General features: G+C 37.2%; 1 protein-coding gene across 3 annotated transcripts; it reads left to right on the top strand.

The window, feature by feature from the left end:
- Positions 1-27,118: 27,118 nt before the first annotated feature.
- Musk (muscle associated receptor tyrosine kinase) lies at positions 27,119-136,545 on the top strand. Of its 3 annotated transcripts, none has more exons than XM_047524975.1 (15): positions 27,119-27,197; positions 39,757-39,883; positions 43,450-43,601; positions 48,661-48,788; positions 50,130-50,271; positions 80,948-81,072; positions 96,060-96,219; positions 106,105-106,111; positions 110,342-110,605; positions 118,463-118,638; positions 119,305-119,328; positions 127,792-127,993; positions 128,743-128,934; positions 130,222-130,370; positions 135,145-136,545. In XM_047524975.1, exons 1-15 carry the CDS (start codon positions 27,119-27,121, stop codon positions 135,825-135,827), a joined length of 2,610 nt encoding a protein of 869 aa, XP_047380931.1. In that variant the 3' UTR covers positions 135,828-136,545. The 3 variants fall into 3 exon arrangements, with proteins under 3 accessions (XP_047380931.1, XP_047380929.1, XP_047380932.1); XM_047524973.1 differs by lacking the exon at positions 119,305-119,328 and adding an exon at positions 75,424-75,453; XM_047524976.1 differs by lacking the exon at positions 119,305-119,328.
- The last annotated feature ends 7,634 nt before the right edge of the window (positions 136,546-144,179 follow it).

The following is a 144,179-nucleotide window of genomic DNA, read 5'->3' as shown; positions in this document are numbered from 1 at the left end:
GGTCACTAATTTCTCATGGAAAAGACATGCTGAGAGCTTCAACAATTGCATATTTTTAAATTTACATATTTTTCTTTATATATTTTATCATTGCACCATTTGATGCATTAAAGTTTGTATTTTCAGTGTGATTTTTGCATTTTGATTTTTTTAGAAAAGTTCTTTGTCCTATGCCAGTTATTTTTTCTTTTTTTTCTAAAACTCAAATTATACTTAGCACACTTCCCAATTGGCATGTCAATTTCTGTGTATATTAAAAAAAATTGATTAATACATGATCCTAAAGTGATTGAAAAGCCCGACCTTTTCTGTACCTTTAAATGTTTCCTTCCTAATGGGTGCTCCCTTTTTTCAACACCTTCCTTCAAAGCACAGCCCCATGAAGCACAGGTCCATGACATCATACTGTGAATTTATGGGATCTAAATTACATAACAAATGCTACAAAGGAGATTGTTGAGTGTCTCATATACTGTCAGTGTTTAGGGAGCTGCCTAATCAAAATAGAACTATTTCCCATTTAAATGCGTGGTTTTGGAGAAATAATGGCCATGCACTTAATGACCAAGTTTTCAGGAATAATGGAAAAATTTAAAGCAAAGAATATATTTACACATTGAATATTCATTTGAGATAAATATAATAATCATTATTATTATTACTGTTATTATCATTATCATTGATATTACTACTACTATTAGAACATTTTTGAAAGGAGGAAACAGAGAGCTTAAGTTACTTGCCCCAAATAAGACAGCCAGGATTCAAAACCACACAGCAAAAATATCTATTTGTGGTTTTACTTCCATAACTATGCCAAGAAAAAGAGGCAATTTAAAAAAGAAAAAAGCTCAAAGTGCTGATTTTATTTAAGACTCTGTAAAATGCTGTGATAGAGCACCACTTGTTGCCCTGTGGCGAGGATGCTCCGGGGCATCACCGAGGCATCTGCAGCGGAGATTGTAGTGACAGCTTAGGGAGTATTAGATGCTAGTCCCTCCGGTAGGCCCCAGGACGTTCTTACAGGGAGCAACAGAAGTGGTGATGGTGATGAAGGGCTCTTACAGCTGAGGTCTGGCATCTTGCCTCATTGAAAAGGCTTCTGCAACAAAGGAAGACAAAAACAGTTACAGGGAAGTAGAAGAGACTCAGTTGTGAATTTAAGTGGATGCACCACCCGCTCACCCATCCTAGGGAGCCAACGAATGCTATGCATTCTACGAATGATGCTATGGGAGGCAATGGAGTTTAAAACAAAATTTGCATATTTCTTGACAAATTCCTACTTTTGCCTCCCTGCTGATATGGCCTACGGAAAACATAGGATTCTTCTACTAAGATGGAGAAACTGTGTTGGGATGACAAAGTCAATATAAGCAGGTAAGAACTGCATTCACGACATCAAAGGATTAATTTGCATAGTACTAATTCAAACCTGGCCTGCAATGCTAGGTGACAGCTAGGATCTTGTAATCCTCGTTCTGAGTTAATTAGTTCTTTGACTAAAACAATCTGCAAATAATGAAAACTCAACAGAACTTGGAGGGAAGCTAATGTAGGATTTAGAAAGATCCACTCCTGGGTGACACACTGCAGATTTTTATGGATGACTACTTGCTATGGTTTGGATCTGAACTGTCCCACCAAAGCCCATAACTATAGTCTTGGTCACCGGTCTGTGGTTCCATTGAGAGATTGGTGGAACCTTTAGCGGGTTGGGTCTCATTGGAGGAAGTTAGGAGTTGGGGACATGCCCTTGAGGGTGATACTGGGAACTGTGGCCCCTTCCTGTTTCTCTTTGATTCAGAGTCCACCTGAGGTCAACAGACTTGGTCAACCACATTCTCCCACCATGATGGAGTATACCACCAGAGGCCCAGAGCAATGGGACCAAGTGACCATGGACTGAAACCTCTGAAATTGTGGGTCAAAATAAATCTTTTCTCCTTGTAAGTTGATTATCTCAGGTATTTATCTCAAAGAAGGAAGGCAACTAACACACCTCTACTAAGCTAGTCAGCATGAGTGTCTCTAATTTCAGCAGCAGAGGTGCAACTCTGGCTCTGCCATAGTCTTGAACTTCTCGGGATCTGAGAGAGCCATGGTGCTGCCACCAGGGGTGACCACAGACTTCATATACTCCAGGTGACACTGACCTTCAAAGTAAAACTAGTCTCTGTCTTATGAGTAATATTAGTGGCAAATAGGCCCAAAGTTTTTTTTTTTTATTTCAAATTTTAAAGGTAATGGAATACTGTAGGAGTAACTAAGCAAAAGCAAAACAAGACAGGTGACTTTCAATGGCACAAATGCTAGATTTCCTCAAACTTATATCGGGGAACAGTGACGAAAACTCTGCACTCAATCCATATCCTTTTATAACTGGAGTTTCAGTAGATAATCTTTGATATGTAAAACCTCAGAAAATATACCCGCTATGTCCCATTCTTGAAAAAGGGGGAAAAACCTATTTTAATCAACAGAAAAATTAAAATTCAGAAGTCAAGATGATTTTGTGACATGTAGAACTGATGAATAATGTATAGAGCTTACTACAAAATGTTGTAAGCACATCTACAAAAATGGACATAAGTGGAAAAAGCATATAGAAATGTTTGTTCATAGATTATATTTATATATTTATACATTTAAAATAAAAATTGTGGATAATTTAGGAGATCAAAAAAGTATAAAGAAAAATGTATTTGTAATTCCACCTCTGAGAGAAAATACCTAATATTTCAATATATTTCTTCTTGCTGTATAAGGGCAAGTGTGCAAACTGCATAGTATGAATAAATTTTTTTCTTACATATTAAAGACTCAATGGCTCAAAATCCAATTTTCTAAAATTCTAAAAACATGTATTAATATATCTACATAATGTTATATACTATAATTTCAAAAGTTTTTCTTTCAGGAGCTTTTCGATCATCTGTACATTTTGGCAATTATTATGACACAGAAATAAATTTCTTTTATATCTCCAAACTGGATAGAGTTCTAAATGTAGGATTGGTTGGGTCGAAGGTATTGTCTTTATGAAGATTTGATAAAAATGTCTTTTTTTTTAATCTCCATTTGTGAATGACAGTGGCGTTCCTAGATACCCTTAGAAAATTTAATTTTCCAATTTTAAAGGCAAATGATGGCATTTTTTTTTCCACTTGGCTGGTGTCATCAGAATCAGGGCATACTTTCTGGGATAAATGTGCTGGTGAAGTTCTGCAAGGAGTCAGGAATAGCTCAGTAAACTACCTCAATCGACTGTGCCTGCGTTCGAACAGCAGCAACCCTCAACTGCAGCAGACCCGCTTTCTACCTCCCACCTTCACACAGTGCTTCCGTGACACTGTCTTTCTGACTCAGCAACTGTCAGCCTCATGTCAACCACCGGATAGACTAGAGCAAAGCAAGTTAGGAGTAGGGACCAATATTCTCCTACAATTTGCTAATTAGAATTAGAGAATCAATTCTTACTGGTACATTTGATTGAACTTCCTTGATTAGATAAAGCTTAATAACAAATTAAGACATGCTTACAGGCACCAGTAGCTGATCAGTATCAAGCTACTTTTACTTATCACAATACCAGGGTGTGTAAACAAATGTACCCTGGTTTTCTCTCCTCATGTCCCAAAACGAAATGATAACTCTACGCAACTTCATATACATATACATTTATGTTTATTATTTGCATTTCTTTGAATACTGATGAATTTGGGAATTTTCATATAATTCCATTAGGTGTTGTAATTCTGTTAATTGCCGTGTCCTTTGCTCAACTTAGAATTCCTCTTTTTTTCTTATAAGTTATTTGTGCATTATAGTCAGTAACCAATTGCAAATCCTGTAGCAAATATTTACCCTTAAATTCTGTTAGGTGGAGAATACATCTACCTCATTCCTGATGTCTATGTATAAATTTTATTTGCAAGATTCTTGGTCATTTTATGACCCTGTGATCTTTTCTTTCCAAGGGAGAGAAGCATTATAACCCTATTGATGAATTTGGGGATAGAATATATATACATGTGTCTATATATGTACATATGTGTACATATACATATACACACATCCTGCATATACATATGTACATGTGCACATACATATTAGTGCATCTGATGTCTCTGGGCTATAACACCCTGTTGATTTTTTCCCCCAAGTTCTATTTTTCAAGTTACCATAGTTATGTATTTTTTTAATCAAGAAAGTACAATGTGATTATGTGAATACATGTTATAATAAAATACCATTTTCCAATTATCAAGTCTGTAAGCAAATGTTTAATTTCTACAATTAACTTTGATGACTTGATATGTGTGAAATTTAAACATGGATCATGTGGATGGGGCACGAGATGCTGACTGCAGTGAACTGTATTGTGGCTTGTGCCACCAGCTGGCCTGTTGCATGACAGAGAAGGGGCTCTACTAGTCACAAACTACATCTGTCTATGACTCTATTTGTTAGACAATCTGGCACCAGGAACAGCTGAGAAGAAAGATTTGAAAACAGCTTGCTTGATTGATGTGTCCAGAGTTATCTCTAAATCCAAATAAAATGTTAAGTGCTATCAAGAATTCATAAATCAGGCATGTCTCTCTTTGAGCTATGACAAGATCTTGCTAAAGTTTTTATGACACCTGCGTGTAAGACATACAAATTGGCTGGAATTCAGCAATAGAATTTAAACCTGCTTGTACCACACAATTAATTAGGTTACATTTTTAACCTGAGTCAGCTGTGAGGCAGAGCCCAGGATCTAGCATTTAAGTCATGCTGTTAAAAATGGCCAGATCTAGGGTTTTCAACCACGTAAGAGAAATCTAGTGTCAATTAAGAATGCAGAAAGTTGGGAAAACAGCTGTGATCACCAGGGATCTACTTATGGATAATAAGGTGCCAATCAAGATAGGCATAATTGATTTAGGGTAGCTGAGCCCTAACCACTAGGACCTCACTTTGGGGAAATCTTACCACTGGGCCTGACCTTCATGGGTTATAACAGGAAATGGTCACATTTTGATATCTATGGAAACTCTACATGCCCACGAGACAGTGCAAATGAACTTCACCAAGCAAAACTTTAAGAAATATTTTTCCTTTTTTGTTCTAACAGTCATGACTAGTTAACACTCGTTCTGCCTACCTTAGACTGAAAAGGAATAACTAGGAAAAAAGTGGGAAGCTCATGAATCAAGAGGAAGATCAGAGACTCAAACTCAAAATATGTGTTAAAAAACAAAACAAAACAGTGAGTCAGGCCGGAGGCGCCAGAGTCAAAGCCATGCCCCAGGAGCAGATGGACTCGGATGGCATCTCGTCACCAGTCCTTCTGCCCCAGAATCTGATGCTGTGGTTCACCTCCCTCGTGCACCTTACTGGAGAGTGAACTCTCTTGCCAAACTCATTCAAGACGCGAAGTCCTGGACAGAAGCATCTGATTGGCCGATCCTGGTCACGTGCCCACGGGAAGCTGCTTTGGCCACAGGGAAGAGAAATCCAGAACTTTCAGTGTCTTGGATGAAAGTTAGTGCCTTTCACTCCATGGCAAGTCCCTAAGAATGGGAGGGAAGGGGGACTGGATATTGAGTAGCTAAACACACCAAACACACACAATATCTCTTTCATATACATCAGTGGTAGATTTGTGTGTCAGAAATTTCTAAGTTTTGTATACTTATGATGTAAAAAACATTGTTTCTGTTTTTACAATTTGTTTTTAAAATATGTTTCTTAAGGTTTGTTTCCTCCTCCTCCTCCCGCTCCTACTCTTCCTCCTCCCCCTCCCCACCCCTCCTCCTCCTCCTCCTCCTCCTCCTTTTTGTCTTTTCCTTGATCAAAGAATCTCTTCTTGTTTACTCAAATGATGACAGCCTGGTGTATCAAATGGTGACAGCCTGGGTCAAATTCAGCTAGTTGAACAAATGCACAGACTTGGACAAGAGGAAGGAAAGCAAGAAGAAACGTTTTTCTTAGAACCTCTAGATTGTTTCCTAAATTGGTAACATTCAAGATCTCTCATGGTTTGTTCAACCAATTTGGGAGAACCAAATTAAAGAGTTAAGGAATTAAATTACTTTTATATTTCTGTTCTGATCAAAGCATAATACATGTATTGCAGATACTGATCATAATAATTACTAATAGAAAACTGTTACATAAACATGTCTTTTGATAATAGTTCCTACGTAATGCCCAATCCTTGGTAATAAATGCATTTATTCTGCGTTGGTAGAAAAACTAATTGTTCACTATGAGACTGCTACCCATTAGCATTGCTGTTCCTAAACAATATACAATCTCATCTTTTATGGCTCAGCTGCACAGTGCCTGGATGATAATTTAGACATGAGCCAACTTTTCACATCTAACAAATGCCCAGTAAAGACACTTAGAATTCCAGTTGGACTGATCTTGCCCCTTTTCCAGAGGGCACATAAATGAATAAATACAAGGAAATCCCCTCCCACAGCACACACACATGCACGCACGCAATCGTCAGAGCAGCTGTGTTATATTATAAGTTGGAGGGCTTTTGTTAGTTCAGATGTCTCAGGTCTGCGAGGCACTCCGGAGAAGAAATAAATATTATGAGTAAGTCTCGTTTCCATGCTTGTAGCGGGGAAACACTTACCAGCACAGTTTACTACAGTTTTATACTAAAACAATCTCATAAAAGAATACCAGCATTACTCACTCAGCACATGACCGCTAAGACAAGATGGTGTCTGTTTTGTTCCCTAAATACTGAAAACATGATTTCATTCAGACTCATTTCCAGATGGACTTTCTTTTCAGCGAAACTAATCAGAATAATCATGGATTGTGTGCTCACTACGCTGTTCTTTTTAAGTATTCATCTTTTTTTTTAACTTTAGCAAATATTGCATATTTATAAAACTTGACACGTGAGGGTGAGAGATCAGATACAAGCATTTGAACTGTGGAAGGAAAGGCAGGTTGGAGCTGGGTGGGAACTCCACTTGGAATCCAGGTCATTCCTTTTAAGGATCTGGCCTTCTTTGAAAACTCAGTCTGAAGTTGACAACTTGATAACAAGGAAAGTAGTACCGGAGACTGGCATAAGTATGAATTTATTCATTTACAAGGGGATAGAACTCTCACATTCATCAAAATCCTAAATGTGGGGAAGAGGGGAAATACTGGGGAATGATATTGGCCTGATTATATTGTTATGTCACAAGCAGGTATGAATATGTCACAACAAATCCCACCATTAAGTGCAATTATAACACACCAATAAAATATGAGAAAAAATACTAAATGTCCTCACAGTCTGTACAGTTTCCTCTTACTGTCATATTATATGAAAAGCCAATTTATAAAAGAAGATTTTAGTGAATATGAAGTCAGAATGAGGGAACACAGAGAAATTTACTTTTAATGGCCCTAGCCTAAGATAGATAGATCCATCTTCCTATGAGATCTTGTCAAAGGGATTAGAAAACACTTTGCCATGCTCTTCTCAAAGCCTGGGACATTCTTTCCCCGTTCTTCACTAACTTTTACTAATCCATGTAATCATAGCTTAATTATCACTTTCTTAGAGAGACCTTTTCTGATCTTCTTCTAGAGCACCCTGTACTTTCTCTTTATAGTACGTACCTCAGTGTGCGCTTCTGTGTTTATTTGTCGCTTTCAATTCTGTCTACCTCTAGATGCTCAGCTCCAGCAGGGCAGCTATGTTGCTTATGAGCCCTGCTGGGCTCTTAGCACCTACTGCAGTGCCTGGCACAGCTGCAAGCATTAGGTGTGTATTCATTCAATGGTCAAATACTGCATTGGGGGGTGGCTAAGAGCACAGGTGCTTGATTTGGGCTTTCTTGATTGAAATCCTGGCTCTGCCACTTAATAACCACGTACGCTTGAATGAATTATGAAATTAGGTCTCTTATCTGTAAAATGAGGACAGTGATGGCACCTGCCTGACAGCATTCTAATGAAGATTAAATACACTAATAGATTAAAGTCGTTGGAAAGGAGACTGGCACCACATAAGCACACAAGCAGAGCTGGTTGTTAAATCATCATCTCTGTTGTTGTTGCAGTGATGGGGATTGAACCCAGGCCTGCCAGGCAAGTACTCTACCACTGAGCCACATAGCCAGCCCTTAATATCATCCTTTCTAATTTAATTTCTTTTATTCAATGTTCACAAATGGGGGACAACTTTTCATTTCTCTGGTTGTACAGTTACACACCATTTGTGTAATCATACATGTACATAGGGTAATGGTGTTTGTCTCATTCCATTATCTTTCCCTCCCTCTGCCCCCTCCCCACCCCTTATTTCCCTCTACACAATCCATGCTTTCTCCATTCTTCCCTTACCCCCTACCCCTACCCACCCCCCCCCATTATGTATCATCATCCACTTATCAGAGAAATCATTCCACCTTTGGTATTTTGGGATTGGCTTATCTCACTTAGCATGCTATTCTTCAGCTCCATTCATTTACCTGCAAATGCCATAATTTTATTCTTCTTTATGGCTGAGTAATATTCCGTGGTGTATATATACCACAGTTTCTTTACCCATTCATCTGTTGAAGGGTATCTAGTTTGGTTCCACAATCTAGCTATTGTGAACTGCTGTTATAAACATTGATGTGGCTGCATCACTGTAGTATGCTGATTTTAAGTCCTTTGGGTATAAACCAAGGAGTGGGATAGCTGGGTCAAATGGTGGGTCCATTCCAAGTTTTCTAAGGAATCTCCACACTGCTTTCCAGAGTGGCTGCACCAATTTGCAACCCATCAGCAATGTATGAGTGTACCTTTTCCCCCACATCCTCACCAATACCTATTATTGCTTGTATTCTTGATAATCGCCATTCTAATTGGGGTGAGGTGAAATCTTAAGGTAGTTTTGATTTGCATTTCTCTTATTACTAGAGATGTTGAACATTTTTTTCGTATATCTTTTGATTTCTTGTAGATCTTCTGTGAAGTGTCTGCTCATTTCCTTAGCCCGTTTATTGATTGGGTTATTTGTATTCTTGGTGTAAAGTTTTTTGAGTTCTTTATAAATTGAGTTCTCTATCTGAAGTACATGTGGAAAAGATTTTCTCTCACTCTGTAGCTCCCTCTTCACATTGTTGATTGTTTCCTTTGCTGAGAAAAAGCTTTTTAGTTTGAATCATCCCATTTATTGATTCCTGCTTTTATTTCTTGTGATCATCTTACAAAGGATAATTTTAAGAAATATTGGAAAATTAGTTGCTAAAACTCAATTTCCATGGAACATTAACAGAAAGGGTACTGTCAATACTAACCTCTCCAGATATTTATTTTTCCATAGTGTTGTAGGATGAACTTTTTAACCACAAAATTTTTAGATTAAATTGTGAATATCTTAAAACAGGTTATACTCAAGTCCTTCAGTTTTTTTCCATGATATTTTATGTCTTTGTACTGACCCATTCTGCAGGAACTTCAGAGATTAACCCTGATGGCAAATCTGTCATCCTTATTTCCAAGTTCTTGGGAGGGACATCTCTGGAACAGAGAATTATGGATAATGATATTCAAGGTAGAAATCTTATAACATTTAGAAAGGGAATGATAAGAACATAAGAACCATGTGCGATTCTTTAACAATAGAGGTAAATATTGTATTTGTTTAATATCATTTTAAAGGTTTTACTGATAAATACTGTGGGGCAAAACCCTTTGTTTAACAATTATATATTATGATATTATATGAAAAAACTTGCATTGCTGAAAAGAGTCTTAGTCTCTGGTTCATTCACTCAACATTTATTAAGCACCTAATATATACCAGTCATTAAACTAGGTCTGTGACACTTTTTGAGTTTAAACTAAACAATGATACAAATAGAATTCTGTTGATTGATGAATTAATATTTTGGTCATCTAAAATCTTATGAACTATTTTTGTCTATTCCTGTCTGTAATTTTCAACAATAAAATACTGACAATGATAATGTGTGAAAATTTGTTGCTAAAATAAGCAAAATGGATCAATAGTTTTTTTTTAAACCTTATATATACCCTAAGTGTATCCTCCAGTCATTAGCTGTAGTTGCTATTCAAAGAGCTTATGTTCATGCAAAACAAGCCTTTTTTCTACTTAAAATTATAATGCAGTCATATCAAAAATTACCCTTTTGTTACCAGTAAGCTCATTATGACACTAAGCTCAAATCAGATTGTTCTGATATGACCTTCTATATTTGAACCTTAATTTATTCACCTTCTCTCTGTTGGAATCTCTACCTTCTTATTCCATCACATAGGAATTCTTCTGTTTTCATTCTGTAAGATGAGATTTTAGCCTGTGCTCACATGAATAGCCCATAAACTAAACCAGAGCACCGACTCTCAGAATCAGTCTTGGTACTGCTGTTAAATAATTGTTATTCTTATTGTTCTCAATGTCTTATGGGTTTCCTACTATTTTCTTTTATAATAAACAGCCATAATGAGAAAAAAAGATTCTTAAAAATAAAATCTGAGCGAACAAAGAATGTCTAAAGGTCAAACCAGTTTATTGCAGTCTCCAAATATTTCTTAATTCAGAGAGAGACACAGCCAATCACAGTTTCATCTGGCTATTGACAAAGTAACATCTCCGAGTTAATTTGCTCACAAAAAGAGAAATCCACAGAAAGATCTTCTTGGGCATGTATTGTAATAATACATAAAAGACTACCAGTCACAGCTCAAGCTTTCCAGAACTAGCCCTAGTCAACAGAGTTCGGGCAGGTCCCTGCCCTGGGCTAACCTAAAGCAACCTCTGGTCTGATCCACAGGCCACACACCCAGGCTTTGAATGAGGGCCAAAAGCATGGCTGATGTGCCTACCCTAATCCTGGTGATTACCAGGACAGTACAAAAGCAAGGCCAAGAGAAGAGAGAACTGATTGTTTCTGTGGGTTTATATTTTTATTAATTTAAATCTCCTGAGAACATCAAAGTTATGCACAGACCATATTTATTTTTCCTTGCATCAGCTCAAAGAGATTGTTGCAAAAATAGACTATGAATAAACTGACATGCCATACTGATTCAGTGGTGTAGCGTAATTCTCCCAGAGTTATTTTGTGCTATTGAGCCACTGAGCTGCTGAGGAGCCAAACTGAAGGATTCTCCTTCCCTGAAATGGTGCCTTTTCAAAACTGGAAAATTCTTAAGGTTACTATCACACACTTCTGAGCCCTTACTTACCCAGTATAGCCACCATAAGTGTACTGCACTATTAATAGAGGATGCTAGAAGATTCCAATATTAAATTCAGTCATCTACAGAATTATTTTCAAAATCTAAGTGCACAAATAGCAATTACTGCTAGGGAAGGAGAAGAGAGAGTTGATTGTTTTTCAATCTTTCAAACATCTGGTAAGAAAAAGTGCTAGTAATTTTGGAAAACAATTTGCAAAGGTGCTTTAAATAGGGTGTTAATGGTTCAAATATATTATGCTCTTGTTTTGTGAAATGAAGATCTCATAAATCAAGTTAAACTATAATTAATCGATGTAGAGATCTCCTAAGGACATATCATGTGAAATATTATATCTTTTCTTTGGGTGTGTGCTCTCATTAACTCAAATCTGCAAGTTAGAACCGTCGTGTCAAGGTGACTGACTTTTCAAATCAGATTAAGCTTCATTACTGAAAACCCCAATCCTTTCTTCAGTATTCAATCAAGATGACCACTCCCTCTCTCTTGAACTTCCTTCCCCTTCTGCCCCCAAGACTGTGAACATCTGGATTTCCTCCAACTTCCCTGGCAATTATTTCTCAGTCTCTTTTGTTTTATTAACTTTCCCTTCTTCCTCAAAACGGCCTCTGAAAGTAGGCTTCACTTCAGGTTCAGTCCTCATTTTTGTTCCATTTATATTGTACCCTGATGATCTCTGTTGCCTGGTGGATAAACGACGCCAACCTGCTGAATATCCCCAAATTTATCCTCATGCCCAAACTTCCTTCCTGATCTTCAGACCTAACTCTGAACTGCTTACTAGACGTTTTGAATGGGATATCTAATAGTCATCTCAAACTCAATGTCCAAACCCCAAATCATGATTAAAAACCTTTTTCTCCTTAAACTTTTTTTTTTTCTTCCCTTATTCAATCTTCTGTCCCTTAGTCAATCACAACACAATCCATCTGGTTATTCAGTCGGGGCACTATTTTTGACCCTTCTTTCTGCCTCGCCGAGTCCTATCAGTTCAACACCCCAGAGGGAAGCAGCAATCTTTTTATAACCTAACCTCAGAAGTGACACACCAGTGTCTTCTGAGTTCAGAAGTGAGTTATGAAGTCCAGCCCACACTCAAGGAGAGTGGACAAGGGGACTCCATGCTAGGGCCCTCACAGAGGCGACCAAGACCATCCTACTACTCTTAGGGCAGATTTGGCAAGGAGTGCTCTCGTCTTTCTGCAGAGCTCCAAGCCTTGCCCGGGACTTCTCTTCTCACAAGGCCACTTGGCCTAGTGGGTGTAGTTGTCAATGCTTCTTTTGGATTCCAGTATCTGGCTTAGGGCGTGGCAATGGTTTGCTGAATGGGATTGAATTGTACAATTCTAAGCCATAGTCAGAATATATAAACAGTATTGATGGTTGTGACTAAGCTGAGAAATAAAGCTTATTAGATGGGATTTTTTTTGAAGGTGATATAGTTCATTGTTTTTTCATTTTACCATAATGCTCTAAAAACATATCTGTTTTTAAGGAATATGCAATAGGAGTGTGGAGACAAGAACAGAGAAATAGGGATGATACTTGTAGGGGCTCAGATGATGGTTTCCATTCTTCTCCTCTGTCCAGAACACCTTAGGAAATTCTAATGAGGCTCAGGATTGAGTGAAGCAGAGAGATGAGGACAGAAAGGAGGCTTGTAGGACACTCAGGCATCAGGTTCCAGGTGCATTATTAAAAAGGAACCAAGCAAGAACATTACTCATCACTGGTCTCAGGATTCCAAATGATAAAGCCCAGGGAAGGTCAAAATAAAATTAACTCAGGTGGGTGGGGTGACGCATGCCTGTACTCCCACTGGCTCTGGAGGCTGAGGCAGGAGGATCTCAAGTTCAAAGCCAACCTCAGCAAAAGTGAGGCGCTAAGCAACTCAGTAAGACCCTGTCTCTAATAAAATACAAAATAGGGCTGGGGGTGTGGCTCAGTGGTTGAGTGTCTCTGAGTTCAATCGCCGGTACCCACCCTGCAAAAAAACAACAAAAACCCCCTCTTTTCTTGTACATGGAATATGCCCAGAATTTCCCCAAATATATAATGTTCTTTCTTCTCTATCAAAAGTATAGACCTCAAGCATCCAGGATTATGAAACCCCAGTCCATCTTTCTTTCCAGTATTGAGCATGTCTCCAAATGATCATTTCCTCAATTTGTAAAAGTGATTCTGTATGACTTATTGCAACTCTTAAGAGGAAAGAAAAATTTAGGCCTAAGAGAGTGAACCAACAGAATCCCTTTTAATGATTTCACCCCCTCATGGAAAGAATTCATCTGAGGCCTAAAATTCCTAAGGAGAAAAGAGGATATAGTCTCATTTATTCATTCATTCATCACAAAATAGTTATATGGTACAACAGCACATTAGGAGCTCTGCTAGACATAGGACATAGAATAAGGGTCATAAAAAATCAGTCTTCAGTAAGCTTCCTTTCTCGAGGGATAAGAGATTCACGAACAGATGAGGATACTATTGCACAGTGTGCTGTGAAGTTAGAGAGGCCAGCACAGAGTGAGTGCTCCCAATACGAACAGAGAAGAGAACACCCTACTTGAACTGAGACGAAGAGTGAAACTTCTCAGGTAAAGTAGAACCAGGTGGTTTTGAAGGATAGGGGTACTTGACTAAATGGGAGGGACCTCCCAAAAGAAAGGAAAACTTATCAAAAGGTATGGAGGCCAAAAAGAACATGGTGATTTCAAGGAAGGAGTGTTATGCCTAAAAGGAAAGATGTGAGGAGGGGAAGGTGAAGGAGGAGAGGTGAACGGAGGTTTGCCGTGCTGTGGAGCATGGAGTTCATCTGGAACCTTGGGGCATCACAGAACATTCCAAGCAGTTTCTTTATCCATTCATCTGTTGAAGGGCATCAAGGTTGGTTCCACAATCTAGCTGTTGTGAATTGAGCAACTATAATCACTGATGTGGCTGGGTTACTGTACTATGCTGATTTTAAGTCCTTTGGGTATAAACCGAGGAGTGGGATAACTGGGTCAAAAAGAAGAATAATTTTACGGCATTTGCAGGTAAATGGATGGAATTGGAGAATATCATGCTAAGTGAAATAAGGAAGCCCAAAAAACCAAAGGCCGAATGTTTTCTCTGATAAGTGAATGATGATACATAATGGGAGTAGGAGGGTGGGGAGTAAGAGAAGAATGGAAAACTTTAGATTACATAGAGGGAAATGAGAGGGAGGGGAAGGTATGAAAGATGGTGGACTGAGACAGACATCATGACCCTATGTACATGTATGATCACACAGATGGTGTGAATATACATCGTGCACAACCAGAGAAACGAAAAGCTGTACCCTGTTTGTGTACAATGAATCAAAATGCAGTCTGTAAAAATAAAAAGAAATTAATTAATTAAAAAAATAAAAAATAAAAAAAGAATTGTCAGAAAAATAAATAAAATGACTTTGCTTACAGAAAAAACAAAAACAACAACAACAAAAAAACACATTCCAAGCAGAACAGCCGTGTCGAAAAAAAAAAAAACATTCCAAGCAGGACGGCAGTGTTGGTAAAGGTATGTATTATATGGAGTTCTCCGATGCTGGTGCAGAGGAGTGATTGGCAGGGAGACCCATCAGGGAGCTGCTGAAGAAGGCCTTCCACCGAGACAGAAAGTGGCGAGGAAGGAACAAATTAGAGAGGCTTCGGAATGTAAAACTGATAGGACTGAGATTATAGCCGAAGGAAAAGTGTCAGGGATGATTTATAGCACAATGACTTGGGAAGCTGAGTAGAAGGTGACAACATTCATTAAAATAAGAGATTAAGGAATTTCCAGGTTTCAGGGAGGATGCTGAGGTTAGCAATGAACATATTGATATTAGAGACCTATGACTAATTTCTCCTGGTACGTTGGGCACCTGTGATCTTAGATTAATTAAATTAAGACAGACGGGTCAGTGGCAATTTAGACCACAGTTCTTGAGAAACTTTCCCCAAACTCTCCACAATAACTTCCCACTTTATATAGAGATCAGGACAGGGAGGAGAACAAAAAATGAATATTACCTTATCTGATGGTATAGCTAGCTATATATGATTATTTCTTTATCTAACACTGTTCTACCCCTAAGAGCACTTCAATATTGAAAACCCATGTTTTAGGGGTCAACGTAAAGTCATGTCAATTGGAAAAGTTTTGAATTTACATATAACACATTTACTTGTGCCAGTCACTATTCCAAAGTACTTGCTTTCATTGAACTCATCAAAAGGAGGAAGCACATTGTTATGGTTTGAATAAGAAGTGTCCCCTCGATAGATTCAAACTAAAAAGTTTTTTCTCAGCAAAGGAAACAATCAACAATGTAAAGAGGGAGCCTACAGAGTGGGAGAAAATCTTTGCTGCATGCACTTCAGATAGAGCACTAATCTCCAGAATCTATAAAGAACTCAAAAAAACTTTACATCAAGAATACAAATAATCCAGTCAATAAATGGGCTAAGGAAATGAGCAGACACTTCACAGAAGATCTACAAGAAATCAACAGATATATGAAAAATGTTCAACATCTCTAGTAATAAGAGAAATGCAAATCAAAACTACCCTAAGATTTCACCTCATCCCAATCAGAATGCTATTATCAAGAATACAAGTAACATTAGGTGTTGGTAGGGATGTGGGGGAAAAGTTACACTCATACTTTGCTGATGGGTTGCAAATTGGTGCAGCCACTCTGGAAAGCAGTGTGGAGATTCCTTAGAAAACTTGAAATGGAACCACCATTTGACCCAGCTATCCCACTCCTTGGTTTATACCCAAAGGACTTAAAATCAGCATACTACAGTGATGCAGCCACATCAATGTTTATAACAGCTCAATTCACAATAGCTAGATTGTGAAACAAACCTAGATGTCCTTCAACAGATGAATGGGTAAAGAAACTGTGATATATATACACAATGGATTATTACTCAGCCATAAAGAAGAATAAAATTATGGTATTTGCAGGTAAATGGATGGAGCTGGAGAATATCATACTAAGTGAAATAAGCCAATCCCAAAAAACCAAAGGCAGAATGAGTTCTTTACCCATTCATCTGGCCATGAGACAAGAATCTTTCCTTTACTCAGCCCTTCTACCTTGACATTTGTCCTCACCATAGTCCCAGAGCAACGGAGTCCACCAACCATAGATTGAACTTCTGAAACTGTGGGTCCAAAGTAAAATTTTCCTCCTCTTAAGTTGTTCTTGTCAGGTATTTTGGTCAAGGTGATAAAAAGTTGATTAACACACAATTATTAACTTCTGAACTTGCCTCCTATACCTTAATTTATAGGAATTTGGAAATGGGTACAGTATCAAGTTATGTTGATTTACAGAAGTAGTTTAGCATAATGAGAAGAATAGAAAGCCATTATGGAGATATGGCCTGTAAATGGCATTTTGTTTTAAAGAGTCCCTTGCAGTGGATAGGAGATAAGGCAAAGTGTAAAGGTTTTCTGTCTTTCTGATCTCACTGTTAATTCCAGTTGAACATTAACCCTTTTAAAGAGTAATTTAATATGATATTTCAACAGTTGTTTCTCAGTTGCTCATGGATGGCCATGAAGGAAACAAGACATACAAATGTTTCCAAAGAGATGTAGGAGTGGGGGGGTCATACACAGAGAGATGTTATCAAATGCTGTAAAATTGTTAAAACCACATTAGTAATAGCAAAAGTAGCAGCGTCAAGAACTTAACTTTGGAAAAAACAACTTTCAAATTCTGCAGGGGAAATAAAGAATTTTATGAAGGTAACAAAAAATAATTAGAAAACCAAGAAAGAGCACTACCAAAGAAGAAAAAAAAATTTCAAGCAAAAAGAATTAATTTGTATTATTACAGACTGAGGAAAACTCAAGTAGGATAGATAATGAGATATTTATTAGGTTTGTAAGTTCTTCTTTTTATCAATTTGACTTTTGGAAAATATTTTTTGCCAGGAAGATTTCAATTGTATTCATCTTTATGTAACTTCTAAGTTTTGTGTTATATGAAAGCTGTCACAAACAACAAACAACAAAATTTCATTTATATATGTAATTTTATATATGAAATAATATATTATATATTATGTATTTTATATGCAAATATAATACAGATATTCTCTCTCTCATGAAATTTAACTTTGGTATAATGTATAAGGTACTTACATAATTATTTTTGAAGATGGATACCCAATAACCTAATAAGTCATCTTTTCCCACTGACTTAAAACATCTTCTTTATCATTGAACTATTTATTTATAATCTGGTACAACAATATTTTAATTATTATGGCTTTATAACAGATTTAAAAATTTAGCAGGAAAATTGTCTTTTTTCATATTTTTCATGATTATTTTTGGTTATTTAGTTTCTGTACTAAAATCCATTTTTTTTCTGAAGGAAGAAATTGAAGAAGACACAAGAAGATGGAAAGACTCCCATCTTCATATATACACATAATTAACATTGCTAAAATGACCATATTACCAAAAGCAATATACAGATTCAATGCATTCTCCATCAAAATACCAATGATATTCTTCACAGAACTAGAAAAAAATTCCTAAAATTCATTTGGAAGAACAAAACACCCAGAATAGCCAAAGCACTTCTAAGCCATAAAAGCAATGCTTGAGGCATCACAATACTTGACTTTAAATTATACTATAGAGTTATAGTAACAAAAACTGCAAGGTACTGGCATAAATTACAGATACTTAGACCAATGGAATTGAATAGAAGACTCAGAGACAAACCCACACAGACATGTCATCTGACCCTTGACAAAGGTACCAAAACATACACTGAAGAAAAGACAGCTTTTTTTTAACAAATGGTGCTGGGAGAAATGATATCCATATGTAGAAAAATGGGACTTAATACTTATCTCTCACCCTGCACAAAAGTCAACCCCAAATGGATCAATAACATACTAAGTAAAACAGAAACTATGCAACTCCTAGAAGAAAATGTAGGGTCAACACTCCAACATGTAGGCACAGGTAAGGACTTTCTTGCTAGAACTCCTAAAGTTCAAATAATGAGATCAAACATTAACAAATGGGATGACATCAAATTAAAAACCTTTGCACAGCAAAGGAAACAAGTATGTAAAAAAGAGAAAAAAAATCTTTACTAGCTACTCTTCTTCCAGAGGATTAATACTCCGAATATATAAAGAACTCAAAAAATTTAACACAACTCCCCCAAAATCCAATTAAAAAAGGAACAAATACATTAAACAGACCCCTCTCAAAAAAAGAAATACAAATGACCAACAAATATATGAAAAAAGGTGTTCAACATCATTAGCAATTAGGGAAATGCAAACTGAAACTACTCTGAGATTTCATCTCACTCTATTTAGAGTGGCAACCTTCAAGGATGCCAACAATCAAATACTGGAGCAGACACAGGGCAAAAGGAACACTTTTACACCATTTGTGGGATCATACATTAGTACAACACTATAGAAATCAGTGTGGAGTTTCCTCAAATGGCTACACCTGGAACCACCATGTGACCCAGCTATACCACTCCTCAGTATTTATCCTAAGGAATAAAGTCAGCATACTAGAGTGATACATGCACACACATGTTTATACCAGCACTATAGTCAAGTTATGGAATCCGCCTAGGTGGCCATCAGTGGATGAATGGATAAAGAAAATGTGATATTTATATATAATGGAGTTTTATTCAGCCACAAAGAAAAATGCAATTATGTCATTTACAGGAAAATGGATGGAGCTTGAGAACTTTATATTATGCAAAATATGTCATGCTCAGAAAGTAAAGGTCGTATGTTTTCTCTCATGTGGAAGCTAGAGAGGAAGAGGAAAAAGAAGGATGATGGGGAGGGGTCCCATGAAAATCGAAGGGAGATCAGGAGAGAAATGGGACCAGGGGGAGGAAAGAGTGGAAGCAAGAGGAAAATACTAGGGAATGATATTGGCCAAATTATATTGTTATATCATGTGCATCTACAAATATGTAATAAAGAATCCCTCTATTATGCACAATTATAATGCACTAATCAAAATGTAGAAAAAGATAAAATCAGCTTTTCTAGTTCCAAAAATCCTGTTGGAATTTTATTGGGTTTACCTTAAGTGCATGAACTGCAGTATCTCAGGGAGTAATAGTTTTGACAAAACTCTGACTTGCCATTTGTCTTCTTCACAGACAATGCTAGGAACTGTTTGGAAAATTCGAATATATATCAAACCCTACTACAAATAGCCCTCTTCCAGTGTCTAGAGCTCCAGCTCTAAGGAAAAGTGCATGAACTAAGGTTACATGTGTAGGATTGATGTACAAATGGAAAAGGGAAAATATTTTCTGTGAAGACAAATCAAACCCCAAAACCTCTTCATAGCTTGAAGACTTGCCCAACATCTTAGGTACTGATTCACCAAGTTAACAAGGTACCCCAAAATTTCATAGTCAGAATTAATGATCACAGGCTAAATAGAAAAAATTCAATAATCAAATCTCTCATCCACAGTCCTGTGGGTGGTGAATCAATGAATGAACATAAATAATAGTGTCCCGATGGTGAAATCTTCGTGTTTCTAAGGTACTGGTTCTACCATCTGCTCTTGCAGAGAAGTCATTACCACTTTAATCTCCATTGATAATGGGTACTCTGGGCATGAGATTAAATTTAAAGTAGGTTCTGAGGTGTTTCTCTTACTTGATACCAAGGAAATAGCAGGGATTGGCAGTTTATTTGGAACCCTACTTGAAGTTTCTGGTTTGCTAGAAGTTCAGGAGTACTAAGCCCAGTCTGTTGAGTCCCATAGAGAAGGAGGCATCCTTTCCTAACTTCTCAAGCTCATGAGGACAAAGCCCCACCAGGATCCAAAATATTCTCATCATTAGATATCTGTACATTGGATGGCTAGCTAAGCCTGACCGCTTGCCAAGATTGTTTACACCCATTTGTAAAGAGATCTGGATAACTCTCCCATATACAGTAGGCTTTGTCCAAAGGGATTTTTTGGGTAGCTCTTGCTAGGCCCATTGTCTTTTTAGACTCACTAGAGAAACATGTTTGCTATTTCCATGATTTATCAGTTGTACCTATTAGAGAAGAACCATATATTTTGACATGTATAACCACTAAATTGTTGAGGCATTAAAAACACCCATTATAATGTGACATATATATTTGCAATGTAGATGCAGTGGTTTAGAGGTAAAAATTATAATCAGAAGTCAGACTGACTTCCGAGTCTGTCTGTGCATTAGAAATCTACCTCCACTGTTTACTGGTTATGACTTTGGTTACGTTTTTAAAATTTTTTTTGTACTGAGGACTGAACTCAGGGGTGCTTAACTACTGAACAACATCTCCAGCCCTGTTTTATACTTTATTTAGAGACAGGGTCTTACTAAGTTTCTTAGGGCCTTGCTAAGTTGCTGAGGCTGTGTCTGAACTCAAGATCCTCCTGCCTCAGCCTTCCAAGTCACTGGGACTACAGGCATGTGCCACCACACCCAGCCTACAACTCTCTATCTCTCTCTCTCTTTTTTTTTTTTTTTTTGGTACTGAGAATTGAACTCAGGGGCACTCAACCACTGAGCCACATCCCCAGCCCTATTTTGTATTTTATTAGAGACAGGGTCTCACTGAGTTGCTTAGTGCTTCACTTTTTCTGAGGCTGGCTTTGAACTTGCGATCCTGCTGTCTCAGCCTCCCAAGCTGCTGGAATTACAGGCATGTGCCTGGCTCCAGTTTACAATTCTTAATCTTTCAGAGCATTAGGTTTCTTGGCTGCAAAAATAAACAACTATTGTTGCAATGAACAGAGAATGATTCTGGTTAACTTAGAAGAAAAGGAATTGATTGGAAAGATATTGGGTTGCTTATGGAATCCTTAGAAAACATGAAGAGCCAGACAGGAATGAAGGACAGTCAGGAGTCTAGAACTATGGCCAAAATCTCAGCAGAGGAACAGCCTGGTTGGGGTGACACAGCTCTGCTGCTGGACACTGAGAACGGCCACTGGCAGTGCCATCGCTGGATACTGGATACTGCGGAAGGCACCGCCATGCCTGCAGAATGCTGTTGGCAGGGCTGCCACTGAACACTTGGTGCCACCACCACTAGAATAAATCACAGCTCTCTCTACTTTCTGTTATTTGTTCCAGATACAAAGTCCCTTTGAAGGCCTCTGACCGTCTGAGCTTAGGTTATTTATCCTGTACCCAGAGATCAAGGATGAGAAGAGTATTTGCTTTTTCTTACTTTTTATAAAGGGCAGGTACCTATAACCCAAACTCATATAAACATACAGAGAGGTTCAAATACCAACTTTAAAAAAAGAGTTCATTACTGAGGATAATGCCTTCCTTGCAAACCTATTTTTATGATTAGCACTAGGTCATAAAATGGCATCTGTAATTATCATCATTTTAAAATTATTTAAACATCCCTCTGCAACAGAGTCTGAACAGCGCCCAACTGTAGATTGAGTCAGGGTACATAAAGCCTTAAAAAATAATGACAGCATCTCAGTTTTCTCTAGAAAGGAGATAATGAAATTTGTCTCCCCAATAGACAGTGTGGAGGGCTTCTTCCTCAGCACTGTGCTAGTCAGCTTTTCATTGCTGTGACCAAAACACCTGACAAGAACAGCTTAGAGGAGGAGAAGTTTGCTTTGGGCTCATGTTTTAAAGGTTCAGTCCATGCTCAACTCCATTGCTGTGGGTCTGAGGTGAGCTAGAACATCATGGGGGACAGGGTGCAGCAGAGGAAAGCTGCTCAGTTCATAGTAGTCAGGAAGCAGAGAGAGAGAGGGAGCGAGAGAGAGAGAGAGAGAGAGAGAGAGAGAGAGAGAGAGAGAGAAGCCAGGGACAAGATATAATCTCCAAGGCCAGGCCCCACCTGCCTAAAGTCCCCACCCAACCAGCAGTCCATTCAAATTATTAATCCATCAAGTGGATTGATCCACTGATGAGGTTATAGCTCTCATAATCTAATCATTTCACCTCTGAACATTCCCACATCGCCTGATGTGCCAGCTTTTGGGGGGGACACCTTACACCCAAACCAGTTCTTAAATACTATTAAGCCAGACGTGACAATCTTAGGTCTTTGAACGCTAGTCATCTTAGAACTTTCCACAGTGTTTTCAGACTGTTATCTTGATTCTTGGTCAGTTTTCAAACTGACATCTTAAACCAGAAAGGAGTGCTGAATTAGGGATGTGACTAATGGTTGTCAGAGGCTAGTTTCCCCTGTAACCCACTGGCGTATTGAAGAGGTACTTTAAAGGGTAAGGGAATGGTGGAGAAGTAGTGTCCTCAGTCTGAGAGGTGAGCAAAGGCGTGTCATGCTGACTGAATGATTCAGAAGACAATGGGCAACAAATCAGAGAGCTGGCATGCCTCTCTCCTATTTAGTGTGTCATCTGTGCTCCAAGAAAGGCTGAGGCTCCTCAAAGAGGCCAGCTGGAGTGGCCTTCCATTTGTCCTCCAGCTCCCCTTCCACCTTCTTCACTGGCCTTGCACCTTTGGAAACTGACCTCTACCAATGGCCTTACTTGGCCTCAAGTTTTCTGCTCAGTCTGACCAATGGAAAGAAATCTGCTGGAAATCAAAGGCATCGCTGTGGGCTGAAGTCCTCAACCAAGGGGATCACCTCACATTAGAAAGTTCTGTCTACACAGTCACCTCTGCCTCCAGATTCCAGTAACTGTTTTTTCTGCCCCTTCAATTCAAAGGTCTAAAGATGGCAAAGATCATCTGTTACGTCAGTCGTGTGGCTTCTCCACACATGCACCTTTGTATGTCTCCTCATTCTAGTTGAGTGGGCCACTCTTTCCTTCTGGGACCCTCATAGTAGCCTAAGACATACAGGGTGGAATTGATCCATCTTAGTGGGATCATTTTTCTTTTGGAAGTTCCTGCTAACACATAATTAAATACTCCGTTTTCACTTTAAGTTGGAAATCTGGCATGCATCTCCTTCTACGCTCTTCCCTTAGGTTATTTTATTCACTTTTATTGCTTCAGTTGTAATCCACACTCCCACGGTGTATCAGTGCTCTTAAAATGAAGCTCTCACTGAGACATGCCCACCAGTCCTCCCCTCATTTGTCTGACACTTATTTATCCTGTAGGACTCAGCCTCAGTGGCACTTCCTTATGGAAGCACTTCCTGGGCCTTTAAATTAGGTAAGGTTCATTTTTTATATAAGTTCTCACGACAGTATACCTCTCCAGAGTACAAAGTAGTTACTCATGTGGACAAGTAGTTAATATTACTCCTTCACCAGACATTAATCCATTGCTTTATCATGTTTGTTATTAAATGCACAGCATAAGGTAGGGGTGCCTTCATTCAATGGACAAACATTTTCACTTAAAAGTTCCCTTTTAAGTGGTATAGGCCACCTAAGACATGAATACGCTTATAGTCTCTATTGTAATATTTTTGGAGACTCTCCCCTTCCCCACCCTGCTAGTCCTAGTTTGCTGAGTTTATATTATGAAGGGCATTGTATTTTATCAAATGCTTTTTAAAAATCTATTGATGGGATTAGCTGATTCATCTTTTTTTAGTCTGTTAATGTTATGGGTTTTATAACCCACATATAATACTTTTCCCACATGGAGTAAATGCCACTTGGTCGTGATATATAGGTGTTATGGTAAAAGCTCCTGCTAATGCAGGAATATTCAGAGGTGAAATGATTCGATTATGATAGCTGTGACCTAATCAGTCCATCCTAGTCTGGATAGACTGACAGGGTGGTGACTGTAGGCAGGTGGGGCATGGCTGGAGGAGGCGGGTCCCTGGGGTATGCCCTAGTAGGATACATCTTTCCTGCAGCCCCTTTCCTCTGCTCCCTGACTCTTCCAGGAGTTGAGCAGCTTTCTTCCACTGAGCCTTTCTCCCATGATGAGCTGCTTCACCTCAGACCCAGCGCAATGGTATGGTCTACAGACTGAGAACTCCAAAACAATGAACCCCACTTCTAAGTTGTTCTTGTCAGGTAATTTGGTCATAGCAACACAAAAACTTACTGAAGTAATAGGTACTTAAATTAAAAAAAAAAAAATTCCAGGACATCTTTTTGACTCTTCAAGTTTTCTGGAAAGGGTATAATAAATAGGAGAAAAATTCCCTTACCAATAGTATTCAGTGAAACGTGTGAATCACAACAATGGAATGCCATCTTATTCTACTTAAATGTAAAACTTCAAAGATAGTAAGTGTTGACGAGAGGGAGATGCATTCTCTTATGCGTTGCTGCTGTTAAGTATGGTGTCATTTAGCAATTTAGCTGAATCTTTTATAACTTAAAATTTGCCAACCCTTTAATTCAGTAGTTCCAATTGGCAGTGTTTTCCTCAGGGACATTTTTTTAGAAAAACAGAAATAAAATGTTGATAGGAATTTGCATTGTAGCATGTTTGTAATAGCATAGAATTGAAAGTGATTTTTATTCATTGAAGGCATCCCAAATGCCCATCCGTACGACATAATTAAATATACCATCATCCATTCATGACTTAGAAGGCTATGTATACAATAGAAATAATATAGTAGTGCATATATATGTGTAATATTGCAAAGTCTCTGCTACGGTTTGAAAATGGCTTGTTTACTGTAACTCATGTAGGTATTTAATCACAAAGTCATATGTTAATAGCATTAAGAAAGGAAAAATCTAATCTGACTGGTATTTAGAGGTGATACCTTTAGGAAATTATTAGGATTAAATAAGTTCATCAAGGTGGAAGCCCCATGAATGGACCATGGTGGCTTCATGGGAAGAGAAAAAGACCACAGATAGAAATGGGCATGCATGCTCCCTGTTTCTTGCTGTGCAATGCCATGTGCCACCTTGAGATCTGTCAGCAAGAATACCATCACCAGAACTGACCCAATGCCAATGCCATACCTTGATCCTCCAAAATTATGAGTTAAATAAACCTCTTCTCTTTATAAAGTAACCTGCCTCAGGTATTTCAGTACATTAATGAAAACTAACTAATATAATCTCTAAGACATATTGTTCTGTAGAAAAGGAAATTCACAAAGTAGTAGTATGTTATGGTATCCTTGGAAGTGTGCCTTCAGGTGTGACTTCATGAGAACTGATTGCTTATTACAAGGAGTGTAATTAGCTGAGTCCCCATCTGGCAGTGTTCACACCAAAACTACACTCTCCCTGGGCTTCTCCCTTAGAACCCCACCATTTCTGCCCAGTTAAGAACTCCCCTAACAGGTAATCCGTGCTCAGTGACTCCCCAAGGGCCTGGATGAGACTTTCTTAGAGCAGTACTGAAGTCTAAGTCTCTCCTTGCTCGGTCTGATTCTTTTCCTTTTTATTTCACAGGGGTCATACTGGTTTTGCAATCTGAATTTTCTTACCTCCTACATAAGCTCCCTTTTCCCTTTTTTCTTCAAAAGTGCTTCCCCTGAAAATCTCTAGCATATTTAATTTTACCTTAGCATCTACTTTTCTGCAGATGCAAGATACCATTTATAAAAGCCTTGTTACCGAACAACACTATTTTATGTACCAATAACTTTATGTACCAATATATGTGTATAAATACTGATGAAAACATCTGGAAGGATACCTGACATACTTAACACCCTGATTATCTCTAGGTAGAAAATGTAGATTGGGTAACAGTGTGGTAATCTGAGGAAAAACAAGTTACCTATTCATAAAAACGGTTGTATAAGAATACATTGCTTCTGGAAGGTTAAACAATATAATAACAAAAATAAGCAATTGCTGCCACAGGAAAGGGGAACTGAGCCAGGGCAGTGGGAAATGAGTTTTTCACTATATGCTCTTATGTTGTTTACTATTTTTCTTTTTATATCATGTGCATGAATTAATTTTAGATCACTTTTTAAAGTGGAGGAAGAAAACCACAACATGTCCATCATCACTGTATTTGCATGCATTCATTAATGCCGGTTCGTCACCCTCTTCCCAAGATTGTGTTGGACCCGAAGAGCCAACGTATCAAATTCTCATACTTGGGGGAGCAGGAGGTAGCTGTGGTCTCGTGCAATCTATCACAAGTCTGAGAAGATCGTTCTCTTCCATTCGTTAGGGTAGTTTGGGAACTGCACCATCAGCAGATTGTTGAATATTATAATAAGCACAGATTGTAAAGGATAAGGCTGACAAGGCACACAGATTCAGGTGAGTCTTCCTATATCACATTAAGGACATCTGCATATGTTTTTATATAATGTCGAGTCACCAAAGGTTTTTGAGCAGGAAGGGCTGTCTGAAAAGAGATGAGAGGATAATAAGACACAGACAGGGAGAAGACACAGGATGCTATGACTGTCAATCAGAGAAGATGAATGTCTGGGGAATAGGTTGGAATAGCACGATACTATGTGAACAAAAAGAGGGGAAGAATTTAAGGACTGTTTAGTTGGCAAATCTGAATGAATTGAATGTGAAGGGTGGGGTGAGAGATGGGGAGGGGTCAGTGTTAAATGGACCCACTGTCGTGCAGGAGAGGTGGTGGGCTGAAATCAGAAGATCAGAAAGTCTGTACCTCAGGGAATACAGTGATGGTTGCCATAGGCATCTGGTATTGTCCTTGTGCCACTGTCTTAAAAGGGATTCTGGAGGGATTTTCTTTCCCTTGTTCCTCCAGCCCTCCACTTGCATTACTGGCCTAAGTGGATACTCACCAGCTGGCCGTGTCCATCATTACAGCCAAGACTGAGAATTCCTGATTATACTTAGAGCCCGTGGTGCTGCTGACACAAACAGTCATTAGCGGACAACCCTACTGTAACAAACTATGCTTTAAAATGTAAACTGTGGGGCATTTTCCTTGCATTGTCCAGAAGGAAACTTCTCCTGCTTGAGCCAGGATTAACCATGAGAGAGCTCGTCAACATTCCACTGGTACAAATTCTCACTCTGGTTGCCTTCAGCGGGACTGAGAAACTTCCAAAAGGTTGGTTTGAGCAATCTTGTCCTCTTCTTGCTTTGTCACAGTCCTAAAGTGTGTGTGTGCGTTCACGGATTCATGGTATGATGGGCTTGACTTTTACTTGGTGATGTTGGGATAAAATGTATAGAGAAAGAGGAAACTAGATACATAAGCCATTGGTGGATGGTCTCCTCTCAGCTGATATCCCCCTCCTAAGTTCTGAGATAAAAAGTTTAGCCATGCAGTGAATGCAGAGTTCTCCCTCTGAGGGGCAATGTTGGCAGTCAGACGGGAAGCTATCAGGGTCTGTTTTGTTTATGTTTGTTAAACTTCAGGGTGGTCTAAATGGATGACAAAAACCGTTTCATACCAGGTTTGCCAGGAATATAATCCACCCAGCTTCTGGGTATCCAAAGTGTTTTGCTTTGAACAAAAATCATCTGCATTTTCAGTTTATGTTCACTAAATTCTTAATACGTTGTTGCTAAAAATCAGAAATAAAGATGCACACAAAGTACCTGTGTAATGATAGCCTGAGGACAATGGGTTTTTGATACCTTTGAGGCTGGAGTCATGATTTGGCTTGGCAAGAGCCCACAAAAGTTTTTTTCAGAGCCTTTGGAATGTACCGGAAATAACACCACCTCAGGGGAAAGGAAAGCAACTTAAGAAACTGACAAACACCTGTTTCAGTAGCAAGAATGTACACAGCGATATGATTTCTGGCCAGTGTATTATGAAACTGACACTAGCGTATTTCAAATCAGGAAGGCTGGAAAATAAGTGATTTGCCAAGTGACTAAGGGCTGCATTGAAAAACTTTAAAAAAATGAGAAAGCAGACTTAGTGGCATCGAAGAGTTTTCAAGCTAAATGTTTCACAATGAGTGAAAAGAGTTTTGTGTTTTAGCTGAAAAAGTTTGTGTTGTGTATATAAATGAAGGTAGTATCTGCATTAAGATGGGAAACCTACTTTTACATTTTTCGGTTCACCCAAATTTTGGAGCCCCTCCGTCAAAGTCCACATGCGAATAAGATACAGCTTTCTTCCAGGTCTGATTATATAGGTTTGCTTTGTTGTGTTGCTTCTCTTTTTCCATTTCACTTGATCAGAATGGTATCTTCAAATGCATTACAATGTTTAATTTTCCAATAAATACTTTAAGGCAGCAGATAAAAGAGAATCGAGACCTTTTCAAATATCTAATTATAGCCAGAAAGACTTAACATTGGCTTCAGATTATTTTAATACTTCCTCATCATACAACGGATGTCCGGAAAGGTAGCGCCTAGATGCTGGGACTTATGGATTGCCATAAATCTTTTCTGTGCTACTCTGCACATACGGTTACAGAAAAGTGACATGACTAACTATTGGCATTTACTAAAATCTAGTCTTATAAAGATCAGGATAATTGATTCTGATGATCCAAATCAGAATTCAGTACATAAAACAAAAAAATCCCAAACTTCTCTGTATGAATAACTCCTAATATATATTCCAAAAAGAAATGATTTCAGTTTCTAAACTTTTCAGATAAAGTCTTAATTCAAATACAGACTTTTTCTGTTTCAAAAACTTTAAAGCACTACAGCATGGAGGTAACACTGTCCAACATACTGGCTTTAAATAAAGTAATCATATAATCACTATTCCAAATTTATTTCTTATAGTGTATTTAAACAAAAACAATATTTTGTTCTTACTCTGTTTATTGCAAAATCTAAATTAGCATGGGTTTAATGTCAACTTTAGCCCAAAGTGTTATGTCCAGGAGATCAAATATTCATTTAATATACACACTAACTCTGAGACTAAGTAATATCAAGAAAGCACAGTCTTAAAAATTTTAAATGTTGAGGTACACAGAATATATTGAAAGAAAAGAACCAAATTAATGTGCTATATTTTATACTATTAGAAGTTATGAAAATATTCCACCCAGACCATCTCATAGTTGTTTTCTGTATGCTTGGCAGAAGGTAACTTCAGAAAGTCATTTAGATGGGTGTATTTTTCCCATATCTTTTATCATAATTGAAATCAAGGAATCAGCATAATAATGAATTATGAAATAAATGGACAAATTTAATAGTATAAGAGTATTTAGAGAATTCTAACTCTGCACATAATTTCCTCAACGAATTTAATACTCATCACATACAGATAATAATTTATTGTTTTAGTTTGATTGCAGACTTCTAATGTTGAAACACAAGGACACTGTCTTTCTCCATCACATTTAATGATGAGCTTAATTTCATTACCTCAAATAGGAGAATTTGACAAATGGCTGTATATGAAAGTAGGCAACATTTTGTTGAATACGTGACTCAACCACATACCTCAATGACACTTAATGCTTTATTGAGGGGTATTAAGCATATGGCAGGATATTAAATTCTGAGGGAGTACAGGAATTCACGTAAACAACTCTGGATTTGTTTAATGTGCATGGAAACCTCCTATCAAAACCCCACTTTCAAAATAACCTCATTTGCTACCATACCTAGAAACTTTTGAGTCTCAGTGATTTATATTTTTAGCTATGTGTTTCAGTAAACTCCTCTTTTAAGTTATATCCATACAGGGATAGGATTCACAGATTCAACATATGACTAAGTCAGTATGGACACAGCTGTCATTGAAATCCAGGACATCAAGTCCCGGATGAATGCTTTATATTGACCTGCATGGCAAGAGTTACTCATTGCATGTTTAGGGAAACACAGTTGCTTCAAATATTATTGACCTTAAAGAACAGAAAGAAAGAGCAAAATGTCGAGATTTCTTTCATCTCTATCTTTTTGCCCAAGGTGAAGTTGGACTTGGGGTCTTTGGGGTAGACTGACAGTGAGGGGTGGAAGGGGACCTGAGGCAGTAGTCCATTCAGGAAGATGACAGAAGGATTACACAGGTCATGCAGAGGACCCAGCTGGGCTTGAGGGAGCAGCTCTGCGGTGGCCCTGACCTGAACAGTTGTTTTGCTTTATCCAGCAGTGCATATGAACATAGGGGTAGCAAGGACAGATGGCGGATTAATTCATGACTGGTGCTTTCCAGGGTCACTGCAGCTAAAGAACTAGTGGGTAAACGAGTTTGGGTGATATGACAAAATACCATGGGATAGAGGTCGGATAATGAATAAAGAGAAACAAGGACACTTGAAGCTTGGAAGAGAACCTTGAGGTCAAGTTTCCTCTTCCTCGTCCCCAACATCTTTCTGGGGCCTCTGGGGAAAGCACAGTCTCTGTAAGTCTCCATTTCCTCATCAAATGCAGAAGTGCCTAACACAATCCAGTATTGTGCTAAGGACTGGCAATGATTGATATAATGATCACCCCTGGATAATACCCAGGCATGTTTCACATGCGTCCTTATGAGTCTGTGGCTTAACCCAAAGATGTGCCCCCAAGAAAGGCAATTTCAGAAATTCTAACATGCTGAGCAGAACTGCCTGTGCCAAAGCCACCCTTGAGGCAAGGACCAAGAGATGTTGTCTTGCAAGGAATTAATGACACAGGATTGATAAGTGGTAATTGAGCATTATTATCAGTGACTCTTACAAGTGACAGTAAATCATAACAAAATATAGCTTCTACTTTATAACATCTTCAGTTAAATATGTCAGTCTCTAAGATATACCAAGTGAGTCAATGTTAAATATCCTCTTCAGAGAATTTGAAAATTTCCCAATACCGAAGTGTTTTGTTATATTGAAGAAAAATGTTGCATTCATGATGTTAGAGAAGCAGGAAAATTTTCCAAGTCTCTGCTCTGATTTTGCTAAAACAGAAAGAGGAAAGTGCACCTGGCTTCTTTGTACACCTAGTCATTCAGTCGTGTGAATCAGCAGCTTTTCAATAATCAGAAGTTGGTAGGTCTATGGCCACATCCTAGAGCCCATGAAATACAAAGGGAAGGGTATATATGGTTCTACTTGTCGGGCAGCTAGTATTAAAGTTAAGTGCTCTTTGGGTCCAGAAAAGTGTTGTGTTTGTTTTCATGTATTTGTTATTCATGTCGTTCTTGTGGTGTGAGAAGAAATAGTGCCCTAGTTTAAACAGGCTCTGGCTGAGATGAAAGCTGCATAGTAGAACGAAAGCAAACAAGAGACGATCTGCTGAACCAACAAATATCACTACATACAAGGATGTGAGGGTGTCACTAAGAATTTGAAAACACATTTGGATCATTTTGGAATATGGGTAAAGTGGACTTAATCAATTATATTCTGCCTGTAGAAACTGATGCTCATGTAAGTTTTCCTTTTTCCTCTGTGTGTAACCAGGACTGAAGACCAAGTGTATCTGTTTGTTTGTTTTTTTAAGTATTTCTTTTTAAAATATTTTTTGTTGTTCTCAATGAACCTTTATTTTACTTATTTATTTGTGGTGCTGAGAATCGAACTCAGTGCCTCACACATGCTAGGCAAGTGCTCTACCACTGAGCCACAACCCCAGGCCCAACACATTGTATCTTATAGGAGATAGGAACTTTCAATCAACCTTAAACCAGAAATTCAGACCTATCATTTCCTACTTTTGTAATGTTTAGACACATTATTTAACTATTCTCAACTCCCCTGCCTCATCTGCAAATGGGAATATTATTAGCATCTACCTTTATGTTTGTAGTGATAAATAAAGGAAATAATGAATATAATGCAGGGCACACAGTAGGTTCTTAACCTGTATAGACACTAATATTACTAGTCAAACTCATGTAAGACCATCATGTCACTGAGTGCATTAATATAATGAAATTCTCAGTAATGACTCACGTATCTCTCCATATCAAAGATTTTCAAGACTTTATAAGACTTCTTAACTGATTTGAACAGAGTTTGTGTATCTCATGGGAAAGATAATATTAATAATAAGATTATTACCTCTGACACTTCCATATCTGTTTATTGAGTGGAAGAAATTAATGAATAAAGTGCTTTGTATAAAAATAATATGTGACATTTAAGATTTATTTTGAAAACACAAATCATGCAGCAAATGTAAAACAGAAAAAGTCACTTATACCTCTGGGACTGTTAAGATAAATTTTTTTCTATGTATTTTTTTTAAAGTGTGGTAATAATATTGTGTATACAATTCTGCCACCTGCCATGTTTACCTAGCACTAAAGCATAAGCATGTTCCAGATTACTAATACTCTTCAAAACATTACCTGCATTGACTGCATAATATCCTGTTTAAATGACCATGTACTGGTATAGATTTAATATCCCCCTTCCTAAGAAAAAATGGACTGGATTTTTGCACTTGGTTTCTGTAGTGTAAATACTCCAAGCCACGGCCAATTTTAAACGACCAACAAATACTGAAGACAGGGTTGGACAAAGCATTGTGGTGCTATCATTTACATACTATTTCTACCAAACAGATACGTGGCATGACAATATCCTGAAGAGCGTGGATAATGGTAAAATTGAGTTGAACAAGAAGTGATGGTGTTTAAGTATTATTACTTTTAATATAACATTTAACTACAAATTATAAAATTTAGTTTTTTACCGATGGCTATATTTAACAATTATCTTGCAAAATTCCTGAAAAATTAACAATCGGCTCTTGCATGCCAGTACGAGCCAGCTCTCACAAACCGCAGTGGGAAGACAAAACCAGGAGAACAGTGGGTTTCTGTTTCTAAATTGTAGAATAAAATAACATCCGTGCAGTGTTCCATGCAGACCAAGCACACTTTTAAATGCTTTTCATATATTTACTTATTTAGTCCTATGACAAGCCTATGTGGGCTTTATTATCATTTCCATCTACTGCTAAAGACACCAAAGTGAAGTGTGGGTTATTGTCTAGGTGGAACGGGGAAGTGATGGAGCTGGGATCTGAATTCCAGCCCTGTGGTTGATTTTCTTTCAATGTCTTATTGCTCAATGGTCTTGTTAAATAATGAAAGCATCCAACATCATCAGTTGAACTTTGGATACACCATTACCTATATCCCCCAGTTTAATATTTTTATTATTTTTGATCTCTCAAAATCTATGTGACAATATTATAATAAGTTTTTCTTACATTTTTGTAAGGTTTTTTTTTTCTTGTGACTTACCACGTAGTAGTTGTTTTAAAATAAGTCATTGGGTTTGATTTGTGTTTTTAAAAATTTATTTAGGGTTTTATATCTTGTTTAACTTAAATCAACATGTGTTAGTCCAAAAGTTGACAGGGGAACTATATTTTGTATTTCTATATTTCGTATTTTCTGTAGCTTTTATGGAACTTGAGACTTAATTTTTTCTTCATAGTTTAAAAGAACTTGCCTGAAAACCTTTGGGGATCCTCATAGTTTTTACAGAAGTGTTCTTTGATAAAGTAATTTCTCTTATGCTCCTGGTGATGATTTCACAGCAGAATTTGTACGACTTTCTGACGTGTAGTTTCTCATTATAGAAGGTATTTAAAAAAATTTTTTTAGATGTTGATGGACCTTTATTTTATTCATTTATTATTCATTTATATTGGTGCTGAGAATCAAACCCAGTGCCTCACACTGGGTAGGCAAACGCTGTACCACGGAGCCACAACCCTAGCCTCATAGAAGGTTTTTAATTACAATTCCAATTTCCCTTTTTTTTTTTTTTTTTTTTTTGTAGTAGAGATTGAACCCAGGATAACCACTGAGCAATATCCCCAGTCCTTTTCATTTTTTTTTTTTGAGATAGGATCTTATTAAGTTGTTTAGAGTCTCACTAAGTTGTTGAGGCTGGCTTTGACCTTGAGATCCTCCTGCCTCAGTCTCCAGAGTCACTTATTAGGGATTATAGGCACATGCCACAGTGCCCAACTTGTTTTTCTTTTTGATGTGAGAAATACTTAGAAAAATTTTGGTTTGAAAAGTCTTTATTGTTTGTAGTTCATTTTTTAACAAATTATTCATTAGAGTTTGGTTTTATTGAATTGTGGTCCAAGGATGTGATTTACGTAATCTGTTATTGAAATCTATTAAATTTATAGTTTTCATAGGAATTTGAAAAAGAAGTTTCATCTCTCTGTGCATATATAGTTCATAATTTTTGATCTACAAGCAGAATGGTAATTTATGCATTTTACTATCTTCTTATTGTAAATGTCTTCCAGATCTGTATTTGGTTAGAGAATAGAGGTTGTATGAAACTGATTTGGGGAGCTAGATTAAACTCTCCTTTGTAACTTAGTAGGTTTTCAATACTTTTGAATGTTTTATCTATACTTCATTTAAAAATACATTTTCTCATTCTAGCATCATTTTATACATGAATATTATATCAGAGACATTAATTTTAATGTTTTTATCTTCTTTATTCTTACTACTATTTTTGTCTGATTTATTAGTTTCTGAAGGAAATGAATTGAACACTTACCAGGAAATTTCTCCATGTATTCTTGTGATTTTAGTTTTACTTTGGCTTTATTTATTTTGAGTCTATACTTCTAAGTACTGAAGTTTCATGGATTTTGTATCTCCTTGATGGATAATTTCTTATAATTAGGCAGTATTTCTTTTGTTCCCTTTAAAAGCTTATCAACTTTTAAAAAAATGAGATTAAAACTGCTGTATCAGCCACATCAATGTTCATAGCTGCTCAGTTCACAATAGCCAGATTGTGGAACCAACCTAGATGTCCTTCAATTGATGAATGGATAAAGAAAATGTGGTATATATATATACAATGGAATATTACTCAGCCATAAAGAACGATAAAATTATGGCATTTGCAGGCAAATGGATGAAACTGGAGAATATCATGCTAAGTGAGATAAGCCAATCTCAAAAAAACAAAGAAAGAATGATATCGCTAATAAGTGGATGATGACACATAATGGGGGGTGGGAAGGGTTAGTGTTGGGGTTGGAGTTGGGTTTAGGGATGGGGGCAGGAATGGAGGAAGGAAGGACTGTATAGATGGAGGGGAAGGGTGGGAGGGGAGGGGGGGAAGGGAAAAAATGGCAGAATGAATCAAACAACATTACCCTATGTAAATTTATGATTACACAAATGGTATGCCTTTACGCCATGTACATACAGAGAAACAACATGTATCCCATTTGTTTACAATAAAAAAAAAAGACAAAAAAAAACAAAAAACAAAAAACTGCTGTATCACTGAGTTTGGGGTAATATTTGCTTTGTATTATTTTTCCTCCTTTATTTTCAATACTTCTGTTTTATTTTGTTTAGAAGTGTCTTTTCTGCTTTGGTGTCTCGTCTCATAGGTCAGTTTATACCGTTGGAGTTTACTGTGATTGCTGATGTATCTGAACTTGTCTTTTCCTTATTGTTATGTCTTCCATTAAACATGCCTTGTTCTTAGTTTATTTAGTTTTGCTTTTCTTCCTGTCTTGTTTATTCATTTTTTTTTGTTTTGTTTTGGTTGATTTTTTTCTTTTAACTGATCATAGTTTTCCTAGGCTTTCTGTTTCTCTGCTGTTTTAGAAGCTTGAATTTTTAATCTATTCTTTTAGTGGTTACAATAAAGTTGTAACATTTGCATTTAACCATGGATTTCTCTCCCCATTTGTAGTTATTCAGTATTTCTGTCATGTTGTTGCTTATGGCAAAAGGCTTAGCATATTTTAACTATTCACTTACCTTCTTCTCTGAACATTCATCTTGTAATGCTGGTGTAGAATTAAATTCCATTCTTTTTAAACACAGAAATTAATGGTTTGCATTTTAATATAACATAACATATTAAAATTGTGATTCACCAAGTACTCTAACTGTTGTTTCTTCCAATGCTCACTTTTCTTTGGGGTTCAAGCTATTTCCTACTAAGTTTATATGTTCTAGTAACAGATTTAACCATGAGAAATAAATACTTGTTTATAGGTGCCCTATTTAAGATGACTATACAATTCCAGGCTGGTAGTTATTTTTCTCAAGCCTGTAAAGATATTCTTTTTGTCTTTTGTCATAAATTGTTGCTGAATATGCTTGGGTTTTCTTAATTGGCATTCCTGTTAAAGTAACTGACTTTTCTTTCTAGTAGGGTTGAATTTTCCTTTTGTTAAAATTTTTGTATAGTTTTAATCTAATTTATCTGGTGATGAGTTTGGTTTTTGTTAAAATCTATCTTGGCACTTGGTGATACTTTCAACTTGAATATTTATGGTTTATTTGCTTTCTTCAATTTAAAAAAATGATTAGCTATTCTTTCCTCTATATACGGTTTCTGGGTTATTCCCTTATCGATGCCTGTCAGTCCATCCTTTATGTCATTCAACTCTTCTTCAGTAATGTTCATCTCTCTTCCTATATATTGTATTCTGCATATGTTAACAGTTATTTTATTGGGAAGTTGGGGAAAGAGTGACTCTGAGGCTTATTCAGAGAAGGTCATTTTTACCTAAAAATTCTGATCTCCTTTTTCAACTATGCTCTTGAAATATTTTTCTTTATTCCTGTTGTAAGGGCCTCGGAAATACAGATTAATTCATTTAAACAGTACATCAGTAACTATACTAAACCTGGGATTTGAAAGAGGTCTAAGACACAGTCTCCAAGCTCAAGGTTTTGATAATTGAATGTGGAAGAACAACACAAGCATATTTTTAATAGTCTTTATGGCAAGTGCTGTAAGAGTGACATACAGGGTGACCTGAGGTTAAGGAAAAGGGCATCTGCTTCTGTCTAGCAAATCAGGAGACTGGAAGGAGATGATGCTGAAACTGGAACTTAAAGAACAACATTAGCAAGGGAGACATGAACCAAGGAAACACTCCTGCCCACCATTTCTCTTCTCTTACAGCAGATGAACTTGGCTTTGACTTCACTGGAAATGTAAGGTTTGTTCAAAGAGTGGATGTATCTTCCTTCTGTGGCCAAACAATGAGCCATTCTGTTCTAAGCACATCCTAAGACTTTCACCAATTATCCCATCTCTAAATTATCCCACCTTGCATTTTAACTGAAGTCAAGGTATAATGTATTGTTTGAATGTTGGTGTTTTGGGAGCATAGGGGACATGAGTTATTCAGGAATAGCAGGCATAACTAATTATTATAACTGATCATTTTATGTAATTGTCCTAACTCATCATCTACATGATGTAGGCCCTTTCAAGGCAGAGCTTTATAATTTTTTCTTATGGAATTTTAAAATTTACTTTTATTTTGATCAATACATAATATTTGTATATGTTTATAAGGTTCAATATAATGCTTTAGGTCATGTATATATGGGATAGCAATCATCTCAGGTAATTAGTGTATTGGCCACCTCAAATTTTTATCATTACTTTATGGCGAATGCATTCAAATTCCTCTCTTCTAGTTATTTTGAGATACCCAATGTATTATTGGGAATAATTTTCATTCTGCTGCATCATAGAACACCAGACTTATTCCTGCTAGCAAATAGCATTGTACTCATTGATCAACCTCTTTCTTTCTCCTTTGCCCTTATTCTCCCCACTCTCTGGTAAATACTACTCTGCTCTCTGGGTCTATGGAATCAAAGTTTTTAGGTTCTGCTTAAAAGAACAATAGTACACTGTTTGTCTTTCTGTGCTAGACTTATTTTACTTAATAGAATGATCTCTACATTCATTCATGTTGTTCCAAATGACAAGATTTCATGCCTTTCATGGCTGAATAGTGCTCCATTGTGTAGATGTACCACATTTATTTGCTTCTAATCCAACCCAGTGCCAACTCCTTGGAAAAGAATACATAAGTATGTGCTGGATGATAATAATGACAACACAGCAGTGATTCTGATGATTATTTTAAATAAGAGCATGCCATGGGTAGAGTTCCAGGCTCACCTAAGTCTAGGTTCTAGCACTTTCTTTTACATACCACCACAGCTGTTGAGGTGACCAGGGCTCCACATCCATCATTTTGGTAGAATTCACAGGTTTCCAGAAGCATTAAAGAGGGGGCAACTTTTACCAATCTGTTCTTTTTCCTGTCTCATTTTTTAAGTCCAGGTAACCTTCATTTTTTAGAAGGATGGGAAGAGAGAAGCACCATATGTATGGCTTCTCCTCTTGTTGTCTAGCTTTATTAAGATATAATTCACACCATATACTTTGCCCATTGAAAGTGTACAATTCAGAGTTGTGCATTCACCACCATTAGTCAATTTTAGAACACTTTCATTATCTCCCTTTTCCACCCAGTTCTAGACAACCAACCATAAATATGTTTTCTGTCTCTATAGGTTTGCCAATTCTAGACATTTTATATAACTGGAAACATAGTATGGAACTTGCTTCTTTCACTTAGTTCATTGTTTCCAAGGTTCCTACACATTATAGAATATAATGTTTTATTTTTTATTTATTTATTTTGCAGTCCTAGGGATTGAAACCAGAGTTGCTCCACCACTGAGCTCCATCCCCAGTCCTTTTTATTTTGAGACAGGGTCTTACTAAGTTGCTGAAACTGGCCTCAAACTTGCAATCCTCCTGCCTCAGTCTCTCAGCTGGGATTACAGTTGTGAAAACCTATATCCAGTGGGTCATTTATTTTTATTGTCAAATAATATTATTTTGTATAGATATGTGTCCTTTTGTTTACTCGTTCATCTGTCTGTGGACACTTGAGTTGCTTCCATCTTTTTGTTATTGTCAGTTTGAACACGGGTGTACAAATATCAATTGAGTCCCAACTTTCAAATCATATAATAATTTCATTCTTTTTGAGGAACCACCATACTCTTTTCCACAGTGACTGCACAGTTTTAATATTTACTAGCATTGCACAAGGGATCCAATCTCCACAACCTTGTCAACATTTATTATCTTTCTTTCTGATTCTAGCCATCCTAGTGAATGTGAAGTGGGATTTTGTGGTTTTTTATTTTTAAAATTTTTTTAGATGTCGATAGACCTTTATTTTAGTCATTTATTTATATGCAGTGCTGAGAATCGAACCCAGTGGCTCACGTGCTAGGCAAGGGCTCTCCCACTGAGTCACAACTCCAGCCCCTCTTGTGGTTTTGATATGCATTTCTTTCATGGTTGATTCTCACCTTCTCATTGAACATTCGTATCCTTTCTTTGGAGAAATGTACATTTTTTATTTGGGTTATTTGTCCTTTTATTATTGAGTCTCTTTCTATTCCACTCATATGCAGTTATGTATTCTCTATAAAGCTAAGGAAACTTAAGCTTCAGAGCCCCTCCTAAGACCCTCCATGGATCCAGCAATGGGAGCAATGTATCTTTATAAAATTTGGGGAAAATTTTTTTTCTTTGAGATTGCCATTCTTTTCTACTCTGACTTCTTTTCAGACTCACTTCTGTTCCTGTTGATTGGTATTGGAGCAGCCACAGAATTTTTTTCATAATTATAGATTTTTGGGCTCCACAAAATCAGGGTCTGCTTCTATTCATATATAAAATAAATTCTAAGCCCTCCTTTCTGGAAAGGCTTCTTTTGATTCCCAAATGCCTGTTTTGGAAGTAGAACAATGATCTCTACATAAAGTCTTTCCTTTTGGCACGTTTCTGCTCTGGGGAAATATAATTCTCATTCAGGTATGCAATGGTTTCTGACCACTTAGGGAATGGGTAGTAAACAACATTCTAGAAAGTTCTTCTTTGATTTCTCCTCTGCTTTAGCTCCTGTCATCACCACTCCTCTTGAAACTGTGGATGCATTAGTTGAAGAAGTGGCTACTTTCATGTGTGCAGTGGAATCCTATCCCCAGCCTGAGATTTCCTGGACCAGAAATAAAATTCTCATCAAGTAAGTATTCTGTCTTATTCTGGTAAGTATGTCTGCTGCTACCTTGTAGTTTCTCTTTCACATAAATGCAACCACAGTTCCTGGCAGTACTAAAGTGCACCTTCTGGAATATGCACAGTACAAATTGCCTGATTTAAAAAATGTGAGATCTGCAGTTCAGTGAGTTTAAGAAAATTTTCTCAAAGAAAAGCAATGGTTTACTGACCTAGGGAGGTCAGGGAAGCCCCTGGATTATAACCTAGAAGGTTCACAGTAATTGGGAAACACCAATATATCCTAAGTCTGGGGCACATATTCCATGACCTGCTGAGTCATTAATGGGGACAAGTCTCAAAATCTATTCTTCTAATACCTCAGTGAAGGAAGCCTATTCTTTTCAGTTAGAGGGACTCCCCAGGCATAGTAAGGCAGACTCAAACAGATAAAATTCTCATTTGGCAGGTAAAAGTTTTGCTGTCCTTTCCTTATTATAGTAATTATCTAACAAAAAAAATGTTCTTTTAAAATATGTGTAACAAAGTGAACCCCAAGCTTTGTAGCAGGCTCTGTAGCTTGCATTAAGGTCAATTTTTTTTAAAAAAAAACCATTTGGACTAGTAGGACAAAAATACCAGGGAGTGGTTGACTTATAAACAACAAATTTATTTCTCACATTTCTGGAGGCTCTGAGTCCCAGTTCAAGGAGCCAGCAGATTCTGTGTCTGGTGAGGGCCTAATTCTTGGTTCAGAAATAGCCATTAAGTTTAGTTCTGTCCTCACCTGAGGGAAACTGGGAGGGAGCTTCTGAGTATCTTTTAAAGGGACTTTAATGCCACTCATGAAGGTTCCACTCTGATGACCCATCTCCACCTTCCAAAGGCCCCACCTCCAAATACTACCACATTGAGGATTAGGTTTCAACAAATGAATATGGGAGGAACAAACATTAATTCCATAGCAAGGGCTCATTCCAGTTTCGTGAATTTAGATGAGAAAATGATATCTTTATTTTCTTTCTTTTCATTAACTTCTAGCCAAAATTTAATGTTTCCTTCTATTATACTGTTCTAATGTGGAAACTCACCCTGCATTATAGCTGTTTAGGGACTCCCTTAGGCAAGTCATCCCAGAAGTTCTGGATTGAAATGATTTACAGACAAAAATTAAAATATTTAAAATCATTTATAATATCTTTTGCAATCTGGATAGGTTGAAAATTCCCCAAATCATCAAGTCCTGTTTTCTTTTTTGTTTAGAAGTTCTTCCTCAAATTTTCTTTTTTCTCCTAAATTTTACTGTAAATGGCAAAAGAAAGCTTGAACGTATTCCCTGGTAATTTCCTGAGTGAAACATCTGAAATCATTGTTTGCAAGTTTTGTCTTCATTTAGCTAAGCTCTCTGCCACTGCATAATGAGGGTCCTCTCTCCTTTGTTTTCCAGTACCGTGTTCCTCATTTCCATCTCAGCCTTCACCTATAGTGCTCTGACATCTGTATTTCCAACAGGTCCTTCATGGTCATGGAGGTATCTTCTAAGATGATTTAGACTTCTTCCATGCCTCTCACTTCCTGAGTCCTCAGTAACAAAGTCATTAACATGCATATTTCTATGACAGTCTCTTCAAAAAATCTAGGCCCTTTCTAACAGGCTTCTCACCATTCTTCCAGTTCTACCCATTCCCCAATTGTGAAGCCACGTCTCCATTTTTAGATATTTGTTGCAGCAGCACTTGCTTCCAGGTACCAAAATCTGTATTTATTTCCCATATTTGCTGTGACAAATTGCCTCCCACTTAGTGGCTTAAAACGATATGAGTTTATTATGGTTTAGTTCTGGAGGTCATGAGTATGCCAAACATCTCACTGGGCTAAAATCAAAGTGTTGGAGAGCTGAGTTCCCTGCGGAGACTCCAGGGGAGAATCTGACTCCATGCCTTTTTTAGCTTCTAGAGGCCACCTGCACCTTTGGTCCCTTCCTTGATTTATAAAGCTAGTAATTGCATCACTCTGGCTTATGTCTCCATTGTCATGTCTCCTGTGTCTCCTCTGCCTCCCTCTTCCATTTTTTAAGGACCCTTATCATTGACTCTTGCACATGTGGAATGATCTAGAATATTCCATGTTAATTTTCTTATTCTTAACATACGCAAAATTCCTCTGGTGATTGAGACAGTGGGGATTGTCATTCTGCTTACAATGTATATGTGGCATAAAGAACACTTTATGTTTGTAAAAACAAACAAGCAAAACAACAACAGCAAAAAAGCCAAAAACTCACTTTTTTGTTGTTGTTGATAGTAAGGATTGAACCCAGGGGCGTTCTACCACGGAGTTACTTCTCCAGTCCTTTTTTAATTTGACACAAGGTCTTGCTAAGTTGCCAAGACTGACCTCAACTTGCCATCCTTCTGCCTGTGCCTCCAGAGTCACTGATAAACCGCACTCAGCTACAACTTGCTTTTACATTGATGGTTTCCCTCACATTTCTTTCCACTGCCCTCATCACCTCAGTGGACAGTTTGCATGCAATTAAATAGATAATATATATAATTTTTTTTTTTCAAATTGAAAGTGTAGTGGTCAGTGGGCTGCCCGGCGGGCAGATATGGCACCACAGGTCTAAAGCTGCTGACATAGCGCTCTGCCCCCGTGAACTGGCCAGGTGTCTGCTTGCCTCGGCAGGCGGCAGGCGAACGCTGGGTTTGCCCTGTAGTCTGGCTCTGGCTTCGGGCTGCCTAAGACCAGCAAGCCCTACGACCTTGTGGGGCTGCTTCCTGGGCAGTGGGGTGCAGGAGCGCCTGAGGGGAAAGGCAAGGAGGCAAGACAGTAACCCCAGCGGTCAGTCTGCCATCCTAGCCAGCCATTGGTCCACCTGTCAGCCTGTGCTCGGCAGCCATTGGCTAAACCATAGCCCGCGAATTCTAACTGTTCAGTGATTGGCCAGATCGTACTTAGCCCGGGAAATTCAACTATTTAAGCGAAGCTCCCCGCCATGTTCTCTCTCGCGTGCTTTCTCTCTCTTCAGGGCAGAAACTGTTGTCTGCTGAATAAAATCTCTTGTGTGAGTTCCAGTTCGGAGTGGTTTGTCTGGGCGCCTTTTCACTTTTCAGAAAGTTTTTCTTATGTATTTCAAGTAACTAGAACTGTGCCTGCACTTGTTAATCCCTGAAATATTTTTTTAATGAAAGAATGAAAATTGAATTAATCGTTCCTTAGTCCTTCTGTAAATATTTGAGTCTGTTCACCACACATGTGTAAGTTCATCTTCTAGCAATCTTTTCTCAGTAATTATGGGAGAAGACTTGTTATGATAAACTATCCTGAGTAAAAAAAAAGTTTTATCTTTGGTCTTCGCAGCAGCCATCAACCGTTTTAAAAGCCTGTTAATGCTTTCATTACTGAAAAGATTAGAATATAATGTTATTTTTATGTACTGTGCCAACAGTAATCATTCTATTATTCAGAACTCCCTCATATTTCCTTTGGCCTTTTTTCAACATTCACAATAAGTCACCCGTTTAATTAGTTCATCAAAGCCAAAAGAATCAGAGAGGGCACTGATCTGCCATTTCCCTGTGTGACCCGCAGGCTCTTTGACACGCGGTACAGCATCCGGGAGAACGGGCAGCTGCTCACCATCCTGAGCGTGGAGGACAGCGATGACGGCATCTACTGCTGCGTGGCCAACAACGGCGTGGGAGGCGCCGCCGAGAGCTGCGGAGCGCTGCAAGTGAAGATGAGTGAGTGGGGCAGACACTCGCTGGGTTTTTCATCAACAAGAATAAAATATTTAAGAATACATTTAACAAAAAAAAAAAAAATGCAAAACTTATACTCTGAAGGTTGCAAAACATTGCTAAAATAATTAAGAGCTAAAAAATTGGAAAAATAGCCTATGTTTATGCATTGACAATCTCAGTCTTCTTTTTAACACTCTCAAATAATTTAATAAATGATGAATGGCTGAATGTATTTCCAGATGATCAGGGACAAAGTAAGGATGTCCTCTCTCAGCACTCCTATAAAACAGTACACTGTAGTTTCTAGTCAATGAAATACTACAAGAAAAAAAAAAATACAAGATTGACAGGATATTAAGAGAGAAAGACAAGAGTGAATATTTTCTGATGACACGATTATTTACATACAAAATACAGAATAATCTACAGGAAAACTTCTAGAAATTATAAATAGTAAGTTTGTGAGATACAAAATGCCTTCATATCTCTACACTAAACATTATAGACATTAAAAAGATGTAATTTATTGTGGTACCAAAATGAAATAAATAGGTACGCATCAAGACAAATATGTATAAGCATTATACACTGAAAACTACAGAATATCCATGAAAGCGATTAAAGAACTCTTTTTAGTGGAGTAATATGCTGCAGTTGTGCTTTAAGGTTGACTTGGTACCTTTGGAAACAGCCGGTGAACAGGCCTGGAGGTTGGGCAGTGAGACAAGTTCAGGTTCCAAGGACAGCCTGGGGATCGGTGCTTTCCACCCCTGTCACTCCTGCCACCCACCAGCACCCTGAGGCTGTGCTCTTAGTTCCCCCTCCCCTCCCCTTTCCTCCGGTTATGCAGATCTTCGTTTCCCCCGCCACCCTGCCTGGGAACTGCCCCCCACGTTATTCCCTGCTCTGTTGAAGCATAGTTCCTTTACAACCAAACACCCTTTTTTATCTCACCCTTTGTGGACATTTCTACTCTTCTGCCTTATTTCAAACTTGAGTTTGTTCCGAGTCACTTTCTGGTTAAATAGAGGATGCTGCATTTTCCCTACCTCCTGTCCACAGGGCTAGTGAGCACACTTAACAGCCTGTATAAAATCTGCCCTCTCAGGAGGGCCTATGTCATCTGAACAGGCTCTTCTATGACTATTCATCTTGTGGTCCACTCTAGACACCCTCCCCTGCCAGCATCGGAAAGGATTCTAACAGTCCTGGAAACAGGACCACTGGCCACTTCATCTTCACAATTCCTTGACCTTCACCAATCAGTGATGTTTGCCTTAACTCTTTATCAGCCTACCCAATCATGACCAACTGGAAATGGTCTGCATTTAAAATCTCAAACTTCAGTATGTTACTCTCGGATCATGGACATATCTTTGTCCAGCTTTGTGGGATTAAGGGGACATTTCCTACACTCGTGACCTGCCTCCAAGTGGAAGGCACAAAGTGCCACTCTCTCTCCCTCTCAGATAACAAGAGTATCTAAGTCTCTTTTCATTCCCTTATTTCCACCATCCATTGGCACGTTCTGCTGCCCCAACTTCTCTGTCTTCTCTTGTCCTCGAGTCCTCTGTTCTCCCTTACGTTGACCTCCATTGGCATTTTATTTTTATCCATACTTAGTTCTCCTGCCTGGTGCTGAAACATCCAAGCTTGCAAACTGTCCTCCTGTAATAGTGCAACCTTGATCTTCTCTGACACCACGCTAACAGGAAAATCATGCAAATGCATACTGCTACCATACAAACTGGTGGATCAACCTATGACCTTTATTTATTAGGCTTCTGTGTTGCTTTTCATTACAGTTTCTTCCCTTTTGTTGTTTTGCTGGAGGACATCAGTTGGTATTTTTTTCAGAGCATGAACCTGTAAGATTTTCCAAATCCTTGCATTGCTAACTCTTAATGATGATTTTATGGGGCATGGAGTCAGCTTTTAGTAGGCAATTACTCATTCACATGACATCCTCTGTTGCAGATGAAAAGTCTTCTTAGTTCTTTACCAGTAAATCTGCTGTTTATCTTTCTTTAAAAACACTAGGCTTTTCCTATTTATTTCTAGAGTTCATACACTTTGTAGATTGAAAAGAATATGTTTGGTGCTTATTTTCTTATTCCTACTCAGTTTTAGAAGGTACTTTTTGATCTTCATGAAGATCAAAGGTTTTCAAAATGAGGTACATTTTTTCTGTTGTTTCTCTTTCTTTTTATTCTTTCTTTTATTCTCAAACTTGTAAAAATATCAGATCTCCTTTTCTAATTATTTATAACTCCAAATATTTCCCTCATATTTTCTTTTTTATTTGTTCTTTTTAGTTATACATGACAGTAGAATGTATTTTGGCAATTATACATACATGTAGCATAACTTACTCTATTTAGGCTCCCACTCTTGGGGTTGTACATGATGCAGAATTAGCCTGGTCGTGTATTCAAATACAAGGCTAAAAAAGTTATGTTCAATTAATTTTACTGTCCTTCCTATTCCCCTCCCCCCACCCTTCCCTTGGTTTCTCTTTTTCTGATCCACTGGATTTCTATTATTTCCCTACCCAATCTCCCTTGTTTGGGGTTAGCATCCATAAATCAGAGAGAACATTCGGCCTTTGATTTTTTTGGGATTGGCTTATTTCACTTAGCATGATGTTCTCTGGTTCCATTTACTAGCAAATGCCATAATATCATTCTTCTTTATGGTTGAATAATATTCCATTGTGTATACATATCACATTTTCTTTATCCAGTTATCTGTTGAAGGACACCTAGGTTGTTTCCACTGCTTGGCTATTATGAGTTGAGCTGCTGTAAACATTGATGTGGCTGTGTCACTGTAGTATGCTGATTTTAATTTCTTTGGGTGTAAGCCAAGGAGTAGGGTAACTGAGTCAAATGGTGGTTCCATTCCAAGTTTTCTGAGGAATCTCCATACTGCTTTCCATCATGGCTGCACCCATTTGCAGTCCCACCAGCAACGTATGAGTGTACCTTTCTTCCCACATCCTCACCAACATTTATTGTTACTTGTGTTCTTTATAATTATAGCTTTCCTCTTGAAGATTTCTTACCTTTTCCTTCCATATCATAAATTTGGCTTTCAATATGACCATACTATTATTTCAAACTTCCATTTGGTATTTTGATCTTAAAAAACATATTTTTTTTAATTTCTAAAAATTACTTTTCCTCTGATTGTCCTTTTTTCATAGTAAGTTCTACTTGTACCATGTGACACCCACTGAGACTTCTGTAGCATGTCATCCTACCTTGTTTAAAAATGAACATTTTCTTCTTTTCCTTGCTTTATTTTTATTTCCTCCGGGATAAATTTTAATTTCATTTTGGTTCTTCTATGTTTCTGTTTCTCTCCAGTGTGTGTTGATTGGTTATTGTTTGAGTAAGTATAATGGAGTCCTAGCTTAATCACAATAGGAGGCTGGTGGGGTATGGGTTTTGTGGATGAGCTGATTCAGTAATCACCAGGAGGAAGTAGGTGGGGATGTGCCCAGACATTTTTTAGCTTGTAGAGAAAAAAAAAAAATCAGGTGAAGAAGTGGGATAGTCTCATTTGCTAAATAATGAAGACTTGACTCTGGGGAGGAGGCACATTTAAGTATTTCACTACTTTGTGGTACTACTTTTTTCTTGAATGCTTCCAATTATTTCTCTAGCACTGACTTCTTGATCTTGGTCCTAAACTAAGTCCTCTTCTTTTATCTTTTCTTCCTTTTTTACCCTCTCCTCAGGAGAATTCACCCATTCATGTGGGTACATAAAAGTATGGTCATCTCTACTATTAATTTTTTGGAATGCTTTCTTTTTTTTTTTTTTTTTTTTTTTTTTTTTTTTGCAGTGCTGGGGATTTGAACCCAGGGCCTTGTGCTTGAGAGGGCTTGTGCAAGCAACCTACCAACTGAGCTATATCCCCAGCCCCTTTCATATTGTTTTGAAAGAGCTGCTTCTTGAGTCCACAAAGGCCCCCTGACCCCAACCTATTCCAGCTAATGCTGGATTGTTATAATGACAGCTTATGTTATTCAACTCTTTACTATCTTTTAAAGTCAGGGATACTATAGAAACTCCAGACCCCTAACATATTCATGAATTTGTGTTTTTCGAAAGAGGTTTTAATGAAACAGAAACAACCCAGTTTTTTTTGTTAATTAGAGCTTTATGGTTGTGCTTAGTAGTTGGGTTCATCCTGAAAAGTCATACATGCATGGAAATTGATTTCAGTTCATGATCCCCCCCTTTTCCTCCTCTTTTCTTCTGCCCCCTTCCTCCTTCCTTTACTCTCCTTTCCCTCATGTGTTAATTTACCCTTGATTGGTTATTTATGTAGTCTTATCCTTTCCTCCTTTTTTCCTCTATTTTACTCTAGTTTTCACATATGAAAGAAAATATTCAAGTCAAGTGTGGTGGTGCACACCTGTAATCCCAGTGGCTTGGGAGGCTGAGGCAGGACGATTGTGAGTTCAAAGCCAGCCTCAGCAACTTAGTGAGGCCGTACCTCTAAATAAAATATAAAAATGGTCTGGGGATGTGGTTCAATGGTTAAGTTCCCCTGGGTTCAATCCCCGGTACAAAAAAAAAAAACATTCAACCTTTGCTTTCTGAGTTTGGCTTATTTCACTTAACATGATATTCTCCTTTTCCATCCATTTACCTGCAAATGCATAATTTTATTCTTTTTAAGACTGAGTAGAACTCCATTGTATATATATACCACAATTTCTAAATCTATTCATCTATTGATGGGGATCAGGTTTGATTCCCTAATTTAGCTATTGTGAATCGTGCTGCTATAAACACTGACGTGGCTGTGGTCCTGTAGTCTGCTGATTTTAGATCTTTGGGGAAAATACCTGGGAGTGTAACCCAAACTTTTCAAACTGATTTCTTTTTGATATTCACTAAGTTGTCTTAGCATTTGAGGAATTTTGCAATGCAGTATGCTTAAGATAATTCTTCAAAGGACTATGTAGAATTAAATGAAAAGTTAAAACTCTAAGTTCAATACAGTTATATTGCCTTTTTAATTTTTAACTTTTATTTCCCTATAGAACCCAAAATAACTCGTCCTCCCATAAATGTAAAAATAATAGAGGGATTAAAAGCAGTTCTACCATGTACTACAATGGGCAATCCCAAGCCATCTGTGTCCTGGATCAAGGGGGACAGTGCTCTCAGGGTAAGTGACTATTGTGTACATAAAACATTTTAAAATACGACAATCCCTTGAATGCCCAGTGACGTGCTTACAGACTCCTAGTATAAAAATGTTTCCATATACATTTTAACCAAACTTAAATATGTCTCTTCCTACTTACGCAAACTGTAGGGCATTCCAGTCAGAACTGGCTTGGGAAAAAAGAGATGGAAACCAGTAATGTTAGGGATGGAAAGGAGGCAAAACCAAAGCAAATCTACAGTTGTCTTGGTCGGTTGGTTGAATCATTTATTTTTTTTGACATTGAATCACTGAGAGAGGACAAATCAAAAAGCGAAACTAAAACCCAAGCTTGAGAATTGACAGTTTCTGAGAGGAGGGAGAGAAGGGATGTTTGGAAGAAAAGAATTGAGCACTCTGGAGAGAAAATGGAGCAAGAAGACTCAAGATCAATAAATAAGCACTTTGACACATACCTCCTCAGCCAGGAAGACTGGTCAATTAAAAATCCATTATTTATATGCTTGTTTGTGCTGCTTTTGCATCTTAGCCCCGCATTCACTAATATACTGCACCTGAAGGTCCCTTTCCACCTTCAAAGCACCTATGAGTGAGATCATAGACTGTTTGCCTCTTTCCATGCCTAGCACATTCCATGGGAAATACACAGGGGCCCATGTATGTCACATAAATAAATAAACTATAAAACTGAAGCTTTGTTTGATGAAAGTAAAACAAATAATGCCAAATTTTAATGATATCTGTGTAATCCCCTGACTTTCCATGCATTATAAATCTTGCTGCATTTCCTACACTGAAAAACAAGATGGGCTGTATCTATGTTACTGAATTCAGGCCCCAAATGATAAGACAAATATGATATTTCAGCTCTGAAGAGTAATTTTCATATTATTTGTGGAAGTCTCCAATTTTTCAAAGGACACATAGTCTCCTTAGGCTATCGTAGGGTGTATAGTAAATATAAAAGTTAAAGGCAACACTTTTATTTTTTTGGTGCTGCAGATTAAACCCAGGGACTGCACATGCTAAGCACATGCTCCACCACTGAGTCGTGCCCCCAGCCCGTAAAAGCAATGTTTTTAATCAAACAGCCAGGGTTATGACTTTTAGGAAGTCAAGAGAGCCCTCGTATCATCATGAGATGATAGAAAACAAAAACAGTACTTCATGGGATCCTTGTGATAGTTAATTGAGGTCATCTTGCACTACCTCATTTAATATCATGTGCTCTACGTAATAAATGTCCTATAAAGGCTAATAGTGACGATGATGACTTGATGAGACAAGCAAATGTTTCCTTGGTCATGAATGTTCTCCAACTTATGTTCCTGTCTCTGGCAGGAAAACTCGCGTGTGGCAGTTCTTGAATCTGGGAGTTTAAGGATTCATAATGTGCAGAAGGAAGACGCAGGACAGTATCGATGTGTGGCAAAAAACAGCCTCGGGACCGCATATTCCAAACTGGTGAAGCTGGAAGTTGAGGGTAAGAAGCTGCAAGCTGTCCCTTCACAGTGTCGTCAGGGGGTCTTACGTTTTCCTGGGAAGGCTGTCCTAGGGCTTGAGAGAGAAGAGATTTAGGTAGTTCATTTTTCTATACTCCTCCAGGTATTGATCAGAGGTCAATACTGTAAGAACAGAAAGTTAAAGGAAATTTTCACTAACATAAAAAGCTGTGTTCTGACAGGCACAGTAGCATATGCCTATAATCCCAGCAACGTGGGAGGCTGAGACAGGAGGATCACAAGTTCAAAGTCAGCCTCAGCAACTTAGTGAGGTCCTAAACAGCTTAGTGAGACCCTGTCTCAAAATAAGAAATAAAAAGATGTGGGGATGTAGCTTAGTCGCAAAGGGCCCCTGGTTTCAATTCCTAGTACAAAAAATAAAATAAAACCATGTTCCATCTATTACCCTCAACCTCTGATAATTTTGGCTACTACTGACTAAATTCAGTATCATACCAAAACAACAGCATTTTAAAACTTATTCCTAGCTTGGAAAATTCTCCCTCATTGATAAGTCTGAAGACAATAATTTTAACTTTTTCAGCATATAGAATGCCTTTTTAGAAAAGATATAACCAGGAAAATAGTAATTTTTTTCAGATTGTATTCTGTCACAAAGGGATGACAAAAATAAAATATGACTCAAAAACAGATAACCAAAAAGATCCTAGTTCTGTGGATTATGGACTATGTTGTCAACATAAGTGATATGTTGTCAAAATATTTTTAATTAATTAATTCAATAACTCAGTGTGAAAAGGCTTCACTGAGAAATCAGAATCCAAATAGACCTTAGTGTTCTATTTGCTTGTCTGTTGGCTTCTTGACCTATAAAATTGGATCACATTTTGCTTAAAAGTAGGAAATCACCAGCACACCTGTACTAGGTGAATAAACTGAGTACTGAACCCTTCCTGTCCCAAGCCACAGATTCAATATCTCTGACTCTGGGTTTGTTGTTTTTAATGAAATCAATGTGGATCAGTGGCAGAGCACTTGCCTCACATGTGTGAGGCACTGAGTTCGATCCTCAGCACCACATAGAAATAAATGAATAAAATAAGGTCCACCAATAACTAAAAGAAAATTAGAAAAAAGAAAGAAATCAAGTATTGGCAGTGTTTAGCAGAGTCTGGTCCTTTGTGTGCACTTGGTAAGTGTTGGCTATAGAAATTCCCACCGTTTTTTTGTTTTTCTCTTAAACTGATAAAATGTTGGATTATCACAAGTTGGCTCAAGTTATCGTTTGACAGAAAAAGCTGCGAAGGTTCTTCTTTGATTCCATCTGACTTTCCTTTGGCCAAAATCCATCCTTTCTGGCATCTTCTTCCTCTCACTCATGCAGTTTCTCCTGGCTCTTTTTAAAGTCGGTTTTATTTCCTGAGTGGATTTGTGCCCTTCCTCTAACAACTTTAATGACCTCATTTCCCACATTCGCCTCTAATTGAGGCAGCATTTTAGTATGTCATTGCCCTGATAGTTCATAAAGTTTCCATTAACTCATTGTAGGAAAGAATGAAGTTGATTCATACTAGAGGCTTTTGGAACATAAAAAGATACATTTTCAGCGTAGTGACTTTAAGATCTTATGAATTATAGAAGATTAGTATGCAACAATTGATGTGATTATTTCAGTGAAAGCTAAATAAGAATATGAACACATTCAGACACATTGAATATGTACCTGGATTCAGTTTTTCCTTGAACTTATGGAATACTTCAGAATGAATGCTATTTATTGACATGAAATTCTACGAAGAGTTTTCCTCATCAAGAAATCAAATATAAGCCCCTGTACTCTAAAAACAATGCTAATTATTTAGATCACTATCTTCATAGGTATTTTTAAAAAAACTGTTTTAACATTGGACTAGAGAAAATCATCACCTATCTCAATTGGTTGGAATCCAACAGGTCTTGCTTTGACACTTTTTGAATTATGCCTATCAGTAAAACTAAACACTGCCTTCTTTCTTCCTAACATTTCAATGATAATGTTCATTGCTTTAACAGTTAATATATGCTAGAGATTTTATTAAAACTTGGCAGTACTGCTGGGCATGGTGGCTTGCACCTGTGATCCTGGTGACTCTAGAGGCTGAGGCAGGAGGATCTCAAGTTTGAGGTCAGTGACTGGAACCTAGTGAGATCTGGTCTCTAAATAAATAAATAAATAAATAAATAAATAAATAAGACTGGGGCTGCAGCTCAGTAGTAAGCAACAAACAACCCTGGTTCCATTCCCAGTACCAAAAACAAACAAATAAAAAACTTGCTAATACTGGGAGCTCATGTATTAGAAGTTCCTCTAAGAGCAGGTAAGATAATCATTTTAGCTCACACATCTATTTCTACCTATTAAAATAGCCAAATATGTGACATCTCAGTATAGTTTCTGGAACCTAGTAAGGATTTAATAAATCACATCTACTCTAATTATAATTACTTTCAAAACATAAAGATTGCAGCAATTCCCTTTGGACTCTGGAAGTTCCGAAAGGTTGACTTCCACTTGAGGAAACAGTTGGCAGTCCTTCAAGATAGAATGCACACATGACCTATTTAGAGGAAGGGCAAGCTCACAACTGGAGAAAAAGCAGTAGAGAAATGACTGGAAGGACCCAAAAGTGCTTGGCAGGGGTGAGGGTCAAAGGTGAGGCTGGGCATTAATCAGTCAGGGCAGATGAACATATGCATGTGTCACATAGTAACTCTGCAAATAGCCTTGTGGTGGCTGCTTTGAATCAGAGTTTCACAATGCCATCTGATGCTGTGCTACACTTAGTGCCGATGGGCATAGCAGGAAAAGACAGGGCTTTGCCACTGAGAGCTCCTAACAAGGACAAACATGCCAGGCATGCTAACACACTGTACCCGGTGTGTCATAACAAACAGGAAAGAGGCACCTACTCCAGGGGAAGTAAAGCTCCCTTTCCAAATGACTCCCGGATCTCTGGGAGGGCAATGTAAAGGTATTCTACCCTTCCGTCTTATCTCAAGAAGATTCCAACTGTAACATACAGAGTCTTTCTGCAAGGATAAGCAGGGAGATGGCTAGCATTTTTAAATGTACCGTAGATGCTAAAAGCTTTACAAGGACTATTACATTTAATCATTGCTAACAGCCTGTGGGGAAGGTCCTGTATTGCGTAATATTAGGAAAACAGGAAAGAAGAAAGGATGGCTAACCTACACAAGGCCACACAGAGAGTAGAGCCTAAGAAACTGAGTCACACTGAATGCTGTCTCTCCTGCTGATGAACAGCACAGGCCTGTGTGACGCTGTCAAGCGTTATATCAGAATGGAAGAGAGGGAAGATGCTAGAATACCATAAATGAAGGAGAGAATGTGAGAGAGAAGAGAGAGAGAAAGAGAGAACGAAGGAAAGACTATGAGCAGAGAAAGAGGGAGAGAGGAGAGAAAGAGACAGAGAGAAGCTTTGACACATTTAGCAGAGAAAGGAAAGGAGTTTAAAAAGGGAGCAATTGTTTTAAAAATATCAACAGTATTAGAATGTGAACGAGAAGGGAGATTTGAACACACAGTGAGAAGGTAATGTGTAGTCGAGACTGCACAGGGTGTCTTCAGGGACCTGGTGGGATGATCGACTTTGCACAGAGGGTGACCACATGTCCTGGTTTTCCCAGGACAGTTCTGGTTACACCTGTTGTTCTGGAATAATTATTAATAGAGTCCTCCTTTCACTTTCAAAACTGTCTAGGCTTCCACGATAAATTATATGGTTACTTTTCTTGGAAAGGAAGAGAATGTTCTTCCCTGTAATAGAAAGAAAGGAAAGGGGAGTATTTTCCAGTATGAATCAGATCATAAATTGGGTGAATGGAATTTGAGAAAACTCTGGTCTCCTGGTCTTCATTTCCTTGAGGAGGTAGAAAGTAAGGTTATCCTCCGAAAATGCTTTTGTAAGGGGGCCCGGGTGGGGGTAAGGAGGGTGGAAAGGTTTTAAAATAGCTGCCGGAAGGGAGGGATGACTCACAAGGGAAATCAGAACTGCCGAGCTGCGTGAAGGTTTCAGTGGAGAACGGGGCAGGGTGGAGCCTATGGAGTGGTATCAATCTGCACATTGATGGGTCTCCCACCCACCATCGCTCAGCTCCACAGGTGAAGTTCAGAGAGAGTAGAAAGTTAAATTTAAGTGCAGGACATAAATGTGGGAGTTTTGCCAGGCAGGAAAATATTGCAGAAGAGATTGAAGAGATAAATCATGGAATCTTTATGTACCAACTAAGCCTAGCATTTAATATCCAAATATCAAATATACCAAGATTAAACACTATAGTTTCTGCAAACACCTAGAAATGCTGGGTTAGCCATATTACTCACATGAATAAAAATGTAAATCTCCAAAAGCAGAAATGGATAAGACTTAAACCAAACTTTAAAATGCACACAGATTTGTCCCAGTTTAATTTCTGTTAACTTGTCTAAAGAAAAATTTTTCACAATTATATATGCAAGACTATTTATTACAAAGCTGTTTATCACAGTAATAAATCAAAAAGAGTTTAACTTTGTATCAGTAGGAGATTGTGTGATGAAATTCCAGTCAGACATGAACAAGAATGAAATAAATCTGTAGGTAATATCTTCTAAAAATATCTACCACGTACGCAATGGGCATCTATTTCCTACCTCTGAGCTATAGTTTTCCTCTCTATAAAAACAAAGATAAAAGCAGCACTTACATCTTGGGTCTCTGTAATTATTAGTCAGTATAGGCACATACAAAATACTATATAATTGTTTGTGTTTTATTTACTTCATTTAATAAGTACTTGTATAGTGCTTACCATGTACATGATACTCTTCCAAGTGCTTTAGAAATATTAATTCATTAGCAATATGCTGTGTTCATAAGTGAAAAGTAAGTTACAAGTGCAATGTATGGTAGAGAGTAGAGTGCATGTATATCAAACTCAGCAGTCACTCTCTCTGCATATAGATTGCATGAGAGCTAACTTTTATTTTTACTTTTCACATAGCTCTATGCTTTTGAAGCTTTATGATTAGGAACAACTAATATACCTATTTATGCTTTCAAAAAGCATTTCTTCCCAATATGTACAATTTGGATAAAGTTCCATAAACCTTTCTTTTCATTGGTGTGACAAGGTATTTTTGCAGATCTTTCACTCCCTTCCTCTCCAAGACAAACCCAGAGATGGGAAAAGTCCTGTCAAAGGCAATTGATCCCTATGCTGATTAGGTATTCATGGCACTTGGCTGTCAGCTGAAGAATACCGGGGTGGAGGTCTGATGAAGAGAATGTGGAACACACTATTTCCTTAGGAAATGAACCAAAGCATAGAGACAGTCAGAATGAGGCCTGTGGAGGAAATGAACGGAGTCATCCAGATGGAGAAAGGGAATGGGGGAGTCAGAGAACTGATGAATGGATTTTCTATCAATTTGACTCTTTTTTTCTTACTTATGGGCAGAAATCTGGCCTTTATGATTTTAGAGTGATTTGCAGGATCCACCATGAACATTTGGTTTGGGTTCTGATTTCTCTATGAACATTTTCCACACTCTGTTAGGTGCTATTGACTTAGAGCAGAAAGGGAAAATTAATAGAAACAAAAGTTCTCAGAGAAGTGAAGCACTGTCAGGTGAGACCTCCATAGATACAGTGATTGGCAGGGAAGTTTCTATTGTTTCCCACACTCTACAGTCACGTGGGATGCAGAAAAGGTTTTCAGTCTCATAGCTGTGGAGGCGGTTCTTGTGGAAAGGTCTCAGGGACCTCTGGGACAACGGGCATTAGAATAGGTTTCATGGCAGGATGGAACCAGGGGACATCTTTTTGTCTGATATCACCAGAGAAATCTAGATAATATATTTCACATATTCTAAGTTGACAATTTTTTTTTCTTATTTTACCATACCTGGGTTGCAACATAGAATCATTGGCTTCTTACAGTCACCATTGGCTGATTTTTTCATTTCTTTGATTTACATTTTAATGCCTCTGAAATTGAGACTTGTCTCACAGCTGCTAAAGGCCATTATACCTGTTTTGTGGCTTTTACCTTCTATCTGAGATAATTTCTCAGCTGTCTCCAAATACGGGAATAAATATACAATGATAAAACTAATGAATCCGCCATATTGCCTCACAAGGCCTTCTTATTTTTGACTGGAAATGTCATTTCTGCTTATGGTCATTGGTGTAGAATGATTCCATGTAGACTTTCAGTAGAATGATTCCGTGTAGCCTTTTCTCCCTCAGAAAATTATATCAACTACATAATACCTTTGTTAGGTTGAAAACAGTCTGAGTGACTTTCCAGAGCCTCATGGAAGAAATTTTCTCCCAAGGGTCAGTCTTGCTTGTTTCTCTACTCTGCTCCACAATTTACTTTGGGGTGGGGGGTGTATCCGAAGAATGAACCACAGCATTTTCTTTATACATCTGGAACAGTTTTCTCCGGAGCACCCTGAAAGGCCAGGAAGTAATAAACTCAGTGGCCAGTGGAGATGACAATGACATATGCTCACTTGAACAGTAGGGCTGGCCTTTCAAGGAGAGGTTGTCATTGTGGTCACTTTGGATAACTCTCAAGTGCCATATTGACTTTATGTTCCCTTGCTTGACCAGCAGCATATTCTCCTTTTAAAAATATATGTTTAAAGACTAGTAATACCATAGAAATTAAAATAACCTAACTCTTGTTTTTATATCCAGATGGGTCTTTGTTTTTTCAATTAATGGAAAAGACCCATTGACAATGTACAAATAATATAATTCTTTTTCTTTCCTTGTGTTCTTTGGCTTAACTATGATGACCCAACTTATCTGAACATGGAGCTGACTACATTCTATGAATATCACACTCAGATAAATCCTGTTTTGTGTATAAAAACTGATGGAGTAGAGAGTGCTCGAGACCCAAATTGAAATAAGTGGATTTGGAGTGTAACCAGCTCCCTGCTAATTGCATTTTCCATTATTACCTTGTTTGCCCTGAGAGTTTTAATCCATTAAGACCAAGACTGGGAAGCTGGAGCCAAGAAAGGACTGCAGCAGTGTAACCAGTAGGGACATGTGGCTTGGCATCAATACTGCTCAGGGAGGATCTGAAGGCAGGACAGCAATGAGAACAGTCCTTCTAGGTAGAGCCGTTGCAGGTTCCCTAATGTCTGCAGGATGCCCCATCTCCACTGGGCTTTGAAAAGCAGCATCCTGTCTCCACACCTGGGTGAGGCGCTTTGAGGAGGGGGGAAGGCAAACCCCAGGAACAATGTAAGTGGCCTCAGTGCACCAGTTGCTGTCACTCAACAGGGCACCTGAGTGCCATCCATGTGGTTTCTTTCCAGTGTGAAGGTCTTTACCCTGTACCTTAGGGCTGACCTAATCTCATCAGAAACAATTTCTTTGGATTTTTTTTTTAACTTTTGCAAATATATATGCAGCATGTAAGTGTAATTCCAAAAGACCCCCCAAAATTCATATCTGCCTATCTGTCCTATTTTTTATCTATCTATCTATCTATCTATCTATCTATCAATCAATCATCTATCTTCTCCCAGAAGCAGAGGTCAATAGATATAAGAGATCAGTGCCATTTTCAAAATGTTAGCCTTCTGGCTGCCTTTGTTTTTTATTTTTATTTAATTTTTTTATTTTTACAGACTTCATTTTCATTGTACACAAATGGGGTACAATTTTTCATTTCTATGGTTGCACACAATATAGTTTCACACCATTCATGTAATTATACATATACATATATAGGTACTATTGTCTGTCTCATTCTACTATCTTTCCTTCTCTCACCCCCTCTGCCCCATTTTTCTCTATACCATCCAAAGTTCCTTCATTCTTCTCTCTGCCCCTACCCCACTACCCCACCTTGTTATGTATTGTCATCCACTTATCAGAAAAAATATTCAGTCTTTGGTTTTTTGGGCTTGGCCTATTTTACTTAGCATGATATTCTCCAACTCCATCCATTTACCAGCAAACACCATAATTTTATTCTTGTTGATGGCTGAGTTATATTCCATTGTTTCTTTATCCATTCATCAATTGAAGGGCATCTTGGTTGGTTCCACAAATTGTGAATTAAGCAGCTATAAACATTGATGTGGCTGCATTACTGTAGTATGCTGATTTTAAGTCATTGGGGTATAAACTGAGGAGTGGGATAACTGGGTCAAATGGTGGGTCCATTCCAAGTTTTTTGAGGAATCTCCAAATTGCTTTCCAGAGTGGCTGCACCAATTTGCAACCCCACCAGCAATGGATGAGTGTGCCTTTTTCCCCACATCCACGCCAACACTTATTATTGCTTGTGTTCTTGATAATAGCCATTCTAATTGGAGTTAGATGAAATCTTAGGGTGGTTTTAATTTGCATTTCTGTCCTAGAGATCACATTTTTCCTGTTGCACCTACAAAAGTGGAAGCGATCTTGTAATGTTTACACCACATTTGATTTGCTTTTTCCTTTGTTTATGCTGCAGCTCTTAATATGACAAATGCCACAGAGAGAGGTATTTAAAACCCCAACGTGTGCTGTGCTTTCGATGATTGCAGTTTTCACAAATTTGCAGTGGTCCTGTTCCCGGCATCAATCCTACCTGTTTGATGCCACTAACAGGTTTGATTTGCTGTCATGAATACATTGTGTATTTTAAAACCAAACCAAACCAAAAAAAAAAAAAAAAAAAAAAGTTGTAAGCCTTTGATGTCCCTGGGGGCCATCATTGGGTAAATTAAATCTGCATGATTTAATAGGGTGCATGCTGTGAAAGAAGAGTTTGACCCATTGATTTTGACTTTAGGGGAAATTATTTGTGATTTCATCTAAAATGTTTTGTGGGACACTTAGGGGAAAAGGTTAAAGTGGTTCTTTCTCTGAGGAGTTGTCATAGGCTGTGCGCAGTGGCGCATGCCTATAATCCCAACAGCTTGGGAGGCTGAAATAGGAGGACCGAGAGTTCAAAGACAGCCTCAGCAATTTAGTGAGGGCCTAAGCAACTCAGCAAGGCCCAGGCAACTCAGCGAGGCCCAAGCAACTCAGCGAGGCCCAAGCAACTCAGCGAGGCCCCTGTCTCTAAATAAAATACAAAAAGGGCTGGGGATGAGGCTCAGTGGTTGAGTGCCCCTGGGTTCAATCCCCAGTACCAAAAAACAAACAAACAAAAAAAAACAAGAGTAGTTCTTCAGGGGAAAAATAATAATTATAGCATGCCAGATAATGCTTCAAGTCAAAGAACAACTAGGCCCTCTTAAATTGCAATGTTGAAAACAATATGCTTAAAAATATTTAAATTGTTTGGTAGAATGTTGGTATGATATCACTTGAAATGAAAAGTTAGTATAACCTGAAGCAGGAGTACTCTAATTGGAGTAAGTTTTAATTTTATTTTTCACGTATTACAATGAGATACACAGGTTCTAAAGTCCATCCACAGAAAGGGAAAATTTCTTTCTCTTTAATGAACTAATTCATCCAAAGAAGGTGTATTGAACTGTATTCCAGGCACTGTGTGACACAGAAAAAGTCATACCTTCCTCACTGGGCTTGATTTAAGAATGTAAACTTAAAATTCATGTATTTGGATTCATGCTAAGGTATCGTGGAAAAATAACTAGCATTCAATAGCAATATGGAATTCAAATAATTTTACATTCAATTGCTTCCTTTAGTTATCAATACTTAACTTTGAGATTTTAATTAGTATATTTATTTCCGTGAATGATAATCTACACAGTCATGAGTTTTGAAGAAAACTTAATGTGTTGATGAACAACCCAGGTTCTAGATTCTCAAGAGAACTTCATGGGCTCTGGAGTCTAGAACAAACAGCTTGAGTTGAAATCCTGACTCTACTGCTTGCGGCTGGGGTAACTTCCAGCAGGTTACTTAATCTCTCTGTGCTCAGTTTCCCCACTTATAAAGCAAGGCTAGTAATACTATCTACCTCATACATTATAGTTAGATAAATTTAGATAATATATTGATAGCTCTCGCAAGAGTGATTTTCACACAGACATCACTCATTGTTATTTCTAGGGCTAATCTACTTTCTGTGTCACAGAAACCATGATGTAAGCACTTGTGAAGACAGTTATAGCTCTTTCTGCATGTATCGTCTTTACCTTTGAGGTAGAAGCAATCAAGTTCAATGACAAAATCTGAATTTTGATCTAAAATGGAATTCATTTGTATTAACTCTCTCTCAGAAGAGTAACCATAAGGCTTAAGTCTAGGACAGATCTTCAAAATCATGTAGTTCAATTTCTTATTTTGCAAATAAGGAAACTTGAGACCAGAAAAATCATTACTTTGCCCAAGTCAGCAAAGGAACTTGGATGTCTTGATTCCTAGGCATCTTCCAGGACCCATTTTGAGTTTTTCCTTTTGTAATATAATGTTGGGTAGATCAATACTCTTCAGAGATGGGTGAGACCTGGGTGTCAATCCAGACTGTGCCACTTACCAGTTACATGAGGTTGGAGAGTTTACTTACCTCTGCAAATCTATTTCCTCATTCAGGAGATGGAGGCAATGGTACTTAGTGCCTTGAGTTCTTTAAATGGCCTGGGATAGCAGACACAGTGTCTACACAGTTTCTCTTTGACAAATGGCTGTTGTCAGTATTATTGTCCGTTGTTTGCATTGTTCTAAAGCTGGATGACTTCTACCCAGAGACTTCTGCTGGTTAAGCTTCTCAAATTTCATCAATAGAATGTCAACATTACCAACTGCTCATCTGATTTCCAAAGAACATAAATCTACCCTCAATCAGCAATGCTTTGTACCTGCATTCTTGGTACTTGTCAGAGATTATAACTTTGGTTTGGCCCCACTTGATGAGAGATGTGGGAGGCTTAGCTGAGGATCTGTGTGAAGATGGTCTTTCAGAGTAAACTGGTTGGAGGCTATTCAGGGACAACCCATCCCAAAAGATCAATGGATAAATAAAAGACACAACAGGATGAAAGTGGAAGCAACTTCAGTGTGTATCCTGAACCTTATATTTTATTCACCACAGAAATAGATTTTTGCCAAACATCTTGTTGGAAATATTGATCATTCTCTCACTTATTGTTTCCAAGTAAATTCCAAGTGGGAAATCACTTTAAAAATTTAGTGCCTGGTAAGAGTAAATGTTCTTTTATGAGAAACTGGCATTCTCCTATCTTCCTTACTTTATATTTCACCTTATCTGGCGTGTGTCTCAGAATCCAGTTTGAAACTTAGTCATAGTATCTGTTTCCACTAAACAGGCTGAAGCTGCCTTCTCTCTTATGTTAATATGTTGTTTTTTCATGGTCATGTCATTGATTATACTCACTTCAGAACCTCTATAGGAAGAGATAGAAATAACTGATTTGTTGGATTAATGGAATTCTTCTCTCAAGTGGTTTTTAAACATCAGTGCATACTAGAAGAAATTTTAGATCCTCTTAAAAGACATAGCTTCAGGGTGAGTTTTCCAGAGATTCAGATTTAGTAGGTCTGTATTAGTGCTTTTTAATAACACCCCAAATCATCCATCATGTAGGTAATCCATGAACCATACTTTGAGAAACCTTGACTTGATGATTTCTACTTGGAATTCCTTTATTCCAGAGGAATCTTAAAGATCTAAGTAGAAAGTTAGCTTCTTGGCATATAGCAAGATATAAATGTTAGGATAGTTTCAAATTTATTTGTTTGTTGAATGTCTACTCTATTCCTTGTAATGAGGTAACTCCTAAAGACGTAGAGAAAAATAAGATATGTATTAGTTTTCCATTACTATGACAAAATACCTGAGATATTGAACTTAAAAGAAGAAAAGGTTTATTTTGGTTCATGGTTTCAGAGCTGTCAGCCCATGGTCACTTGGTGTCTTGCCTTGGGCAATACATTACATAATGGAGGAAGCATGTGGAAGAGGGGGACTATTTACCTCATGGTGGCTGAGAGACACAGAGAAACCCAGGAAGGGCCTAGGGTCCCAAGAGCCTGTTCAAGGGCATGTCCCCAGTGATCTAATTTCCTCCTAGCAGGCAACACCTTTAAAAGGTTCCACCACCTCCCAAGATTGTCACAGGCTGGCAAACAAGTCTTTGGAAAATGGGCATTTGGGGCACATTTGAGATCCAAACTACAGTAACATAGTTCTTAAAAAGTTTTCAAATTTAGTGAAGAAGATGGACGGGCAAGTAAGTAGTTACAATAATTAAAGTGCAATCTATTTGCAGTGATAGAGGATTGTGTCGGGTATGCACATAGAAAGGGGAGACAGTGAGAGGCTGGGAAAGCTTGAGAGAGGCAGGGCCCAACAGAGCTTTGACTGATGAAGAGGAAGTCCTGGAGTAGATCATCTCCCAATGAGAGAGGAAAAAGAAAAGAGGGAAAATACAAATTTATCCTATATGCACAGCTGGACACTGACTCATAACCAGGGAGTAAGAGAAGGACTAGAGAATACTAGAGAATTTGGGACAGTCTCTATTAGTGGTCCTATACAAGCCACAGTGACCTGTTTGACTCACAGGCTTACACTGAGATTCTCTTTGAACATAATTCAAATCCTCTCTTGGACATGATTTTTAGATGGGTAGATGGCTGCCATTGCCTCAGCATGGGAACCTACAGCTTGGGACATGTGGCCCTGTTTGGCATTCAGAATTCTATGGCCACAGCAATGATCCCAATCCAAGTCAATTTAGGAAACCAGGACACTATTGTGGGATTTCAGATGAAGGAGATTATGGCTCCTATTTCTTTTTCCAGCTAAAATTTTTAGCTGACTATTAAAAAAACTCTTTATAAAATTCAACTTATTTGATGACTGTCAAAATGGGGTAAATGCCATTTGAAAGTCAGCTATGATTTTAACAAGTGTATCGTTGTTGTGTAAGATAAGGAAACTGGGTAAATGTACATAAAACCATCTATACTATCTTCACAACTTTTTTGTAAATCTGAAATTATTTCAGAATAAAATTGTTTTTAAAAGGGAAACTAAGGAAGACTTCTGTCCTAGTATTTAGGCCATCTGGCTTCTCATCCATCACAATTAGGAGATGAATTTTTTTTTAACGAATGAATAAAGTGAATCAGCAAAGTCCAACTTTTTATTAACTGATGGTTAAACTCTCAATATATCTCCAGAACCAGTTGAACTAGAATATTCTCAATAGCTGCACTCTCTGCACATAAGATTGAAATAAAAGCCAGTGAACTTCATGAGTCTCTTGTCTGATTTACTTGGTAAACACTTCTTGCTGACACTCATTAGTCACCACCCCTATTTACAAGTTAGAAAAATGTTTTTCTCTCAAAGCCCACAGAAATGTTCCCACCCTAAGCCACTTTAGAGAATCATGATATCATGGAGGCAGGCAGCCCTGCCTTTGAGGACGGGGAAAGAGTCATTGAATGAGGATGATGTGTATGTTTTTGAAGGAGCTTGCCTTCAGATTCCTTCAGATTCCTTCAGAGATGGAGCCGCAGAGGGTAAACAGCCTCACGCATTGCTGGGCTTCAAAGGGGACAGAAATGTAAACAGTGGCAGCACCCAGGATCCAGTGTCCTTGCTTTAGCTACCAAGAGTCAGGGAAGGGAAACGAGGTATTTGTTTAGGTCTGACATTATTACTGCCAGATTTTCTATTAATGATGGAAAACAAAAGTAGAATCTGTTCAGAAACAAAAGGACCACAGATCCTCAGTATTACTTTTCCACCATCCCTGGACCCATTTTTTAAAGTAAAAGATAAAAAGCATTTAAATGACTCAATTTGTTCTTTATAGCGCTTGTCTACTAACAGGCATCTCCAGTTCAGGAATTCATTAAAAATACAGTGCTGGATATGATAGTCTGTTTAAGAACACATCCAATCAAACCACGTAGATTAGTGTTCATGTTTTGGTAACATGGCTAAAGGATGAATTTCTCTTTTTAAAAGTGATTCCTCTTAGATAAATCAGTTTAAGAATGGAGTTAAGCATATGCATTGAACATCCAGGAAAAAAGTACTCAATGGGATTAATATCCAGAATGCCACCAGCTAACACAGGTTTTATAAAATAAAAATAAAATAAAATAAAATAAAAATAAAGCCTGCTCCTTTTGATGTCATTGAAGGAACAGCCTTCATGAGTCAAAAAGATGTCCTAGAGATCAAAATAGCTCCAGGAAAAAAAAAAAGAAAAAGAAAAAGAAACTAGAAGACCTTGACTCCTGTGCTTTGGAGCTTTGTGTTAGGTGCTACATTAACTCCTTTCTACAAATCCTATCATCTAATCTTCCCCATAGTTCTATGAGTTGGAAGTTAATGACATTTTCCAGAGGGAGAAGCTGAAGTTCAGAGAAGTTAAGCAGCAACCCCGATGAAACAGCTAGTGAACAATGAAGTAAGGATGAAAATTTAGATCTACCACCTGCATTTATTTCTAAGGCTATTAAATAAAATTGCAAGGAAATTATCCCTTTAATAAGATTTGGATTTCCCAGTTTCTGAGTGTGTCCTTAGAAAAAGCCCTGGAATGGAGTTCTCGCCACATCAGATGATCAGAGAGTCCCCTAAGATATTGACTGTGAGGAAAATCATAAACAACTTAATGAAAATGGCAGTATGAAAATTAAAAAAAAAACTTCAAGAGACACTATTTTATAAAAGTCAAAAAACCAGAGTGTTTCATAGGAATGGAATATAATTTTTACATTTCTTAGGTGTAAATTTAGTTTAGGTCTTTATATTTCTCCTGAAAACTGATTTCTATTATTTGTTTGAATTAAACATTCTTCTTATTTTCATTGTGTGCTTTGTTATCATGCTATTTCTTTGCTTGTTTTTTAAAAATTTCCTTTCTGCTCTCTGGTGGATTCATTATGTTTTTAATTCTCCACTTTACTCCACCCCACACTTTCCTGATTTTGATACATACTTCTTACTCTTTATAGGAATTTTCACAAGTCATCTTTATCTTTAATGCTATCACCAAGTGAATTCTAACAAAGTAATGAAAAGCTCAGAAAATTTAAATTTGAAAAGTGTACTTAGAGGAAAGAACAACTTAAACTACGGAAAATATTTATAGCTTTCTATTTTGGGAAGTTACTTTGTATCATTTATAAACCTTCTATTTTAATTTCCTATTTCAATAAAGTTATTGTGTGCCAAAAGACTAAATTATATTTAGAATTACAGGCAAGAGTAAATTAAACTGTTATTTTTTTACCTTCATTTATGTTTTTTCATTATTTAGAGAATGCATTTTGGTTTCTGCAATCAAATCCATGTAAATAGGTCTCTACATATTTAATACAGTCAATCACCTGTATACAAATGGAAAATAATTAATTTTAAAGTTTCTAGACCAATATGGCTGCTAATTTCAGTACAATGTCAGCTTAACGAGGTAAACTGGGATCCTTTTTCCAAAGTTGACAACAAAGTTATAGTTTCCAAAAATTCAAATTCAAATAAAAATCGTATGTACATATATATTCACACATATATGTATATATGTGTACATATGATATTTATTCAGAAGACCAGTGATAGCAGTAACAGCTTTCCCAGGTTCTGCAGTCATTTGAACAAAATTTTGGAGACATCCAGCCCACTCCTTTTTGAAAGGGTGTGGGGAGTAAAACAAAACCAAAAAACAGAAAAAGCAAAGTTTTGCTTCTATTATGATACCTGGCACCATTTTTTTATTAGTTTCTCAATCATCACCTGAAAAGAAAAATTCTAAAGTAGCATCATTAAAAACAGTTCTGATAAAGCATGGTCACTACTACAACCTTTATTGATGTTTTTTAAAAATTGTGACCTTCCCTTTTGAATGTTGGTTTTCTCATCTAAAATAGGTCATTTTCCCTTCACCTTGGACAATCACAATAAACTCTCACTAAGCTTCTAATTGGCAAAAATCTAGCATTGTGTCTATAGTTTTATTTTATAATGTCTTCTTTTAATTCTACCAGTCAGGGCTTTCTGTATTTCAAAATTATATTATTAAGTGCATACATATTAATTATTGTTGTCATTCCTCCTTTTTGGATTGCATTTTAAACTTTGGGCAATGTTTTTTTCATCCCTACTGATGTTTTTCTCATAAATCATGTTTTGTCTGATATTAATATTGTTACCACACTTTACTTTTGCTTGTTGTTGTCTCATTGTTTGGTATTCTTGGATCCCTTTCTTTCCAGCCTTTCTGCTACTCTGTAAGCATAATAGAACTTGAACTTTTATATAAGACTTTATTTGAGTAAAGCTTAGGTCTTTATATTTATTCTGAAAACTTATTTATTTGTTGAATTAGAGCATTATATTTTTTATTATGCTAATTCTTTTCTCTGCTTATTTTTATAGTCCTTTTCAGTTTTCTGGTGGATTGACAAGTTTTCTTTTTCATTCTCTATTTTGCCTCATCCCATCAACACTTGGATCTTGAAATTATAGATCACAATGCTATATTTTGATGATTGTTTTTTAATATGCAGGTAATTCTAATGAAGTTCAAATCACATCTCTGAACTTCTAAACTAAGGCAAAAATCTTATTCTTTAACATCCCATCTAACATCACCTCTTCCACACCCTGCCATCTTCCTTAAGAATTATTCAAAATTTTACTTACCTCGAAAAATCAAATAGCTTTATAGTTCATAGTTAAATGAAGCTTCTTCTTTTTCTTCTGTTTTCAATTTCTTATTTCTAAAATATGTTTTTTTTTTTTTTGGTTCTTTCAGTGACAATCTTTGGGTAACAGACTGTCTTTTATGGTTGAAAATATCATTAATTTACCCTGATAATTCAGATGATCATTGAAATCAAAGTTGGTAAATACTTTCATGGGCATTATCCTATGGCTTCCTGCAATTACTGATGAGGAATTTTCTGTCATTCTAACTATAATTCTTTGTTTGGTAATCTGGTTGTTCTTTCTGGTAACTTGCATGTTTTTTCTCTTTACCTTTGGTAACCAGTATTTTTATTATAATTCGTCATAGTGCCTGTATTAGTTATCTATCACTATGTAATAAATTATAAGTAACTTAATAACTAAAAACAACAATGGACAATGATCACTTCATTTCTGTGAGTCAGGACTTCCAGAGAAGCTCTGTTGGGCCACTCTCTGGATCACATTTATAGTCAAGGTGTTGACCATTTCTTCAGTCATCTGGAAGAAGCTTGACTGGTCTGGAGGGTCCAGCTCATAAGTTGTTGCAAGTTGATGCTGGCAGGTGAAAAGCCTCCATTTCCTCCCCAGGTAAGTCCCTCCACGGACAACTTGAGTGTCCTCACAAGATGGTATCTTTCTTGTCTTAGCCCTTGCCTGAGATCTAATAAATATGAGGAGGAATCAGTAATATTTTTATAACCTAGCCTCAGAAGCCACAAACAGTAATCTCTGCCACATTGTATTTGTCAAAAATGAGTCACTAAATCCAATCCACCTCTAAAGAGAAAAATTAGACTCCCACTTTTCCAAGGGAGGATTTGTGGACACATTTCAAAACCACAACAGTGTCAAATTATTTTTATTTATCCTACTATGCACTCATTTCCACAGTGGTTTACAGCCCCACTGCCACTTGGAAACACTTGGCAGTTTTCAAAGTACTTCTGTAAAATAAAGATCCTCAGGCCCCAGACAAAAAATTTTTGAGTCAGCATTCGAAATCATTTTGCCAGCACTTTTTTGATTCAGCATTACAAGTGATTCTGATGAATTCCAAGTTTTAAAAGCCACTACTCTAATGCATCCAGGTGTTCAAATATTTCTTGAAGTATGGAAAATCTCAACTGTTCTCTCTTCAAATATTGCTTCTTGGCCCTTCTCCTTCTTCTCTACCTCTCACATACCTGTAAGAATATAGTTGAGCCTCCAAGTCTGCTTTCTCATCCCTTAGTTAATGGTCCTTACTTTTTTCCTCTTTGCAGTGAGTGCTGTGTAACTTCATAATATCATCATCTTTTTTACTGATTCTTCTGCTGACCTTGGCCAACTCAAGTTTATCATATCTTTAGTATGTGTGTATTTTTAAGTTTAGTTATTATATTTTTAATTTCTAGCATTTCTCCATTCTTTTTCAGGATTACTTGGTTGTATTTCAATTTTGACTTTTTGCTCTTAATTTCTTGTTCTTTTTGTTAAACAAGTGTTATTTTTTAATTTTTTTATTTGTACAGACTGCATTTTGATTCATTGCACACAAATGGGGTACATCATTTCGTTTCTATGGTTGTGCACAATGTAGATTCATACCATTCATGTAATCATACATGTGCATAGGGTAATGATGTTTTCAATTTTTTGTTTCTTATATTTTTCTTTCCCAATGGCTTTAGTTTCTTCCAGATGAACTAATTTCCCAATTGCTTCATTAAATTTCTTAGCACTTGTTTTCCTAGTGTACTTTGAAGTTATCATTTGCCCCTATACATTATCTTCTCTCTGAAATAATTTTTCCCATTTCCAGTAATTTGGGGGAAGTCTTTTAGGAAGTCTTCCAGTTCCTTCATTCCAATGAGGTGTTATGAGTTCTGACCCCCAATCTGTCACATTCTGAGTTGAACCCAGATCCAGTCGCCAAGGGAGCTAGAAGCGTGACACACATTGAGCGACAGTGCCAAGATTGTTTCCTGAGCCTTTCACAGATGAGGCTGTTTCGCTCTTGCCCTTTGGTTTCAAGCAGTGAACCAAAGTCACCAGTCCCCCACCCCAGCTGGTGCACTGCCAGAGAGATCAGACTTTAGCCCCTGCTCCCTGTTCAGAGAACCTCAACTCAGGAGTCCCTGCTTATCTATTGTATTTTGCCTGCTTCTTATTCACTGAGATATTCATTTTTGTTTTGAACATAGATTTGTCTTTTTTGGTAACAAAGAATCATAACTTTTCTATTATTGCTGTGTACTTTTTCTAGCTAGATGACTTCATTGTGAATTCATGGTACCATCTTGATTAATAGTTTTCATGATATAATTATTATATATAATTAAGTAAATTCTACCAAGTAGAATATGTAAGAAATTAAAATGTGTGTTATTATTTGAAAGAAGTCAAAAGTATCAGTATTTAAAGATATTTTTATCCATCGAGAAAACACAGGAGTATTGCTCCAAAGCTACTTTAACTAACATGATAATCCAATACTATTTATAAATAAAACACACTCATGTACACACAGATAATTTTCTTACATAGCAGAAATACCCCGTTATAAATTAATTGTAGCATGACTTTTAACCAGGCAACCTAGATCCAGAGTCCATTTTCTTAACCTTTACATTATATGTTACTACATGATTTATTACTTATATTGACTTGATCCTAAGCTTTTTAAAATTTAACCTAATTTAATTTTTATTTGTTCTTTTTAGTTATACATGACAGTTGAATGTATTTTGACATATTATATATATATATATATATATATATATATATATATGGAGTACAACTTCCCATTCTTGTGGTTGTACATGATGCGGAGTTACACTGGTAGTATATTCATATATGAACACAGGAAAGTTATGTCCAGTTCATTCTACTGTCTTTTCCATTCCCACCCCACCTCCCTTCTCTCCATTCCCCACTACCCAATCTGGTGGTGAACCTCCATTCCTCCTCAGTCCCCCACCTGCAGGCCTATTTTGAGTCAGCATCCACATATCAGAGAGAACAATCACCTTTAGTATTTTGGGGATTGACTTATTTCACTTAGCATGATAGTCTCATTCCATTCATTTATCTTATTGGCAAATACCATAATTTCATTCTTCTTTATGGTTGAGAAATATTCTATTGTGTGTGTGTGTATGTATATATCACATTTTTAAAATCCATTTATCTGTTGAAGAGCACCTAGGTTGGTTCCATAGTCTAGCTATTGTGAATTGAGCTGCTATAAACATTGATGTGGCTGTGTCACTATAGTACGCTGATTTTAAGTCCTTTGGGTATATGCTGAGGAGTGGGATAACAGGGTCAAGTGGTGGTTCCATTCCAAGTTTTCTGAAGAATCTCCATACTGCTTTCCATAGTGGTTGCACCAATTTGCAATCCTGCTAGAAATATATGAGTGTATCTTTTTCCCTACATTCTCACCAGCATTTATTGTTACTTGTATTTTTGATAATTGCCATTCAAACTGGAGTGGAATGAAATTTCTGTAGTTTTAATTGCATATCTCTAACTGCTAGAGACATTGAACATTTTTTCTTATATTTGTTGATCAGTTGTATTTCTTCTTCTGTGAAGTGTCTGTTTAGTTTCTTTGCCAATTTATTGATTGGGTTATTTGGGAGGGTTTTTTGATGTTAAGTTTTTTGAGTTCTTTATATATCCTGGAGATTAATGCTCTATCTGAGATACAGTTGACAAAGATTTTCTTCCATTCCATAGGCTCTCTCTTCATGTTATTGTTTCCTTTGCTGTGAAGAAGCTTTTTAGTTTCATACAATCCCATTTATTGATTCTTGACTTTTTTCTTGTGCTTTAGGAGTCTTGTTGAGGAATTTGGTTCCTAAGCCTACATAATGGAGATTTGGGCCTATTTTTTCTTCTAGAAGATTAGGAGTCTCTGATCTAATGCCTAAGTCCTTGTTGATTCTAATCATTGGGATAAGAAATGGACTAGTACACCTGGAAACTCTGAAATTCTCATGTTCAAAGGAGCACTTTCATACATATCTCAAATTCTTTCCCTTCATGATTTCAGCATTCAACTATTGCTCAAGCTTTTCCAAAACACCCTTTCAAGGTAGAGCTAACCATGTCATATTTGACTTCACCTCCAAGTTCTCTTTACTTTATTTGCATATTTTTCCTCATGATAATTTCATTACCAGAAAGAGGAGGTTCCAATGCCATCCAATAAAGAGCAAAGAATGTTCAATATCAACTTTCTCTGAGACCTCCACCCTATGTAGCCAAATTCCTATTATTTTCTTGGCTCTTCTCACTTTTGTGGCCAAAAGAATGTAGACCTTTTCACAGTTCTGCCTGGTTTCCCTCTGGTTTTGTTTCATTCTTTCCACCAGCTCTGCCTGACCTGTATGATTTTATCAAATGTATTCTTTTTATTTCTGTCAGGAAATCTTGATGACTTTCCTTCCTCCTATATAACAGTAGATATACCCTCCAAATTTCTTCACCATTCAACTAATAGAGTGAACTGAATAAAAATAACTCATTCTCTCATTCTTAGAATTACATCTCACACATACACATACACAGTCAAATTAGGGAAGAAAGTTCATAAGAGCAAAATATGTAAAAATGAGTGTTGTATATTCTGATTTCCAGTAGATGCTCCTGGAATCCTAGGGCAGAGACTTTACTCTGGGAGTCCCACCAGACCAGACTCAGCCACCCACCACCTCAATAATTTGATTAGAGGGATCAGTAGTGGTGAAGTAGAATGGGAATTTATTTAGTATGACCATACCGGGAAGAATAAGGGATGGGGAGGACCCGCATCCCAATCCTTGTCTGTGGGGTACTGACAAGAGCTTCAGGATTATACAGAGGAAGGACAAAAGCAGGGTGCAATAAGGATGTATAGTCAAGCAGTCTTGGCCATGGTCAAGCAGCCTTGGCCAAACTGTGGTCTCTCTGATCATTATGTCAGGTTGGAGTCTATAGAGTCCTGTTGGTACCAGGGAAATCATTTCTACTTGAGGGGGCAATTTGGTTTCTATCATGAGGTGATCTGCTAAGGCTCCTAGAACCTGAGATAAGTTGAGGAGAAATGATTCAGGGAAAGAACAAACCAGAGAAGCAGAATATAATCAGTCAGGACAAAGATTGGGTCCTCCTTTAAATCCCCAATTTTAAAGGAGCCCCTACAGCATTAGATTCAAATTTCACACAGTTGAATTTGGGTAGCTAGACTTTAATAAAAGCAAAATGAATAAAAACGACTGTTGGATATTCATGGTTTTCAATAGAAATAAGAAGCTACATATATTATATAATTGCAAATAAAAACTTATGCAAATTTATATTAACAGGAGTTAAGCATTTAGAAAGAATCTTGCTATTCTTGGAATTTGTTAAGACTTTTCATTTGTGTTGATTTTAATTTTGAATACCACAAAATAAGAGAAAATGGTAAGTTCAAAAATGAGCAATCAGAATGGGGAACTGTTGAGTTTGGAAACATGAAAATGTTTGCTGAATTTTTTTTCTTTTTGTCCAGTGAATAGAAAAAATAGGCCTTGTGGGTGGTAATTTCAAGGAAACTGGTTTGGGTTTGGTTTGATTCAGAGAATAATATTTTTTTAACAGAGTAGATCAAAATGGGTTGCTATAATGATGCTGAGTGTCCTATAAATAAAAGTATTCAAGAAAATGATGGATCACTCCTTAACTCAAATCTTGAAGTAAAATGAGGAGATTATATTAATTAAAGTGGTCATTTGAGTCTCTATTCTAATTGTCCTACTGGACAATCTCAAGAAAGCAGAAGGGAAACACATTATAAATCCAAATGTAATAGAACTTAAAAAAAATAAGTATTTTCTTTTTCTGCAAAAGACCATGTGATACTTTAGGAGGAAAAAACAACAATGAAATTATGATACTGAGCCCAGTATAGTTCTAACACTAACTCCCTAAAGAAGATTAAAATCAACTTGGAAGACAAGACCAGTGCATGGCATACAAAGCACTTAAATGAAAATTTAACAAGAAATGGAAAAAAAAGAGCATGAAGCAGAAATTTTTTAAATTGGTAAGTGGTAAGATAATGTCAGAATTCAGGAGAAATCGCAGTAGGCTAGACAATCTGGACACACTGAAAATTAAGACTCCAATTTGACCTTGAAATGACCAACAAGATGACACATTGAATGTGTTTACCCAGGTTTAAAGAGATTTTATGAATTTTTCTTCCATAATTTCCCCTAATTTAAAGTAAACTCAATTGTGTGTGCATGCGTGTATATGTGTGTATATTAATGCACAAGCATGATTATGTATTAAGATGCATATTTGCATTTATGCATAGAAAGAAATTTTGACCATTTATACGTGCAAGTTAAATTTCTGGTAGAACAGAGTTTCCTATTAATAACCAACAAATCCTAGACATTCTTTCATCTCCTACATTGTTTCTATTGATCCGCGGTAGAGGAAATAAGTGTATTCTTTCAAAACTTCACTGCTTCCAATACAAAAAAAAAAATTAAGCAAAATGAACAATTGTAACAACAATAACACCAAAGTGAAAAATATCAAAGGGAAATCACATTTTTTACAACTGGGCCTATGCTTAAAGCATATAGTTCAAAAGTAGTCCAGTAAAAGATGAATGGAGCAACTTTAAAAGGAGACTCAGAATTGATCTGCACTTGCCCTAGAAACCTGAAAAAAGGAGGGTAGGAGAAGAAAATGACAAGTGAAGAAGATTTTCAAAATTCACTGTTGCTCTTTAGTTTGACTAGAGTAAAATTTTGGAATTGTAATAGCTATGGAATAAAAATACTTAATATACACAGGAGTCCCATGGCCAGCCAACCATTCATAAATATTTACTTGACTGGTGGAGGAAAGAAAAAAAAGACAAAAGAAAAAGTTTTCTTCCAATTTTGGAAAAAAGTACATTGTTCCAAGTAACTAGAAAGCCTGCCCAGCCCAAAATCATTCAAATACAATTTTTGAGGCTTCATCTGACCCAACTATTGGACCTTCATTTGCTTTTTCTGATTAAGGTCTATGATACAAACAGTCCCTCTGCTAGTTTCAAGTGTCCAGATGGAAACCTAAGATTCAATCCCTAAGTTTCACCAGGCACTCAAGGGTATGTTGCAAAAATCCAGTTTCTTCATTTAGAGGTTCATTTGACAGAGAACCTCCAAACTTCCTTTTAGCCATATATATATATTCATAATTAAGAAGTTTTAAGTAGTCTTTGACTTGAACATTTGAAGAAATAAAACTAGAATGTGCCACTGACTTCGTTAGTGGAGGTAGTAGGGCAAGTTCAGAGTAAAATTGAATTGAGAAATCATAAGTTCATTTAAATTTAAGGAGATGGGTTGTTAAGTCTAAAAATGATCTCCATGGGGTGCTAAGTTAGAGCAGAAGACTCCACCTCTGAAAAGAGGGATGAGTTCCTGACTCTACATCTGCAACCAGCCTCAGTTTCTTGGTCTCAAAACTGGACTGGGTAATATCAATTAAGCACCATCACAGAGATGGTGAGAGTTCAGAGACAATGAAGGATATGTGTGAGATCTCCATAATCCCTGAAGATCTATCAAGTGTAGTCCTGTTATTTAAAGCCATTAGAATAGCATCACTAATTTTTACTTATAAAAAATATTACAGTCAGCTGATCATTAAGAAAGATCTAAATTGACATGAACAAATAAATCTTCAGGAAAGAAAAAAAGAACTCCATGGGGGGTCTTCATCTGATATAATAAACATTTGGGAACAATTAATTTGATTTTTGTTTTCTCTCATTTAGGGTTTTGTAAAGTGTACAGATTCTCAACCCTTCATATTCAACTTAGACATTTTTACATTTTCCTTTGAGAGAGCTTCACTGGCAGGTCCCCAGAGGTCTTGATTGGCTCCTCTCAGCTCTCTGAGCAGCCTCTGGGAGTTAGATCAGTTGCCGATCTCTGTTGGTGGTAGGCTCTGGTTGTCCAGAAAACCCCTAATCTTCTGTTTACCACAACATGAGTCTATTGCCATAGAAATGATAGCTGAGATCCTAGATTCAACATCACTGACTTCATAACAGGGCCTGGTAAGAGGAGAAGCCAAGCTACAAGGGGGAACAGAATTTCTGAGAATAGTGGTACTCTGTTGCCTTGAAAGAAAGAGTCATTGTTTGCATTAAGATAAAAATGCATGAATGAGCTATGCTCTTGGGTATGCTGTAGTTTATTTTCTGTACAATACTGCCTGACTAAAAGGAGTAATTTGGAATCTTATATAACAGTTTGCTTTCAGAAAGGCCAGCAGCTCCCTCCACTGCAGTCAGTTCTTATTGAAATAAGAAGCAAGCAGTTTTGTAATGACTCACGTTGCACAAATGGATGTTCTGGGGTCAAAGATTTCCCTTTTCATGATGTATTGTTTTGTTTGTGTGTTCATTGTGTGTGTTTGTTGTGTCTTGTTTCTATTAATAGAAGAAAGCGAACCTGACCAGGATACTAAAGGTATTTTTTAAAATTATTTCTGTGCTGCTGCTTTTTAAATGAAAGGCTCTTTTGAATTCAGTTTTTATCCCTGACCTTACAAACTCCTCTAAGTGCCCTTATTCTGTCAAAAAACAACAAACAACCAACAGGGAATATCAAGTCACAGCATGTAATAGTGTCAGTCGATGGTCTGCTCTGTTATGTGATCAGCTTATTGGCCATTTACATTTCTTAAGACTCAGGTCAACAGAAATATTTAAATTGCGTGTTCCAAACTCTAGAAACAAAATGAAATGAAGTCAATCAGCACAAAAATATAAATCTCACGCAGGTTGGAACAGAAAGTTACCCTTTCACTAAAAGACCTCTTTTCTGAGTGAATGGGTGGGGCTAAAATTTTGGAGAGATGTTGAAATGTCATGGTCAGCTTAGGCTTTATTGTCATGCTTTCAACAGGATGAGAAATATTATGCAATTGCTCCAAATCAATAAAAAATATTTCATTTTAATTGCACACAGACATGTATTTTTTTTGTGGAATATGTTTAGAAGAAAGTCACTAAAAATCAGATTTGTAGAACAAGAATTGTCCATCACTAAGTACCTTGTATTCTGAGTAAGCCCCATGCTTAGTGCTCTTCTGACCTAAACTTTGATGCTTTGGGGGTGAACTTCACGAGTTCTCCTATAGTACAGTTTGACTTAGTACCTCTTTATCTTAGAGTCACAAATAAGATACAGGTTGATTCTCCCTTATATAAAATGATGGGGATGGCAAGTATTTTAGATTTCAGTTTTTCAGATTTTGAAATATTTGCATAGACATTGCCAGTTGAGCACCCCAAATCCAAAAATCTAAAATCCAAAGTGCTCCAAATTTGAAACTTTTTGAAAATGATGTCAGTGCTCAAAACGTTTCAGATTTCAGAGAATTTAAGATTTTAGATTTTTGGATTAGGCAGGCTCAACCTGTATCTGAAATGTTTTCCTCTTTATAAATACCAGTTTTTTTAGAAAGAAATTCACCTTGGTTCTATGTGATTTGGGGAAGAGTGAGAGTTAATTTTTTTTCCAAACTTGTTCTGATCAGTTTTTGCTGATTTGAATCAGGTAAAAACCTCTTTAAAGGAAGCTAGAAAATAAGAAAGAAAAGAGTAAGAAAAAGTAAAATTCATGTATGCTAATCTTATATTTTGAACTAATTGCTCAGAATTGGAAATTGATCAGAGACTTAGGTATTCCTCCGACACTGCTCCCTGACCAAGAAAAGAGAGATATACATACACACACACATACTGCTCAGGCCATACTGCTTATTTCAGGCCGTACTGCTAATTTCAGGGCAGCTTAGAAAATGCAGGAGGAAGTGGAGACACATGGAGAGAGAATACTGATTAAGTACAATTTTGAATATAGGATTCTCAATATGCAGGCAGTTCTGCAAATCTGCCCAAGAAAAGTAAAGCCCAAATTTGTCATGGACAAATTCCCTAAGAGAAAACTCAGGAATAAATATATTGTCTGTGTCTATCTTCCTTTTTGCAGAGGAACAATAACTTGCGTACCTATAAGAAAATGAATGGGAAAGAAGGATAAATACAGGAAGAAGAGCTTGATACTTTTTTCCTTAAAAATCCATATCAAAACATTATAAACATTTTCCAAAATACTAAGAAATTTTATGCCCTTTCTAGTAAGCAGTTGACTTGTTTATGTAACAAAAACCCTGACATATTTTATTTCCTACAAATAAATTACAAAATAAGAATATTTAATGCACATTTTATTAGATGAGAAACTTACCACCACATTACATTTTAAATTGATGACTTAGAATGTATTTTTAGTTTGTGGCTACCACTATAATACTGGGATTTACTCCTGAACTACAGTCAAGTTTATTATTGCAGGTGTTTTGTTATTGAGGGACATTAGTCTGGCATTTGTTTTTAATTGCAACTGACTCTGTTGTTCCCAGTGGTCTTAAATGTGTTGGAATTTCTTTCACCAACCCTTCACCTTTCATAGTTAGAACTGAAAACAAATATAGATGTGTAAAAGTCTATCGGCTTGGGGCTGGGATTGTGGCTTAGTGATAGGGAGCTTGTCTGGCATGTGTGGAGCACTGGGTTTGATTCTCAGCATCACATATAAATAAATATAATAGTGGTTCATCAACAACTAAAAAAAATGCTAAAAAAAAAAAAAAAGAAAGAAAGAAAATCAAGCTTTCTACTTCACCTAAAAACTAGCCTAACATAACCACAACTTATTTTCTTGTCCTTCTCAACCTCTCCCCAACCTTCTCCATTTCAGTCCTAGTTGTTGGATGGAGAACTCTGGCCTGATGAACTTGCTAGCTATCAAATGTCATCAACTATATGCAGGATAGCTGGGAGAATGATGGTCCAAAAAGGGGCTGAGACGCACACACATGTACACGTCCCTTCCCACAATCTCACCAGATAAGTCATTCACTCGTTCATCCATTCATTTGGCAAATACCCATGGAGGGTTTGGAGACAGATATACAGGTATACCAGTCAGCCTGTCCTTGTGATGCTGACATTCCAGGGAAAGAGACTGCCAACCAGTAAATGCATGGATTAGCAGTGATGAAGTAGTGCTAAGGACTGAGGAAAAAGGAACCAGGGTGAGGGGATGAAGAAAGGAGGCATTAGATAAAGAGATATTTGAAACCCTGAAGACGTTTAGACCACACTTTGAGAACAGAGGAAAACTGAAAGGAAGGGTTGAAGATAACTTTTAATACTGGGAGAAATGGACTGAGTGTCTATTTGATCTTTTGGAGAGAATGTTAGAGTGCAGGAGAAACCAGCTTCCCTTTAATCCCTGGTTTCTTTCTTCTTTTACCACTTTTCCATTAACAATGAGACCCAGGATCAACCTAAAGGGTGAATATACCCGCTTCAGGGAGGAGAACAGCAGTTTATCAGCACGGTCTTATGCTCAAAATTCTGCTTACAATGTCAGTCCCTTTTACATATGTACCCTGCTAGAGCCCCTAGAGGTTCTGACATGGGGTGAGAAATGCACTGATTAAATTAACTCCAATATCACCTTGAACTATAGAACACTTTACTCTGATTTATTTACTGTCTCACATTGTACTTAACTGGGTTGTGCAATATAGATCATCAGAGGTTTTGCAATGATTCCAAATGATATTCCAAGTAATATCAGCCAAAATAAAAAAAAGCTGTCAATTACAGCAAAATAAACTGTCTCTGATTACTACATTTCCAGGAAGAATTAAAGTCCTCAAATTAAGATTTTTGCCTTTATAAATTAAAATATTTTCTTATCTTACTCCTCTTCAGCCAGAAGTTTCTCATTCAAGTTCAAGGATATAAGTCAATGTTATTAGATCACTTTTACAGTACCCATAAGATTGAAATGACCCAAGTCCAAATCTCTCCAGGATCTTGCTTGTTTCAGATTCTCAAAGGGACCCATAAGATGTTCATTGCAGTATCCTCACTCTCAAACACTATAATACCAAACACACAAGAGTTATTCCAGCCAAATGATGCACAAGGTCTCAAATATTTGATAAAGTCTAGGTCTCCATTTTTGTTACCAGAAATATTGAAAGAAAGATCTCTGGTACACTCTTTTGGGATGCCAATCAATGTCACTTGTCAAAAGTCCACAGCCTGTGAACCTAGACTAAGCTGGTAGAATAAGAATTCAAAGAGAGCCACACATTGCATTTGGGTGATATGTCCTTTAAGATTGTTTCAATCTATAACAGATCACTTCTCCTTCCCCTGCTACTTACTTATTAAAGAAACTGAATAATTTGCCCTGTTAAATTTTCTGTATTCTGAATTCAATTGAAATGCATCTCCATGGTAATGTTTACCATGTTCTCTGAACCCTCTGTTATTTGTAGATTTGCAGTTAGACCCCAGGACTTACTTAAAATCAGGCTCAATTTTGTTTTGCAGGAGAACATATTTAGCTTCATTTTAAACATTTGATGCCATTTTTTTTCCTTTTATTTTTAAAACACTTGTTTCCTTTGAACAAAGCCCCTTTCTTGCTTTTCTTTTCTCCTGGTTTGGGGGCCCAATATTTGTATGTCTAAATTCTAGATTTTATCTCTTAAAGTCCTCAATATCAAGACATTGGAAGTCAAATTCAAATTTGCTGAAAAGATCCAATTGTCAAGTAAATCATGTCTTCCTTTATCTCCTTGAATTATATAATCCTTTTCAATAGTTATTCAACAATGAGACCAACTTCTAACACAGCCTTGGATTTGATCTGTCATTGTCTTGCACATCTCCTGTCTTGTGTACACTCTTTTTCTCTACTTTTAAAATCCAAACTCCACAAATTTCAATTAGTTAGAAGAACTAAGCTTCAAATAATAGTGTTAACTAGGTCTTCATACTCTGAGGTTATGTTCTGTGCTTAAATCCTAGAAAACATTGGGCAGGAGCAGAAACTATTATAGTATAATGGGCAATCAAAAAGATTTAACAACATTTAAAAAGAAAATTGATTTGAGGTCAGAAGATATGAGACCAGGTTTCTCACCCATCGCTTTTTTACTTTGATGAAAATAAATTCAGTGGGATTTGATGTCTACATCGATAATATAAGAGCAGAAATCTGGTCCATCTCTGTAACCTATTCCAAGTATACTAATTCTGTGATTCTAATTACCTTCCAATTTATTATATATTCTGGGCCTCAGCCCTACTCTTTAGTTAAAGGTAAAACTTCTCACATCAAAAGAACTTTATTTTATTTAATGAGGGGATCCAGTCTCAGAAAGGAATACAAATTAATCATTTTCCTACCCACATTTTATCTAAAATTTTTTTTGCCAATATGTCATTTCAGTCTCTGCAAAGTATGATGGATGTTTCCTGTCCTCCCACTTAGATACAGTGAGGGTTCAGAACATTAATTAGTTATTTCTTCAATTCCATAAAGTATAACCTGTGCTCATTCTGATCAGAGACCCTTCTGGGTACTGAACATAGCACTGAATGAAACAGGAAAGGTTTTTGGTTTCAGACCATCTGACAAGTGAGGAAAATAATAGACAAGCAACAAAATAAAGTATTTGATAGTGGTAAGGTCGGCAGAGATGATAAAATGGGATGATGAGAGAGTGAATGGGGGAAGGTCACACTGTGTGCTGGGTGGTTAGGGGGTCCTTTCTGAGGAAATGTAACTTAAATAGAGACTTAAGCCATACAAAGAACCTGCCACGTGGAGACCCAGGGATGAGTGTAGCAGATGGAGGACTAGTGGGGGCAAGCTCCTACACTGGAACCTGGCTGGTGAGAAATGCCAGGTCCTGTGAAGGCTGAGGAGGCCAGGGTATGGCATTTGGTATTGTCCTTAAGACAGAGGGAAACACTGAAGGGTTGCACGCAGGGAAACATTATCTGATTTGCATTTTTTTAAAAGACCAATCTGGCTTGGCCTTTCTCTGTTGGAGAGTCACTCACCACTTCTGTCTTCCTAACAGTTTTTGCCAGAATCCTGCGGGCTCCTGAATCCCACAATGTCACCTTTGGCTCCTTTGTGACCCTGCGCTGTACAGCAACAGGCATCCCTGTCCCCACTATCAGCTGGATTGAAAATGGAAATGCTGTGAGTGTCTTGTGTATGGGGACTTGTTTGGGGAAGACCTGTTGGTGGTGAAGTTCAGGCAGAGCATAGATTTGGAGAATTACTCCTATTTCTGTCATTGGTCCCACCTGCACCTATTTTTGTCCTGGAAATCATTGTCTTAGAATTTGCATGTCAGGAGTTGCCTCTTTCCTTGTGTCACTGGGAATAGTCGGAAACCAAATGCTTTCTTTGTGGCTTTGTCTAAAAGGAAAGAAGTAATAAAACCTTCCCACAAGTAATATAATTTTCATAAATAAAAAAATAAATAAAAATTTTAAAAAACATCAGTGAAAGATGAGTTCCCTGCTGGAAGTTACTTTGATGAAAAGTAATCTGGAATTGGAATCCACATCTGTCTGTTCAACATACTTTACTTCATTTGTAGTAGTGGTAATAAGAGCTACACAAATGAGATAACTGTTTTGAACCAGGCCCTGTTTTTAACACTTAATTTTTTCATTCTACAAATATATGCTGAGTATGTGAACATTGAACATTACTCTAGGTCTTATAGAAACAGGAGTAAATAACACAGGCAAGCTTCCCTGCTCTTAAAGAGAGCTGGCATCCTTAAGAGGAAGGACAGACAAAACAATGAAACAGAACACATATTTTATGTGTATTCTATCGAATGCTGTGAAAAAAAAAAAAAAAGGTTGAAAAGACAGAAAGATTGACCTTTTTTTTTTTTATTTTATTTTATTTTTTTACGTTTACATAGGGTAATGATGTTTCTTTTTTTTCCCTTCCCCCCCACCCCTCCCACCCTTTTCCCTTTATACAGTCCTTCTTTCCTTCATTCTTACCGCTCTCCTTAGCCTAACTCTAAACCTAACCCTAAACCTAATGCTAACCCCTCCCACCCCCATTATATGTCCTCATCCGCTTATCAGCGAGATCATTCGTCCTTTAGTTTTTTGAGATTGGCTTATCTCACTTAGCATGATATTCTCCAATTTCGACCATTTGCCTACAAATGCCATAATTTTATCATTCTTCATTGCGGAGTAATATTCCATTGTATAAATATGCCACAGTTTCTTTATCCATTCATCAACTGAAGGGCATCTAGGTTGGTTCCACAATCTGGCTATGGTGAATTGAGCAGCAATGAACATTGATGTGGCTGTATCTCTGTAGTATGCTGATTTTAAGTCCTTTGGGTATAGACCAAGGAGTGGGATAGCTGGGTCAAATGGTGTTTCCATTCCAAGCTTTCTGAGGAATCTCCACACTGCTTTCCAGAGTGGCTGCACTAATTTGCAACCCCACCAGCAATGTATGAGTGTTCCTTTTTCAACACATCCTCGCCAACACCTATTGTTGCTTGTGTTCTTGATAATCGCCATTCTAATTGGGGTGAGATGAAATCTTAGGGTAGTTTTGATTTGCATTTCTCTTATTACTAGGGATGTTGAACATTTTTTCATATATCTGTTGATTACTTGTACATCTTCTTCTGTGAAGTGTCTGTTCATTTCCTTAGCCCATTTGTTGATTGGATTATTTGTATTCTTCGTGTAGAGTTTTTTGAGTTCTTTATAGATTCTGGAAATTAGCGCTCTATCTGAGGTATGGTTGGCAAAAATATTCTCCCACTCTGTAGGCTCTCTCTTCACATTTCTGATAGTTTCCTTTGCTGAGAGAAAGCTTTTTAGTTTGAATCTATCCCAGTTGTTGATTCTTGCTTTTATTTCTTGTGCTATGGGAGTCCTGTTAAGGAAGTCTGATCCTAAGCCAACAAGTTGAAGATTTGTACCTACTTTTTCTTCTATAAGATGCAGGGTCTCTGGTCTGATTCCAAGGTCCTTGATCCATTTTGAGTTGAGTTTTGTGTAGGGTGAGAGATAGGGGTTTAATTTCATTCTATTGCATATGGTTTTCCAGTTTTCCCAGCACCATTTGTTGAAGAGGCTATCTTTTCTCCATTGCATATTGTTGGAACCTTTGTCTAGTATGAGAAAATTGTATTTATTTGGGTTTGTGTCCATGTCCTCTATTCTGTACCATTGATCTACCTGTCTATTTTGGTACCAATACCATGCCGTTTTTGTTACTATTGCTTTGTAGTAGAGTTGAAGATCTGGTATTGCAATACCCCCTGCTTCGCTCTTGCTACTGAGGATTGCTTTAGCTATTCTAGGTTTTTTATTCTTCCAGATGAATTTCATAATTGCTTGCTCTATTTCTGCAAGTTACATCATTGGGATTTTAATTGGAATTGCATTGAATCTGTATAGCACTTTAGGTAGTATAGCCATTTTTTTTTTTTTATTTACTTATTTTTTTTACGTTTACATAGGGTAATGATGTTTATTATATTTTTCCCCTCCCCCCCACCCCTTCCACCCCTCCCACCCCTCCCACCCCTCTTTTCCCTCTACACAGTCCTTCTTTCCTTCATTCTTACTGCTCTCCTTAGCCTAACTCTAAACCTAACCCTAAACCTAATGCTAGCCCCTCCCACCCCCCATTATATGTCCTCATCCGCTTATCAGCGAGATCATTTGTCCTTTAGTTTTTTGAGATTGGCTTATCTCACTTAGCATGATATTCTCCAATTTCGACCATTTGCCTACAAATGCCATAATTTTATCATTCTTCATTGCGGAGTAATATTCCATTGTATAAATATGCCACAGTTTCTTTATCCATTCATCAACTGAAGGGCATCTAGGTTGGTTCCACAATCTGGCTATGGTGAATTGAGCAGCAATGAACATTGATGTGGCTGTATCTCTGTAGTATGCTGATTTTAAGTCCTTTGGGTATAGACCAAGGAGTGGGATAGCTGGGTCAAATGGTGTTTCCATTCCAAGCTTTCTGAGGAATCTCCACACTGCTTTCCAGAGTGGTTGCACTAATTTGCAACCCCACCAGCAATGTATGAGTGTTCCTTTTTCACCACATCCTCGCCAACACCTATTGTTGCTTGTATTCTTGATAATCGCCATTCTAATTGGGGTGAGATGAAATCTTAGGGTGGTTTTGATTTGCATTTCCCTTATTACTAGGGATGTTGAACATTTTTTCATATATCTGGTGATTACTTGTACATTTTCTTCTGTGAAGTGTCTGTTCATTTCCTTAGCCCATTTGTTGATTGGATTATTTGTATTCTTCGTGTAGAGTTTTTTGAGTTCTTTATAGATTCTGGAAATTAGCGCTCTATCTGAGGTATGGTTGGCAAAGATATTCTCCCACTCTGTAGGCTCTCTCTTCACATTTCTGATAGTTTCCTTTGCTGAGAGAAAGCTTTTTAGTTTGAATCTATCCCAGTTGTTTATTCTTGCTTTTATTTCTTGTGCTATGGGAGTCCTGTTAAGGAAATCTGATCCTGAGCCAACAAGTTGAAGATTTGGACCTACTTTTTCTTCTATAAGATGCAGGGTCTCTGGTCTGATTCCGAGGTCCTTGATCCATTTTGAGTTGAGTTTTGTGTAGGGTGAGAGATAGGGGTTTAGTTTCATTCTATTGCATATAGTTTTCCAGTTTTCCCAGCACCATTTGTTGAAGAGGCTATCTTTTCTCCATTGCATATTGTTGGAACCTTTGTCTAGTATGAGAAAATTGTATTTATTTGGGTTTGTGTCCATGTCCTCTATTCTGTACCATTGATCTACCTGTCTATTTTGGTACCAATACCATGCCGTTTTTGTTACTATTGCTTTGTAGTAGAGTTGAAGATCTGGTATTGCAATACCCCCTGCTTCGCTCTTGCTACTGAGGATTGCTTTAGCTATTCTAGGTTTTTTATTCTTCCAGATGAATTTCATAATTGCTTGCTCTATTTCTGCGAGGTACATCATTGAGATTTTAATTGGAATTGCATTGAATCTGTATAGAACTTTAGGTAGTATAGCCATTTTGACGATATTAATTCTGCCTATCCAGGAACATGGGAGATCTTTCCATCTTCTAAGGTTTTCTTTAATTTCTTTCTTTAGTGTTCTGTAGTTCTCATTGTAGAGGTCTTTCACCTCTTTTGTGAGATTGATTCCCAAGTATTTTATTTTTTTCGATGCTATTGTGAATGGGGTAGTTTTCCTAATTTCTCTTTCTGAAGATTCATCACTTATGTATAAAAATGCATTGGATTTATGAGCATTGATCTTGTAACCTGCTACTTTACTGAATTCACTTATGAGTTCTAAAAGTTTTCTGGTGGAATTTCCAGGTTCCTCTAAATATATAATCATGTCATCAGCGAACAGGGATAGTTTGAGTTCTTCTTTTCCTATTCGTATCCCTTTAATTTCTTTGGTTTGTCTGATTGCTCTGGCTAGAGTCTCAAGGACGATGTTGAATAGAAGTGGTGAAAGAGGGCATCCCTGCCTTGTTCCAGTTTTTAGGGGGAACGCTTTCAGTTTTTCACCATTTAGAATGATATTAGCCATGGGCTTAGCGTAGATTGCCTTTATAATGTTTAGGAATGTTCCCACTACCCCAATTTTTTCTAGTGTTTTGAGCATGAAGGGATGCTGTATTTTATCAAATGCTTTTTCTGCATCTATTGAAATAATCATGTGATTCTTAACTTTAAGTCTGTTGATATGGTGAATGACATTTATTGATTTCCGAATGTTGAACCAACCTTGAGAAAGATTGACCTTTGGAGAGAGAGTTTGTTTTCAATAGAATCAAGCTTCATTAACACAAAGACATTTGGGCCAAACTCTGGAGATGAAGGAGGAGATTATGTACAGAACACCACAAGATAACTGGACAAAGGCTCTGAGATAAGGATATACATGTTGTTTCAGATAAACAGCAAGGAGGCCAGCATGGTTAGAGGTTAACGAGCAAAGAGCAAAGCAGTAAGGGGTGTGTGCAGGCCTTGTGAATCATATAGGTTTGTGTAGGTCATGAATCAACTTTGGCTTCTATTTGCATGGGATGGATTACCATTGTAGGTCTGTTTATGTTGTCTATTTTCTTTCTGACTCTCGCTGATTGTGTCCTGTTTTCTTGCATGCCTACTTATCTTTGATTACTTGTAGTTCATTGTACTAGAAAAAAAAAGTCAGAAACTAGTTTGAGGTCTAGAGGAAGGTAATTTCCCTTGTAGAGGATTTTGGCTTGTTTCTGCTAGGGACCAAGTACTTTTACTAATCTTGGACCACCTCGAAACAAGGAAGGTATGAAGCTCCTTGGACATCCCAGATAATTTTAATGTATGCTTTATAATTATAATGTAATTCTTTATGTGGGCTACTTCACTTGTAGTTCACACCGAAATGTCCCTGATAACTAGTTCATTGAGTTCTTAATTATTGTATCTTTAATACTCTGACACCTTTATGGGCTCTGAGTTTTGTTTTTCAATCCAAAAGAAAATTCAATATTTCTGGCTTTGAAAAGTAACTTAGCAGGTAGAAAGGATCTAAGTTTTGTTACATCTGTTAAAATTTTTTTCAGAATTTTTATTTTTTTGTATGAGGATTTGAATAACCTAGCTTATCCAATATCTGAAAAAGGAAAGTGTCATGAGTTATTATTGTCATTATATTTTATAAACCTTACCATTTGTCTATTTACATTTGATTTTCATACAGTTTATAGTTTCTGATACTCTTTAGTAAGTAAAGAAAAATATTTTAATTCTTAATTTAATAATTGCTTTTAACATAAATATATTTTATAGGCAATAAAATGCTTTGCCACCAATTGTATGGCTTTTTGATGAACATGTAGTTTACACTGTAAATTGAAAATTTTCCTTTATTTTAATCATTCTTTTATTCCTTGAAACATTGCTTTTATGTTTCATTGTGTTGTTTCAATTTGCTTCAATTTTTATTCAGAATTACTGCATCCATTTTCAAAAATGGGAATGGTTTATTCTTTAAGTGCACTGTTATGATTAAGCTGTTGATAATATTATGCCAGGTTTATAGAATTGATTGGCAAGTTTATGTATTTTCCTTTGGTATAGAACAAGAGGTGAGGAAGAGGAGATGCAAATCTCCCTCAAACTCGAGATGTTTTCTTCTATTCTGTCTCTGACGAGTGCTTTTCTCTTCTCCACATTCTCTCTAGAGTGCTTTTAAATGGATTTAGCTCAAAACATCAGTCTTTCAGTTCTTTTTGTTTTGCCTGTTTTTGTGGAGGTATAAGGTCAGCCCTACACAGTCTGCCAGCTTTTCCTCAGGTTCTATTACCCATGATAATCGTCCACCATAGAAACCCCCAACTAGGAAATTTTATTCACAAGCTCTAGCTCATGAGTAGACGCCTCAGCCTGGTGCTCCAGGCATACATTGTAGCCCCAAAAGTTCTTCAAGTACCTTACTGACTTTCTCTAAGTCTCCTTCTGCTTACAACTCACCTTTGAAATTTTCCAGAACTCTTGGAAAAATGTGTCTTTTCTCTCCCAGGAAACCTCTTCTTTGTTAGATTTCAGCTACTTGATACAAAATTATCTATCAGTCCAATCACATCATCTCTCTTAATCTTCCATAAATTACTGAAAATGTCTGGTTCTTTGGTTATAATACCTTCCATCTTTCTCTGAATTTATTTTTATTAATTTTAGAGTTTACCTGCTGAGATTTCAGGTGGAAAAAGGAGAGTTAAAGATGTGAGCTAAGATGATTATTATTATAACTTAGGCATTGAATAAGCATGATTTTCATGCAATACAATCTGTTATTTTTCTCTGCCCTTTCAAATTTATTCAGCAAGGTGGGTTCTTTTGCTACCATAGGAGCCTACCTCAGACAGGCTCTGTGATTTTTCTGGACACTATTAAATGATTTAAAATCATTAACATCATCCTAATTTAGTAATTTGAGGTGTCTGGTCCTAAGTAATAACTGAGACATCGAAAAGCGTCCATAAGCAGGAAGAGTTGTCCCTTCCTCCCCACTCAGGACTCTTGTAGTCCTGCTACCAGCCTTCCACAGTGGAGTTGTGGCTGGCTTCTTAACTCGTGCTCACCCACGCTCCTCCCACTTCTTAGCTGCTGTGTGTCCCTATGTCAGGGTTGGGTTAAGAGGAAGAGAGAAGTAATTGGAGCAGGCGAGTTCTCATTTAGCTGATGCCCTTGCAATTGCACCTTATACTTTCTGCACCTGCCAGGCATTTAAAATTCTCTCCCTCATGGACATGGTCATAATTCTTCAGAGACTGGGGAACATTTAAGACGATACTAGGAATGCATTTTCCTTAGCTCAGTCCTCTTCTGCTTAGCCTCCAATTTGTTAGTTAATAGGAGGTCTCTTTATGGGAGTCATTTATTCCCTCAAAAGGTCCTCTTGGGAAGATGGAAAGTGACTACATATCAGATCTTCTATAAAAACCATTGTGTCTTGAAACTCTGGGAGCCTAAATCATGAAGAGAGCTTCCTTTTCTTTGCTTCTTTCATTGGAGTTGCCAGGCAGCCCAACTCTGCCCTTTATATATTAGTCCATTATGTCTACACACTTCAGGAGTGTTAGGATCCCCAAGACCCCAAACACACATTCATGAACATTCATGCACATTCATGCTTGCTGATTCTTTAGAAATACAGAACTCAGAAAAGCTATTATGGTTTTACAGTTTATGGCAAGGAAAGAAAAATGATTAAAATCAGTAACCAGGGAATCAGTTTTGGTCTCCCAGTTAAGTTGTAACAAAAATACTTAATTCTCCCAACAATCATATGTGACAGTCTGAAGTACTGCCACCCAGGGATGCTCATCCTAGCATTGGTGTCCAGAGTTGTTACTAGAAGTCAATTACATAGATAAAGTGTACTGATGTGACTGATCTTAGTTAGACCTCCAGAAGTCAAATGGATACAATATATTCTAGGGTTCCAGATGAACAGAAAGAGTTATTCATTAGAATTTACATGGTTAATGTAAACTGTCTGTTATGGCCCAAGCTCTCGTAGATGCAAAGATACTCCTATCAGACAGGATATTCCAAAGGGTAATAGGTCATCCATCCCCAGGAGCCAAAGGGAAGGCCTTTCTTTGTAATGCACAGGGTTTGAGTACCTTAAGCCCGTCAAACTAACTTTTTAATCCTTTACTACACAGTAGGAGACATATATCAACTACAGCTTATCCTACCTATGGCACCCTGTAATTCATTAAAGAGATATGGTGCCAATCCTTTGAGTGGGGTAAGAATGACTCTCAGAATAACTAACCAACACAATCCTTGTTAAGTCACCCAACTGGTGCTTGGTTATTTTCATCTTCCACCTCCTGCAGGATAGTTTTTTTTTTTTTTTTTTTTTTTTGGTATCTTGGTAGTAGTGAACATAGAGTATCAAATTGCACTATATTAACAGTAGCATATTAGAGACAAAGGGGAGTCTCAAATTGTGTTTAATGCAAGTATTTCAACAAGAAAGTGGCAGGCTTTTTATTTTCTTATAGGCAGACAAAATCTTTTGGTATAATTCACATCACATTAAATTTCATTTTCACCCAACCTAAGGCACTTTCCTTCATGGACTTGAGTTATTGCATATCCTTTCAACATTGTCCTCTCCAGGATTACATGAGTTTGCTAGAGCTACAGTAACAGAATAGAATGAATGGAGCAACCTAAACAACAGAAATTAATTTTCTCACAGCTCTGAAGATTGAAAATTCAAGATTGAGGTGCCAGCCAGGCTGGTTTCTGGTGAGGTCTCACTTCCTGGCTTACAGATAGTTTCCCGTGGCCATCTTGCTGTGTCCTCATGTGGCCGTGTCTCCTGGTGTCCTGGCGTCCTGGTGTCTACAAGGATAAGACCCCAAGTCCCATAGTGTTTTTTCATAATACAGTTCTCATTCCTAAATGGCTTTGATTCCTCTTCTTTTTAGACTGTTATAGGGTTTCCTCATTTGAATTAAATAGCATCTAAAATAAGGGCAAATACTTTGGGGAAAAGCAAAACAGAACATTAAAAACTTAGCAACTTTAGGAAGAAACGCTATCATTCGTGTGTGGCATATAAGCTTAGAATTCTGCAGCATGAAAGCAGCATATGCAAGATGACGGATAGGTTAACTTTGTGGTGATCATTTCACAATGTATACCTATATCAAAACATCAAGTTATAACCTGAAATACAGACAATTTCTATTTGTTGGTTATGCTGCACTAAGCTAAAAAAGTAAAAATAAAAACTTAAATTAAAAAAAGGAATTTCAAAAGATAATGCTGTGCTCTATGCTTGCTTCTGGCCCTCTTTCCTCTGTGTTGCAGTGCGTCCTAAGAAGACTGGTTGGCTGTAGCCTTGAAAAATGAGAACTAGGACACAGGGCACAGGAAGAGGAAGGAGAGGGGAGGGAAGGGTGTGGAAAATAAACCAAGTCCGTGTGTGAAGTTTTGGTAAGGTGTAAAACAGGAAAGAGGTAGAGATGCCAAATGTTATGGCTACCAATAACAAAGGACATCTTATATTTTCTTGCAAACTTCCAAGGCTTTCAATTCATTCATTCTCATGTTGGCTTCTGTTGTTTCTACTGAAGGTTTCTTTCATCTTTTTCTGATACCTAAACAAAAACACTTTCTCATAATTTGTTATTAAAATTGGTTCATCTTATCTGTCCTATATCCCTTTAGAACACAGTGAGCAAACAAATTACCACTTTATCACCTGTAACTCAAGCCACAATAGAATGAGAATTAGATGCCAAGTAAGCTGACTATGGAATGTCCCTCTTCAGCTAACAGATTGGGGGAGAGTCCATTTGCCACTCGGACATGGATTCTTCATGTGGATAATGACAGACATCAGGTGGTTGTAAAGATGACCTCTAGTATAGCATCAGGACTAAGTTTCTCTAATTCAGTTAGGTTATAATGAAGCAGCACATAGTCCCTGCTCTTCTTTACCGCTCTAATTAAATTTCAAGTGTCAGTTGAAATCGAATCCTAGTTGGCAGTGTTGTTTTGTGACTCTTCTGCGAAGCTGTTGCAGTTGGCTTAAGTCTCTCAAGGTGGCATAAAGGAAATTGGGAGGTTGACATGAAACTTTACTAATTGGTCTAACTGTAATAAAGAAATGGTTAGACATGCTGTTTAAACTTCGGTATTTTCAAAAGGCTTGCATGAGATTAGAACTGGAAGATACATGATCATTCTCTGTTGGAGTTCAGGAATAATAAAAGAGCCCCAAATTAATCATTCAAGATATGACTCATCAAAAGTAGAAGGCAAAACAGATCTATCCCCTCTGAGGTTAAAACAGGAATAAAATACACTAACAGTGACTTTGGTTCAGGAAGAAAGCAAAAGTACATCCGCAGTTCTTATGGTCAGAGAGCATGTGTTGTTCTCACTGCCAAGTTCTTGGTAACACTACCCAAGCCCAAACCGAAATCCACATGCCGTTGCCCATATGACGCAAACCACAGGAAATGGAGGCAATTTCAGGTCTTGAATGTTGTGAAAGGAGCAGTGACTCTGAAAGTGCGGCCAGGAGAACATGAAGGAGCCCCCAGCTCCAACGTCGTTTTGGGGCGTTGAATGAAGACAGATATTGAGCTGGGAGACAGTTGGCACAGAATAAAACAGCTCAAACTCTGACTCTAACTAGGAGCTCGTAAACTAACCTCCTGACATGCTCCCTAGGACTTGGCACTCAAAAAAATGGGACTGATCCTCTTCCCCCACCCCCACCCTGTGACATGCCAGTGAATTAAAACCCTGGACCGTTAGCCCAAGAGCTGGAGAAAGTCAAGCAACATACTCCAAAGTGATTAAGAAATCTTTTGCTTTCTTCTTATGGAAATGCCATTCTTTCATGAACATTCGTAGTCACAGATGAACTTCAGATTGACCGGTAATATTCTTTTCCTTTTGCAATATTGGATGTAGTAAGTTGATGTGACTAGAACACAGCTTACTTTTTAAAATCATAATCCTTGTAATTTTTATAAGCAGATTTAAAGTTATACTAATAATACCTCTGATATTTAGGCATTCAACTAAAAATTTAGAAAAATTACATGTCTCTTGCTTTGTCCAATAAATGTAATTCCTAAGACACTTTAAAAGTTGAAATATCTTAATAGAGGAATTTTGTAAAATAAATAGTCAAATCATTTAGGTTGAAGAGTGCATCTTTTAATATTCTTAAAAGGAGACTTATCTATATTTTATGCAAATTTTTTAAGGCAGTATTCTTTTTTTTTATTTAAAGCATATGAGCTTTGGAGTCATTTATCTTACTATCTGGTAGAGCCAAATAATTACAGATAATATAAGTCTTATGTGGAATAATTCAGCAGCCAGTTTGAAAGAGGCCAGCAGCATTTTTTTACTATGTTAATCAGAATCAATATGGCAATGTCTTTCAGTTAAAAATGTATTAATGATACATAAAAATATTCTACAGGTCAAAAATGCTATATCACCTTCAAAGAGTTTTTATACACACTATTTCAGTGTGCAATATTAAGCCTATTTGAAAGGACTTCCAATTTTAGTGCCTCTTTAAAATTTTATTATTTTTTTCCTCTCTATCTTTAAGTTGTCCAACATAGTGAAAGATTACTATGGTCAAGCAAATTAACACGTCTGTTGCCTCACAAAGTCATCCTTAATGAGAAGGACAGAATCCCATGCCCAGAGCACAGAGTTATGTATCTGGCTCCTTCAAGGCAGAGTGCCTGAGTGACTTGCAGAAAATAATGTACTTATTGTAAACACCACACAAAGTCACTTCAATAAGTACAGTCATCCCTCAAGGACCATGGGGGATTGGTTCCAGGACCCCTGTGCTTAACAAAATTCCTGAATATTCACGTTACTTTTATAAAATTGAGTATTATTTGCATGTAAGCCTATGCAATCCTCCCATATGCTTTAAATCATCTGTAGATTACTTATAATACCTAATATAATGTAAATGCTGTGTAAACAGTTGTTATACCATATTGTATAGGGAATAATGACAGAGAAAAAAAACTCTGTACATGTTCAGTATAGATTCAATTTTTTAAAATATTTTCAACCCACAGTTGGTTAAATCTCAGAAACAGCACCCACAGCTACAGAGGTTCAATTGTCCTCTGTATTTCTTGGGCATACCTTGGTGAAAGCTCACAGTGATAATCTGAACTTGTCCCTTTGATCTTTTAAAGCAGGGAGGCAAAATAATCAAATGGAGGGCAGAGGGTTGTTTTCATTTTCAGATCATCAAAAATACTAAACTGTTGGTCAGAATGATCTATGAAGAAAGAAAAACAAATTCAAACTATGACTAACAAGGCCTGCTGTGCATGAGTCACCAACTGAATCAAGCAAGGTCTCTGGACACAGGAGGAAAAGCACTTAGGAGCCACGTCATGATGGAGCAGTGAGCCTCCCAACTTGCTGGTCTCCTCACCAAACTATTTCAATACCTGGATGGAGTCCAGGAGAAGAGAGCTCAGGCAGCTTAAAAATTGCTTCTCTGTCCTACAAGGGATGTTTTCAGTGACCTTGAGGAGGGGTTTAACAGTGACTTTCTTAGGTGTGAACATGAAAATAGTGGGAGTCTAAGCAGCACAGTTGTCTCCAAGGCATCGCACAGCCTGCTTCTTGAAGGAAAAATCCAGATTGCAAAGGAAGAAAACAACTGCCCAAATTCCACTTACACAAACTGAAGTGGGATTATTTTTAAAAGTAAAACATAAAATACAAAACAGCATAAAGCATGTCAATTGAATATAAGGTTTGCATTCATTAGCTTTTTTTTCTCATTGCTGCTTTGTATTCAAATCCAGGGGAAGTCCACAAGTATACTTTCAATTACAAAACAATTCTTTCTTTTATCAGTTCTTTCAATCTAACTTGCATGCTCATATCCATAAGGCATGGCATTTCTGATAAATAGGATAGTGATGAATTCAACTGGAATTTCCATCTTAGTGTGTGTCTCATAAAAATAGTTCTCTTTCCACTTGAGGTTGCTTATCTGGAGAAAATGCCATAATGCTTGATCTGACCTGGGAAGTTTCCCTGGTTAAGGTAAATTGATACTTACATAAGCCATTTTTTATCATAGGGATGAGGCTAGTAGTGAGGGTAGAGAAGAAAAAGAGAAAGAAGTTCACTGGACAAACTTTCACTGCCTCATTGCTAGAGAAAGCATTGGTGCCCAGGACAGCTGCCACCTGGAGCTAGGGAGAAAGCTGGTCTCATAGCAGGGCTCCCCTCCGGCCACCAGTCTTTGAAAATCCTCTCTCTTGCAAAATGCAAGATAACTGCTCCAAACTCCTCCTTCTTAGCTTCATTTCCTGCTATTAGAGGAATCTCTTCCACGGCAGCCAAGCTCAGGCTCCCTCTGCCCCAACCTCCAAGTAAGGCTAAGGCATGCCATGGGCTTTTCCTTAATTGTCATTTCCCATAGATTCCCACAGACTGGCGTCCTTTCTCCCTTATAGAAATAGTGATTATTAAGGACTAATTTTTGAAAAGATGGTATAGTGCTCAAGAAAACAGTGAAGAAATAACCATTACAAAAAATGCCACCACCTTAGCAGTGGCATTTATCTGACATCTATTTTATCCCTAGTTGGTTGATTTGTTGAGGTGGTTCTGTTAGTCAGCTTTCTATCACTGTGAGAAAACACCTGAGAAAATCAACTTAAAAGGAGGAAAGATTTATTTTAGCTCAGTGATTCAAAGGTTTCTGTCCACGGTTCCCTGGGCCCTTTGCTTTGGGTCTGTGGCACCACAGCACACCATAGCAGTGGGTGGAGGCTGCTCAGCTCATGGCAGCCAGGAAGCAGAGAGAGAAAGAGGGAAAGGGCTGGGGCCAATATTTCCTTCAATGACGTAACTTCCTTCCACTAGGCACCCCCTGCCAGTGTTTCCACCACCTCCCAATAATGACACAGAATGGTGACCAAGCCTTTGACACATGAGGCTTTGCAGTTATTATTGCTGCTCTTATTTTCTAATGGCTCCTCACTTTCTCTTCCAGGACTGGGGAAGAACTAAGGATATAATGATTAAAAGCACAGGCTTTGGTATCAGACCAATGAGGGTACAAATTCTAACTCTGTAACCTGATAGAACGTGCTGGGCAGTTGTCTTTATCATACAGTGAGAGTAATGATAACTATAAAATAAGTACTGTCAATTAACCTCTCAAATGTGTGCTAATGATGCATGGATACTCTGACTTTTCAAGGACATTTGATTATCTGGTTTAAGTAGTCTAGCAGTATGAATGCTGTGTCTCAGAGAGAGACTTGGCTTTGCAATAATTTTTTAAATATTCATTTATCTTTCTGATATGCATTTATGGAGAAGTGATCACATGTAATAAAAAGAAACTCAGCGGTCTGCAACCCCTCATACTTGACTGTCCCTTTCTTCAGGACATAGAGGAAGCATCTTGGAGGATCTGCTGAGGACATCATCTTTCATACCTTGCATTAATTATCTGTTGCTATCTCACAAACTACCTAAAACTTAGTGGCTTAGCAATAACCATTTATTAATCATCACAAGTGTGTGGGTCAGCCAGCTGGGTTTGCAGATTTGGGATAGGATTGCCTGATCTTGACTAGTCTGGCTCCTATGATTGGCAACTTGACTATTTACTGGTTGGTCCAGAATAGACTTACTCATATGTTTAGTGGTGTTGTTGGCTCCTATCTGGAGCAGTGGAGGTAAATGAGCCATGTGTGTTTTATCCACTAGCAGGCTAGCACTGGCTTGTTCACAGGAGGTCACAAGTTTCAAACAAAAGGAAAGTAGGCCACAATATGCAAGAACTTTACAAGTCTCTGCTCCTCCATCCTAAAACACAAGTCAAACTAATCCAGATTCAAAGTGTGGAGAAAGATACTACCTCTTGAGGGAAGAACTACAGTCACTCTGCAAGGTCCTGGGCATGGGGCCGGAAAAGTTTTTGCTACTTTTGCAGTTTACCTCATGCCTTTGATCATAATCCCAATGCTTTTCCCTTCTAGTTTACTAGTCTAATATATTAGGAAATCCTTGACCTAGTTCTACTTATTTTTTCTCTGTACTCCATCAGGTTTCTTCTGGGTCCATTCAAGAGAGTGTGAAAGACCGAGTGATTGACTCGCGGCTGCAGCTGTTTATCACCAAGCCAGGTCTCTACACATGCATAGCCACCAATAAGCATGGAGAGAAATTCAGTACTGCCAAGGCTGCTGCTACCATCAGTATAGCAGGTAGGATGGCCCTGCATGCCCTTGTGGCTCCAGGAGAGGGGAGAGTGGGCACTATTCCACAGCATCTGGCATTGGGAAAAATCTTTTATCTCTTAGTCCAGTCCCCTGTGGGCTATTTCCTCTTTCAGGGGACACTCCAGAGGTGACCTAGATATGGATTTTGGCTGATATGTGGCCTCAACAACTAAATCCTCACATGCTTGTCCAAGTGTTGAGTAACAACTTCAAGGAGATCATTTCTTTCTGCCTCTTTCTTTGTTTCTTTTCTTTTCTCTCTCCCTTCCCTCCTCCTTTTCTGTCTTCCTTCTCTCCTTCCTTACCTCTTCCTTCCTTTTCTTTTTAAAAACTTCTTTTCCCTTCCCCTCCCATTTCTTTCTCTTTTTGGGTTATCCAAACTTCCCAAGACTCTCCAGGAGTAAGTTGGCAGATATTTACCATATTTGAGCCAATTTAGAATGGCTGTTTCTTGGGCATTTGTACCTATGAGTAAGGCTCATGGTTTTTCTCTTTCCTGTTTTATTCAAGCAACAGCAGGATATACAGGTATTTTCAAGAAAAAGCGCTGACACATGGATTTCTAGGATATTTGTGCTGTGTTATAAAGATTTATTTTTAAAATTTAAATGTCCCAAAGGCTTCTGAGAACATTTATGGAATTCCTAGAGATGGAAATAATCCCTGCATCAGGAAATGCCAGGCATGCTATATTCATAGCAGGCTTACTGTCCAAGGATCAGCAGAGAGGTGTTTGGCCCCACATGTAAGGCAAGCACTGGTAGAACCTTGCCCAGGGCCAGCTCCCCAAGCCTGCTGTTTCTTATTACAGTGCCATTTCTTTGATCTTCCCTGATGAGGAACTTTCCAGCAATGTCTATGATTTTTAATATGAAGTAAATAGAAGCTTCAGAGAAATATATTGGGAGTAATAGACAAAAATGGCTCTCTGGGGCATACCCATGAAAGAAAGACTCTAAAACTAAGACTCCCTGTACCACCTCCTGGGATTTATCTGCCTATAGTGTCATGAGACATTGTATGTTATGGAAAATCATTTCTTCCAGAGAATAACAAGTAAAATAAAAGTAAATTCAACTCAATTTTAAAAAAATGATTTCTAGTTATACAGTATTTTACTGTTTTTATAGAGCACTTTTACGTGCATTTATAAAATACACAGACCCTTATGTTGATAAAGTAAGGAATGAAAACTTAAATAAGAAATGGGTCTTGCTTTGCAGGGACTATCAGTCTAGAAGGGAAGTTAGCCAGTCCCATTTATATAATTCAGACTATGCTGTATTGTAGAAACATAAAGAACAATAGCAGAGCACGAGAAGAAGAATTTAAGGGAGTCCTTGGGAAAGAGGTAGCACTTGAACAGAAGATGTGGGTCAGAGGTTGAAATACGTTCACCAAGCAGCGCATCAGTGTTCTAGAACATGATGGTGTTTTCAGTGAGGCAAAAAGTAGGAGAAAAGGTTTGAAGTGGGCTCTAACCAATGTATGAAATGCCTGGGTATGTTTAATGCACTTGTCCATCAGTGTGAAGTCATTAGTTATTTTAGAAGAAATAAGCGCTCTGGTCAAATATGTCCTTTAGCAAACTGACAGACAGGAGGGAGGTGTCAAGGGGTTTTAGGCTTGGCAAGCAGCTAGGAGACTCTTCCAGGAGTCTAGAAAAGTCTTGAAGTCCTGAACAACAGCTTCAGTGATGGGTACTGAGAGAAGAGGAGGATGCCCAGGATCTGCTAGGAGAGAAATAAGATCCGTACATGCTTGAATATGGAAGCGGGGTAGGAGAAGGAGTTCCAAAGTTTTTAAGATTTTGAGGAAGGTGTGTAGGACAAACAATAATATATAAATGAAACAAAACATAAGGACATGAGAAGGCCCAGGAGGTACCTGAAATTTCTGATGTGTTTGAATTACCTGGACTCATTCTAGTCATACTACCTTTGTTTTCTTCACTTATTTGATCAATACCTATTAAGTGAGTATATCTATATAATTTAGCTATCTACATATCTAGATAATGTATAAATATGTGTATATGTGTGTACATATACCATATATTCATTATATGAAGAGAGAACACATTGGCATATGAATACTCAAACCCAAGCAAATTAATGGATCTGATTTAGCTTAACCTACAATTCTACTGAACAGAAAATTTTGTCACCAATCTTGAGAGTCTCATTTCTAGTGATTTTTTTCAATCATTCAAAGATAATCCCCTCCTAGAGTTCTTCCTCCCTCTCTCCTTCCATCTCTTCCCCTGGATGGCAGGGAAGAGAAGGAAAGTATTTATGCAATCATGTCCTCCGAACCCCCGCTCTCTAGTGAAGACAGCATCTTGGGAACTTCTGGTTTCAGAAATTGGTTGGGACCCAGGGGACCTCTCTGATTGACTCAGGCACCTTCTGGAGTAGCATGGCCCTCTGCATCTCAGTTGAATCCTTCACCAAGCCCTGTCTAGAGTCTGCTCTGCAACCACTAGAGAGACCATTCTGTCTGTACCCACTGAGGCCCTAAAGCAGGCCTGCCAAATCCCACCTTAGCTCTTTTTGCATCCTTCATGGGGCCTGAAGCAATTTCTGGATCCCTCTCAAAGTACACAAAACGAAAGAAAGATTCCAACTGACTGACTCAGTTCTGCTATCTACCTAACCATACCCTGCTATTATGTTTACACCAAGGTTGCCATCTCAAATCAGGTTAAGGGATCCCTGTAAGGTATTTTGCTTCTAATATTCCAGATAAGAAATTGCAAATCTCCCTCTTCTTTTGACCTTTTCCTTAATTAATCAATAAATCTCCATTCTAAGATTTGGTTCCAGAAAAAGAATCTACAAAATGTGTATCCAAATTCTTCATCTCCCTTCCTTCCTTGTTTCCATGCATACCAAGTTGGAAGGACCAGACAGGGATTCTCTATTTAATGTGGAAACCTTCAGAACCTACTCATCCTAAGTACAAAGATGATTGAGGAAGCAGTGCTACAACCAGTAAGGAGGGGAACCTAATAAAAATGGTTTTATCTGCTCCACACAAAGGGATATTCATCCCATGGGCATGATCTTTAAGACGCTGAAAAGACTACACAGCATGATCTTCACCATACTATGTGTAGCCACATCTTCTTTCCACTCCTGTCCCAGCTCAAATGAGAACCTATTCCAACTTCATTACTAAATGGAGTATACCAACAGAGAAATCTGTAATCCTAAAAACATAGGTTCTGATGGTATGAGACACGTAGCATAGGAAGGCAATATTCTGGGGTGAGGGGTGGTGGCAATTAGCAACAGCAGCCCATGGAAAATAACCATGTAATGTGCTTGATGGGGAATGGAGAGTGTGAGCAGCATATGAATTAGCATGTAACAGCAGAAGTCTTGAAAACTGCAATACCTAGATGCAGATGAAGAGCAGTCATCTCAGTAGGGGGAATGGCCATGTAGTCAGGAACCAGCAATGACTTGACAAGTCAAGGGGCACCAGTGTGCTATGGAGGTCAATTTCAGAACGTGGGTAAAATCGGGACCTAGAAGTGAAACTTGAGACCACCCTAGGCAGGGGTATATTTATAGTAGCTTCTAAAGGGTCATCAGAGAACCTGAGTAGAGTATACAGCATGAAGAAGGGTTAACATATAACTGGAACCTGGGATGTTGCTTTTTTCTGAACTACATGAGCAAGACTTAAATCGGTCCATATACAGAATCACAGTATTGCCCAATATTAAGGATCAAGTAAACAGATGAGAATTTAGTTAAAAATTGGAAAAGACAAAAGGCTTAGAAAGTAGGGTATGATAGGTCAGAAATATGTCTGTGAGTTGGAAATTTGCTGCATATCTAATCTTATTACCTGCCCCAATTCATAAAAGCTCCAAGATTTCTCTCAACTCCTCATCTGCTTTTCTGGTTGGGAGTCACTGACTACTGGGGGATCTGACCCTCTTCCACTTTTCCCCAGAGTTTCCCAGACAGGTCTAAAAAGGGTACCTTGTGTGCAATTGAATAAGAGCTCTGGAACCTCTACCCTTTTCTCCTCTGGTCTTTGACCTATTTTTGTCAGTTAGACCTGTTAGATGTCTCATGAAGGTCCCTCTGGAAACACTGAGGAAATGACCTTCCAACCCTGGAGTGCTCCTGAGGCCAGCCTTGCAGGGAAGTGAGGCCAGTCTGATGAAAAAGGGATCCTTGGAGCTGCTTTAACTCAGAAGCATTTCAGATAATCATGGTCTTATGCCCCCCCAGACCTCCTGTGCTTGAGTGTGGCATCTACTTTTCCCTATCCACTCAGCCCCTTTCCTGTGACCTGTGGCGGGGCTGTTCAGAGGTCCAGTCAGACATGGTGCCTCCTCTTGCTATTTTGGCAATGCCTCCTGCCCTAGAACCTGCTGCTGTCTCTCACCTCAGCTGTCCCCATGCCCCCCTCGTGTTGTGTAGTCAACAGCCCCCTCTGTCACAGCCCTGTGTTTCACTTGGAAGCTCTTACTCCATCTGTTTATTTACTCATCCCAGCAGGACAACTGGAAATGGAAAGAGCTGGTCTAGTGCTTAAAATTATATCCAAAGATATTTCTAGGGTTTGAAGGACAACACAAAACAGGGATTAGCCTTCCTTTCCCCCAAACCCTTCCATGAGTCTGCTCAACTCTCTGTGTAGGCAGAAATGTGATATACTTCCTTCTTCATCATTTATTCACCATTAGTCTTCGAAAGGAATCAGAAAAGTTTTTGCACCTTCTGCCTGTCAACCAGGAAGTTGCATTTCCCCTCCAGTCACAACCCAAAAGACTCAAGTTACGATTTAAACTCACCAGGATGCTGGTATTTGGCAAGGTGCTTTGTCTTTGTCATCAGAACCCTAGGCCCTGTGGTGGCGACCAGCCAGAGGGCCCATGATCCCTTTAATGAGCAGGGTCCTGGAACAGCCAGAGGCCATCAAAACAGACACAGGGATTCAGAAGAACATGCATGTTTGCATTTGCCATTTTCAACAGCACTAATATGTCCTTTATCAGACAGTGAGGTCCCCAGTTCTGTCAGTGCTTTTCCAGTCTTAATGAATAGGAGCGAGTTGGTGGCCATATCCTTCCTTTCCTGTTATCCATTTCCTCTTCTACCAATCTCTCCACTGTCTGCAATGCTCCTTCTTTGGATCAACCTCAGGGTCCAGACTTCTGGTTTCTACATTTAAAATGTATATGGCATCATCAGAAATCTGATGTGATGGTTTGGAATTCCCTCACTCTCAAATGGTCAACTTAGTTTTATTTTCCATATTTCAAAGTTGATGTTCAATACTGTTACAAAAAAATATAGAGACCCTTAAAATCTACGACAAAATTGATAGAGATGATTAAATGTTCTACAACGTTACATACTCTTCCTCATGTCTAATAGCCATGCTCCTATTTCCCTCCAGTGCTGGAGGTAATTTTTAGGCATAGGGTGGGAGAGAGGGAGCACATGATCCCCTTTACCACTCAGTGCTTTCAACCACCATAGGTGAAGAGTGTTCTTATCAATGGAACAGACACCATGCCCTGGAATTTCATGCTGACTTTATCTGGTTTTAAACTGATTAAAAGTATTTTGTTTTTGTTTTTTAATAAAGGGTAAAGAATAAATAAGTAACAGACAGTAGCCACACTAAATTGCTACCAGATGTTCTGTAGTTAGGCATAAAAGGTAAGCATGCTTTTACAATTAGGCAGCTTCTTGTGTTAGAGCCCAGGCAAGTTTCAGAAAAAGGAAGGCCAAAGTTTGACTGACTTTTTCAAGATAATTTTAAAGATTCTATAAGTATTGGGTAACTGTGTCAGTCAACTTTATATTGCTGTGACCAAAATGCCTGACAAGAACAATTTAAAGAAGGGAAAGTTTATTTTGGCTCATGATTCCAGAGGTTTAGTCCATGGTCGGCCAACTTTAGAGTTCTTTTTTTTTATTTTTATTTTTACAGACTGCATTTTGATTCATTGTACACAAATGGGGTACAACTTTTCATTTCTATAGTTGTGCACGATGTAGATTCACACCATTCGAGTAATCAAACTTGTACATAGTGTAATGATGTCTGTCTCATTCCACCATCTTTCATACCCCCATCCCCTCCTCCCTCTCATTTCCCTCTATGTAATCCAAAGTTCCTCCATTCTTCTCTTACCCACCACACCCCCACCCCCATTATATTTTATATCATCATCCACTTATCAGGGAAAACATTCAGCCTTTGGTTTTTGGGGATTGGCTTATTTCACTTAGCATGATATTCTCCAATTCCATTTATTTACCTGCAAATGCCATAATTTTATTCTTCTTTATGACTGGATAATATTCCATTGTGTATATATACCATAGTTTCTTTATCCTTTCGTCTGTTGAAGGGCATCTAGGTTGGTTCCACAATCTAGCTATTGTGAAGTGAGCTGCTATAAACATTGATGTGGCTGCATCACTGTAGTATGCTGATTTTAAGTCCTTTGGTATAAACCAAGGAGTGGGATAGCTGGGGTCAAAAGGTGGATCCATTCCAAGTTTTCTGAGGAATCTCCACACTGCTTTCTAGAGTGGCTGCACCAATTTGCAACTCCACCAGCCATGTAAGAGCGTGCCTTTTTCCCCACATCCACGCCAACACCTATTATTGCCTGTGTTCTTGATCATAGCCATTCTAATTGGAGTGAGATGAAATCTTAGGGTTGTTTTAATTTGCATTCTCTAATTACTGGAGATGTTGAAGACTTTTTCATAGGCCAGAGGCAAGAGAGAATGTCAAGGCAGAAGGGCCTCATGGAGGACCATTCATGGCAGCCAGGCAGCAGAGAGGAAGGGGGAAGGGGCTGCAGGGAAAAAGATGCTCCTGGTGACCCACCTTCTCCAGCCATGCCCCACCTGCCTACAGTTACCATCATCAGTCCTTTCAAACCAGGATGGACTAATAAGGTTACAACTATCAAAATCTATTTGTTTTACCTCTAAATATTCCTGCATTCACACAGGAGCTCTGGGGGGACACCTTATAACCAAACCATAGCAGTGGCTATTGGAAATTTTTGAAGTTTAAAAAAAAAAATCTAGCTTTGAGATTTGTTTATGATCACTATTTCATAGACCCCCTCGCTGTCCCCTAGCCACCACCACCCAGAAAGAAAGAGAAAAAAAGAAAGAAAGAAAGAAAGAAAGAAAGAAAGAAAGAAAGAAAGAAAAAAAGAAAGAAAGAAAGAAAGAAAGAAAAGGTCTATAAGAAACATATGGAAGTCCAATGAATAAGGGTACTTCCTGATAGTCTTAATACTCTAGAAAATTCCAGTCACCCTTGAATTAATTTCATTTCTCTTTGCTTACTTGCTCTTGGAATAGAAGTCTATCAAAGTGTCTTATCTCCTCCCAAGTAGTATGGCTAGATTCTCTTTGGCACTGGTTCATCTCCAAGCTGTTGAATCTTCCTTTTGCATCATAAAGTAAGGTCTCTTTCTATACAGTGACCTTAGCTCCTGAGTGTCAATGAGTTTCCACTCATCTGCTATTAGAATCTGTTTTTAATCCTCTAAACTATATACCATTCTCCAGAATTTCCTAATGTCCTCTTCCATCTTGTCTGTCTGCACAGTGGGAGAATTATCATGAGGTTTGGGACATATAGGTGCCACTTTCCCCAGAATTTTGCATTGACATTGAGGCTCATATAGGTTCCAAACCCAGCTAATAAATGTTAGGGCCAGTATTAAAACCCAGCAGGTATAGGTTACCTTAATGGATTTTTAAATCCTCTTGCTGTAAGCATCTGACTACTGACTCTCTCATGGGACACGAGTCCTTCATAGAATCCTTCAGAGGCCTCCATGTCACACAGTATCCTTATGAGGGAGAATTCACAGTCCCCAGCCCTTGATTCCAATCCCTGCTGGGCAGCCTGTGGTGTCTTACTACTGGGGTTCTTTTGTCTGATGGCTAGTCCTTTTGGTAACCTAGCAACCTTCCATAGCATCCCATGGACTCACAGGAAACTCCAAGGTCCCTGCTGTTTAAGTGATGAGAACCCTCCCTCTGTCCTTAGACCCAATGCTTGTGGTTCTTTTTAGGAAGTAATATTATTTTAAAAATGAAAACAAAGACATTTTCCTTGGTTTTAAGTGCTAGTCTCTTAATTCTTCATTGAAAAGAGCTGCATTAGATGGTTTATAATCATATACACAAAAACACAAAAACCATTCAAGCATGAGAAAATCTAGAGAAATAGTTCCTCTCCTTGTCTCTGATTTTTACTGGAATGCTCTCCACCTTCATTTGAAGGCCAAGAACCAAAACTATGCCTGTGTAAAGAACCTGCTTAATGGAACAAAGAAGGAGCTATTATGCCCTCTGGTCATTGCAAGGAAAAAATGTCAAGAGTGTGTGTGTGTGTGTGTGTGTGTGTGTGTGTGTGTGTGTGTGTGCGCGCGCGCGCACATTCACGTATTTCCTAGAATCATTTCCCTTAGAAATCCAGAGCATGACAACAACTGGTTTAAAAAGTTCAAATATAAGGGGATCCATGCTGTGAATGGTTGAATAAAAATACCAGTATTTTCATGGAATGAATCCCAAATCAGTTCACCTAATACCAATTTACCTACTCACTTTACCTAATTTGTTATCCTCATGACTACTCTTCTAATATTTAAAATTCAGAATTAAAAATGTAACATTTTTCCAGATAATACAGTCAAATACAGTTCTGACCTATTTTGTATTTTTAATACTATGGTACACATTATGAATGGTGAGATTGTTATATGTCATTGTGTCTTTTTCTCTTTTATCTGATTTGGAACACTTGTAGGGCTCTTTAGTCAATTTGCTAAAAATGAATTTTTTTATATTTTTATTAAAAAAAAAAAACCCTTGAACTACACACTTAAGTTTGCAAACATTGGATTGTCACCAACCCACCAACCCCTGTGAATGCAAAGGAAACTGACTTTTCCAAGGAATTCATTTTAGAATTCTTAAAAATGCCAAAAGAACAGCACCCAAATGGATCTAAAAAAATCTTCCAAGGAAGTTAGACCTCAACATTCAGAGAAATTCTAATGCAGCGAATTGGTCTTAGACAAAGCATGTTTCACATTTTACTTTTATAATGGGAGTAGGGAACAAGTAGAAAGTTGACCATAAAACACTTGGTAAAGAGTGTGAAGCTTTAATTTCTCTAAAAGAAGCTGGAATAATTCAGAACGGATGGCCATCTTATAGCCTCCCAGGTCCCTCATGCTGTGAGAGGGTCTGAGTGGGGTCACGTAGCTCACCGCAGGAGAGGCACAGCCTCCTCAAAGTGCCCTGAGGTTTACCCCCATGGGCACAATTGGCTACATAATTTGTGGAGTTATTGCAGAATGAAAATGTTCAAAAATAGTAAGTACTTCAAAGAGGAGCATTAAAGTAATGATAGGAGAGTATAGGATACTGTATGACTGACCACCCAGCCCACACACCCCTGAGGCCAGCATGGGTATGGGAATCACAGTTTTCTAAGTCCCTTTCCTCCACTCCCCTCCTGTCTCTTCTCTTTTAACTGTCTTGGTTTCTTAAGGCAAAGTCCCCTGGTGGCTGATGGAGGGATGTTCTGCCTTGGCTGCTAATGTCCCTGGGCACATCCATTTGAAAAGAATATAGTTACCAGGACAGTGTTTTCTCAATCCCCTTTCTCCAAATCTGCCTGTTAATAATGTAGCATCAGACCTCAGCTAGAAGCAGAAAACTTGAAAGAGCCTTAGAGATTATGGTATGAAACTCTTTCAAACCATAAGATGAAAATTTATTAACTTTCTTTTTTCCCCTCTTTTCAAATGTGATTTCCTATGGAAACTTCCTTTCCTGTTAATAGAATGGAGGTAAGAAACTATTTTTATACCAATGTTTTGCTTGCTTGTGTTTTTTTGATATTTATTAATTGATACACCATTAATCGTCTGCTGTGTGCTGAGTGTCGGAAACTTTTTGAAAGTTTCTGATTTCTAAGCCTTTTAATGCTCTTACAAGATGATGGCAATGATGAGGATAAGGAGAGGTGGCATCTATTGAAAACTTACTATGTATGAGGCACTGTGCTAGCTTTGTATTTATTGTTTAAATGTATCCTCAAGATATCCCTGTGGAAAAGGGACCATGGTTACCTCTATTTCTCAGAAAAGAAACTAAAAGAGTCTCTGAATTGAAGAGTTGCACAGCTAGTAAATGATGCAGTTGGAAATGAAACCCAGAACTGACTCCAAAATGCTCTCTCACAGCTTTTTCCAGGAGATAAGAAAGAGTATCATAACATTTTGCTGTTTACAGTGTTTTAATGCAGTACTTATTTAAATTGATTTTCACAAGAAGTGTAATAACTGTTTCCATCTAATTTTACAAATGAATAAAACTGAAATTCAGAATGATTACTCAATAGTAGTAATGATGAAAATTGCAGCTTAATTCTGTGGTACATTTCTGAGCATAACTTTTCTCATTTTGGTATGGGAGAACTACTACTAATGCCATTTTTTCATATGAGGAATCGGATGCACCAAAAGTTTCCCAGATCACATAACTAGCACGCTACCAAGCCCCCATGTAAACTCAGGTTGACAGCAAGAATTCAGATACAAAACTACTACCCTAAGCTGTCTTACCCAGGTAGCACAGTAACTGGGCAGAATCAAAAACTCCAGTCATCGCCTAACAAAATTTGTTCTAAATCCTGTCCTAAGTCATAGAGCTTTGATGTATTTGTTTACCTGATGAATAAATAGATGCTGAATTACTATGTGGGTACCTGACTCTTGAGAATTCCACAGTGAAGACGAATATCTGCTGAAGGGATATATATAATGTAAGCGTGACTCCAGAGACTTCCGACAGGTGTTTTCTATGATCTTTTGCATGTGATGTGACTCCTCCTCCTCCAGTCCTAGAAGCAACTTGTCCTATTGCTCATTTGAACAATGGGACAGTTCTTGCTGTGAGCTCCTTTTAAAATTTTTTTTTCCCTAAACAACAGGTTTAGGAGGTCAAAGGACAAAATGGCCTAATTTGCCTCCATGTCTTGGGTCTAAAATTTGATCACGGTGTAAAATTTGAGGTATATAAGTGTCTGCAAAAATGGAGACGACTGGGTGGGATGGTACACACCTGTAATTCCAGTGACTCAAGAGACTGAGGCAGAAGGGTCACAAATTCAAGGTCTGCCTCAGCAACTTCATGAGACCCTGTCTCAAAATAAAAAAAAAATATAAAGGACTGGGAAGTAGCTCAGTGGTAGAGCACCCCTGGCTTCAATCCCCAGTATTAGGGAAAAAGAAAGAAAGAAAGAAGGAAAGAAAGAAAGAAAGAGAGAAAGAGAGAAAGAGAGAAAGAGAGAGAGAGAGAGAGACAGAGAGAGAGAGAGAGAGAGAGAGAGAGAGAGAGAGAGAGAGAGAAAGAAAGAAAGAAAAGAAAAGAAAAGAAAGAAAGAAAGGGGAAGTAGTTAGAACACTGAAAGTGTGATTAGAGGTAATAGATAGCTGCTAGATAGCTACATAGATAAATATTTTTAGATATATGATATATAGCTTGGGGTGAGGGAGTCCTATATATCCATATGCTTAGATTATGGAGTGCATCCAAGCATAGCTATGCTACCCAAAGCCAAACCAAGTCCTTAATGATCACAGGAACATCAAAGATTATGCGGAAAACTAATAATAATTGTATAGTTTGTATATGTATAGGTTTTCCCAAAGTGCAAAGGTTTTCACAAGCTAATGGTCTTTAGACTGTTAGGAAGAAAAAACAAAATTATAACCAAGATCTAGCTTTTTATTTAAAAACCCATTTCTTTTCCCCTTCTTGGTTGTTTGTTTTTGTAATGGGGATGGAACCCAGGGGCATTCTACCACTTGGTTACAGCCCCAGCACTTTTTATTTTTTATTTGGAGACAGGGTCTTGCTAGGTTGCCCAGGCTGGCCTTGAACTTGCAATTCTTCTGTCTCAGGCTCCCCACTCACTGGGAGTACAGGCAGATACCACCTCACTCAACTTTTCCTTTTGTTTTTATTCTTTCTTTTGCATTATGTAGCCAACGCTCCCCTGAATAAGTGAGCATTCAATTCTGTTAAGACACTAAAGTTGTTCCAGCATCAGAAATCCAGACAGATGATTGATTATAAAAAGATTATTAATAATCTTTACCTCTGAAGCTATTTTCATTAATTTTTTCCTTAGTATGCTTTTTCTTAGTTCCAATTTTTTTCCCCACAAAGACATGTTTTGTTGTGTACTTAGAGGAAAAAATCAAGAATGTCTTCTATTTTTTAAAAATATTCATGGACAAATAAAAAAACAATAGCATTCAATAGTTGACACCTGACACCACTAGAATCTGGATAAATCCTTCAGAGTTCCAAGACCTGTGAGAAATACTCAGTTTTTACAAGATGCGGTTGTTTCTGTTAAGTGAGGAGGGTCATATCTGGGTTAACTCATCCTCCCTTTTTACCGGGATATGTGAACATGTGAGACCATTGTATAAACCAGTTTTACCTATTTCTGGTTATTAGCTATGACTGGGTTTCTTAAAGCACAGCATGCCTGCTTCTTTGTCACTTTCTTAATGTCACTATGGATCAGGGGCCCCACATGGGTAAAGCATAAGCTAATTCTCTGGTTGTTTCTGACCCTTTACTTCACACAAGTTTGTATGGGAGTATTTATTTATTTATTTATCCGGTGAATGAAACAATGAAGAAAAAACAATCCTGGCTAATTAGCAAAAGGCTGATCCAAATTAAAGGAAGATGCTACACTATATCATTTTAAAGTATATAGCTGTGTTTCTTCAACACTGGTTTTCTCTGAATGTGCTGTCTCATTCTAATGGGTTTGTTTTAAAGACTAGCCAATGCTTATTTGTAAAGTTCCACTTTTTCAAATTCAAATATTCAAAATTGTTAAATTTTGAAGTTTCTCACAGATTTCAATGTGTTTAATTATCCTCGCTTTGAATCTTTTATGTAAAGGTAATGAAATGCTACATTCCAACTGTTTTACAAATCTGAATGAGATACAGTGTAAGAGTTTTCTGCCATTGTTAGTAACAGAGATCTGAAGGAAAGCATAAGAATATGTTGGGACCATCCCAGTGCCTGCACATAGCAAGTGATCAATAAATACCTGTCAATTGAATAAGAGTTATTCTTATAATTATTACAGATACTATCATATTGCATGAAGTAGATGGGTGGGTATGTGACAGCACCAGCAGTGATTTCCATTCTCCCAATTGTCCTTTTAAGCTGTTACAGCAAATAAGTTTTTCCATATACTACCTATTAATACATAATAATCTGAGCTCAGAATAGTTACATATCTCATTTTGCTGAGCAGGGCTTTGGGGCACTGAGTGACGCTGTAACTTCCTCCAAGACATGGAATGAGAAATTATCAAAGCTAAAGACACTCCTTAGTTCCTCCGAAAGCCACATGCCATGCTTTCTCCTCCCTGTGTGGCTTTCTTTTTCTTCAGTAGAATTCTGGGAAGATGTGTGGGTGAGAGGATTTAAATATGCAAGATGTGTCAGAGATGCAGGTGTTCCACAAAAGTTGGCTTCTTAACTCTCCTAACATAAATAAACAAAGTTCTTAGAGCTGCAAGCTTTTTGGATCAGAGCAATTATTATGCTCCCTTTTTGTTATTGAAGACTAGCATTTGTTAACTATCAGGATGAATGCTTTTTCCAACGCATTTCTTTGTTTATTCCAGCTTTTTTGTAGAAGTGTATGAGCTGACCCCACCAAGAGCAGTAGAATTCTATTTATAAAGTAAACAACAAAAATACCCAAATTTCTTCGGTCCTTGACCGTTCCCAAAGCTTTCCATGCCCATGATCACATTTGGCCTTTTAATAGCCCTCTAGAGTCGCTAGAGATGATATAATTGCAGCTGGAAATGAAGACAATATTCACATGGAATATTTCTAGCAGTTTGCAAGTGCACTGTTCTCCTATTTCTGTGATGCAGATGTGAAATTTAAAAAAAACAGCAACAACACAGAATGAATGCCAAGAAATAGCATGTGATGGGAATGCTGTTCATTTCTTCCTACAGTAAACCACAGAAAGATAACAAAGGCTACTGCGCCCAGTACAGAGGGGAGGTGTGCGATGCGGTCCTGGCAAAAGATGCTCTTGTTTTCTTCAACACCTCCTACGCTGACCCCGAGGAGGCCCAAGAGCTACTGGTTCACACAGCCTGGAATGAACTGAATGCAATGGGCCCGCTCTGCCGGCCGGCTGCCGAGGCTCTGCTCTGCAGCCACATCTTCCCGGAGTGCAGCCCCGGGGGAGTGCCGGCTCCCACCCCCATCTGCAGGTAAAGCTTCACAAATAAGTAAATGGGAAACTTCCATTGTTCTGTCTGCAAACAGGAAGAGTTTTCAAAAGAAGTTGCCATGTGCCATAGAAAAGACAAAAGCTGACTTTCAACTGAAAGGGGAGGTGATTCCCTGGGATAAAATTGGTACCATGTAAATCACTGATGATGCTCTATGATACTGACACTGAACTTCTAGAAAATATCATAAAAGGTATAATGTTCTATTACTCTTGCAGTGTTCCCATTATTACCCTATTTATAAACATTCCTGCTTCCTACCAAATAAAAAAAGAAATCCTAAACTCACATGGACTTAATTAGCAAAACTTTCATGGAAAGATGCTGGCTTTTGAGTCAAATAGAACGAAGTTCTGATACAGTTAGTTCTCGATTTTTAGATGTATATGATCTTGGCTAAACTTCAGTTTTTCTCATCTGCACAATAGAGTTGAGGAGAGTAAAGGATAAATTACACCCACAACAGGTATTAGACAGTGGGTAGATTGTCATTCTTCTTGAACTTTTTTTTAAAGAAAGCATGACGATTTCCAACACTGCACATTTCTGCCTCTATTTTGAGGTGGAAACTTGACTATTTAAACTAACCATATTTTAGGGCTCATGAGTGTTCTGTTCGTAACTTAATGCAAAGTCTGAGTGCTTGTTGACCCCCGTAGTGTGATTTGTTTCTTCACCTAAGAAGATTGTATTGTGATCAGGCATAACAGAAAAATTTCTGGGAACTCTGCACTTAGGAAATAAGAAAGGGAAAGAGAAGGAGAGAAAAACTAAAGAGAATGGGTAAAAGAGCGGTGAGAAGAAGCAGAAAATCATCTTACTGGAAATCTGAAAATACTGTTTCAAATGCCCTTGCAGTTATTTGAAAAGAAAAATGTGTCTCTGTTGAAAGTCACTTTTTAAATTTAGATTTCTGTTTCTTAGGCTTCTTTAGAGAGTTCTCAAAATTTTATGTTTGAAGTACTGCTCAATAAGGAAGCCCTTGAAGTAGAAAGCAGCACATGTATAATACATAAGAAGTGTAGCCAGCAAAAGGATGTGACAGTAGATTGTCAGCCTTGTCCGTAGCACTGCTAATATGATCTGTGGTGGTCACTGGGATCGTTACCATACTGACACAGTGACATGGGTGAATCAGCTTAATGCTATGGACAGTTGCTGGAGAGGACGAATAATTTGATTAGAAATGTGTTTATTTTTTTTGTGACAGTCATTGTGGTTTTCTGATTACAAAACACATGACTCCATTGTATTAAAACCAGAATATTCATTAAATCACAAAGAAGAAAATTAACATCTTAAGTGTGTGGGACAATTTTAGGTGTTTTAATTTTCTTTTTCTGTTTATAGTCTATACCCATTTTTCTACTAGTTTTCCCATTCATTTCTAATAAAATTGCAAGATTATGATAATTTAACTGTTTATTACATATTTTGCAAATTATTTTTCTCAATGCAGAATGAACTTCTGATTTTGATTTAGCTTTAATTTTTTAAACTATGCACATTTTATATGTATACAAGTAGAGATCATGGTACAATGACTATCCATGTACCTGACACTCAGCTTTAATCAACTCATACTCAATCTCTATTCATCCCCATCTACCCAGCCCACCACAACACCATCCCCTGATTACTTATTTTGAAGTATATCACAGATGTTTTATTATTTCATCTATAAACATTTTAGTATGTGTCTTAAAAAGAGGAACAACTATTTTTGTGTAGGGTGATTCTTGAGGCAAAATTTGTTAATTTATTTTTTTGGTAGTGAAATCAGTCAACCTTTCAGGTGCCCTAGTTTATTAGATACCTGTTTTATAAGTTTTTCTTATGATTTCAACTTGGGAAAAGTAGGCTCATAAACTTTCTCCATGGAGTGAATCCACTGCTACATTATCAGGTTTTCCATTCTTTCTCTTTCTGTGTAAAATAGCACATTTATTAGAACACCAAAAAGCCATGCCTTGGTGCCCTCCTTATAATATCACGCATGATGAACTGTTTGTTCTAGGCTGAGGCCTTCAAGTTCTCCACTTCTTCCATAATGAGCTTTGTGCTTAGCATCTATTTTTTTAACTTTTAATTTTTTTTGCTCTAATTAGTTGTACATGACAGTAGAATGCATTTATACAATTTGATAGCTCATACATAAATGAAGTGTAATCTCTCATTTTTCTGATTATACAAATTGTAGGATCACACTGGTCATGCAGTCATATATGTACATGAGGTAATAAGGTCTGTTTCACTCTACTATTCTTCCTATCCCCATACCCCTTTCCCTCCCTTCATTTGCCTCTACCTAATATAAAGTAACTCTACTCTTCTTTATCCCTCCCCCCTTATTGCGAATTAGCATCGGTATATCAGAGAAAACATTTGGCCTTTGTTTATTTGAGTTTGGCTTATTTCACTTATTTAACTCCATCCATTTACCAGCAAATGCCAGAATTTCACTTTTCTTTAAAGTTGAGTAATATTCCATTGTGTGTATATATATATTACATTTTCTTTATCCATTTGTCTGTTGAAGGGCATCTAGATTGGTTCCATAGTTTAGCTGTTTTGAATTGAGCTGCTATAAACACTGATGTGGTTGTGTCACTATAGTATATTGATTTTAAGTTCTTGGGTATAAACCAAGGAGTGGGATAACTGGGTCAAATTGTGGTTTCATTCCAAGTTTTCTGAGGAATCTCCATACTGCTTTCCAGAGTAGTTACACCAATTTGCATTCCCACCAGCAATGTATGAGTATACCTTTCTCCCACATCCTCACCAACATTTATTGTTGCTTGTATTCTTGATAATTGCAACTCTGAGTGGAGCAAGATAAAAGCTTGGAGTAGTTTTGATTTGTATTTCTCTAATTGCTAGAGATGTTAAACTTTTTTTCGTGTATTTGTTGATCGGTTGTATTTCTTCTGTGAAGTGTCTGTTCAGTTCCTAAAAAGCCACTGGTCCGGGAAAGACAGAATATTTTATCCCCCCATAAAATGCATTCATGCTCATTTTAATCAATTTCCCACTATCCCCCAAGGCATCTGCCATTCTGATTTTTCTGACCATTGATTAGCTTTGCTTGTTCCTGAATTTTACACTCATATACCTTTTCATATCTGGCTGCTTTTGCTCCAAAGTGTCATGTTTTTGATATTCATCCATGTTGTTGTGTGTGGCAGTAGTTTGCTTCTTTTTATTGCTGCTTTTACTTATTTGGGTGGTGGATGTGGGAGCAGTTAGGTGAGGGAATAAGTAGGGTCTTCCTGACACTGCCTAAGAACTCTAACGCAATTCATTTGAACAACTGCAGCATCAAAAGGAAAGTTATTATAGAAGTGTCAGGCCACTCAGGATTACTCGCCCATTAATACAAGACAGATGCCAGCTTTCAGCACAAGGTCAGGGTATATTCATGCAGTTCTTAGTTCATTCCAATTTTTTGACATTATATCTCCTAATTATTGAGAGGAATCAAGACTTGTCACTTATGAATCATAAATCCTTATCACCAAACTGGGTAACTTTTCCTCTTTATTTAAGATATTTTTGTTAGTATACAATAAAGCCACTGTGTTTATTTTATGGTATCAACCACTTTACAGAATTCTATTAGATTTTTTGGTTGATAGTCTTGTGGTTCCTCTGTCACAAATAATATGGTCTGTAGATAATGATATACCTCTTTCTTAATTAGACTCTCCTTTCTTAATTAAAATTTAGGAAATTTTAACCAGAATTAAAATTGAATTTTGTCTTTATATGTTAGCACAAAAAATATTTATTGAGAAAACTTCCAACATTTATATCCTAGATTGGTTTATATGCATGAAGCCACGATGTTGATTCAAAGTAATTGATATTTTTTTTAAGGAAAAAAATTCCTTTTGTTGAGATCTGAATTTTACTAGAATTTTACTAGCATAGCATAGTTAATTGTCTCCTAAGTCTATGTCAATTGCAGTGTACAATTGTCGCCCTCATTCTAATTGTTATTTAGATAAGGATTATTATTGGAAAATTATTTTCATTTTTTCAAATCTTCATATGCAGACATTTATTCACATTAGAGTGAGAAAATAGAGTCTAAAATTTTTCACATCTATTGATTGATTGATTGATTGATACTGGGGATGGAACCCAGGGGTGTTTTACCACTGAGCTATATTCCCATCCTGTTTTATTTTTTATTTTGAAGCAGGGTCTTGCAGAGTTGCTGAGGCTGACCTCAAACTTGTAATCCTCCTGCCTTAGTTTCCTAAATCACTGGGATTACATGTGTGTGCCACCAGACCTGGCTATTTTTTATATTATGAAATTTTTTTCCCTCTGATATATAATCAATAATTATAAAAATTATGCATTAAAAGGACTCTTTTTAAGGATAAAATTAATATATATTATGTAAATATTAGTATCATCTTTAATTAAAATATTCAATATTTTCTACTCTGAGTTTTATCAATTTGATCCAATAGTTCAAGAACCATACATAAAACTTTTACACATTAATAATTTTTCTAAAGATGTTTCCTTGAGATTCTGATAACTTCTGTTTTTTTACACCAATAAAAACTGAACTAAAATTGAACTTATTGTTAATAACCAACAAGCTTGATTTTCAGATGTTCTAATTTTATGCTTTCTTGCTTGTTTGTTAGGTCTTTTGTAAATGTTGTATTCGTTTTTATCTTTTAGTGGTTCGAAGGTCTTCAATCCTTTTGCATTCTACTTCCAGTTATTTATGAGATTTTTAGGAGCATAGAGTTACTCATGGTTTTGTAATTTTAAGCAGTCATTTCATAGTGTGTCCTTCTACTCAAGAATGACAAGGGTGCATCTACAACAAATATTTGTTGATCTCCTATTAGGCTCCAAGAGCTGGTCTAGGCATTTGGGATATATTAACAAACATAATAAATAATTTATATAAAACCTTTGAAGGTGTTATATGGCACAGGAGAGAAGAAATAATGAGCTCTAGGGTGAGGGAGATCATGAGTGCAGAGAAAGTCGCCATTTTAGAAACAGGCTGCTCTGGGTACACCTAATTAATTTAGAATAATTGTGCTGAATCCTCCATGCTTGTTCTTTGAAATTTTATCTGAAATCATAAGCCAAATTAGTATTATTCAATTATATTTTTATTGACATATGCTCAATTTCTGAACATTATTTTTAGCTCTTACATTTAATTTCATAATCAAATGTAAACAAACCCTTGGGGGAGCTCTCTACATGACTTAGCCTTGTTGCCAATTGTCATTCATTTCATGGAAAATCTTTCTATATGTTAAATTCTTCAATTTTGAGTCATCTCTTAAATTCATCCTTTGTTCATTTACCTCTCATTCATTTGAGTAGGTGCTTTTTCAGCATACATATAAATTATTTTTCTATAATCTTATATATGTTTTTGAGTATGTAAGACTTCTATTGCATTCAATTTCCACCAAATACCAGGCACTCTGAACAATTACTTTTCCACCATGCTTCAATGAATGGGAAGCAGAGGCAATTCTTACTTTTCTTCCTTTCTAATAAACATTTTTGTCTAACCAAATGGTAGGAAGAATATTTCTTTAATCTTTGAGATGAGATTCAAAATATTTGTAAAATTCATTTGGGGATAGATCTTTTTAAATTATTTTCTTTCATAGAAGCAACATGGTAGAACAGTGGTAGAATACTCGCCTAGCATGTATGTAGTCATGGATTCAATTCCCAGCAACACACACACAAGTTTTCTTATAGTATACCTTTGATTATTTTCTATTTTTTATGTGCTCTGGTTTTCTTATTGGACACAGTATTTTTTTTGTATTTGGGAATCTCTTACTTTCTTCCTAATCAGTTATCTCATATACAATATTCATCTGTTGGTCTTTTCTGCATTTAGTTGAATATTCAGTTCAAATTGAGCATTTGTTCCTTTCTTGCAATGTCATTTCTTTTTGATTTTCAAAGAAGATTTTAGTCTTTTAGTGTTGGTTTCACTTCCTTTCAATCTTTATTTTCTCCAATTACTACCTTGTTCAAATTAACCTATTTTTCAGTCTATGTTTCATTTCATCCTATGACAAATTTGTTACAAAGAGCATGTTTTAATGCATGGCAATGAAAACAAAGCAAAGAAAAAATATTGTAATGTTCTTCCATTTAGAATTAAAAACTTATTCTTCCCAGAAACTTGCTTCCTATGCATAATGTGGACTGCAGAGTTGTTTTTTTGTTGTTGTTTTTGTTTTGTTTTTCTGTATGTGCCATGTTGACTTTTGCACAACTGCTGTCTGAACACAAGAAGATGTGCTTGTGCAAGCCAGGGATGAGATTCAGGCATAAAAGGTAGCAAGTTAAGCAATACTCCCCAGATTTTTTGGCTTCTCAGAAGCCCAGAAAGTCCCATTATGTTCCCTTCTCTTGCATACATCCCAAATTCTAAATCTCATTTTTCAAAAGACTTTTTCTTTGTTCTAATTAGTTATACATGACAGTAGAATGCATGTACTCATTTTGATAAATCATACATAAATGGAGTATAATCTCTCATTTTTCTGATTGTACATGTTATAGGATCACATTGGTCATGCAGTCATACATGTACATGAAATTATAATGTCTGTTTCACTCTACTGTCCTTCCTGCCCCCATACCCCTTCCTTTCCCTTCACTCTCTCTACCTAATCTAAAGTAACTATTCTTTCCTAGTGCACCTTACTGTGAATTAGCATCCACGTATCAGAGAAAACATTTGGCCTTTGGTTTTTTTCAGTTTGACTTATTTCACTCTAAATCTCATTTTTATGATCACGTTTCCCCTTGTACTCCATTACATTTCTATACACAGCCCTTTCATCCTACGGATGCGTCATTCGCATCCGTATTGACAAGTTGGGCAAGCAGGAGAATACACATGAGTGTTAAAACGACATCATTGTGGCCTCTGAATGGTTAAAAAGACATCATTGTGGCCACACACACACACACCTCCCTCCTCTCTTAATTCCTCAGGTATTGAGGAAGGATACCTGCTATATTCCTTAATAATCTTTCATTTCCTCTTATTAATCCCAAATATATTAATATCAAGTTAGTAGTTTCTCCTACGTAGCTTGTCTTTCTAAGCTTAAACTATTATTAATCCCCCAAATCCAAATATTCCAACTAATCTTTCTTCAGTTTTTTTTCACTCATTACATGGCTTATAGATGAACATAATAGCTTTATATTCAAATAGACACTACCCAGGCTTTCTCAGATGGAAGCAGAAGCAGCCATGGGACAGGACAATGCTTCTCCAGAAGGGGGCTGGGTGAGGACCCACATTCCTTCCTACAGACTCCATGGAGGAGGTGTTGCTCTCTTTTAGAGACAAAACATGCAGAAAGTACGAATGCTGTGCCTCCAACCCTGCCCGTTAACCCTGAGAATGTAGAAAAATCTCCCAGAAATGATTCATGGCTCTTAGTATGCATGAATTTTCAAACTTCATGTAGCTTGTTTTTGTCCCTTTATGGGTATTTTAGTATGAAGTTGAGAGAAGACATATTGGAGATTCCTAATCTTTTAATACCTTTTACATTGGACAGCTCCTTTCCCCAGTAGCATTAATTACACTTAGAAAACAAGAGAGTGCTTAATCTCACAGCATAATATACCCTATCTCATAAGGTCTAATTATTTAAAGTAAAAGACTCCTTTCACAAATGCTTTTGCAAGTACAGGCGATGAATTAGGGTGATGTTTTGAAAATGCAGAATCCGCTCCAACACAAATTTGGCTTTAACATGCCATGATTCATCAAGTTTTGTTCTCCATACAATATTTTAGAGAGTACTGCTTGGCAGTAAAGGAGCTCTTCTGTGCAAAAGAATGGCTGGTGATGGAAGAAAAGACCCACAGAGGACTCTACAGATCTGGGATGCATCTGCTCTCCATGCCAGACTGCAGCAAGCTTCCCAGCATGCACTGGGACCCCACGGCCTGTACCAGACTGCCGTATTTAGGTAACAGAGTTCCCCCACCAAGACTTCGGAAGTTACAATTAAATGCACTGTTTTGAGTAAACTAAGGTGTGAACTGAAAGCTTCTAATATTTCTAGGCTTTCTAGGCATTTCTAATTGTTTTTTGAGTTTTTTTTTATACCTAATAGCGGAATCCTAATGCTATCCTAATTGCACAGGTTAGCATAGTTTCATTTCATTTGTTCTAAAACAATTTAAAGGGCACTTTTTACTGCTGCTTGAGCTCTTTATTTTATAAGGTATCTTATGAGAACTAGTAACATTTTTCTGGAATGTGCAGAAAGATGGCTAAGAAACATATTTTGTCAGAAGAGTGGAAAAAAGGAATAAAGTCCTCTTTCTTAGCCAATGAAGCAGATTTTTAGGCATGCAAAAATAAGCCACATGTTTGAAAACGCTGATCTCACGAAACAAAACTGAATTGCTGCATGCTGCTTTAATGAACTTCATTTGTAAGGAACTATGTTGTTATTCCTAACAGCTGGTTTAATTTTCAAAGATGCAATTTTCACATTTGAATGCAAATAATGTTTTCCAGTTATATATTAAAAAGCTGAAAGAGAACTTGCATTTCTTAGCACTCTCTCACAGAATACATGAGATATCTGGCTGCTCACTTAAAACAAATTTTTATCCTTTCCCTTTAGATTATAAAAAAGAAAACCTAACAAGTAAGTAATTTTGTTTGTGCCCTTGAAACCTTATTTGTATGTAATTGGATTCATGCATGTGTATTTACACTCATTCTTCATGATTTTCAGAACAAAATGTGAAGTACCCTTTGAAGACTTTGCACCATATTGTACAACATGAGAGGGTCTTAGCTTATAGCTTCTAATTAGACCATGGGAAACACCATATTTAGTGAATGTCATAAATGACATCTCCCCCCTCAAGGTTTTTAGCTTGTTTTATGCCTTAGATGTCTATAAGATAAGCCAAGTTTAAAATATCATCTTCTGAGTTTGCATTCATGATTGTTTTATTATCTAATTATTTATAGGTGAATACATATATTTCTTTGAGCTGATTCATAATTTTCATTTGTGACAAGTCCTTTTGGAAGACAGGCATTTTGTATTTTTTTCAAAAGTTTATTATTTGTATGAGAATTCCATGTTAATTGTAGAAAATCTCCTAAATAGACACAAGAAAAAAATGTGAATACGCTTTTTCCAAAAGCTTTTATTTTAAAATTAATTATACTAGTAAGATGAAGACTATCTTAAATTTGTTACTGAAATTTCATTTTCTTATCATTTTATCTGTAGAATCAGGTGAGTTTCTGCTCTTCTTAGTAAGGGATGCTCAGTGTGGTTCTCCATCCCATATACACACTGAGCACCTGGAGAACTTTAAAAAGTACTATTGTCTGGGCCTCACACTTATTTTGATGTTGTTGATCTGAGATGCAATCTTCAGAATTTAAAATTTTTTTTGTTTACATATAAAATTATAGGTATTTATGGGGTACCGTGTGATGTTTCAATATGTGGATACATGGTGCGATGTTCAAATCAGAGTAAGCATATCTGTCTCCTTAAACATTTGTCATTGCTTTATGGTGAAAAAATTCAAAATTCTTTCTCTGAGCTTTTATGAAAAATGTACATATAGCATCATTATCTTTCTTCTGCAACAGAATAAAGCTAAAATGTGTTTGAAGATAGCTAATGACTGTATAATGTAAGGGTAAATCGAATGGTCTTAAAAGGGTTGTCACAAAATCTCTAGGAAAAAAACCCCAGAAGGCTGTTGGGAAAGGTTTGCCCTGGAAACTAACTTCCATCAAATGATGCTTTGACCTACCAGAAAGCAGAAAGCCTCAGAATGAAACCAGAAAGTTTTTCACATCAGTTTCCTTGCCTGGTTGGAGTGCTCAAAAGCTGAGATCACGCTCACTGCAGTAGTGCACACGGATCAGGTCTGATCCCTCCTGCTCTTGGCTGAGTGCCAGGGTTTGAAGTTTACCAGCTTACTTAAAGCACTAAGTCTTAAAGTAGTAAAAGAAAAAATGCTACCTCACCCAAATGAATTACTCAGTTATTAAACAAGGGCAGTTATGGGAAATCCTCAAAACTCTAAGATTCTGGAAATCTGTCTAATTGTTATTCCCAGACCAGAGGAAAGAAAACTAAAGGTATCAATTCTTTGTCATATAAGCAGCCCAAACTCACACTGATTGGACCTTTCATTGATAACTGTGGTCTTCGTTATCCTTTGTTTGTTCACTCGCTCATCCGTTCATGCATTTATTTAGGGTTTACTGCAAGAAAGGTGCTAACCTTTAATCCTAAATTAGGACCATCACACACACACACACACACACACACACACACACACACACACGTTTCTGCCTTTTATATCAATTAAGAAGAAATTTAGAGCATCACAAACTAGTTGCTAGTCTTTAGAAAACAGTTTTATGAAATCTTTGATACAGGTAAGAAAATATCATACACTGATGACTTCATCTGAACGTGTGATAGGAAAAGTCTGATCTCCCTGAGCTAAATGAAATTATTCCAAAGAAATTCACTTTAGCTCTTCTGGCAGGTTGGTTACTGTGCAAAGAAGGTATTCTTATTAGAGATGGTGACTCATATTCTAGGGAGCATGTAATGCTCCCAAATAGTTCTTGAAGTTTCTGGTTTCTGAGCTAACTCCAGAGGCTCTCACCAGTTCACCTGATGAAAGAATTTTTAATATCATTTGTTTATCTTTGCAATATTTTTGCTTGAACTCAGGTACCAAAATTACAGTAGTTTCTATTTTTTTTAACATTTCTTTTGCTGAAGTGAAATATCTTTAGGGGTATGTAATGCTTCTGTGCTATTTACATTTTTTCTTTTTTGTCTGCTAAGCACACTATTCTTCTCTTTGTGGTATTTCACATATTTTACTACAGAAACATTCAGCAGTGTGTCTATCTTCTCTTGTTTAAATGTTTCTGTGGGACAAAAAGTATAACCTGGCTAATTCCTGTAATAACAAGATTTTCTCTTTAATTCTTTCTTCCTTCCATCTTTACTGTCTCTGTACATACACTTGAAGAGTGAATAGCTATGTGCCGAAAACTTGGCAAAATTATTTGTGGGTTGTATATGTTCTCTCTCTTTTAATATTCCCGACAGCCCTATGAAATTAGGCACTGTGAATACATTCCATTTTACTTAATAGCCAATCTAAGAAAGTGAGATTAAACAGCTTGTCCAAGTTGACCCATCTTCTATGTGGTTGAACCAAGATTAGAACCCAAATCTATCTGATTCTTGCTCTATATTCAGAAAACTAGTTCCTCAACTGTTAAACCTAATATTTCTCTGTTATCAGGTTTTTTTAAGTTTCCAAGATCTCATGTGTAATATAACTTACCTGATGATAGGATTCATACTTGAATAGATACTAATACACAAAAAATTCTGTCATTCACAATTTTAAGTCATCCAGAAAACTTGACAATTTGACTTTTGCCAACATTTAGATAAATGTATGCATTATGTTCAAAAATCCATTTTTCCATATTGATCAGCTACTATTGTCCACAAATGACATTGTAAACTTTGTGTATGTGTGTGTGTGTATGTGTGTATGTGTGTGTGTGTGTATGTGTTGTAATTCATGAATTACTTAATTATCTGAAATGCTAATTGGATAAATTTTGTCTTGATATTAACTTTGAGTTAGAAGTGACTTTAGCAGTTATTTAATCCAAATTCTGAGCCCCTGTAACTTTCAACAACTTACCTTTTTTTCTACTCCTTTGGTCCACCTTCTACAGGACAGCCTTAAAACTATTTGGGTCAGGTACCATATCTCCTTATAGTGTTCTCTTCTTTACTTTATATATCTCCAATTTTCTTTTTGCAACCTGACTTCTGAAACACTCACCTCCATGCTTATCCCTTGCTGGCTGAATAAGAGACTGAGGAATGTCTAGAACCGAACACCAAGCACAGAACATGATCTGATCAAAATTACAATGCAGTCATCATTTTCTATGATGAAAGCTTTGTTCTTCCATTAGTATAGAATACATTAATGTTGACTGTTGAATAATCACATGAACTTTATAGTCCCTGTGTACACGCATGGGTTTATTGATTTAGTTGATTTGATTTCTGACTTAAAATTTACACTAGACCGATCCAACTCATAACTCTTTTCATCAGCTATTTTGCATTTATAATAAATTTTGCTTTAGATATTTGGCTGCTGTGTTCTATGAGGCATAGTGATTCGTGACATTCTCCTCATCTTACATTAAGCCTTTTATCAATATAAAATGTCACTCTTGTATATTTGAGTGCTTTTAACTTTAAATTTCTGGCATTGGCATTGATAATCTTTTTCTCTTCACATTTACCTGGAGTCTCTGCCTCTTAGTTCTCTTTTCTTATAAACAACATATGCCTGGGTTTACTCAATCTGAAGTAATTTCCTTTTAATAGGAAAATTTAGCCCATTCATACTTTGTATAACAACTGATGTAATTAATTTTATCCCTAGTTTTTAGAGTTTCTGTGAATTTTACTTTTTCTCATTTCTTCCACTTCATTTTCCTTATTTTTTGTTGGTTATTTTTTCACCACTGGTCAGTAAAAGTCAGATCTCAACTCTTTCTACAATGCTCTGTTTACTTCTCATTTCTGCCTCTGTCCTATGGAACTTTAGAATCTCCAGTGAGATCCTTAGAATGTTTGTATGTTTTTCTTTACTTCCCCCAATACTGTTAGGTTTCCTCTTGCAGAGTAACTCTCTCTGTTGATTCTCACTCAGAGAATTAGACAAAATTCCCAATTATTTCAACATTATCCATTTGAATTTATATATATTGTTTTATAACCACTCTTGATTCTTCATCTCAAAGTCTATTTCTAAGTCAATTGTTACTTAGTTAAGAGTGCCTTGGTGTATTTCCTCAGAAGAGATTTTCAGTGAGTACCTGAGACCTTGTATATCATGCAATAGTTTTCTTTTACCTGGAGAGTTCAAGTGTAGTAGATGGATATGGTAATCCTCAGTGATATTTATTTTTTCTCAGTAGTGTATAAATGTGATTTCATTCTTTTCAGTTTCTGGTTTTGGAAGTGAATGATTCAATGTGAGTCTGGTCATTTTTTCCTATGTGTTCATTCCATCTAGATAGAAACGTTTAGAGTTTCTCTCTATCCATGGTATTTGCATGGTGGAATTCTTATATAATGGTGTGCTGCTGAACATCTCTTTCTAATTTCACATTTAGGATTTCATATCAGTGGCTTGAAATCAGCCATGATGGGAACATTTACATCATGGAAGTCTCAGTGGCAGCTGAGGGATCTTTATAATGCAAGAAGCTGACCATGCTACTCTACTGCTTAAAACCCTCCAATGAGTTTTTCCATTTGCTTCAGGGCAAACTCCAAATGACTTAGATTGACATGCAAGGCCTTTTGTGATCTAAACCTGACATCTGCAGCCTTACCTGTAGATACTCCCCAATTCCAATGACAAAACTGTTAGTTACACTTTTAGGAAAGCTTTGCAACAGCCTGGTTCAAACCCTGATACATGCTGTTTTTTTTCTCTTTAGAATACCATCCTCCTACCTTGACTCCACTCCACCCTCCTCACCCACCTCACGTCCACGTACACCTTTGTTTTAGTGTGTTCAGGATACTATAAAACACACCTTAAAGTGGGTGGCTTATAAACAACAAATTTATTTCTCACTTCTCTAGAGGCTGGAGATCCAAAATCAAGGCACCAGCAGATCTGGCATCAGATGAGAGTCATGGAAAGAGCGGTCACAGACATAGCTGTGGACTCAGCTCTCCTCATGGACATAGCTGTCATCCTATTGCAGCCTCACATAGCAGAAGGGACAAGGGAGGTCTCTCAATCCCCTCTTTCATAAAGGCATTAAATCCATTAACAAGGTTTCTTATTTCTTTCAACCAATGACTCTTGTTGGGGACCCAAACACTCACACGAGAGCAGCTTTCAACTTTTTATTGCCTAGTCACTTTGTATTTAGCTGAAATTACTTTAGAAAACCTATCCAGTATGTCTGAACCTGAATTGGTACTGTCCCTATATGTTTACAAGTTTCCTGTTCTTACTACTCGTATAACACCTCTTACATTTTGTTATAATTATCTGTTAACTAGTTTCTTTCCCATGACAAGGCTTGTCATGACCACCACAGTATTCTTGATACCTAACAATTGATATTGATTTAATGAATGTTTTCATACATGGATGGATGAGTGAATAAACTCCCCCCATGTTCACAGGAAAAGGATAAAGAGATAAAGTTGATCAGACAAAAAAAATGATAAGAAGGAGACAAAATGGAAATCCAAATCGATAATTTGGATCTGTAGAGATAACTGATGTAGCTCTAGGAACGATCAGAGCAAATAGATCAGAAGTAATAATCAAGGAATAAACAAATAGAACTATCCAGAAAGGAAGAGATATTTAAATCCTTACAGCAATATTGTTGTTCAAACTATTTAACTTCTTGCATTTAAAACTAAATCTTACTGAGTCATCATGGATTTTCCTTTTAACATGCTATTAAATTTTATTTTCTGATATTTTTAGAAACATTGCCCTTATAGTTACTAGTGACATTACACTACCCACTTTATAAATTTCATTATATTGCCTCACGTGTTATGTGTGATACAAACTGCTCTGTAAAATCCACATACAAAAACAGTCATTTCTCCCTGTCTTTTAATAACTGCTCCTGTTTACTGTTAGCATGAAGCAGAGTTCACTCACTTAAGGAACCTTTCCCACCCTTCTTGGATTAAGAAACCTAGGGCAGATTCAGTCTGAAGAGCATTGGCCCAGCTCTCAAGTCAGTCAGAGTGGACCTGGGACATCTAGGTCCACCCCTGCTGTGTTGTTGATAGGAATGTTGTCGTCTGTCCCACACAGATGTTTTAGTGCTCTGCTGATGTTCTTCCAGTCCCAGGTGCCCGCTTGAGGCACAGCAGGGACCAAACTTGGCCTCCATGGACTTCAAAAACACTTTCTTAGGTGGTCAGGACACAAACACTGCGTCCACTCCTGGACCAAGCACTGCTTGTAACCTCTGCTGTGATGAGTGTCCTATTTCAAATGGCGTTAGGCACCTGCTGCCATGAAAGCTTCCCTTTGCTTAGCTAGAAGTGGTCAGGGCGTAACCACCATGTCCATTCCAAACTAAGAAGCTGGACACAGGTGCCCCTGATAGCCCCCACTTTTACAAGTGTCCTTCAACAAATGACTTTAGGCCTCTGCTGTGATGAAGTTTTCTTTTGATTTTATAATGTTATATGACTATATTCCCTTATATCAATTTATTATTCTTTTACTATATTGTAGTCCGTTGTTAATATTTCATTTAGGATCTTCTAAATCTATGTTGTATAATCTATGTATGCATTTTTCTGTTGTGCTAACATTGCCAGGTTGTGATATTATTATCATAACTTCCTGGAAGAATCCAAAAGACTTTTCTCTTACTGGAACATTTTATAAAATATGGAATTTTCCCTTTCTTTCAAAACTAAATTATATTCATAATTCTACAGGGACTTTTAAAACTAATTTCTTGATTATGGTTATATTCACTTTTTTTATTCTTCAAATTTGGTAACTAATATATTCCTAACATTTTTCTTAAGATTTAAAAATGTAATTGAATAATTATACATTATTGCACTATAATTGACCTTTGAATCTGTTGTCATAACTCCCTTATCTTTCCTAATTCTGTTTGTTCCTTACTCATTTTTTAAAAATTAAAATTCCACTGATTAGTTATTTATAAAACTTACTCTATTGTTCAACTCTCTCATTTGTGGTTCATTCTAACATTAATTTCTGCTTGCAAATGGCTATTATTTTATCCCCTATTTTCTTTGTTTTCTGTAGTTACTGTTTCTTGTCCAAAGTCTTGAATTAAATGTACCATTCATTTTCTTTCTTTCTTTATATCTAAAGTAAGGAGATAACACTGGGAGTTTATCAGTAAGCACAGCTTTGGTCAAATCTCATACACACAAAGAAGTATTTTTCTGAGGCTGGAGGTGTGGCTCAGTGGTAGAGCACTTGCCTAGCATGTGTGAGGCCCTGAGCTGAATCTCCAGCACTGGGGAAAAAAAAAAAAAAAAAAAAAAAAAAAAAAAAAAATATATATATATATATATATATATATATATATATATAAAATCTGTAACTCTGGCTACTCTTATCTTTTTTAATTCAAAAAGTCATAGAATTTTTAAAAAACAACAGATTTGACTTAATCTATTATTAACTGCATTTTAGTCAGAGAGTAGATCTGCATAATTTCTGCTTTTGAAATTTGAGACATCTTTATGTCCTCATTTAAGATCATGTCTCTCAGTACTCCAGAAACATTGAAAAGGTTTGTTCTCTGTTTTTAGGGTACAAAGTTCATCCCTAGCTATTAAACCATTCTTTTTAGTTTTATAATTAAAATAGTCTGTGTCCATGTTTTTGTCTTAATGTATTACGAGGAGTCAGCATAGAATTAACAAAGTTGTTTTAGTACACATGTAACAGACTTTGCACCCTACAGCATGGCATGAGCGTGGCATCTTTTGGTTTCCAGCAATAATGTAGATTTTACTTGTTAAATTGCAATGACCTTTTACATTGGCATTTGGCAGGAGTTCAAGTTTTAGAAGAATTAACTTCTGCTCATTTGTGTATTAAAGTTTTCATTTTTTATCTCCTTTCATTATTTTTATTGTTTGTAAACTGATAGTACATGTGTATAAAAGTTCCCTCTAGACAATTGATTACAATATGATTACATGAAAATATTGTATTTGATAATTTTCATGACTGCTTTCAGTCATAGACAGTATGACCCAGTACAAAGAGCCCTAGCCCAGAATCTACATTTCTCTTGGGGAGGGAAAAACAAAACAAAACAGTTTCTTCTTTTGAGTTTTTCATCTTTAAAGTCCTGCGTGCCCAAGTGGATTTTATAGATGTGTAAACAGGGAGAATCTGACTCATAAGCATATTCTAAACATTATATCTAATTGACTGGTTTCTTCAATAAAAAAAATGGCTTCTTAAAGATTTGAGAAGGAATGAAAAGAATTATTGTTTACTTCCAGCATTCCCACCAATGACGTCCTCAAAGCCGAGTGTGGACATTCCCAATTTGCCTTCTTCCTCATCTTCTTCCTTCTCTGTCTCACCTACGTACTCCATGACTGTAATAATCTCCATCATGTCCAGTTTTGCAGTATTTGTGCTTCTTACCATAACTACTCTTTATTGCTGCCGAAGAAGAAAAGAATGGAAAAATAAGAAAAGGTGAGATCCTAGTTGAAGCTAATCACACATAGTAATGTTTTAAAACCTACATATTTTAAACCTACATATTTAATATTGGAATTGGAGATAGAAAGAGAAATATATACAATACCTCCAGCCTCTAAGGGAATCAATACTCCTGTTTTGAAATTAAGCAACCCTATCATGATTTTAGAAAATGTCAATGGTTGCCAGGCACAGTGATACAAACCTATAATCCCGGCAACTCAAGAGGCTGAGACAGAAGGATGGTGAGTTTGAGGCCAGCCTCAGCAACTTAGCAAGACCCTGTCTCAAAATTTAAAAAGTAAATAAATAAAAAGGGTTAGGGATGTTGCTCAGTGGTTAAGCATCTGTGGGTTCAATTCCTGGTATCAAAACAAACAAACAGAAACAAAAAAAAGTCAATGACTTTTTTGCACATAATAGCATGTCCCTAAGTTACTTTTTCACAACAGATACAGCTGAATAATTCGGAAGAAAATGGATATTCCTGTTCCCCATATCCCCTCCCAATCCCATTGACCCTGCCAATTTGGATAGTGACAAAATTCCTGAGAAAATGTGCCTTTTGACTCTAGACCAAACAAAATACTTCATTGTTCTCAAACTAAAGAAACCTTGACTGCCTCAGTATAATTGGTTTTATTTTCTTCCAAATGTCCCATCTTTCAGGATGATCTAAGTCTGAGTGCAAAGATTTTACCTGCTCCTGAACTCATTATTTGTCTTGCCTGTCTTACCTCCAGAGAAGCGGCAGCAGTAACCCTTACCACACTGCCTTCTGAACTCCTGCTAGACAGGCTGCATCCCAACCCCATGTACCAGAGGATGCCACTCCTTCTGAATCCCAAGTTGCTCAACCTGGAGTATCCAAGAAATAACATTGAATATGTGAGGGATATCGGAGAGGGAGCATTTGGAAGGGTCTTTCAAGCCAGGTAAATTTGCCCATGGGAAAAAAATTCTCCATTGAAATATGTCACATCTGAAAAGTTACCAGACCACCATTAGTCATTAGCCTGAGATATAGATATAAATATATATATATATTACATAAATATATATAATAGTTAATAGTTATTTTTAAATTAGTTAATTCTTTACATCATTAACCTTATTCATATTACATGCTATACTTTAAATCTTGATATTTTTCCTTTTTTGACTTTGGAATAGATATGCACATGAAAAGAATATATTTTATTGCATTTAAAAGAAGTTTCTTAAAGGAAATGTAAATGTCTCTTGTTCAAATTACAAGAAATGACAAATAGTTCATTCACATTTTCTTTCTAGAAAAGAACTTGTTCTACATTTTTAATCAGAATTTCCTCCATTGCTTTTAGTAAAGAATTCTCAAATTTAATTCTCTTCAATTTCCTATTGCTATTTTCTCCATTTGAAGTTTACTTTGAATTAGTATTTTAAGAACTCAGAGCTTGACACACATAGATATTAAGTATACATTCATGAAGTAACAAAACAGAAAAAGGAAAAAAACACAAAATGGAGAAGATAATAAAGGAGTAGTATTAGGGCCAGCAGTAGCCCATTTATTGCTTTTGTGTGAAATGGAATAAAACACTCTGCACAGAAAGACCAGCCTCAGCAACTTAGCAAGGCCCTAAAACTTAGTGAGACCCTGTCAAAATTTAAAAAATAAATAAATAAAAAAAAAGCTCTAGGTATGTGGCTCAGTGGTTAAGCACCTGTGGGCTTAATCCCTGGTGCCAAAAAAAGGGGGGGGACTCCTTTGCAGCAAGACCCAACTTGACCTATATTCATAGCAGCCATGGTGTCAAGATTACATGAATGGTAACAATCTTATACAAATACTTGTTGGGAACCAAAAATAAGCAAGCCACCACATTATATGAGGAATAGAAAGATAAGTAAGTCATGGTTTCTACCTTTAAGGAATTTCGATTCTGGCCAGAGATTAAGACATTAGAGTACAATGATAATTCTATTAGGTCTTTGCACTGTAGAATTCCTATAAATTGATAAGTAATGCATTTCTCAACCTTAATCTATGTTGAAAACAACCCCAATGAATTTTATTAATTGGAGGCAAAGAGTTTTAAGTATGACTTACTGTTGTCCTCTTCCTTTGATTCTGTGACTCTGGGAAAAGTTGGATAATTTGGGGGATATCTATGGCCATAATGTGGGTACATATAATCTTCCTAATCTTTGGTTTCTTCATCAATGAATTTATCTCTCAGGGCTCCTGGCTTACTTCCCTACGAACCTTTCACTATGGTGGCAGTAAAGATGCTCAAGGAAGAAGCCTCAGCAGATATGCAGGCGGACTTTCAGAGGGAGGCAGCCCTCATGGCAGAGTTTGACAACCCCAGCATTGTGAAGCTCTTAGGTATGAAAATATATGAGGAAATTCATTTCATCAGAGAACAGGATTTCCAAGCCTTTCTTCTTCTACATTTCACTTATTTATACTTTTCTCTTTACTTCTTGATGTCTCTGCTCCAAAGTTAGCCTCTTCACCTAGGTCCTAACATTTATTCTGTTTCAACCCTGCAAGACACTCAATGCTTAATGAATTCACTATGTTTAATTTCATCAAATCAAATTTTCTCCATCTTTGCTGCCTCCTTCCTATTTATAAAAAATGTTTTAAATGTCCGTACATAAAGAATCTTCCATTGACAATGCTTCTCCACCACAAAATTTATTAATATCAAAATAGTCTCTGTACTTTACTTTTTATTTTGTTTCTTCTTTTTCTTCTCTAACTAGAATGCCATGAGGACAGTTCTTCCTCACTGTAGTGTTCCCATTGATTCTTGGGTTCATAAATGCAACAAACCTTTAACAAATATTTAGTTTGTATAATCACACAGCAGTGAACAAAACCTGCAAACATTCCTGCTCTGGTGGAGATTACATTCATTTGAGAAAGACAGATAATAAAAATAAACACATAAAAATATGGTATGTTGACCAGCCAAAGACTTTTTATAAAGAAAAGCAGAGGAGAACTTTTTGGACCATAAGGTAAACTGTTTGAAGACTTCAGTGAAAATGTGACATTTATATAAAGATCTAGTCAAGGTAAGGGAATAGCAACATGGATGGCATGGGGAAAAGCGTCCCAAGAAGAAAGGTAAGTTTTGCAAAAGTCCCTGTGACAAGAGCATGTCTAGTGTGCTTGGAGAATAGCAAAGAGAGGGCTGAGGCAGAATGAGCAAGAGAGAGTTACCAAGGACGAGACCGAAGAGGTGATGTCATGGGAACAGTCGGAAGATTCTATTAGACCTTATTAAAATCTGGCTTTTACTCTAAATAAAATGGGAAGCAAATGAAGAGTCTGAGCCAAGAAGTGACAAGACGTGACATGCTGGCATTTCTCCAGAACTTCTCTGGCTGCTTTATTGAACATAGTCTAAAAGGAGGTAATACAAGTGAGGAGACAGTAAATAGGTATTTCAATAACAGAAAGAAAAGATGGGTGATGTGCCCCCAGGGAGTGGTAGTGAGGAGCATGAGAAATGGTCGTGCAATTTAGGAGCCACTAATAATAACACTGACAGACCAAATGTGAGCTGGGCAACCAAGGAAGGACTCAAGGAGAATAGCAAGGGTGTTGCTGTGCAGCTGAGAGAATGAAGGAGCCATGGATGAGCCGGGAAAGCCTCAGGAGGAGCAGGTTTCTCCACTGGAAAGTCTGAGAATCCATCTCAAGAGACGCTTCCAACTTTTTGCAGGTTCCTTTACTAGAGAGTGGGAGTTCTTTTTAAAACGTTTTGTTTGAGATGCTTGCTCAACATCCAGATGAAGTTAAGCAGGCAGGTGGCTATGGAGGTCTCAAGTCCAGGGAAGATGTCCTGGTTGCAGGTATAAATCTGAAATCATTAGGGAATGTAAGCATTTAAAGTAATGAGACTAAGACACCTAAGGAGGAGAAAAGGCAGTCAGAAAAAGAAAAGAGGTCCAAGGACTAAGCCCTGCAGCATTGCAACATTTAGAGTGGGGGAAATTATATGAACAGTAAAATAGACTGAAAAGAACGACCAAGAGGAAAGGTACCAGAGGGAGGGAGAAGGAAAGGGGAAATACTGAGGAGTGACAGTGGCCAAATTATAGTTATAATGTGCACATGTACAAATATGTAACAACAAACTCCATTATGTGCAACTATTACGCACCAATAAAAATATGGAGGGCAGGGGATATAGCTCAGTTGGTAGAGTGCTTGCCTTGCATGCACAAGGCCCTGGGTTCAATCCCCAGCACCACACACACAAAAAAAAAAAAAAAAGAGAAAAAAATATGAATAAAGGGGAAGGGGAGGTGTGTGTGTGTGTGTGTGTGTGTGTGTGTGTGTGTGTGTGTGTGTCCTGGGCTCCCCAAGGAAGTATTTCAAAAAGTTGAAAGTGAGTAGGTTGCATGCAGTGAGATAAGGACTAAAATGACTGGGGGCAACATGGCGTTTCCTCCACCCTTAGTCCTGTTCAAGGGCTCCTCTTCCACTGTCCTACTGCCACCCCAAGCCCCAGGAGTCAATGTGCCCAAGGATTCTGTCCTTGCCCTTCTTCTCACTCCAAACCACTCTTCTTGGGCAGGCCTGCACCATGTCCCCAATATTTTGATAACTCAAAAATCAAAATCTCTACCCTCCTTTCTCTCTTAACCTTCAGGTATCAATTGTCTATTGATTGTTAGGTATTTATGATCACTTCAAAACCAGGTTTCACAAAATCATGCCTGATAGGGCACTTTAAACTAGATGGTTTATTTCTGAGTCTCAGTCAAACATGGTGACCTGAAATGATCAGGAAGAGCTGATGGTGAGTGAGGAAAGCTGAGTTCCTCTTTCCTCATGGTCCTGAGAGGCCAAAATTTATCAGGTATAGAAAATAGAGCACTAGATTTTGAAAGAGGTACTGACAAGAGATAAATACACTTGCTTATTGAATTTTGTGTAACTGAACAGTCTTGGAAAATAATCTGCAATGAGCAACAAATCAAGATATTTTCTTGTTGCAGAATAGTGTTTTACTGTTTCTTCAAATGTCAGTTCTGCATTCATATGTAAGTAGTTACAATTTTACAACATCTCGAATTCCTGGGATTGATTCAAAGACAAACCACGTACAATTTGCAAATTTGTGATGACTGTGGCGGCATGTTTATACATCACTACTCAGACTCTTCCCTCATTTTTATTGCCCAACAAGAACTCAGACTTACATTACCATTTGCTAAATGCCATATTCAAATCCCACATCAACAGCCTGTAGATACAGGGTCTGCTTTTCCTTCAGTGTACGTAAGCAGTAATCACTCATGCATGCGGTTCCACCGCTCCCACAGTTTCTTGGAAGTTAATACCATTTAAATGAGATGATAACGGTGAGAGGAGAATTGGAAAAATCTATAAAATTCACCTCCAATGAAAGAAAGTCACTTTGTTTTACACTTGTAGAATATCAGGCACGTATTGAACACGTTTGTATTTTACCCAAAATTGATTCCCTTCTATTAAAATCCTGATATATAATGGTTTTATAGTCATCAATTGGAGAAAATGGATATAAATACAAGGATATGCTGAATTTTTGAAAAGTAAGAGGCACCAGAAATTACAGACTCTTACCCAGTATTCTGGCAGTTGAGGAACTAGGAGCGCAAGGACACAAGATGACTTGTTGAAGATGTCACATTAGTATTTAAAGACATGAGTTGGAATAGGCATGATGTTTTCTTACACCCATTCACCTCTCCATCTTTAAATCCATTCACACACCAGCATTTACTGAAAGGCCATAGCGAGCCATGCATGGCATTAGATCTGAAGTCACAAGAGTGAAAACAGTCCTCCTCTTAAGAATTTGATTCTACTTTGAAGTCCCAACTAGAATTGGGTTAGAATTATTACAATATAAAAAAAAAAAAAACATTTTGAGTTCTTAAATATATACATATATTTTTTCACATGTATAATTGTAAATTACATGTAATATACATGAATATGTAATTGCTCATAAATATCATAAAGTAGAAATTTTCTATATAATATTTTCTATATCAGGGAGTAAAACATTTCATTAAATAACCTCAGTGCCAGAAGATTTCTTTCTCAGAAAATCATGCTGTCATGTTATTTCCCAATATAAGAATTCTTTTAAAATCAATTCAACTAGCATAACAATGGTAATACCAGTTGATGAATTGGGTCAATCCCTGTTGACTAAAGATGATCTTGTAGAAGAAACTTCCAGTTAGATCCAGTTGATATTGCTTTAATTTTCTCAAATATTCTAATTGCTATAGTACCTGGAATTAAAAACCTAACTCTAAAATAAATAAATGACATTATTTCTTATTTCCCCCTTTTTAAAAAATAAACATCTAATTTTTACCTGAGAAAATAATAAATCTAATACTTTATTTTTATGGTGATGTGAAATTATGCCCATCTGATCTAATATTCCAAATTCTCTAGCTTCCTTCTCAAATATAATAAGACTAAAATTTGCAAATGTTCTCCTGGCATTAGATCTAAAACTCTATTTATGCTGACATTTTTTTCTCTAAATGAAGATGATGGTAAAACCTAAATTTCAAATTGTTTTACCATAGCTTCGTCTAGGATATCTTGGATTTTTTTGTTATTCTTTCCAAATCTGATATATCTTCCTCGTTATAATTCCTCAGAGAAGTAAACAGAAACTGAGCAATTATGTCACACACTGAGTGCAAACACCCGTTCATGAATTCACTGGCCAAACAGAGCACCTGCTCGGGGCAGGTGGGGGCAGGGAATCTAAAGAGGAATAAGACTGTCTCTCCTTGCCAAGTGCTAAAATGTTGGGGAGAAATCTGAAATGAATGACTGTTTAAAAAATGGGATGGTAGGTACCATGTTGAAGGATGAGAGAAGCAAAATCTGAGACTGGAGGTCAGGAGCTGAGGCCCCTCGGAAGGATACAAAGAAGTTGAATCTTCAGAGGTAAATAAGAGATGTTTAAACACAGAAGGAGGGTCAAGGTTTGACCATAGTGCTGTCAATAAAGAGAAAAACAATAGGGTCATAGTTTGTGATGGGGTCATTTGCTTTTGGAGTGCTTTCTCCACTGTGTGATTGTGGAAACCCTGTGTAACCGAGCATGCTACTTTGGTTCCAGGCGTGTGTGCTATTGGGAAGCCCATGTGCTTGCTCTTTGAATACATGGCCTACGGTGACCTCAACGAGTTCCTCCGCAGCATGTCCCCTCATACTGTCTGCAGCCTCAGTCACAGCGACTTGTCCACAAGGGCTCAGGTCTCCAGCCCAGGACCCCCACCACTCTCCTGTGCCGAGCAACTTTGCATTGCCCGGCAGGTGGCAGCTGGCATGGCCTACCTCTCCGAGCGCAAGTTTGTCCACCGGGATTTAGCCACCAGGAACTGCCTGGTAGGTGAGAACATGGTGGTGAAAATAGCCGATTTTGGCCTCTCCAGGAACATCTACTCAGCAGACTACTACAAAGCAAATGAAAACGATGCTATCCCTATCCGCTGGATGCCACCAGAGTCCATTTTCTACAACCGCTATACCACGGAGTCTGATGTGTGGGCCTATGGTGTGGTCCTCTGGGAGATCTTCTCCTACGGCCTGCAGCCCTACTATGGGATGGCCCACGAGGAGGTCATTTACTATGTGCGTGATGGCAACATCCTCTCCTGCCCTGAGAACTGCCCCCTGGAGCTGTACAATCTAATGCGTCTGTGTTGGAGCAAGTTGCCAGCAGACAGGCCCAGTTTCTCCAGTATCCACCGAATTCTGGAACGCATGTGTGAGAGGGCAGAGGGGACAGTGGGAGTGTAAGGTTGAAGCTTTCAGATGAAATGCTGCAGTCTTCCCTCAGACTCAGTGAGCTAGAGGAATTCTACACCAGAGGCCCACCAGACCAGACAGGAAAGAGTAATAGACATCAGTTGCCTCTTGTTTCCTGGGTGGTGGGGGGGACAGTACAGAACACATAAGTGGACAGGAACCACTGGAATTGATGATTGGAAACATAGGCTAGGAAATGTGTCAGATAACAGGAGAGAGATCCTCTTTCTCCCAGGAAAAATTTATAACATACTGTGCAAGAGAGTGTGTCATCAGGTTCAGTTCCTGAGTTAGGTGGCAGCAGAGGAAGACTATTGTATTAAATGTTAATAGGAAGTGGGATTCAGAGCTTCATTTTTGATAGAATTAATTCCTGTCCATTGTAAAAGTAGCGGTGTTTTCACATAATACATTAGGTCAAGTTCAGAAATTGACAAAGCAGGAGAAACCATTCTTTTTACCACCGAAGATGGGTTTTAGAATTTTGTTAGATTTCTTTCTTGCGCTTAATGCATAGTTTATATATTTGTCTGTATTCTAGGGTTGTGCTCATCCTTTATTGTCAGAGAGTTTCTAAGGAATAAAATGACAAATCAGCAAGCTCTCTTCTTACTGTCATTCTTAGTTCCTTTTTCTGTCTTTGCTCCTCCAGGGCTAAGTTTTTGCTCAGTGTGCGCTTGTCGTGAATATAATCTGCTTATTTTATTTCTGCAGATTTTTTTTCTGAAAAAAATGGTATTTTATGACTTGTCTTTTTTCTTTGAAAATTTTATTACTTTAGTCTTTATTTTCTTTTTCTTTTCAGGTCTCTCTGTACTTTTTTGGTTATTTGTCTTTTTTTTTCTCTTTTATTTCATACATACAATAAGCACCTAGAAGAAATAATAATACTTAAAATATATTTTATATATACTGGTACATATATACCTTTTTTGAATTATTATCTTTTTCTTCTATTTGTGCCTTGGCAGCCACACATTTCAAATTTTTTTGCCACTATCTATTAAATTTCTTAAACCATGATATATGATATGGAGTGCTACCATATGTTCTTGTGGCTCCAAGTTATTTCAAAACTGATGTTTTTGTGTGTTCTGGCATTTTTCTTGTAGAAACTAATTCAATTGTTCATAGCATTAACATAGTGTTACTTAGTTTCTGCACAGCGTGTTAACCTATCTTGCTATATATTATGATTTTTTTAACAAAATTTCTGGAACTCAGATTCTTGATGTTTCTCAGTGGGGCTCCACATAATATATATTTATCTAAGTCCGAGTCAAAATGTTAAGAGCTTATTCCTGAGGCAGCATGAACTCCAATTCTCCTGAGAAATAAATACATAGGGAAGAGAAAAGAGCAGTCTGATCTATACCTGCTTGCTTTATTTCAAACAAATTGGTAATTTGGGTAAGAGAGAAATTATCTGAATTCTTGAAAACAGATTTTCCAAGCGTCTGCTAGAAAACTACCTGAATTCCCCCAACTCTGCCTAATGCAGCAATTTGAGATCTTTGTTGGAAAACCTCCTTACTCATAGTCTCTCCAGACAGCCAAGACAAAATGGTGGAACTTACCCTAGACTTTGCCCTTTCTTTAATCCTGGTATCCTATCAGTTTTCCTTCTAAATTCCTCCTGCGTACACCCTCTTGCTATCAGTCCAACAGCCCCACTACTCAAGCTGTATCTCTGCCCAGTTGTCAGTGATCTGATCTCCCTGTCATTTGAGGCTGGAGCAGATCTCCTGGACTATGACGATAGCAAAGATGAACTTACTATTCACAATTCCGATTCATAAATGGGAATTTAAATTTAGGATCAAGAACAAGTCTTTAGATTAAAGTCAAGATTATAAATCCAAAATTCATATTGTCATTCAAAAGGCTGGATGAAGACTAAAGTTGCAATTTGGGTCCAAACAAGATCAAGAACCCACCACATAGAAATGTTGAGAGGGCCACCAAGCACATCTGGAAATTCAGTGGAGATATCCACGGTGTATTTTAAATTGTTCACATGTGTCATGTATGCTTGGCAAATTTCAAAGCTGTCTCTGTGTTTGCTCAGCTGATAAAGGTTTGTTGTAACAATGGGAAAGTCAGGTCAGTAGGAAAAGCTAACTTCCAGAAAAGCAGGCAAGGCAGTCACAGAGAATAGCTACCACAAGGCTTGGCTCCCAATGTCATGCTGTCACTCAGAACCAGGTTTCCATGGATCCCAGACTTATCTTCTGCCACTGTGAGCTGATCTCTGCTCCCTCCACCCCTGCTGACTGCCTGCTCTTTCTTGCCTGTCTCTTGCTCTTGGCTTCTACAGCCTCATGGATTCTCTATCTTTGAGGTTTTCACCTCTGGTATTCAAGATCCCAAGGCAAAAGAATCATAGAAATATAGGTAAATACAGTACATGAGCAAGCAAGCATTATGAAAGTGACTCAATTTTCTTAAATATTTAAAGCAACAGAAAACTAATCGGTAGAGCTCACATTTACCCCAATATAGTTACAGTAGTAATAAAAATGATCTTATCAGCTAGTGTTTATTGAGAGCTCACCATGTACACTCTAAGGCCTTTAAACACACTAATTTAAGTCTCATAATATCCCTGTGATGTAGGTACTCTCTTTAGGCCCACTTTTTAGATGAAGAAAGAGGCACAGAGACAGTTTGTAGCTGGAACAGCACGATAGAACCCAGCTTATCACCCCAAAAGGACAAGTGCTCAGCTACCACGTTGCCATACTTCCATAGGTTAGAGAGGAAACAGCTGACCCTAGATGACTAGGGAGGGGGGTGACTTGTAATCTACAGGGGGCTCCAAAGTCCACACTACCCTTTGGGTTATTCATTCCCTATCCAAGTCTTTTTAATGACCATCAAAAAAACAAATATAAAATATTATTTTCATATATAGTGTATTTTAGCATTGCCAGTTTAAGTTAATCAAGATGTCCCATAGATGGCACAGTTATTTTTTTTCTGAATTCTAATTGCATTTTCAAGTTAAGATGACTGATTTATGTCCATAGTACTTGTACTAATGTTCTGTATTGCAGGAACATGGGGACACTATTTACCAGCATTGCTTTCTTTTTTGAAGTAAAGATTCCCACAGAGGGATCATTGTATAATTCAAAAAGGGAGACGAGAAAAAAGGCCACTGTTCAAGTGCCAGGACAGACATCAGTAAGGCACCAACAAGCCTTTTAAGATAGTCTAGTATCACATATGGCAAGAGTACAAGTCATTTGTTACCTGGCACCAAAAACACATCCTCCCATATTAAAATGGAACAGAACAAAAACAATTTTCTTTCACTTTCCAGTATATTATGAACCTGTTCCATACTCTTAAATATCATTCTAAAAAACCAATTTAATTTTTGAGTAATATTCCATTTTGAGGATAGACCATATTTTAATCAATATATTTTTGAACATATGATATTTTTCTAATTTCTAATATGAAAATATTGTAATGCTCATCCATATTCATGCATGTCCATAACTTTATCTCTATAGAAATTCCGAGAAAGGTAATGTTAGGTCCGCATAGCATGTACCATATTAGACTTTCATTATGCCTAGTCATATTCTCTAGAAATATTGTTTTCATCTCTCATTGTACAAGAGATCTCAGAGCACTAAACATTAGCTGCCAGAGAGAATTAGTGCTCTCTCTTTTACAAACCTTTTATCTATTTGGGCATAGATAAAGAGGATCTCATTTTAATTTTAGCTTTCAAATTAGTGAGGTTTACTTATTCCCAGGTCATTTGTAGTTTTTATTCTGGTAATTGCCTAAAACCCATTTTTTGTACTCATTTTCTAATTCAAATGTAAAACTCACTTTGTAAAAAGCAAATTACCCTTTTGGTATTCTGTATAGAAGAGATAAAATATATACATATCTTACCTTAAAATAATATTTGCTTTTTTCTTGTAAAAGCAATAATTCTTTATCTTTGGAAAGTAAAAAAGTAATAAGTAATCTATAGAATAAGAATATATAATGCACAATAATAATAAACCATAATAAAAATGAAAAAATATTCTTTCAGACTTTTTCACATAGGTAGGTGGGTAGGTAATTAGACAGTTAATTTTAAACAAAAACAAAATCCTACTGTTATATTGTTTCAAGTTTTGCATTTATCACTTAATGTATCTTAAACATACTCTACTCCACAAATGTTTATGCACAATATCATTTTTAGTGTTTGAATGTTATTCCCCTTTATGGGTTTATCGTAATTTATGTAACTATTACTCCTATTTTTGCATATTTGGTATATTTCTGTTTTTTTCACTATAAAATGCAACATTTCAATAATTGATCTTGTTGCTAAATTTTATGAGCATTTTCTTAAGTGATTTCTTTAGATATAACTTCTAGAAGTGGAATTTTTAGATTAATGGGTACATATACTTTTAATGCTTTTTAATATGTTGAAAATTACTTTCCTTATTTTATCAATGTATGTGTCTTCTATCCAGATGAAAGGGTCCAATTCTTTTAACCTCACCAATACCAAGTATATTAGCATTTTAATCATTGCAATACAATAGCTTAAATTTTTTATTTTGTAACTTACTGTTCTTTAAATTCTGATGATGTTAAACACTTTTCAATGTTTTGAGGACAAGTGACCTGTCATTTGTCTCCTATCATTATTTTTCTATTGGGTGTATCTTTTTCTTGTTGCTTTGTAAAAGCACTTTATAGACTAAGGAGTTAAATTTTACTATACGTGTTTCAATCACATCTATCGTGTTAAAATGTATAAACTGGACATCCATTTGTCTTTTACTCTAAGGTTTGATTAATCAGGAAAGAATGTTGAATTTTCAATCTATTTAGATGATAATAATTTTTTCCCTAATATGGTAATATGTGTAATTGTATGAGTTGATTTCCTAACATTGAGACATCCTTGTATTCCTGGAATAAACTCTCTTTGAGTGTGTCACATAAATCTCATAGTTAACTACCAAATCTGACTTACTGACATTTATTTATATCAATATTTGTAAGTTCATAAAATTAAAAGTTTATCATTTTCCTCTCTGTTACTTTTACATCGGCATAATGATAATTTCATAAACTTAGGTATTTCTGTTTCATAAACTTAGGTATTTAATCATGGTTAAATGCTATGGTTTGGCTATAATTTCAGTATGTCCCTCAAAGTGCTGAAGTTTGGTCCCCAGTGTGGCACTGTTGAGAAGTAGCAGACCCTTTAAGAGGTGGGGTCCAGAGGCAGATAATTAGGTCTTTGGGTACAGTATCACCCTCAGAAGACAATAAGGCTGGTCTCTTGGAGTGAGTTACTTCTATCACAATGAGGTTGTTACAGAGCAAGGCCACCTCCCATCTGCTTGGCCCCTTCTGCACACAGCCAGTTCCCTTTCTGTCTCTTTAACATGTTGTGATACAACCAGGGAGCTATAGTCATGCTGTTTGGGTCCTCCAGCCACCAGAATCATGAGCCAGATAAACTCATCTGTAAAGTATTTGGCCTCAGGCATCTGGTTATGGCAAAAGAAATAGACTATAGCTCTATAGTATAATTTGAGATCAGGAATTATGTTGACACCAACATTGTTGAATGTTGCTTTAGTTAGTCTGGGTCTTTTATTCTTTCATATGAATTTTAAAACTGTTTTTTTCTAGTTCTGGGAAGAATATCATTGTATTTTGATGGGGATTGGATTGAATCTGTACGTCACTTTTGGTACTGTGGCCATATTGACAATATTAATTCTACCTATCCCAGAACATTCTGATCTTTCAATAACAAAGATATTCTTATCTTTCAATCTTCTGAGGTCCTCTCCAATTTCTTTCTTTAGTGCTCTATAATTTTCATTGTAGAGGTCCTTCACCTCCTTGGTTAGATTTATTCCAAAGTTTTGTTGTTGTTATTGTTTCTGTTGTTGTTGTGAATGGAATTCTTTTTCTGATTTCTTTCTCAACAGATCATTATTGCAGTGTAGGAAGTTTACACAACATTTTTGTATATTAATCTTATGTCTTGCTCCTTTGCTGAATTTATTAGTTCTAGTAGTCTTCTGATGATGTTTTTTGGGTCTTCTAAATACAGGATCATGTCATCAACAGACAGATAATTTGACTTCTTATTTTCCTATTTACATCCCTTTAATTTCTTTTTCTTGCCTGATTGCTCTCACCAGAGTTTTAAGAACTATATCAAATAGGAGTGGTGAGAGTGGACATCCTTGTCTTGTTTCTGATTTTAGAGGAAATGCTTTCAGTTTTTCTCCATTCAGTATGATGCTGGCTTTGGGTTTATCATACATAACCTTTATGATGTTGAGGTAAGAGCTATAGTAATAAAAATGGTATGGAACTGGCATAAGAACAGACAGGGAGACCAATCAAGTAGAATAGAAAGCACAGAAAAAGACGTATAGAGATAGTCATCTGATCCTCGACAAAGATGCCAAAATATATATTGGCTAAAAGACAGTCTTTTTAAATAAGTTTTACTGGGAAAACTGGATACCCCCATGTAGAAGAATGAAACTAGGTCCTATCTCTCACTCTGCACAAAAATAAATTCAAAGTCCAAGAAATTAAACTAGAAACACTGCAACTACTAGAAGAAAACACAGGATCAACACTCCAACATATTGGCACAGGCACAAACTTCCTTAATAAGACTCCTGAAGCTCAAGAAATAAAACCAAAAATCACTAAGTGGGATGGCTTCAAATGAAAAAGTTTTTGCACAATAAAGGAGACAATTAAAAGCATGAAAAGACAGCCTACAGAATGGGAGAAAATATTTGCTAACTATTCTTCCAACAGGAGATTAATATCCAGAATACATAAAGAACTCAACACCAAAAAATAAGTAACCCAAACAATAAATGGGCAAATGAACTAAACAGACATTTCTCAAAAGAAGAAATGCAGATATGTGAAAAAATGTTCAACATCCTTAGAAATCAGGGAAATGCAAATCAAAACTGCACTAAGATTTCATCTCACTCCAGTTAGAGTGGCAATCACCAAAAATATAAATAATGAATGCCAGTGAGGATGTTGGGGGAAATGTACACTCATACTTTGCTGGTGGGACTGCAAATTAGTACAACCACTTACCAAAACAGTATGAAGATTCTTCAATAGATTAGGAATTCAGTAAAGATACTGTGTCCATCTACAACTAAAAAATATTTTTAAAAAACAATAGCCAAATTATGGAACCAGGGTAGGTCTCCCTCAATAGATGAATGAACATAGAAAATATGGTATATTTACACAATGGAGTATTACTCAGACATAAAGAATGAAATTGTGTCATTTGCTGGTAAATGGATAGAAGTGAAGAACATCATGCCAAGTACAATAAGCCAGACTCAGAAAGTCAAGGGTTGAATGTTTTCTCCCATATGCAGAAACTAGAGAGAAATAAGGAATTTTTAAAAAAGCACGAGATCTTACAAAAATGGAAGGGAGAAGAGTGGAAGAGAGAAAGGGAATTGATGGGGAGGGAGGAAGGATGGGAATGGAGAGGAACTACAGAATGAAATTGACCAGATTATGCTACATGTATGTATGAATATATTACAATGAATTCCACTTCTATATATAACTACAATTAACCAATTAAACACTAAATTAATAGGAGAAAGACCAACAGAGTAGATCAAGGGGATCAGTGGGAGGAAAGAGGGAAGAGAAGGATGTAGTACTGGGGATTGAAATGGAGCAAATCATGTTATATACATGTATGAATATGTCAGAATGAACCCCACAATTATCTAAAATTATAAAGTACTAATTAAAACATAATAAATAATAAAACAATAAAGGCATAAAATTAACAAGTGGACTATTATGGTTAGTTTATTTTAAAATACTATTATTTTTTATAAAACCAATACATACACAGGTTTTTTTTTTTTTTTTAAATAAAAAGCCTCCGAAGACGGGTGCAAGTCAAACAAAAGTTCCCTTCTTCCAATGCATCTCTGGTCAGAACCTACGTGCTGACCGCTTTGCCCTCTTCTAGTTTTAGTCTGGTGATGACTGCTGCAATTCGAAAAAGATGCTTGCATCTCTTTGTGAATTGATCAATTTTAAAAGGTACAAAATATCTCCCTTTATAAAAGATGGGAAGTTTAGAGCACTTTTACTCAAACCCCCTCTCCATGTCCTGAGATGTTAGTTAACTTCTTTTTGTCAGTTGTATTGTTTATCATAACTTTCACAAATACACTTAAACAAGTGTATTGATTCTGGGCTATGTAAGATATATTTCCCTTCACTGATTCTCCCTCTACTCTCAGCTATATAACTATTTGTCTGCTCTCA

The sequence above is a fragment of the Sciurus carolinensis genome, chromosome 14, assembly GCF_902686445.1.
Source record: "Sciurus carolinensis chromosome 14, mSciCar1.2, whole genome shotgun sequence".
Classification (NCBI taxonomy): domain Eukaryota; kingdom Metazoa; phylum Chordata; class Mammalia; order Rodentia; family Sciuridae; genus Sciurus; species Sciurus carolinensis.
The sequence above is the reverse complement of the archived record's forward strand: the minus strand, read 5'-3'. Positions and strand labels throughout refer to the sequence as shown.

Bases quoted from the DNA above. Each gene is read 5' to 3' on its own strand.
- Musk (XM_047524973.1), top strand. From the start codon at position 27,119: ATGAGAGAGCTCGTCAACATTCCACTGGTACAAATTCTCACTCTGGTT. The intron at 39,884-43,449 runs GTAAGTATTCTG...TGTGACCCGCAG, and splicing joins AGAAATAAAATTCTCATCAA to GCTCTTTGACACGCGGTACA. The intron at 118,639-127,791 runs GTAACAGAGTTC...GTTTACTTCCAG, and splicing joins TACCAGACTGCCGTATTTAG to CATTCCCACCAATGACGTCC.